The sequence below is a fragment of the Tachyglossus aculeatus genome, chromosome 6 (genome assembly GCF_015852505.1).
Source record: "Tachyglossus aculeatus isolate mTacAcu1 chromosome 6, mTacAcu1.pri, whole genome shotgun sequence".
NCBI lineage: Eukaryota > Metazoa > Chordata > Mammalia > Monotremata > Tachyglossidae > Tachyglossus > Tachyglossus aculeatus.
Window position 1 is genome coordinate 5266968 of NC_052071.1, and position 121896 is coordinate 5388863.

At 51.4% G+C, this 121896-nt stretch overlaps 5 protein-coding genes across 8 annotated transcripts in view; all 5 read left to right on the forward strand.

Annotated features, from left to right (window-relative positions):
- The window catches only part of MARS2 (methionyl-tRNA synthetase 2, mitochondrial), an 18177-nt gene extending 10219 nt beyond the window's left edge, over positions 1-7958 (forward strand). The window contains exons 5-6 of the mRNA XM_038748414.1: positions 3427-3761; positions 6510-7958. Of these exons, the coding sequence (XP_038604342.1) occupies positions 3427-3761; positions 6510-7634 (1460 nt within the window). The 3' untranslated portion in view covers positions 7635-7958. The remainder of the gene's footprint in view (positions 1-3426; positions 3762-6509) is intronic.
- Positions 7959-10668: 2710 nt separating this feature from the next.
- RAB33A (RAB33A, member RAS oncogene family) lies at positions 10669-15978 on the forward strand. Its single transcript, XM_038748415.1, has 2 exons — positions 10669-10872; positions 15372-15978. The coding sequence occupies exons 1-2, from the start codon at positions 10669-10671 to the stop codon at positions 15825-15827; spliced, it is 660 nt and encodes a 219-aa protein (XP_038604343.1). The 3' UTR covers positions 15828-15978.
- A 6092-nt stretch (positions 15979-22070) lies between these two features.
- Positions 22071-44219, forward strand: SLC25A14 (solute carrier family 25 member 14). 4 transcript variants are annotated; one of them, XM_038747967.1, is made up of 10 exons: positions 22071-22109; positions 24339-24460; positions 35675-35822; positions 36005-36099; positions 37664-37749; positions 38683-38778; positions 39226-39350; positions 39771-39906; positions 42053-42133; positions 43909-44219. In XM_038747967.1, the coding sequence occupies exons 2-10, from the start codon at positions 24397-24399 to the stop codon at positions 43948-43950; spliced, it is 873 nt and encodes a 290-aa protein (XP_038603895.1). In that variant the 5' UTR covers positions 22071-22109; positions 24339-24396; the 3' UTR covers positions 43951-44219. The 4 variants fall into 4 exon arrangements, with proteins under 4 accessions (XP_038603895.1, XP_038603898.1, XP_038603896.1 ...); XM_038747970.1 differs by lacking the exon at positions 22071-22109 and having other exon boundaries at positions 24374-24460; positions 35713-35822; XM_038747968.1 differs by lacking the exons at positions 22071-22109; positions 24339-24460 and adding an exon at positions 31377-31489 and having other exon boundaries at positions 35713-35822.
- Positions 44220-53985: 9766 nt separating this feature from the next.
- INTU (inturned planar cell polarity protein) lies at positions 53986-98794 on the forward strand. The gene is made up of 16 exons (XM_038748416.1): positions 53986-54095; positions 57984-58384; positions 61979-62064; positions 66522-66725; positions 69787-69905; positions 72645-72734; positions 74050-74127; positions 75012-75162; positions 75361-75414; positions 76197-76259; positions 78712-78924; positions 84212-84385; positions 87256-87353; positions 92859-93048; positions 95039-95196; positions 98461-98794. Exons 1-16 carry the CDS (start codon positions 53986-53988, stop codon positions 98570-98572), a joined length of 2301 nt encoding a protein of 766 aa, XP_038604344.1. The 3' UTR covers positions 98573-98794.
- Positions 98795-105981: 7187 nt separating this feature from the next.
- On the forward strand, positions 105982-121128 carry SLC25A31 (solute carrier family 25 member 31). The gene is made up of 6 exons (XM_038748203.1): positions 105982-106260; positions 110865-110992; positions 115588-115705; positions 116684-116838; positions 118853-118978; positions 120704-121128. Exons 1-6 carry the CDS (start codon positions 106047-106049, stop codon positions 120905-120907), a joined length of 945 nt encoding a protein of 314 aa, XP_038604131.1. The 5' UTR covers positions 105982-106046; the 3' UTR covers positions 120908-121128.
- The last annotated feature ends 768 nt before the right edge of the window (positions 121129-121896 follow it).

Consider the following 121896-nt stretch of genomic DNA (forward strand, 5'->3'; position numbering starts at 1 on the left):
CAATCAGTCGTATTTATTGAGCGCTTACTGTGTGCAGAGCACTGGACTGAGCGCTTGGGAAGGACAAGTCGGCATTCCTCCTCTGTCAAGTGGGGATCAATCAATCGTATTTATTGAAGGACAAGTTGGCATTCCTCTTCTGTCAAATGGGGATCAATCAATCGTATTTATTGAGCGCTTACTGTGTGCAGAGCACTGGACTGAGCGCTTGGGAAGGACAAGTCGGCGTTCCTCCTCTGTCAAATGGGGATCAATCAATCAATATCAATCGTATTTATTGAGCGCTTACTGTGTGCAGAGCACGGGACTGAGCGCTTGGGAAGGACAAGTCGGCATTCCTCCTCTGTCAAGTGGGGATCAATCAATCAATCGTATTGAAGTACAAGTTGGCATTCCTCCTCTGTCAAATGGGGATCAATCGGTCGTATTTATTGAGCGCTTACTGTGTGCAGAGCACTGGACTGAGCGCTTGGGAAGGACAGGTTGGCATTCCTCCTCTGTCAAGTGGGGATCAATCAATCAATCGTATTGAAGTACAAGTTGGCATTCCTCCTCTGTCAAATGGGGATCAATCGGTCGTATTTATTGAGCGCTTACTGTGTGCAGAGCACTGGACTGAGCGCTTGGGAAGGACAGGTTGGCATTCCTCCTCTGTCAAATGGGGATCAATCAATCAATCGTATTTATTAAGTACAAGTTGGCATTCCTCCTCTGTCAAATGGGGATCAGTCAATCAATATCAATCGTACTTATTGAGCGCTTACTGTGTGCAGAGCACTGGACTGAGCGCCTGGGAAGTACAAGTTGGCATTCCTCCTCTGTCAAATGGGGATCAGTCAATCAATATCAATATCAATCGTATTTACTGAGCGCTTACTGTGTGCAGAGCACTGGACTGAGTGCCTGGGAAGGACAGGTCGGCATTCCTCCTCTGTCAAATGGGGATCAATCAATCGTATTTATTGAGCGCTTACTGTGTGCGGAGCACTGGACTGAGCGCTTGCGAAGGACAAGTTGGCATTCCTCTATCAAATGGGGATCAATCAATCAGTCAGTCGTATTTATTGAGCGCTTACTGTGTGCAGAGCACTGGACTGAGCGCTTGGGACGTACAAGTTGACATTCCTCCTCTGTCAAATGGGGATCAATCAATCAATCAATCGTATTTATTGAAGTACAAGTTGGCATTCCTCCTCTGTCAAATGGGGATCAATCAATCGTATTTATTGAGTGCTTACTGTGTGCAGAGCACGGGACTGAGCGCTTGGGAAGGACAAGTCGGCATTCCTCCTCTGTCAAATGGGGATCAATCAATCAATCGTATTTATTGAAGTACAAGTTGGCATTCCTCCTCTGTCAAATGGGGATCAATCAGTCGTATTTATTGAGCGCTTACTGTGTGCAGAGCACTGGACTGAGCGCTTGGGAAGGACAGGTTGGCATTCCTCCTCTGTCAAATGGGGATCAATCAATCAATCGTATTTATTGAAGTACAAGTTGGCATTCCTTCTCTGTCAAGTGGGGATCGATCAATCAATCAGTCAGTCGTATTTATTGAGCGCTTATTGTGTGTAGAGCACTGGACTGAGTGCTTGGGAAGGACAAGTTGGCATTCCTCCTCTGTCAAATGGGAATCAGTCAATATCAATTGTATTTATTGAGGGCTTACTGTGTGCAGAGCACTGGACTGAGCGCTTGGGAAGGACAGGTTGGCATTCCTCCTCTGTCAAATGGGGATCAATCAATCAATCGTATTTATTGAAGTACAAGTTGGCATTCCTCCTCTGTCAAATGGGGATCAATCAATCATATTTATTGAGCGCTTACTGTGTGCAGAGAACTGGACTGAGCGCTTGAGAAGGACAAGTTGGCATTCCTCTATCGATTGGGGATCAATCAATCGTATTTATTGAGCACTTACTGTGTGCAGAGCACTGTACTAAGCACTTGGGAAGTACAAGTTGGCATTCTTCTAGACTGTGAGCCCACTGTGAGCCCACTGTTGGGTAGGGACTGTCTCTGTATGTTGCCAACTTGTACTTCCCAAGCGCCTAGTACAGTGCTCTGCACACAGTAAGCGCTCAGTAAATATGATTGATTGATCCCTCCTCTGTCAAATGGGGATCAATCAATCGTATTTATTGAGCGCTTACTGTGTGCAGTGCACTAGACTGAGTGCTTGGGAAATACAAGTCGACATTCCTCCTCTGTCAAATGGGGATCAATCAATCGTATTTATTGAGCGCTTACTGTATGCAGAGCACTGGGCTGAGCGCTTGGGAAGTACAAGTCGGCATCTCTCCGTCTCCCTGTCTCTCTGTCATCTCCCCGTCTTTGTCCATCTCCCTGCCGTCTTCTCATCTCTCTGTCTCCCCCCTCCTCATCCGTCTCCCTGCCTCTCTATCATCTCCCCATCTCTGTCCATCTCCCTGTCCATCTCTCCGTCCCCCCCTCCTCACCCGTCTCCCTGTCTCTGTCATCTCCACATCTTTCTGTCCATCTCTCCACTTCCCCTCTCTTCATCCATCTCCCTGTTTCTCAATCATCTCCCCATCTCCTTGTCCATCTCTCCGTCTCCCCCCTCCTCATCCATCTCCCTGTCTCTGTCATCTCCCCACCTCTCTGTCCATCTCCTCGTCCATCTCTCCACTTCCCTCTCTCATCCGTTTCCCTGTCTCTCTGTCATCTTCCCATCTCTGGCCATCTCCCGGTCCATCTCTCCATCTCCCCCCTCCTCATCCATCTCCCTGTCTCTCTGTCATCTCCCCATCTCTGTCCATCTCTCCGTCTTCCCCCATCCATCTCCTTGTCTCTCTGTCATCTCCCATCTCTGCCTCCCCTCTCTTCATCCATCCCCCCATCTCTATGTCCATCTCCCCGTCCATCTCTCCGCCTCCCCCCATCCATCTCCCTGTCCGTCTGTCATCTCCCCATCTCCTTGTCCATCTCTCCGTCTCCCCCTCTCCTCATCCATCTCCCTGTCATCTCCCCACCTCTCTGTCCATCCCCTCGTCCATCTCTCCACCTCCCCCTCTCATCCGTCTCCCTGTCCCTCTGTCATCTGTCCATCTCTTCATCTCCCCCATCCGTCTCCCTGTCTCTCTGTCATCTTCCCATCTCCCCGTCCATCTCTCCGTCTCCCCCCTCCTCATCCATCTCCGTCATCTCCCCTTCTCCTTGTCCATCTCTCCGCCTCCCCCCTCCTCATCCATCTCCCTGTCTCTCTGCCATCTCCCCGTCTCCCCCTCATCCATCTCCCTGTCTGTCATCCCCCCATCTCTATGTCCATCTCCCCGTCCATCTCTCCTCCTCCCCCCTCATCCATCTCCCTGTCATCTGTCCATCTGTCCCCTTCCTCATCCGTCTCCTGGTATCTGTCACCTCCCCACCTCTCTGTCCATCCTCCCACGTCTCGGCGTGTCCCAGGGACGGACGAGCACGGGCTGAAGATCCAGCAGGCAGCGGCGAGCTCGGGCCTGTCCCCGCCGGACTTCTGCGAGCGGAACTCGGCCCGTTTCCGGCGGCTCTTCGAGCAGGCGGGCGTCTCCTTCGGGGACTTCGTGCGCACCAGCGAGGACCGGCACCGGCGGGCCGTGGACCACTTCTGGGCCCGGCTGGCCGAGCGCGACCTCCTCTACAAGGGCCACTACCGGGGCTGGTACAGCACGGCCGACGAGGCCTTCCTCCCCCAAGACCGCGTCGCCTGGCGGCCCGGCCCGGCCGGAGACACCGTCCCCGTCTCCCTGGACAGCGGCCACCCGGTAGGACGCTAGACCGGGCTATCTCTTGGGCGCCGGCTGTGTGCGGAGCACTGGACAGCGCGCTTGGGACAGGACAGTCGATCGTATTTATTGAGCACTGACTCGGTGCCGAGCACGGGAGAGGACAGTCAGACGTATTTTCTGGAGCGCTGACTGTGTGCAGAGCACTGGACGAAGCGCTTGGGAGAGGGCAGTCAGTATTTATTGAGCACTGAGCGTTAGGAGAGGGCAATCAGGCGTATTTTCTGGAGGACAGGAAGAGGACAGTCAATATTTATTGAGCACTGAGCGTTAGAGGACAGTCAGGCGTATTTTCTGGAGCACTGACTGTGTGCAGAGCACTGGACGAAGCGCTTGGGAGAGGACAGTCAATATTTATTGAGCACTGAGCGTTAGGAGAGGACAATCAGGTGTATTTTCTGGAGCTCTGTGTGCAGAGCACTGGACGAAGCGCTTGGGAGAGGACAGTCAATATTTATTGAGCACTGAGCATTCAGAGAGGGCAATCAGGCGTATTTTCTGGAGCGCTGACTGTGTGCAGAGCACTGGACGAAGCGCTTGGGAGAGGACAGTCAATATTTATTGAGCACTGAGCGTTAGGAGAGGACAATCAGGCGTATTTTTTGGAGCACTGACTTGTGCAGAGCACTGGACAAAGCGCTTGGGAGAGGGCAGTCAGTATTTATTGAGCACTGAGCGTTAGGAGAGGACAATCAGGCGTATTTTCTAGAGCGCTGACTGTGTGCAGAGCACTGGACGAAGCGCTTGGGAGAGGACAGTCAATATTTATTGAGCACTGAGTGTTCGGAGAGGGCAATCAGGCGTATTTTCTGGAGCGCTGACTGTGTGCAGAGCACTGGACGAAGCGCTTGGGAGAGGACAGTCAATATTTATTGAGCACTGAGTGTTCGGAGAGGACAATCAGGCGTATTTTCTGGAGCGCTGACTGTGTGCAGAGCACTGGACGAAGCGCTTGGGAGAGGACAGTCAATATTTATTGAGCACTGAGTGTTCGGAGAGGACAATCAGGCGTATTTTCTGGAGCACTGACTGTGTGCAGAGCACTGGACGAAGCGCTTGGGAGAGAACAATCCATCAGTGGCATTTATTAAGTGCTCATTGATGATGAACTGATGATGATCATCATCATCAATCGTATTTATTGAGCGCTTACTGTGTGCAGAGCACTGTACTAAGCGCTTGGGAAGTACAAGTTGGTAACATATAGAGACAGTCCCTACCCAGCAGTGGGCTCACAGTCTAAAAGGGGAGACAGAGAACAAAACCAAACATACTAACAAAATAAAATAAATAGAATAGATATGTACAAGTAAAATAAATACATAAATAAATAAATAGAGTAATATAGTTATGGTATTTGTTAAGTGCTTACTACGTGCCAAGCACTGGGGTAGATACAGGGTAATTAGGTTGTCCCACATGGGGCTCTCACTTTTAATCCCTGATGATGATTCATTCATTCATTCATTCACCTGAATGATGATGATTCATTCATTCATTCAATCGTATTTATTACGATTAGAGAAGCAGCATGGCTCAGTGCAAAAGAGCCCGGGCTTTGGAGTCAGAGGTCATGGGTTCAAATTCCGGCTCCGCCACTTGTCAGCTGTGTGACGCTGGGCAAGTCACTTCACTTCTCTGGGCCTCAGTTCCCTCATCTGTAAAATGGGGATTAAGACTGTGAGCCCCCCTTGGGACAACCTGATCACCTTGTAACCTCCCCAGCGCTTAGAACGGTGCTTTGCGCATAGTAAGCGCTTAATAAATGCTATCATTATTATTATTATTATTATTATTGAGCACTTACTGTGTGCAGAGCACTGCACTAAGCGCTTGGGAAGTACATAGAGAGACGGTCCCTACCCAACAGCGGGCTCAATGATGGCGGTATTTGTTAAGTGCTTACTACGTGCCAAGTACCGTTCTAAGCTCTGGGGAAGATACAAGAGAAGCAACATAGCCTAGAGGCAAGTACATGGGGCCAGGGGTCCTGGGTTCTAATCCCGGCTCCGCTGCTTGTCACCTGGGTGGCTTTGGGGGAGTCGCTTCGCTTCTGGGCCTCATCTGTAAAATGGGGATGAAGACCGTGAGCCCCCCGTGGGACAACCCGACGACCTCGTATCCCCTCCAGCGCTTAGAACAGTGCTTTTCTGGGCCTCAGTGACCTCACCTGTAAAATGGGGATGAAGACCGTGAGCCCCCCGCGGGACAACCCGATGACCTCGTGTCCCCTCCCGCGCTTAGAACAGTGCTTACTTCCAGACTTCTTCTAGACTGTACTTCCCGAGCGCTTAGTACAGTGCTGTGCACACAGTAAGCACTCAATAAATACGGTTGATTGATTGACTGACTGTGAGCCCGCCGTTGGGTAGGGACCGTCTCCGTGTGTTTCCAACTTGTCCTTCCCAAGCGCTCAGTCCAGTGCTCTGCACACCGTAAGCGCTCAATAAATGCGACTGAAGGAATGAATGCAGGCAGGCTTGGCACATAGTAAGTGCCTGACGAATGCCGTTGTTATCATCGCAAGGTCATCGGGTTGCCCCACCGTCTTCGTCCCCATTTTCCAGCTGAGGTCACCCGGCAGACAAGGGGCGGAGTCGGGACCCGAACCCAGGACCCCCGAGCCCGCGGGTGACGGGTTCCGTGCCCCCGGTTCCTTTCGGCCGGTCGGGGGGCGGGCGTGACCCCCCACCCCCCCGCCCCCCCGCCGGGGTTCCTCGTCCCCAGGTGCAGTGGACGGAGGAAGAAAACTACATGTTCCGGCTGTCGCGGTTCCGCGCCCCGCTCCTGCGCTGGCTCCGTGACGACCCCTCCGCGGTGGCCCCCGAGCCCTTCCGCCAGACGGTCCTGGGCTGGCTGCGGGAGGAGCTGCCGGACCTGTCGGTCTCCCGGGAGCGCAGCCGCCTGCACTGGGGGATCCCCGTCCCCGGGGACCCCACCCAGACGGTGTACGTCTGGCTGGACGCCCTGGTCAGCTACCTGACGGTGAGCGGCTACCCCGGCCCGGGCCCGGCCGACACCTGCCACGTGGTGGGCAAGGACATCCTCCGCTTCCACGCCGTCTACTGGCCCGCCCTGCTGCTGGCCGCCGGGCTCCCCCCGCCGCGGAGGATCCGCGTCCACTCCCACTGGACGGTCGGGGGCCGGAAGATGTCCAAGAGCCTGGGCAACGCGGTGGACCCCGGGGCCTGCCTGGACCGCTTCACGGTGGACGGCTTCCGCTACTTCCTCCTCCGCCAGGGCGTGCCGAGCCGGGACGGCGACTTCTCCCCCGAGAGGGCCGAGGGGCTGGTCAACGCGGAGCTGGCGGACGCCCTGGGCGGCCTCTTGAATCGCTGCACGGCCCCCGCCCTCAACCCCGCGGGCACCTTCCCCCGCTTCCGCCGCTCCCGCTTCGCGGCCCGGGCCCGGCCGGAGGACCGCGCCCTGGTGGAGGCGGTGGCCGCCCTGCCGGGCCTGGTGGCCGCCCACTTCGACGACTTCCGCATCTACCGGGCCCTGGAGGCGGTGGCCGACTGCGTGCGGCAGGCCAACGGCTTCGTCCAGCGGCACGCCCCGTGGCGGCTCAGCCGGGACCACCCGGACGAGGGGCCCTGGGCGGACACCGTCCTCCACGTGGCCCTGGAGAGCCTCAGGGTCTTCGGGACCCTCCTGCAGCCCGTCGTGCCCGCCACGGCCCACCGCCTGCTCTCCCGGCTGGGCGTGGCGCCCGCCGAGCGGGGCCTGGGCGCCGTCGACTTCCTGCCCGCCGGCCGGGGGCTGCCGTGCCCGTTTGAGGGGAGGGGGCTGGGCCCGGACACGGGGGTCTTGTTCCCCAGGCTGGACGGGGCCGGGGGGCGGCTGGCCCGGTAGCTCGCCCTCCCGTCCCCCCCAGCCGGCGGGGATTGTTCGGCGGGCCGCGTCGGGAAGGGTCACCCCCACTCCCCACACCCCCTCGGTAAGGGAAAGCCACTACGATAACGGTAGTAATCGCCCCCGTGACTGTGGTATCCATCCGGGCGCCCGGGTGGGTCCCCGCGAGCCTCACGGGCTTCCGTCCCCATTCGACGGGTGAGGGGACCGAGGCCCGGAGAAGGGAGGCCACCCTTCCGGGTCCTTCCGTCTTCCGCTCCCCACCGGACCACCGCTCCTCCCGTGGCGAGACAAACCAATAAATTATTTTTGGGGTGATTACTACACCCTGCCTGGCTCTCTCCGTTGTAGGCCAACGCTACTGGGAATCCCCTCCTGGCTTCATCCCATAATGATAATCGCGGTATTTGTTAAGCGCCTACTATGCGCCGGGGTGGATCCGAGCCAATCGGGTTGGATACGGTCCCGGTCCCCAGTCCCACGGTCTCAATCCCCATTTTACGGATGAGGGAGCTGGGAAGTGAAGTGACTTGGCCAAGGTCACACCGCAGACGAGGGGCGGAGCCGGTGGGAGAACCCACGTCCTTCTCACTCCCCGGCTGCATACGCTAGGCCAGGCTGCTTCTAAGTGACTGCTTTGGGCTTCTCTGTGCCTCAGTGACCTCATCTGTAAAATGGGGATGAAGACTGTGAGCCCCCCGTGGGACAACCTGATCACCTTGTATTCCCCCAGCTCTTAGAACAGTGCTTCGCACATAGTAAGCGCTTAAAAAATACCACCATCATCATCCTAAGGCCTTGTGATAAACCCAACTTCCTAATAATAATAATGGTATCGATTAAGTGCTGACTCCATGCTGAGCACCGGGGTGGAGAACAGCTCGTCAGGTTGGACACGATCTCTGTCCCAATTCATTCAGTTGTATTTATTGAGCGCTTACTGTGTGCAGAGCACTTTACTAAGCGCTTGGGAAGTACAAGTCGGCAACATATAGAGACGGTCCCTACCCGACAACGGGCTCACAGCCTAGAAGGGGGAGACAGACAACAGAACAAAATGTGTAGTGTGGCTCAGTGGAAAGAGCCCGGGCTTTGGAGTCAGAGGTCACGGGTTCAAGTCCTCGCTACGCCACTTGTCAGCTGTGTGACTCTGGGCAAGTCACTTCACTTCTCTGTGCCTCAGTGACCTCATCTGGAAAATGGGGATTAAGACTGTGAGCCCCCCGTGGGACAACCTGATCACCTTGTAACCTCCCCAGCGCTTAGAACGGTGCTTTGCACATAGGAAGTGCTTAATAAATGCCATTATTATTATTAGGTAGACAGGTCCCAGTGTGGTGTAGGGGAGAAAACATGGGCCTAACTAATTAACCAGGTGAGCAGTCAAGGCTTGGGAGGAGTGAAGAAGTGCCTGAGCCATGGTGAAGTGGGAGAGGAGCAAGGGTAATAATAATAATGATGGCATTTGTTAAGCGCTTACTATGTGCCAAGCACGTTCTAAGCGCTGGGATAGATACGAGGTAATCAGGTTGTCCCACGTGGGGCCCACAGTCTTCATCCCCATTTTCCAGATGAGGTAACTGAGGCCCAGGGAAGTGAAGTGACTTGCCCAGAGTCACACAGCTAAGAAGTGGAGGTGGGATTAGAACCCATGACCTCTGACTCCCAAGCCCGAGCTCTTTCTGCTAAGCCACGCTGCTTCTCTGAGGGCAGGTTCCAGAGGGGCGGAATCTAGACTGTAAACCCGGTGTGGGCTTAATCCAGTGCTGTGCACGCGGTAAGTGTTCAATAAATCCCATCGATTGGTGGATTGTTCGGTTTGGAACCACGCCTAGGGTGTTGACCTGCACTCCAAGCTCTCCCGACTGCTAATGGAAAGAGAAATCCCCCGGGGGAGCCAACCCTGGCCTGAGGAGCCTTCGATCCTGGGCGCTGAAGCTCATTTGGGAATGGAGGCCAAATGGGTCCTGATGAATTGGGAAAATTTGGACCGGGGTGGGGTGGGGGGCTGTCAAAAGATCCCCCAGTCCCTATCCAATCTTCCCCTCCCTCCTTTCCCTCCACCCTTCTCTCCTCTTCCCTTCTCCCTCTCCTTCCGTCCCTCCTCTTTCCCTCCCACTCCCTCCTCTTCCCCTCCTTTCCTCACCTCCCCTCCCTTCTCCCTCCTCCCTCCCCTCCCCATCTCTCTCCTCCCCTCACTGCTCCTTCTCCCTCCTCCCCTCCTTCCTCTCTTCTCCCTTTTCCTTCCTCCCTCCCTCTTCCCATCCTCTCTCTTCCTCCCTCTTCCCCTCCCTCCTCCTCCCTCTTCCCCTCCCTCCTCTCTCCTCCTCCCTCTTTCCCTCCTTCTCCCTCTTCCCCTCCTTCTCCCTCTTCCCCTCCCTCCTCCATCTCCCTCTTCCCCTCTCTCCTCCCCCCTCCTCCCCTCCCTCCTCCCGTGGCTCAGTGGAAAGGGCCCGGGCTTTGGAGTCAGAGGTCACTGGTTCCATTCCCGGCTCCGCCACTTATCAGCCGGGTGACTTTGGGCGAGTCACTTCTCCGGGCCTCCCTCCCCTCATCTGTAAGATGGGGATGAAGACTGTGAGCACACCCCCCCACCCCCCCGTGGGACAACCTCATCACCATGTAACCTCCCCAGCGCTAAGAACAGTGCTTCGCACATAGCAAGCGTTTAATAAATGCTATTATTATTCCCCTCCCTGCCCTCCCTGCTCCTTCTCCCTCTTCCCCTTCCTCTCCCACTCCCCCTCCTCCCTTCTCTCCTCCCCTTCCCTTTTCCCTCCCACTCCCCCTTCCCCTCTTCCCTCTTTCCCTCCCCTCCTCCTCCTCCCTCGCTCCTCCCCCTCCCCTCCCTCCCTCCCTCCCTCCCTCCATCCCCCGGGCTGGTCCATCCATCCCTGCATCCGTGCTCCCGGCCGGCCGGGGCCTTGGGAGGAGCCGGGCCTCGGGTTTGGGGCCTGGCCGAGGGGTCCGGACGGGTGGCGGCCATGCCCCTGTGAGGACCTTGGTTGGGGGGGGCGGGGGGGGGGGTCCCGGGATGTCTCGGGCGGGGGGCCGGTCGGAGCCGGAGGCCGGGGCGCAGACCCGCATCTTCAAGATCATCGTCATCGGGGACTCCAACGTGGGCAAGACGTGCCTGGCCTTCCGCTTCTGCGGCGGGGCCTTCCCCGACACCACCGAGGCCACCATCGGCGTCGACTTCCGCGAGAAGACCGTCGACATCGACGGGGAGACCATCAAGGTGCCCGGGAACACGGGAGACCCCAAAGCCCACCCTTGCCCCACCTCACCCTCTCCCTCCTCCCCCCTCCCTCCTCACCTCGCCTTCTCTCCCTCATCTTTTCTCCCCTCACCCCATCTCTCCCTCCCCTCTTCCCTCTTCCCTCATCTTCTCCTCTCTCTCCTCCTCCCCCCTTCTCCCTCCTCACCCCATCTTTCCCTTCCTCCCCTCTTCCCTCGTCTGCTCCTTCCTCTCCTCCTCCTCCTCTTCTCCCTCCTCATCCCACCTTCTCTCCCTCCCTCAGCTTCTCCTTCCTCTCCTCCGCCCCCTTCTCCCTCCTCCCCTCACCTTCTCCCTTCCTCCTCATCCTCTCCCTCCTCTCCCCATCACTCCGTTCCTCTCCTCCCCCTCTTCTTCCTCCTTACCTCACCTTCTCTTTCCCTCCTCCTCCCCATCTTCTCCCCCTCATCTTCTCCCCCTCACCCCATCTCTCCCTTCCTCCCCTCTTCCCTCATCTCCTTCCTCTCCTCCTCCCCCTCTTCTTTCCCCTCACCTCACCTACTCTCTCCCTCCTCACCCCATCTCTCCATTCCTCTCCTCCTCCCCATCTTCTCTCCCCCATCTTCTTCCTCCTCCCCTCTTCTCCCTTCCTCCCCTCATCTTTTCCTTCCTCACCTCCTCCCCATCTTCTCCCTCCTCGCCGCACCTTCTCTTTTCCTCCCCATCGTCTCCCTCCTCACCTCACCTTCCCCTTTTCTCCTCATCCTCTCCCTCACCCCATCTCTCCCTTCCACTCCTCCTCCCCATCTTCTCTCCCTCATCTTCTCCCTCCTCCCCCACCTCTCCCTTCCTCCCCTCATCTCATCCCTCACCTCCTCCCCATCTTCCCCCTCCTCACCTCAGCTTCTCCCTTCCTCTCCTCCTCTCCTTCTCCCTCCTCATCCTCTCCCTCCTCCCCTCACCTTCTCCCTCCTCACCCCACCTCCCCCTTCCTCCCCTCTTCCCTCATCTTCTCCTACCTCACCTCCTCCCCATCTTCTCCCTTCCTCCCTCATCTTCTCCTTCCTCTCCTCATTCCCATCTTCTCCCTCCTCACCCCACTTCTTTCCCTTCCTCTTATTCTCTCTCCTCACCTCACCTTCTGCCTTCCTCCTCATCCTCTCCCTCCTCACCCCATCTCTCCATTCCTCTCCTCCTCCCTTATCGTCTCTCCCCATCTTCTCCCTCCTCACCCCATTTTCTCTCCCCATCTTCTCCTTCCTCACCCCATTTTCTCTCCCCATCTTCTCCCTTCCCCCTTCCCTCCTCTCTCATTTTCTCTCCCCATCTTCTTCCTCCTTCATATTCTCTCCCCATCTTCACCCTCCTCACCCCATTTTCTCTCCCTATCTTCTCCTTTCCTCCTTCGTCTTCTCTCCCCATTTTCTCCCCCTCCCCATTTTCTACCTTTTCCCTCTTCTTTCCTCCTTTCCTTCCTTCCTTCTTCCCTTCCCTCCAACCTTCTTTCCTTCCTTCCTCTCTGTCTCTGCCCTCACCTTCCCACCATCTCTGCCCTAGCCCAGCCCCTGCCCCTGCCCAACTCCCAGCATATAAAACTGCAACCCTGCTGGAGTTTGGGGGTCTGGCAGTGTCAGAGAGCTGAGGGAATGGAGAGAGCAGGGGATTCGTTCACTTATTCATTCAATTGTATTTACTGAGCGCTTACTGTGGGCAGAGCAGTGGACTAAGCGCTCAGGAAAGGACAATACAATAATAAACAGTGACGATCCCTGCCCCAACCGAGCTGAAAGTCTAGAGCCGGGGGAGGATGACATCAATGCAAATAAATAAAATCACAGATCTGGACATAAGTGGTTTGGGGCTGGGAAGGGGAAGAGCAAAAGGATAAATCTGGTCAAGAAGAGTGTTGGAAAATATGGGATCAAGCTCATTTGGGGGATTGTTGTCCTCTCCCGAGCGCTTAGTCCAGTACTCTGCACACGGTAAGCGCTCAATAAATACCACAGAATGATTGTTAATGATCTAGCTTTATTTCTATTTATTCTGATGACTTGACACCTGTCCACATGTTTTGTTTTGTTGTCTGTCTCCCCCTTCTAGACTGTGAGCCTGTTGTTGGGTAGGGACTGTCTCTATATGTTGCCGACTTGTACTTCCCAAGCGCTTAGTACAGTGCTCAGCACACAGTAAGCGCTCAATAAATACGATCGAATGAATGAATGAATTGGGGGCGGAGAACGTGCCTGCCACCTGAGTTGTCTTGGCCTTTCCCAATGCTCTGCACATAGTCAGTGCTCAATAAATGCCATTCACTGTGAGCAGGGATTGTGTCCACCAACTCTTTTGGAGTGTCGCCTCCCAAGCGCTTAGCCCAGTGCTCTGGACGCAGTCAGCGCTCAGTAGATACCAGGCACCTCCGCCTCTCCCCTCACTGCCCAGATGGCACCAAAGCCTGAAAATTCAGCCGTGGAAAATCTAGGACACAACTGTCAGCTCGGCCTCCAGCCAATAAAAATCACAATCCTAATCTTCTTGGCATTGGTTCGGTGCTTAACTCTGTGCCAGGCGCTGTCCTAAGCGCCGGGGTTAGCTCAAAGGTCATCGGGTTGGACCCTGTCCCCGTCCCACGAGGGGCTCCCGGTCTCCTTCCCCAGATGAGGTCACCGAGGGCCCAGGGAAGCGAAGGGACTTGTCCAAGCAGCGGACGAGTGGCAGAGCCGGGATTAGAACCCGGGTTCTTCCGACTGCCAGACCCGGTTTCTTCCCACTGGGCTGGGCTGTTTTTAATAATAATATTATTAATAATAAAAATAATAATGATGATGACATTTGTTAAGTGCTTACCGTGTGCCGAGAAGCGTATCACGCGACGTGAATCTCAGTTTTTACAGATGACAGAACTAAGGCGTAGAGAAGTGAAGTGGCTTGCCGAAGGTGACCCAGAAGATCATCATCATCATCAATCGTATTTATTGAGCGCTTACTGTGTGCAGAGCACTGTACTAAGCGCTCGGGAAGTACAAATTGGCAACATATAGAGACAGTCCCTACCCAACAGTGGGCTCACAGTCTAAAAGGGGGAGACGGAGAACAAAACCAAACATACTAACAAAATAAAATAAATAGAATAGATATGTACAAATAAATTAAATAAATAAATAAATGAGTAAAAAAATATGTACAAACATATATACATCTATACAGGTGCTGTGGGGAAGGGAGGGAGGTAAGATGGGGGGATGGAGAGGGGGACGAGGGGGAGAGGAAGGAAGGGGCTCAGTCTGGGAAGGCCTCCTGGAGGAGAAGTGGTGGAGCCAGGATTCGAATCCGTCTCTCTCCTCTCCAGCCCTGACCGTCCCCCGGTGACCCAGTGCAGACCATCCCACACCCCTGACTGTCCCCTCTCCAGCCCTGACTCTCCTTTCTCCATCCCAAACCATTTGGGTTTTTTTAATGTTATCTGTTCAGCGCTTACTATGTGCCAGGCACTGTACTAAGCGCTGGGGTATTCCAAGCTCATCAGGTTGGACAGAGTCCATGTCCCACGTGGGGCTCGCGGTCTTCATCCTCATTTAACAGATGGGGGAACCGAGGCCCAGACAAGCGAAGTAATACTAATAATAATGGTATTTGTTCATTGATTCATTCAATCGTATTTATTGAGTGCTTACTGTGTGCAGAGCACTGTACTAAGCGCTTGGGAAGTACAAGTCGGCAACATCTAGAGACGGTCCCTACCCGACAACGGGCTCACGGTCTAGAAGGGGGAGACGGACGACGAAACAAAACATGGGGACGGGTGTCAAGTCGTCAGAACGGATAGAATTTAAAGCTGGGTGCACGTCATTAACGAAAGCGGCGTGGCTCAGTGGAAAGAGCCCGGGCTTTGGAGTCAGAGGTCATGGGTTCAAATCCCGGCCCCGCCGCTTGTCAGCTGCGTGACTTCGGGCGAGTCACTTAACTTCTCTGTGCCTCGGTTACCTCGTCTGGAAAATGGGGATTAAGTCTGCCACGTGGGACAACTTGATTACCTTGTCTCCACCCCAGCGCTTAGAACAGTGCTTTGCACATAGTAAGCGCTTAATAAACGCCCTCATCATCATCAAAATAAGTAGAACAGCGCTCACTACATGTCAGGAACTGTACTGAGCGCCGGGGTAGGTCCAAGCTAATGAGGTTGGACACAGTCCCTGTCATCATCATCATCATCAATCGTATTTATTGAGCGCTTACTATGTGCAGAGCACTGTACTAAGCGCTTGGGAAGTACAAATTGGCAACATATAGAGACGGTCCCTACCCAACAGTGGGGGGCTCACAGCCTCCATCCCCGTTTGACAGATGAGGGAACGGAGGCCCGGAGAAGGGAAGTGACCCTTCCGAGGTGACACGGCAGCGGTGGAGATGGGATGAGAACCCAGGTCCCGCTCGGCCACGCTGTCCGGGGGCGGTCCCCGGAGGGCTCCCGGTGTCCCCCCCCCCGGCTCCGTCCATCACAGCCCCCAGCTTCTGTCTCCCAGGTGCAGGTCTGGGACACAGCCGGCCAGGAGCGTTTCCGTCGGACCATGGTCGAGCACTACTACCGGAACGTCCACGCCGTGGTCTTCGTCTACGACGTCACCAAGATGGCATCCTTCGCCAACCTGGAGGCCTGGATTCAAGAGTGCGAGGGCCACGCCGTCCCCCCCCGGGTCCCCCGGGTCCTGGTGGGGAACAAGTGCGACCTGAGGAGTGAGATCCAGGTGCCGTCCAGCGCGGCCCTGAGGTTCGCCGACGCCCACAACATGCTCCTCTTCGAGACCTCGGCCAAGGATCCCAAGGAGAGCCAGAACGTGGAGTCCATTTTCATGTGCCTGGCCTGCCGGCTGAAGGCCCAGAAGTCTTTGATCTACCGGGATCTGGACGGGCCGGTGGGGAGGGGTCAGACCCTCCAGGTGACCGGCGTGACGAACACTAAGACCACCTGCCCCTGCTGAAGGCGGGAGTCCCGTCAGCGCTGGGGACACGGGCCCGTTGTCTCTCTCTCTCCCCGCTCCTCACGCTCCCCTTCCCCTCCCTCCCTCCCCAGGGCCTGTAACAAACTGAAATCTTGCTTGTTCTTTGGGTGTGGGTATTAAAGAAGTTTGTATAGACCCACCCTGGCTGGTAGTGTTACTTCCGGTGGCCGGGAGGGCCGGAGAATCCTTGTTTCTTCCTCGCGGGGGGCAGGGTCAGCATAGCCTGCCCACCGCCCGGTTTGGGGTCCGCGGGGGGTGTAGGCTACTGTTTGCTCTTCCCCATCGCCCCTCAAAGCAGGGGGGTTAGGGAAGGAGGGAAGAGCCAGGACCTAAGAGTCTGTAATTTATCAATCATCATAATAATAATGGTGAAGGGCTTATGGGGTGTATCTGTCTTATTAATAATAATAATAATTGTTGAGCGCTTACTATGTGCCAGGCAATTTAGTTAGGGAAGGAGTCTGGCCTAGAGGAAAGAGCCAGGACCTAAGAGTCTGTAATGTATCTATCATCATCATAATAATGGTAAAATGCTTACGAGGTGTATCTGTCATTTTTAATAATAATAATAATAATAACAATAATTGTTGAGCGCTTACTAGCCAGGACCTAAGAGTCTGTAATTTTTCTATCATCATCATAATAATAATGGTGAAGTGCTTACGAGGTGCATCTGTCTTATTAATAATAATAATAATTGTTGAGCGCTTACTATGTGCCAGGCAATTTAGTTAGGGAAGGAGTCTGGCCTAGAGGAAGAGCCAGGACCTAAGAGTCTGTAATTTATCTATCATCATAATAATAATGGTAAAATGCTTATGAGGTGTATCTGTCTTATTAATAATGATAATAATAATAACAATAATTGTTGAGCGCTTACTAGCCAGGACCTAAGAGTCTGTAATTTTTCTATCATCATCATAATAATAATGGTGAAGTGCTTACGAGGTGCATCTGTCTTATTAATAATAATAATAATTGTTGAGCGCTTACTATGTGCCAGGCAATTTAGTTAGGGAAGGAGTCTGGCCTAGAGGAAAGAGCCAGGACCTAAGAGTCTGTAATTTATCTATCATCATAATAATAATGGTAAAATGCTTACAAGGTGTATCTGTCATTATTAATAATAATAATAATAATAATAACAATAATTGTTGAGCGCTTACTAGCCAGGACCTAAGAGTCTGTAATTTTTCTATCATCATCATAATAATAATGGTGAAGTGCTTACGAGGTGCATCTGTCTTATTAATAATAATAATAATTGTTGAGCGCTTACTATGTGCCAGGCAATTTAGTTAGGGAAGGAGTCTGGCCTAGAGGAAGAGCCAGGACCTAAGGGTCTGTAATTTATCTATCATAATAATAATAATGGTAAAATGCTTACGAGGTGTATCTGTCTTATTATTAATAATAATAATAATAACAATAATTGTTGAGCGCTTACTAGCCAGGACCTAAGAGTCTGTAATTTTTCTATCATCATCATAATAATAATGGTGAAGTGCTTACGAGGTGCATCTGTCTTATTAATAATAATAATAATTGTTGAGCGCTTACTATGTGCCAGGCAATTTAGTTAGGGAAAGAGTCTGGCCTAGAGGAAAGAGCCAGGACCTAAGAGTCTGTAATGTATCTATCATCATCATAATAATGGTAAAATGCTTATGAGGTGTATCTGTCTTATTAATAATAATAATAATAATAACAATAATTGTTGAGCGCTTACTAGCCAGGACCTAAGAGTCTGTAATTTTTCTATCATCATCATAATAATAATGGTGAAGTGCTTACGAGGTGCATCTGTCTTATTAATAATAATAATAATTGTTGAGCGCTTACTATGTGCCAGGCAATTTAGTTAGGGAAAGAGTCTGGCCTAGAGGAAAGAGCCAGGACCTAAGAGTCTGTAATGTATCTATCATCATCATAATAATGGTAAAATGCTTATGAGGTGTATCTGTCTTATTAATAATAATAATAATAATAACAATAATTGTTGAGCGCTTACTAGCCAGGACCTAAGAGTCTGTAATTTTTCTATCATCATCATAATAATAATGGTGAAGTGCTTACGAGGTGTATCTGTCTCATTAATAATAATAATAATTGTTGAGCGCTTACTATGTGCCAGGCAATTTACCAAGCGCTGGAATGGATAATAATAACAACAGCATTTATTAAGCGCTTTCTGTGTGCAAAGCGCTGGTCCAAGCGAACCGGATTGGACCCAATCCGTGTCCCCCGTGGGGCTCACAGTCTTCATCCCCATTTTACAGATAATAATAATAATAATAGTGGCATTTATAAAGTGCTTACTATGTGCAAAGCACTGTTCTAAGCGCTGGGGAGGTTACAAGGTGATCAGGTTGTCCCACATGGGGCTCACAGTCTTAATCCCCATTTTACAGATGAGGTAACGGAGGCACAGAGAAGTGAAGTGACTTGCCCAAAGTCACCCAGCTGACAATTGGCAGAGCTGGGATTTGAACCCACGACCTCTGACTCCAAAGCCCGCGCTCTTTCCACTGAGCCACGCTGCTTCTCGATGAGGTCACCAAGGCCCGGAGAAGTGAAGTTGGGTCTATCAACCCTGTCAAACTGCCCTCTCCCAATCGCTTAGAACAGTGCTCTGCCCACCTTCGGTGCTCAATAAATATTGTATCTGTAATTAATTTTATCTGTAATTTCTTTTATCATATCTGTAATTTATTTATTTGCATTGATGTCTGTCTCGCCCCCCGCATCGATTCATTCATTCAGTTGTGTTTATTGAGCGCTTACTGTGTGCAGAGCACTGTACTAAGTGCTTGAGAAAGTACAATACGACAATAAACAGACACATTCTCTGCCCACAACGAGCTTACAGTCTAATGGGGGGGAGACTTATAAATACAAATAAATAAATTACAGATATGTATGGAACGGTGTGGGGCTGAGATGGGGGGGAGAACAAAGGGAGCGAGTCATGGGAGATACGGGAGGCAGGGAGGTCAGCGAGGAGGCGGGAGAGAAGTGATCGTATTAGCGTGGTAAAAGTTTGGATGGAGAGGAAAGGGCGGATTTTAGCGATGTTGTGAAGCTGGGATTGACAGGATTTGGTGACGGATTGAATATGCGGGATGAATAAGAGAGGAGTCGAGGAGAATGCCAAGGTTATGGGCTTGTGGGACGGGAAGGACGGTGGTGCCGTCTACAGCGATGGGAAAGTCGCGGGGAGGACGGGGTTTGGGTGGGAAGACGAGGAGCTCTGTTTTAGAAATTTTAAGTTCGAGTTGTCCCGAAGGCAAGAGGAAATGCAAGATGACAGGGAGAGCGAGCAGGGCTGGAGAGGGCCATTTGGGAATCATCCCCAAAGAGGTGGCAGTTGAAGCCGTGGGAGTGAGTATAATAATAATAATAATAATAATGATAGCATTTATTAAGCGCTTAGTATGTGCAAAGCACTGTTCTAAGCGCTGGGGCTGTTACAAGGTGATCAGGTTGTCCCACGGGGGGCTCACAGTATTCCTCCCCATTTTATAGATGAGGTCGCTGAGGCCCAGAGAAGTTAAGTGACTTGCCCAAGGTCACACAGCAGATGTGACGGAGCTGGGATTCGAACCCATGACCTCTGACTCCAAAGCCCATGTTCTTTCCACTTGAGCCACGCTGCTTCTCCCAGGGAGTGGGTGTAAGATAGCTCGTTGTGGACAGGGAATGTGTCTTGTTTAATAATACTACTGCTAATAATAATGATTTTTTTTAAGCGCTTACTACGTTCAAAGCACTGTTCTAAGCACTGGGGGTGATACAAGGTTTACTGTTGTAGTGTCCTCTCCCAAGCGCTCAGTGCAGCGCTCTGCACTCAGGAAGTGCTCAAGAAGTCTGAAAGAATAAATGAATGGACACATAGCAAGCACTTAGCAAATACCATTAAAAAAAGAAAGAAGGAAGGAAAGGAAAGAAGGAAAGGAGGAAGGAAGAGAAAAAAGAAAGAAGGAACGAAAGAAAAGTCAGTGAGTGAGTGAATGACCGAGAAGCAGCGTGGCTTAGTGGAAGGAGCCCGGGCTTGGGAGTCAGAGGTCGTGGGTTCTAATCCAGGCACTGCCACTTGTCAGCTATGTGATTTTGGGCAAGTCACTTCACTTCTCTGGGCCTCAATGACCTCATCTGGAGAATGGGGATTAAGACTGTGAGCCCCATGTGGAATAGAGAGGCAGTGTGTCTCAGTGGAAAGAGCCCGGGCTTGGGAGTCATAAGGTCATGGGTTCTAATCCCGGCTCCCGCACGTGTCTGCTGTGTGACCTTGGGCAAGTCACCTCACCTCTCTGGGCCTCAGTTCCCTCATCTGTGAAGTGGGGATGAAGACTGTGAGCTCCACGTGGGACAACCTGATCACCTTGTATCCCCCAGCGCTTAGAACAGTGCTTTGCACATAGTAAGCACTTAACAAATGCCTTCATTATTATTACTATAATATTATTTTATTGAGAAGCAGCGTGGCTCAGTGGAAAGAGCCCGGGCTTTGGAGTCAGAGGTCACGGGTTCAAATTCAGGCCCTGACAATTGTCAGCTGGGTGACTTTGGGCAAGTCACTTAACTTCTCTGTGCCTCAGTTCCCTGCTCTGTCAAATGGGGATGAAGACTGTGAGCCGCCCGTGGGACAACCTGATCACCTCGTAACCTACACAGCGCTTAGAACAGTGGTTTGCACATAGTAAGCGCTTAACAAATGCCATTATTATTATTACCTGATGACCTTGTATTCCCCCCAGGCGCAGGGAACAGTGCTTGACACATAGTAAGTGCTTGACAAATGCCATCAATATTATCATTATTATTATTATTATTATTGAGTGAGTGAGTGAATGAATGAAGCAGAAGCAGCATGGCTCAGTGGAAAGAGCAACGGGCTTTGGAGTCAGAGGTTATGGGTTCAGATCCCGGCTCCGCCACTTGTCAGCTGTGTGACTTTGGGCAAGTCACTTCACTTCTCTGGGCCTCAGTTACCTCATCTGGAAAATGGGGATTAAGATTGTGAGCCCCCAGTGGAACAACCTGATCACCTTGTAACCTCCCCAGCACTTAGAACAGTGCTTTGCACATAGTAAGCGCTTAATAAATGCTATTATTATTATTCCCCTCCCCTCCTTACTCCTTCTCCCTCTTCCCCTTCCTTATTATTATTATTCATTCATTCATTCAATCATATTTATTGAGCGCTTACTGTGTGCAGAGCACTGTACTAAGCGTTTGGGAAGTACAAGTTGGTAACATCTAGAGACGGTTCCTACCCAACAGCAGGCTCACAGTCTAGAAGGGGGAGACAGACAACAAAACAAAACATAGAGAGACAGTCCCTACCCAACAGCGGGCTCCCAGTCTTGAAGGGGGAGACAGACAACAAAACAAAACAGATTAACAAAATAAAATTAATAGAATAAATATGTACAAGTAAAATAAGTAAATAGAGTAATAAATATTACCTCCTCCAGGAGGCCTTCCCAGACTGAGCCCCTTCCTTCCTCTCCCCCTCGTCCCCCTCTCCATCCCCCTCTTCTTACCTCCTTCCCTTCCCCACAGCACCTGTATATATGTATATATGTTTGTACATATTTATTACTCTATTTATTTATTTGTTTATTTTACTTGTACATATCTATTCTATTTATTTTATTTTGTTAGTATGTTTGGTTTTGTTCTCTGCCTCCCCCTTTTAGACTGTGAGCCCACTGTTGGCTAAGGGACTGTCTCTATCTGTTGCCAATTTGTACTTCCCAAGCGCTTAGTACAGTGCTCTGCCCATAGTAAGCGCTCAATAAATACGATTGATGATGAAACATGTACAAACATATCTACATATGTAGGTATTATTATAACCTGATGACCTTGTATCCCCCCAGGCGCAGGGAACAGTGCTTGACACATAGTAGGCGCTTGACAAATGCCGTCATTATTATTATTATTATTATTAGAGTGAGTAAATGAATGAGTGAATGAATGAATGAATGAGTGAATGAGTGAGTGAGTGAATGAATGAGTGAGTGACGTAGGCCAGAAAGATGGCCGCCTGAGGGGCCCGGCGTCGCTGCGTCATCCGCCGGAAGTGGGGCGGGCGCATGCGCACGCGCATGCGCGGTGGGCAGGGCGGGCATCCCCTGGGGTCGGCGGCGCCGGGCGGAGCTTCTGCTTCCGGGTCAGCGCTGCAGCAGCCCCCGCGCGCCCCCTGGCGCGGCCCGGCCCGGCCCGGCCTCCCACCCACCCGATGAGGCCCGCGCGGTGAGGCCCTGCACCCCCTTCCCACAAGCCCCCGCGCCCCTCACCCCCTTCCCACAAGCCCCCGCGCGCTCTCCTCAGGGGCCTCCTCTCCCTCACACCCAGGAGCCCCCTCCCCAAAACACTCCCACACCCCAATTCCTCCCCAGCAACCTTCTCCCCCAAACCCCCCCGTCATACCTCATCCCCTTCCCAAGCAGCCCCCTCCCCAAAACACTCCCACACCCCAATTCCTTCCCAGCAGCCCTCTCCCCAAAACTCCCCCACACCCCATCCCCTTCCCAGCAGCCCCCTCCCCAAAACACTCCCCCACCCCAATTCCTTCCCAGCAACCTTTTCCCCCAAAACCCCTAACACCCCTGTCATACCTCATCCCCTTCCCAGCAGCCCCCTCCCCAAAACACTCCCCCACCCCAATTCCTCCCCAGCAACCTTCTCCCCCAAACCCCCCCGTCATACCTCATCCCCTTCCTAGCAGCCCCCTCCCTAAAACGCCCTCCACACCCCAATTCCTTCCCAGTAATCTTCTCCCCCAAACCCCCCACCCCCCAGTCATACCTCATCCCCTTCCCAGCAGCCCCCTCCCCAAAACGCCCTCCACACCCCAATTCCTTCCCAGCAACCTTCTCCCCCAAACCCCCCACCCCCAGTCATACCTCATCCCCTTCCCAAGCAGCCCCCTCCCCAAAACACTCCCACACCCCAATTCCTTCCCAGCAACCTTCTCCCCCACCCCCACCCCTGTTATTCCTCATCCCCTTCCCAGCAGCCCCCTCCCCAAAACACCCTCCACACCCCAATTCCTTCCCAATAATCTTCTCCCCCAAACCCCCCACCCCCCGTCATAGCTCATCCCCTTTCCAAGCAGCCCCCTCCCCAAAACACTCCCACACCCCAATTCCTCCCCAGCAACCTTCTCCCCCCACCCCCGTCATACCTCATCCCCTTCCCAGCAGCCCCCTCCCCAAAACACCCTCCACACCCCAATTCCTTCCCAGTAATAGTCTCCCCCCAACCCCCCACCCCACGTCCCCTCATCCCCTTCCCAGCAGCCCCCTCCCCAAAGCTCCCCCCTCACACCCCAACTCCTTCCCAGCAGCCCCCTCCCCAAACCCCCCACCCCCCTGTCATACCTCATCCCCTTCCCAAGCAGCCCCCTCCCCAAAACACTCCCACACCCCAATTCCTCCCCAGCAACCTTCTCCCCCCACCCCCGTCATACCCCATCCCCTTCCCATCAGCCCCCTCCCCAAAACACTCCCCCACCCCAATTCCTTCCCAGAAACCTTCTTTCCCCCCACCCTTGTCATACCTCATCCCCTTCCCAGCAGCCCCCTCCCCAAAACACCCTCCACACCCCAACTCCTTCCCAGCATCCCCCTCCCCAAAACACTCCCACACCCCAATTCCTTCCCAGCAACCTTCTCCCCAACACTCCCACCTCATCATACCTCATCCCCTTCCCAGCAGCCCCCAAACATCCCCACACTCCAACTCCTTCCCAGCATCCCCCCAAAACACCCCCACCCCCTCATACCCCACCCCCCTCCCATCAGCCCCTCCCCAAAACTCTCCCACACTCCAACTCCTTCCCAGCAGCCCCCTCCCCAAAACATCCCCACCACCCCAACTCCTTCCCAGCAGCCCCCTCCCCAAAATACCACACCAGTCCTCCCCTCAAAATATCCCCACACCCCAACTCTTTCCCAGCAGCCCCCTCCCCAAAACACCCTACCCCCGTCATACCTCACCCCCCTCCCAGCAGCCCGCTCCCCAAAACATCCCCCTACCCCGACTCCTTCCCAGCATCCCCCTCCCATCTCACCCCAGCAGCCCCCTCCCCAAAACACCCCATCCCCCCCATACTCCACCCCCATCCTGGCAGTCCCTTCCCCCAAACACTCCACCCCCTTCTCAGCAGCCCCCTCCCCTCCCTGCCCCCCAGTCATAATAATGATGGCATATATTAAGCGCTCACTAGGTGCCAGGTGCTGTTCTAAGCACTGAGCACTGTTCTAAGCGCCGATATTTAAGTGCTTACTATGTGCCACGCTCTGGATAGCTCCCTTTCCTCTCCCCCTACCCCTCCCTAGCAGCCCCCCACCCCTGCCCCGCTCGTCCACGGTCTGGTTGGGTCTCCAGGGGAGGTTGACGAGAGTGCCAGACCCCCCATCCCCTCACCCCACCACCGAGCACGGTCCGGGGGGGTCCAGTGGGGGTTTTCTGGGTTAGTTTCCGCAGCAGCAGCAGCAGCAGGAGGAGGAGGTGAGCCTCTCCGCCACGCCATGAGATGTCGGGGCTGAACTGGAAACCCTTCGTGTACGGCGGGCTGGCCTCCATCGTGGCCGAGTTTGGTAAGGACCCTCCCGCAGGCGGGCGGTCACGGCCGCTGACCCCTCCGACCACCCCCAGGGCCGGGCCAGCCCCGTCCAGGGACCGCGGGACCACTTGAGACCCCCATGCCCTGGTGGAATCCAAATAGAGTTACCATCCTCTAGACGAGAAGCTTCTGGAGGGCAGGGATCCTGTCTAGTCACTCTCTCGTATTCGCCCAAGCGCTCAGTCCACTGCTCTCGCTCTCTCAGTCCAGTAGAGTGTCAGCTCCATGAGGGCAGGGATCGTTTCTACTCTGTCGTCCTCTCCCAAGCGCTCAGTCCAGTGCTCTCTCAGTCCAGTAGAGTGTCAGCTCCATGAGGGCAGGGATTGTTTCTCCTCTGTCGTCCTCTCCCAAGCGCTCAGTCCAGTGCTCTCTCGGTCTCTCAGTCCGGTAGAGTGTCAGCTCCATGAGGGCAGGGATTGTTTCTCCTCTGTCGTCCTCTCCCAAGCGCTCAGTCCAGTGCTCTCTCGGTCTCTCAGACCGGTAGAGTGTCAGCTCCATGAGGGCAGGGATTGTTTCTCCTCTGTCATCCTCTCCCAAGCGCTCAGTCCAGTGCTCTCTCGGTCTCTCAGACCGGTAGAGTGTCAGCTCCATGAGGGCAGGGATTGTTTCTCCTCTGTCGTCCTCTCCCAAGCGCTCAGTCCAGTGCTCTCTCGGTCTCTCAGACCGGTAGATTGTCAGCTCCATGAGGGCAGGGATCGTTTCTGCTCTGTCGTCCTCTCCCAAGCGCTCAGTCCAGTGCTCTCTCGGTCCGGTAGAGTGTCAGCTCCATGAGGGCAGGGATTGTTTCTCCTCTGTCGTCCTCTCCCAAGCGCTCAGTCGAGTGCTCCCTTGGTCTGGTAGACTGTCAGCTCCACGAGGGCAGGGATCGTTTCTACTCTGTCGTCCTCTCCCAAGCGCTCAGTCCAGTGCTCGGCACACAGTAGAGTGTCAGCTCCTCACGGGCGGGGATCGTTTCCACTCTGTCGTCCTCTCCCAAACGCTCAGTCCGGTGCTCGGCAGCCAGGAGATTGGAAGCTCCTTGAGGGATGGTGTCTACTAACCCTTGGAGTCTCCCACGCGCTCATTACAGTGCTCTGCCCACAGTAGAGTGTCAGCTCCCAGAGGACAGGGAATGCGTCTCCCAACTCTATATTATATAGCTATAATCCTATTTATTCTGACGGTTTTGCCATCTGTCTACCTGTTTTGTTGTCTGTCTCCCCCTTCTAGACTGTGAGCCCGCCGTTGGGTAGGGACCGTCTCTCTATGTTGCCACCTTGTCCTTCCCAAGCGCTTAGTACAGTGCTCTGCACACAGTAAGCGCTCAATAAATACGAGTGAATGAATGAATGAAACTCCTTTGACTTGGGCTCTCCCAAGCGCTTAGTGCCGTGCACAGTCGGCGCTCAATAAATGCCATTGATCGATCGATTGTATCCCCAGCCGCTTAGTACAGTGCTCTGTCCACCATAAGCGCTTGGTAGCCCACTGTTGGGTAGGGACTGTCTCTATATGTCGCCAACTTGTACTTCCCAAGCGCTTAGTACAGTGCTCTGCACACAGTAAGCGCTCAATAAATACGATTGATTGATTGATTGAATGAAGGAAAAATTCCACCTCTCTACTTGTCCTCGCTCAAGCGCTTAGCACAGCGTTCTGCCCCCAGTAAAGCGCTCAGTAAATGGTATCGACTGATCGCGCGTTAGAAGTCCTCGCAGCTCACTGTGGGCAGGGAGTGTGTCTGTCGTATTGTTGTATTGTGCTCTCCCAAGCGCTTAGTTCAGTGTTCTGCACACAGTAGGCGCTCAATAAATACGATTGACCGACTGACTGGCGGCCTAGAGGTAAGAGCCCGGGGCTGGGAATCGGAGGACCTGAGTTCCCATCCCGGCCCCGACCCGGGGTGACCTTGGGCAAGTCACTTCTCTGGGCCTCAGTTCTCTCATCTGCAAAATGGGGGTTCAATCCCCGTAATCCCTCCCTATTTAGACCGAAAGCCCCATGGGGGGGACCTGATGATCTTATATCTACATGGGCGCTTAGTAATAATAATAATAATAATGGCATTTATTTAAGCGCTTACTATGTGCAAAGCACCGTTCTAAGCGCTGGGGAGGTTACAAGGCGATCAGGTTGTCCCGCGGGGGGCTCACGGTCTTAATCCCCATTTTACAGATGAGGTAACTGAGGCCCAGAGAAGTGAAGTGGCTTGCCCAAAGTCACACAGCCGACAGTTGGCGGAGCCGGGATTTGAACCCATGCCCTCTGACTCCAAAAACCGCGCTCTTTCCACTGAGCCACGCTGCTTCCCAGTGCTTGGCACGCAAGGAACGCTTAAGAAGTACCACAATTATTATAGTTGTTGGCACATAGTAAATACCTAACAAATACCATTATTATTATTACTGTTGATGCATGGTAAACGTTTAACAAATACCACAATAATTATTAATCTTGTTGGCACATAGTAAACGTGTGACAAATACCGTTATTAATATTATTGTCGTTGGCGCATGGTAAATGTTTAACAGATACCACTATCATTGTTATTGGTCCATAGTACGCACATAACAGAATCCACAATTATTATTATTGCTACTGGAGCATAGTAAACATTTAACAAATGCCACAGTTATTTTAGTAGTATTGTCATTGACGCATAGCAAATGACTAACCAATACCACAGTTATTATTATCGTCATTAGATGTCTAACCAATAGCACAGTTATCATTGACACGTAGTAAATGCTTCACAAATCCACAGTTATTACGATTATTACTGACACGTTTAATCCCACGGTTATTCTTCGTATTGTCATGGGATGTAGTAAACGCTTAACAAAGACCACAGTTGTTATTAACAGAGACCGCATTATTTCCAAGCGTCTCGCCCCCCTCGATATTGGCAGACAGCACCCTCACACCAAACAAATCCCTGTCACTGGCAAAGATTTTTAGTAGCCGTCCCCCTCACCGATCCCCAATCTCCATCAATCCCCCCCAAAACAAAAGAATCAACCCCATTCCGACGGCTCGGAGCCCTTCCCAAACGACGGCCTTGAAAAATCGGAGTCTGAAAGCAAAATCAAGGCCCCGAAGTCAGGAGGTCAATAAAAGTCATCCTGGTCTCTCTCTTTTCTTTTCTTTTTTGTTTTCCTTTGTGGGTTTTTCCTTTCGTCTCTAGCGAACCGCCCGGGATCGAGGAGATGTTCGCGAATGTCGTGGGCTAAAGACGCTCGCGTTTCTCCCACCATCCGTCCGTCCGTCTTCCCCTTTGCCGCCTTTCGGGGAGGGGAGACTCCCTCCCCCTGTCATTTCTTTAAAGAACAAAGGAGAATAAAAGCATCCGGGAAATGGGAATTCACCCATCCATTCATTCATTGGTCTTTATTGAGCGCTCACTGTGCAGAGCACTGGACTGAGCGCTCCGGAGAGGACGATAGAGCAAAACACAGACGCACTCCCTGTCTACAACGAGCGGGATTCCTGGGAATGTAGACTTGGCCTAAAAACGTTCGGAGATGGGACAAGGTTCCGATGGCGGGGAAAAAGGCTTGCAATCGGTAAATGGATCCGTGAATTGTGGGGGGACAGCAAGGAGAGTGTTTGGGTGTGTGTGACTCTTTGAGGAAACTCTGTGTATTGTGGGAGGACAGCAAGGAGAATGTTTTGGGGGTGTGTGACCCTTGGAGGAAACTCTGTGTATCGTCGGGGGAGAGCAAGGAAAGTCTGTGTGGGTCTGTGGGTGTGTGTGACCCTTTGAGGAAACCGTGTGTGTTGTCGGGGGAGAGCAAGGAAAGTTTGTGGGAGTGTGAGACACTTTGAGGAAACTGTGTTGTCAGGGGACAGCAAGGAAAGTGTGTCTGTGTGTCTGTGGGTGTGTGTGACCCTTTGAGGAAACTCTGTGTATTGTCGGGGGAGAGCAAGGAAAGTCTGTGTGTGTCTGCGGGTATGTGTGAGCCTTTGAGGAAGCTGTGTGTAATGGGGGAGAGCAAGGAAAGTCTGTGTGTGTGTCTGTAGGTGTGTGTGACCCTTTGAGGAAACTGTGTGTATTGTCAGGGGAGAGCAAGGAAAGTGTGTGTGGGTGTGAGACCCTTTGAGGAAACTGTGTGTATTGTGGGAGGACAGCAAGGAGAGTGTTTGGGTGTGTGTGACCCTTGGAGGAAACTCTGTGTATTGTCAGGGGAGAGCAAGGAAAGTGTGTCTGTGGGTGTGTGTGACCCTTTGAGGAAACTCTGTGTATTGTCGGGGGAGAGCAAGGAAAGTGTGTCTGGGTGTGTGTGACCCTTGGAGGAGACTCTGTGTATTGTCAGGGGAGAGCAAGGAAAGTCTGTGTGTGTGTCTGCGGGTATGTGTGAGCCTTTGAAGAAACTGTGTGTATTGTTGGGGGAGAGCAAGGAAAGTCTGTGTGTGTGTCTGTAGGTGTGTGTGACCCTTTGAGGAAACTCTGTGTATTGTCGGGGGAGAGCAAGGAAAGTGTGTCTGGGTGTGTGTGACCCTTGGAGGAGACTCTGTGTATTGTCAGGGGAGAGCAAGGAAAGTCTGTGTGTGTGTCTGCGGGTATGTGTGAGCCTTTGAGGAAACTGTGTGTATTGTCAGGGGAGAGCAAGGAAAGTGTGTGTGGGTGTGTGTGAGACCCTTTGAGGAAACTGTGTGTATTGTGGGAGGACAGCAAGGAGAGTGTTTGGGGGTGTGTGACCCTTGGAGGAAACTCTGTGTATTGTCAGGGGAGAGCAAGGAAAGTGTGTGTGTGTCTGTAGGTGTGTGTGACCCTTTGGGGAAACTGTGTATTGTCGGAGGACAGCAAGGAGAGTGTTTGGGGGTGTGTGACCCTTGGAGGAAACTCTGTGTATTGTCAGGGGAGAGCAAGGAAAGTGTGTGTGTGTCTGTAGGTGTGTGTGACCCTTTGGGGAAACTGTGTATTGTGGGAGGACAGCAAGGAGAGTGTTTGGGTGTGTGTGACCCTTGGAGGAAACTCTGTGTATTGTCAGGGGAGAGCAAGGAAAGTGTGTGTGTGTCTGTAGGTGTGTGTGACCCTTTGGGGAAACTGTGTATTGTTGGAGGACAGCAAGGAGAGAGTGTGTGTGTGTGTGTGTGTGTGTGTGTGTGTGTGTGTGTGTGTGTGAGACCCTTGGAGGAAACTCTGTGTATTGTCAGGGGAGAGCAAGGAAAGTCTGTGTGTGTGTCTGTAGGTGTCTGTGACCCTTTGAGGAAACTGTGTATTGTCAGGTAAGAGCAAGGAAAGTGTGTGTGGGTGTGTGTGAGACCCTTTGAGGAAACTGTGTATTGTGGGAGGACAGCAAGGAGAGTGTTTGGGTGTGTGTGACCCTTGGAGGAAACTCTGTGTATTGTCAGGGGAGAGCAAGGAAAGTCTGTGTGTGTCTCTGTAGGTGTGTGTGACCCTTTGAGGAAACTGTGTGTATTGTCCGAGGAGAGCAAGGAAAGTGTGTCTGTGGATGTGTGTGACCCTTGGAGGAAACTCTGTGTATTGTCAGTTGAGAGCAAGGAAAGTCTGTTTGTATCTGTGTGTAGCTGTGTGTGACCCTTTGAGGAAACTCTTTGTATTGTCAGAGAGCAAGGAAAGCGTGTGTGTCTGTGGGTGTGTGTGACCCTTTGAGGAAACTCTGTGTATTGTCGGGGGAGAGCTCGGTGGGTGTATATGGGAGTGTGTGTGACCCTTTGAGGAAACTCTGTATTGTGGGAGGACAGCAAGGAGAGTGTTTGGGTGTGTGTGACCCTTGCGGGAAACTCTGTGTATTGTCAGGGGAGAGCAAGGAAAGTGTGTGTGTGACCCTTTGAGGAAACTGTGTTGTCAGGGGAGAGCAAGGAAAGTGTGTGTGTGTGACCCTTTGAGGAAACTGTATTGTCAGAGGAGAGCAGGGAAAGCGTTGTGTGTTTGTGGGTGTGTGTGACCCTTTGAGGAAACTCTGTGTATTGTCAGGGGAGAGTTAGGAAAGTTGTGTGCGTGTGTCTGGGTGAATCTTTGAGGAAACTCTGGGTTGGGAGGGGAAAGATCTAGAAATAATAATAATAATAATCATTAGGGTATTTGTTAAGCACTTAAAATGTGTCAGGCGTTGTACTAAGCACTGGGGTGGAGGGGAGAGATCTAGTAATGATAATAATAATGGTAATCATTAGGGTATTTGTTAAGCACTTAAAATGTGCCAGGTGTTGTACTAAGCACTGGAGTGGATCCAAGCACATCTGGCCGGACGCAGTCCCTTGTACCACGCGGGGCTCGCTGGCCCCATCCCCATTTTTCATCATCAGTCGTATTTATTGAGCGCTTACTGTGTGCAGAGCACTGTACTAAGCGCTTGGGAAGTACAGATTGGCAACGTATAGAGACCGTCCCTACCTAACAGTGGGCTCACAGTCTAAAAGAGACTGTGATCATCGAGGCCCAGAGAAGCGAAGGGACTTGGCCAAGGTCACGCAGCAGACGAGGGGCGGGGCCGGGATTAGAACCCAAGTCCTTCTGACTCCCAGCTCCGGGCTCTCCCCACCGAGAGAGATGATGACGATGGCATTTATGAAGCGCTTACTATGTGCCAAGCACTGTTCTAAGCGCTGGGGAGGTTACAAAAGTCTGTGGGGCAACCTGATCATCTTGTAACCTCCCCAGCGCTTAGAACAGTGCTCGGCACATAGTAAGCGCTTAATAAATGCCATTATTATTATTATTACTACAAGGTGATCAGGTTGTCCCAAGTTGGGGGGCTCACGGTCTTCATCCCCATTTTCCAGATGAGGTCACTGAGGCCCAGAGAAGTGAGGTGACTTGCCCAGTCACCCAGCTGACAGTTGGCGGAGCCGGGATTTGAACCCATGACCCCGACGACTGACGCTCCATCCTCAGCCCCGGCCCCCGCCCGTGCCGCGGGAGGGGGCCTGTGCTAGACGCTCGGGCCGACGCCGTAAGCAAGATTAGGAAGGACACCATCCCTGCCGCGAGAGGTGTACGGACCGGGGTGCGCGGGGAGGAGGACCCGCGATGGAAATTGCAGAGGAGAAGAGGGGTGTAAGTCCTTGGGGGCGCACAGGGGACGGCCCCCCGAGCCGGGGCTCGCGCAGGATTGGGGGACGGACAGGGAAACTGAGGCGCCGTCGTCCCCACAAACCTGGCCAGTCAACGCCCCCAGACCGGCGTTGAACCCCCCGATAGGTCAGGGAAGACTTCAAGGGACCTGGTAGGTCATAAAGAGAATAATCATAATAACGGCGATGGTATTTGTCAAGCGCTTACTACGCGCCAAGCACTGTTCTAAGCGCTGGGGGAGATACAAGGTGATCAGGTTGTCACGCGTGGGGCTGACGGCCTTCATTCCCATTTGACAGATGAGGGAACTGAAGTGGCTCGCCCAAGGTCACCCAGCGGACAAGTGGCGGGGCCGGGATTGGAACCCACTACCTCTGACCCCCAAGCCTGGGCTCTACCCACTGAGCCACGCTGCTTCTCATCATCAATAAATACGATTGACGATGATGATGATGATGATTTCTCCCCCCACCACCCCCGGCCGAACACGCACAAACGGGTCTTCTCCCGAGACCCCCCCCCGGACCTCCCTCATCAGTCGTCATCTATGGTATTTATTGAGCGCTTACTGCGTGCAGAGCACTGGACTAAGTGCTCGGGAGAGGACGAGGTGACAGTTGGGAGGCACTTTCCCTGCTCAGTCAATCCATGGTATTTCTTGAGCACCCACAGTGGGTGGACACTGTGCTGAACGCTTGAGAGAGCACCACCCGAGTGGGCAGACACGTTCCCTGCCCCAGCCATCAATCCGGAGATATCAATCAATCAATCGTATTTATTGAGCGCTTACGGTGTGCAGACATCCATTGAGCGCTTATGGGTGGAGAGCACTGTACTGGAGAAGCAGCGTGGCTCAGTGGGAAGAGCCCGGGCTTCGGAGTCAGAGGTCATGGGTTCAAATCCCCACCCCGCCAACCGTCGGCTGTGTGACTTTGGGCAAGTCACTTCACTTCTCTGGGCCTCAGTTACCTCATCTGTCAAATGGGGATTAAGCCTGTGAGCCCCACGTGGGACAACCTGCTCACCTTGTAAACTCCCCAGCGCTTAGAACAGTGCTTTGCACATAGTAAGCGCTTAATAAATGCCATAATTATTATTATTATTATTATTATTCACCCCTCTGTGCCTCAGTTACCTCGTCTGTAAAGTGGGGGTGAAGACTGTCAGCCCCCTGCGGGACAACCCGATCACCTCGTGACCTCCCCAGCGCTTAGAGCAGTGCTTTGCACATAGCAAGCGCTTAATAGATGCTATCATTATTATTATTACTAAAGGCTTGGGAGAGGACAACACAACAGAGAGGGTAGGCACATTCAGTCCACAATCAGTCAATCCGTGGTATTTATTGAGCGCTTACTGTGTGCAGAGCACTCTCCTAAGTGCTTGGGAGAGCCCAAGACGACCGAGTCGTAGACGCCGTCCCTGCTCGCAATCGATGGTATTTATTGAGCGCTTCCTGTGTGCAGAGCACTGGACTAAGCGCTTGGGAGAGGACACTCCAGCAGAATTAGGGGTCGCGTCCCCTGCCCATAATAATAATGATGATATTTGTTAAGCGCTTACTATGCGCCAAGCACTGTTCTAAACGCTGGCCGAGCTGACAGCCTAGAGGAGGAGGGTGAAGTTTTGATAGGAGCCTCTCACTCATTTCTAGAATTGCCTAGGGGGAAGACTGCCTGTTTTCCCTCTTCCCTAATAATAGTAATAATGATAAAAAGTGATGGTATTTGTTAAGCACTTAATTTAAAGATTTTTTTTCTACATGGCATTTCATTCATTCATTCAGTTGTATTTATTGAGCGCTTACTGCGCGCAGAGCACTGCGTTTAAGCACTTAGTATGTGCCAGGCAGTGTTTTGAGCACTGGGGTGGATCCAAGCTCATCAGGCTGGACATCCCCTGTCCCCCGTGGGGCTCACTGTCTCCATCCCCATTTTCCAGATGGGGGAACTGAGGCCCGGAGAAGGGAAGTGACAGGCCCAAGGTCACCCAGCAGACTAGCGGCAGAGCTGGGATTAGAACTCATGACCTCCAACTCCCAGGCCTGGGCTCTACCCACTAGGCTTGTCTAGGGAACTGAGGGCCTGTGTCCAACCTGATTAGTTTGTATCTACCCCGGCGCCTAGTACAGTGTCTGGCGCATAGTAAGCGCTTAAATACCATTTAGGAAAAAACAACAACAAACACGAGAAGCAGCGTGGCTTAGCGGAAAGAGCCCGGGCTTGGGAGTCAGGGGTCGTGGGTTCTAATCCCGCCTCTGCCACTCGCCTGCTGGGTGACTCTGGGCAGGTCACTTCACTTCTCTGGGCCTCAGTGACCTCATCTGGAAAATGGGGATGAAGACTGTGAGCCCCCCCGTGGGACAACCTGATCACCTTGTATCAACCCCAGTGCTTAGAACAGTGCTTCACACATAGTAAGCATTTAACAAATACCATTATTATTATTATTATTATTATTATTCCTTCTCCCTCCCTTAGACTGTGAGCCTCACGCGGGACAGGGACTGTGTCCAACCTCATTATCTTGTGTCATCCACCCCAGCGCTTAGTACAGTGCCTGGCACATAATAAGCGCTTCACAAATACCATTTAGACAAAAAAAAATCCTCTTCTCCATCCTTAGATCGGGAGCCCCATGCGGGACAGGGACTGTGCCCGACCCGGTTAGGTCGGACCTGCCCCAGCGCTCAGAGCAGTGCCTGACACGTAGTAAACGCTTCATAACTTTCGTCAGGCCTCTGGGAGTTGGGGTGACCATGGTGGAGGGTGCGGGGAAGGGGAGGGGTCCAGGCATCCCAAAGCCCAGGTCCCTGAGAGACCCCGTGTAGTCTAAGGGGTCTCTGCGTTGGTGTGACGAAGAGGCCACCCGGTTGGCAGCTTCTCTCAGTGGGGTGTGTCTGTGTGTGCTTGTGTGCATGTGTGTACGTGTGTGTCTCCCTCTCTTTACCTCTCCCTCCCTCTGTCTCACTCTCCCCCTCCTCTTATCTCTCTCCTCCATGTCTCTCTCCCCATCTCTCCTATTGTCTCTCTCCCTCTCCCCATTTCCTCCCCTTCTCCTTTCTCTCTCCTTTCCCTCTCCCATCTCTCTCCCCCCTCCCCTTCCCTCTTTTCTCTCCCCCCTTCTCCTCTTCCCCACTCTTGCCCTCTCCTCTTCTCCCTCTATCTCTCCCTCTTCCCCTTCTTTTTCTATCTCTCCCTCTCTCTTCCTCATCATTCTCCCCCTCCCTTTCTCTCCCCCCTCCGCCTTTCTCTCCCTCTCTCCCTTTCTCTCTCCCTCTCCCCCTTTCTCTTTCTCCATGTTCTCTCCCTTTCTCCCACTCCCCCCTTTCTCTGTCTTTCTCCCCGTTCTCTTCCTTTCTTCCCCTTTCTCCTTTCCCTCTCCCGTCTTTCTCCCCCTCTCCTCTTTCCCTCTTTTCCCTCCCCCTTCTCCTCTTCCCCTCTCTCACTCTCTCCTCTTCTCCCTCTGTCTCTCCCTCTTCCCCTTCTTTTTCTTTCTCTCCTCCTCCCCCTCCCTTTCTCTCCCCTCCCCCTCTCCACCTTTCTTTTTCTCCCCCTTTTCTCCCTTTCTCCCCCTTTTTCTCCCCTCTTCCCCCTCTTCTGTCCCCTCTCTTCCCCTCTCTCTCCCTCTTCCCTGCATTTTTCCCTCTCCCTCTCGCCCTTTCTCTCCCTCTCCTCCTTTCTCTCCCTCTCTCCACCTTTCCCTTTCTCCCACTTTTCTCCCTTGCTCCCCCTTTTCTCCCCTTCCCCTTGTCTATCCCCTCTCTTCCCCTCATTCTCTCTCTCCCCTTCCCCATCATTCTCCCTCTTGTCCTTTCCCTCTCCTCCTTTCTTTCCCTCTCTCCACCTTTCTCTCCCTTTCTCCCCCTTTTTTTCCTTTCCCCCTTTCTCCCCTCTTTTCCCCTCCTTTGTCCCCTCTCCCCCTCTTTCTCTCCCTTGTTCTCTCTCCCTCTCTCCTCTTGTCTTCCCCCGTCTTCCCCTCCTCTCCCCACTTTTCTCTCCCCCTCCCTCTCTCCCTCCTGCCTTTCCCCCTCTCTCTGTGTGTCTCTCTCCCCCCATCTTTCTCTCCAACTCTCTCTCCTTTCCCCCTCTCTGTGTCTCTCTCCTCCCCCCCCCCCCCCCACCTCTCTCTCTCTCTGTCTTTCTCTCGCTGTCTCTCACCCTCAAGGGACCTTCCCAGTGGACTTGACCAAAACCCGCCTCCAGGTTCAAGGGCAGAGCATCGATGTCCGCTTCAAGGAGATCAAGTACAAGGGGATGTTCCACGCCTTGTTCCGCATCTGGAAAGAAGAAGGCCTGCTGGCCCTCTATTCCGGGTGAGCCGCCGTTTCTGGGGCTCAGCTGTTTGGCGGGCGGCGGGGGGGACGCGGTGGTGGACCGATGGGGGTCCAAGGTCAGGGGTCAAGAAGAGGACGGTGCACCCCAGCGGGCCAGAAATGCGGGGTCCCCCCCGCCCCCCAGCAAGGGCAGGGGTCCCCAATTCCTCTGTTCTTTTCAGAATCGCCCCAGCGTTACTGAGACAAGCATCTTACGGCACCATAAAGATTGGCATCTATCAAAGCCTAAAGAAACTATTCGTGGACCGCTTAGAAGGTCAGTTGAGAGGGACGGACGACCAGTCGAGGGGGGTGGTATGATGTGGAGCACTTAAGATGTGCGGAGCACTGGTCTAAGCGCTCAGGAGAGGACAAGACAGCAGAGTTGGTAAGCACGTCCCCTGCCCGCGGTTAATGCAGGGTGGGCCCGTGGCGGGGCCAGGGCTCGGTCTGTTCCCTAACTCGGGCTCAGCGATCACGGGGTTGTTTGTTAAGCGTTCACTCTGGGGCCAAGCACTGTGCTGAGCGCTGGGGTAGTTACAAGATCGTTGGGTCGGGCATAGGCTCCGGCCCCCCGCGGATCTGAAGCTATCTCTGGGACCGAAGGGCTGGAATCCCGGGGCTCTTAGGGACTTTTGGCTTCTTGGCTACAGATTGGAAGTTTGATTTGAAAGCTAGAGTGTCCTTCCTCTTTTCTCCCTCTTCCTCTCCCTCCTCTTTCTCTCCTCTTCTTTCTCTTCTTCCTTCTCTTTCTCCTCTTTCTCTCCCTCCCCTTCTTTCTCCTCTTTCCCTTCTCTTTCTCTTCCTTTCGCTCCCTCCTCTTTCTCTTTCTCCTCCTCTTTTCCTCCTCTTTCTCTCTTTCCTTTCTCCCTCCTCCTCTTTCTCCTTCTCTTTTCCTCCTTTCTCTCTTTCCTTTCTCCCTCCTACTCTTTCTCTTTCTCCTCTTTTCCTCCTCTTTCTCTCTTTCCTTTCTCCCTCCTCCTCTTTCTCTTCTTCCTCCTCTTTCTCTTCTTCCTTTCTCCCTCCTTCTCTTTCTTCCTCCTCCTCTTTCTTTCCCTCCTCTTTCTCCTCCTTTCTTTCCCTTCTCTTCCTCCTCTTCTTTCTTTCCCTTCTCTTTCTCCTCCTCTTTCTCTCCCTCCTCTTTCTCCCTCCTCCTCTTTTCCTCCTCTTTCTCTCCCTCCTCTTTTTCTGCTTTCTCTCCCTCTTCTCCCTCCTCTTTCTTTCCTTCCTCTTTCTTTCTCCTCTTTCTTTCCCTTCTCTTTCTCCTCCTCTTTCTTTCCCTCCTTTCCCCCCTTCCTCTTTCTCTCCCTCTTCACCCTCCTTCTCTTTCTTTCCCTCCTCTTTCTTTCTCCTCTCTTTCTTTCCCTTTTCTTTCTCCTCCTCTTTCTCTCCCTCCTTTTCCCCTCCTCCTATTTTCCTCTCTCTTTTTTCTCCTCTTTCTCTCCTGCCTTTCTCTCTTCCTCCTCCTCTTTCTTTCTCTTCTCTTTCTCCACCTCTTTCTCTCCCTCCTCTCTCCCTTTCTCCTCCTCATTTCCTCTTCCTCTTCATCCTCCTCATCTTTCTCCTCTTGTCCCTCCTCCTCTTTTTCCTCTTTTTCCCTTCTCTTTCTCTCCCCTCCTCCTCTTTCTTTTTCTTTCTCTCCCTCCTCTTTCTCTTTCTCTCCCTTCTCTTTTTCTTTCTCTCTCTTCCTCTTTCTCTCTCTTCTTCTCTTTATTTCTTTTTCTCATCTTCCTCTTCCTCCCCTTCTCTCCTTCCCGCCCCTCTGATTCAGAGCAGGGGTTCCTCCCGCCTCCCCCGCAGAAGCTTTACCTGCCGTCCCTTTCCCCGCTTCCCCTTCACAGATGAAACCCTGCTGATCAATATGATCTGTGGGGTGGTATCGGGGGTAATATCGTCCACCCTGGCCAACCCAACCGACGTCTTAAAGGTAAGGGGCCGTCGGGTGCCAGTGCGTGCATCCGTCCGGGGGTGCGGATGTCGAGGGCTGACGGGGGTGTGCGGAGCACTGTACCGGCCGCTCGGGAGAGTGCGATACCGTAGAATTGGCACACACGATCCTTGCCCACTGGGAGCCCTTTGAGTGAACACTTGGGAGAGTCTGATAGGATCGAGTTGGTAGCCACGGTCCCTGTCCACAGGATGTGTGCAAAGCACTGTACCGAACATTTGGGAGAGGAAAGTTGGTAGATGCGAGCCCTGCCCACCAGAAACTCCCGATCTGCTGTGCGCGGAGCACTGGACCGAGCTCTCGGGAGCGTCCAGGGCTGCGGAATCGGTCCACCCGATCCCTGCCAGTCGAGAGCGGGGAGCCCATCCTGCCCCAGCCGAGTCGGGAGTCCAGACCGACCCCGGCTCTTCCCCCCCCCGGCCCGAACCGCCCCTTTCGCTCATTCATTGAGCGCTTCCTGGGTGCGGAACACTGTACTAAGCGCTCGGAGGAGGACAACAGAACAACCGAACGGAGACGTTCCCTGCCCATGACGAGCTGACAGTCTAGAGGGGGAGGCATTCATTCATTCAGTCGTATTTATTGAGCGCTTACTGTGTGCAGAGCACTGAACTAAGCGCTTGGGAAGTCCAAGTCTGCAACATAGACGGTCCCTACCCAACAACGGGCTCACAGTCTAGTAGGAGGAGACAGACAACAAAACAAAACATGGAGACAGGTGTCAAAACCGTCAGAATACATAGAATTATAGCTCTGTGCACATTGTTAACAAAAGAGAGAAAGAGACGGACACTGAGAGCGATAAATAAGGTCATCGCGGGCTGGGAGCGTGTCTGCTTATTGCCGTATCATCCAAGCGCTCAGTCCGGTGCTCTGCGCTCCGAAAATACGACTAACCTTTCCTCGTTCCAGATTCGAATGCAGGCCCAGGGCAGCCTGTTCCAGGGGGGGATGATTGGCAGCTTCATCGACATATACCAGCAGGAGGGCACGCGGGGCCTGTGGAGGGTGAGCCTCCGGATTTCCGGGGGGCGGCCGTCACCGGGGGTCCGGGGATCTGTCAGTCAATCGGTGGTATTTACTGAGCGCTTATTCTGTGCACAGCACTATACTAAGCGCTTAGGAGAGACTACAGGATAGACAAGCGCTACCCTCCAGGAGTTTCCAGTCTAATCTGGTAGTCGCTCAGTTGGTGATGTTTATTGAGCGCCCACTCCGTGCAGAGCACTGACATGAGCACCTAGGAGAGTCCAGTAGAGTTAGTGGAGACAAGCTCCGCTCTTGAGGGGCTTCCCGGCGGACGGAGGAGCTTCCGGGCTGATCCGGTAGGATCCGATCGGGGCTGGGTGGGTCCACCCTCCGTCTCTTGCGTTACCCCCTCGTCCCGCAAGCCGGGGGTCTTTGGGGCGGCGGGGCACCCCCTCCCGCGCTGACCGGGTGCCGTGCGTCGCCCAGGGCGTGGTGCCCACGGCCCAGCGGGCGGCCATCGTGGTGGGCGTGGAGCTGCCAGTCTACGACATCACCAAAAAGCACCTGATCATGTCAGGCCTGATGGGGGACACCATCCTCGCCCACTTCGTGTGAGTACGGCCTCCGGCCGCCACCCCAGGAAGACGCCCCCCGCCCCGGCCCCTTCCCTGTCCACGGGCGTCCGGCCGGCCCCTCGGGCCGGATCCCCGCGTCGGTCCGCCCTCCCCGTCCGAGATTTCGGCCTCGCCGGGCCCGGGGAGCCAGCCCTTGGTGGGAAGTGGGGGACGGGTTGCCTGCACCCCAAATCTGGGCTGATCCCCAAGTGACACCCCCCTCCTCCGCCCCGTAATGTCCACTCCTCGGTTTCTCCGCCCCACTCCCGGGGCGCAGAGGGGCCCCGGACGTCCGTGCCCCCAGTTGAGACCGGGAGGACCGCGTCCAACCCGGCCGGCTGGGATCCACCCCGGCGCTCAGTACAGTGCCTGGCACGGAGGAAACGCTCAACGGGGCACGACGCCGACCATTGTCAGTTCCAGCTTCACGTGCGGCCTGGCGGGGGCCGTCGCCTCCAACCCGGTGGACGTGGTCAGGACCCGCATGATGAACCAGAGGGCCATCGTGGGCAGCGTGGAGCTCTACTCCGGGACCCTGGACGGGCTGCTCAAGGTAGCGGGGGTCCCCCCGGCCGGCCCCCTCCCCGGCCGGGACACGGAAACGACCGGTCTCGACCTTCCGGTCGACCGATCCGTTGCGGTTATTTATTAATATTAATAAGGGTATCCGTTAAGCGCTCACCATGTGCCAAGCACTGTTCTAGGCGCCGGTGTAGATGCAAGCTCCTCAGGTCGGACACGGTCCCCCTCCCCCGTGGGGGTCACAGTCTTCACCCCCATTTTACAGAGGAGGGAACCGAGGCTCAGAGAAGTGAAGCATCACACAGCAGGCTAGTGATGGAGCCGGGATTAGAACCCGCCTCCCCCTGATTCTCAGGCCCGGGCTCTAGGCGACGCTTTATTGAGCGCTTACTGGGTGCCGAGCACTGGACTGAGCGCTTGGGAGAGGACAAGATGTCAAGAGTTGGTAGACGCATCCTGTGGCCACGATGGGTGGCATTTACGGAGCACTTACTGGGTACCGAGCACTGGACTGAGCTCTTGGTGAGAGGACAAGACAAAAGAGAAGCAGCGTGGCTCAGCGGAAAGAGCCTGGGCTTTGGAGTCAGAGGTCACGGGTTCAAATCCCGGCTCCGCCAATTGTCAGCTGTGTGAGTTTGGGCGAGTCACTTCACTTCTCTGTCCCTCAGTGACCTCATCTGGAAAATGGGGATTAAGACTGTGAGCCCCTTGTGTGACAAGCTCATCACCTTGTACCCTCTCCAGCCCTTAGAACAGCGCTTTGCACATAGTAAACGCTTAATAAATGCCATTTAAAAAAAAAAAAAGCTGGTAGTCACGATCCCTGCCCACAATGAGCATACAGTCTAGAGCAGGAATCGGCCCATTGAGGGTATTTATTGAGCGCTTAATGTGTGCAGAGCCTGGGAGAGGACAGTGCAGCAACATGACAGATAGAAGAGAGAAGCAGCGTGGCTCAGTGGAAAGAGCCCGGGCTTGGGAGTCAGAGGTCACGGGTTCTAATCCCGGCTCCGCCTCGTGTCTCCTGTGTGACCTTGGGCAAGTCACTTCACTTCTCCGAGCCTCAGTGGCCTCATCTGGAAAATGGGGATGAAGACTGTGAGCCCCACGTGGGACAACCTGATAATAGTAATAATGATGGCATTGATTAAGCGCTTACCATGTGCAGAGCACTGTTCTAGGCGCTGGGGAGGTTACAAGGTGATCAATCGTATTTATTGAGCGCTTACTGTGTGCAGAGCACTGTAGTAAGAGCTTAAGGTGATCAGATTGTCCCACAGGGGGCTCACAGTCTTAATCACCTTGTATCCCCTCCAGCGCTTAGAACAGCGCTTTGCACATAGTGTTTAACAAATACCATCATTATTAGTATTATTATTGTATATTCCCTGCCCAGAATGAGCTGACAGCAGCAGGGTTTGGGTCGATTTCCCGGTCTGTGATGGGTTATTGGAGGGGAGATTTCGGGGGATGGATGGATGGATGGTTAGATAGCTGGATGGATGGATGGGTAGGTGGGTGGACGGAGGGATGGACGGACGGAGGGCTGACCCTCCAGCACTTCCCCGGATCTGTTCCTTCCGGGATGGAGGAGAGGCATCCCGTCCCGGTGCCCCGCCGGGCCCCCGGGGCCTCGGTGCCGACCGCTCTCTGAGACTCCCGACCCTCCCCTCCATAAAATCCTCACCCCGTTGTCATGCCCGCGCCCGGAATGAAAAGACGGCTCCCTTGGGGCTGACCCAAGACGGCGGTCCCCCCCGGGGGGACGTCTGTTGCTCCGATAAGCTTGGCGTTGGAGGCCCCGGGGGGACGGTGGGCTTGCTCATCTCGGCTGTGTCGGAGTCACTTGGCTTCTCGGGGCCTCAGCTCCCTCACCTGCAAAATGGGGGTGAAGACCGTGAGCCCCGCAAGGGCCAGGGCCGGTGTCCAGCCTGACGGCACGTAGTCAGCGCTTCACCAATGCCATCGCTTGGATTATTGCCGGGCGCTCTCACCGTCCTGAGCGGCTGGGAGGCCGGAATTAGGAGAGGCATCGCGGTTCCCTGCCGGGCGGTTGCGAACGGCGGCCCCTGGGCAGGGGGTGGGGTGGGGGGGCGAGGGCAGACCACCCTGGCCAGGAGGGCCGGGGGCCTGCGGCCGCCTTAGCCAGCCCCCTGTGGGGGGGTGTCTCTCCTCAGACGTGGAAGAGCGAGGGCTTCTTCGCACTCTACAAGGGGTTTTGGCCCAACTGGCTGCGGCTCGGCCCCTGGAACATCATCGTATCCTTACCGGGGGTCTGGGGGAGGGGGCAGTGGGGGAGACCCCAGGCCCAGGTGGTGAAGGGTGGTGAACTAAGCAGGGACTATAGAAAATGCTCCGTTTCTCTCTCTCTGTCTCTCTCTCTCACACATGCACACACGCTGTCTCTCTCTGTCTCTCCCCTCCCTCCTGTCTGTCTCTGTCTCTCTCTCACACACACACACACACACACACACACACACAGTGTCTCTCTCTGTCTCTCCTCTCCCATCTCTCTTCCCTTCTCTCTCCTCTCCAATCCTCTCTGTCTGTTTCTACCCCTCCTTCTCTTTCTCCCTGTTTCTCTCGCTCCTCCTTCTCTCCTTCTTTCCACTCCTCACTCCCCTCTCTGTCTCTTCCCTTTCATTCTCTCTCTCCTTCTCTCCCCTCCTGTCTCTCTCTCCCCCTCCATCTCTCCCCTTTTCTTCTCTCCTTTTCTTCCCTCCTGTTTCCCTCTCCCTCTTTGTCTCCCCCTCCTTCTCTCCTTCCTATCTGTCCTCCGTCCTCTCCTTCTCTCCCCTCCTGTCTCTCTCTCCCCCTCTGTCTCTCTCCTTCCTGTCTCTCCCCCGTCCTCTCTTTTTCACCCCTCCTGTTTCTCTCTCCCCCTCTTTCTCCCCTTTTCTTCTTTCTCCTCGTCTCCCGTCCTGTCACTCTCTCCCTTTCTCTCCCCCTCCTTCTCTCCTTCCTGTCTCTCTCCCCCCCCTTCTCCCCTCCTCTCTTGCTCCGTCTGTCTCTCCCCTTCTCTCTCTTCTTTTCTCCCCTCCCATCTCTCCCCCTTCTCTCCTTCCTGTTTCTCTCTCCCCCTCCTTGTCTTTCTCCTTTTTTCCCAGCCTGTTTCTCTCTCCCCCTCTTTCTCCCCTTTTCTTCTCTCTCCTTGTCTCCCCTCCTGTCACTCTCTCCCTTTCTCTCCCCCTCCTTCTCTCCTTCCTGTCTCTCTCCCCCCCCCTTTCTCCCCTCCTCTCTTGCTCCGTCTGTCTCTCCCCTTCTCTCTCTTCTTTTCTCCCCTCCCATCTCTCCCCCTTCTCTCCTTCCTGTTTCTCTCTCCCCCTCCTTGTCTTTCTCCTTTTTTCCCATCCTGTTTCTCTCTCCCCCTCTTTCTCCCCTTTTCTTCTCTCTCCTTGTCTCCCCTCCTGTCACTCTCTCCCTTTCTCTCCCCCTCCTTCTCTCCTTCCTGTCTCTCTCCCCCCTCCTCTCTCTGCATCTGTCTCTCCCCTTCTCTCTCTTCCTTTCTCCCCTTCTGTCTCTCCCCCTTCTCTCCTTCCTGTTTCTCTCTCCCCCCTCCTTGTCTTTCTCCTTTTCTCCCATCCTGTCTCTCTTTCTCCCTCCTTCTCTCCGTCCTGTCTCTCTTTCCCCCTCCTTTTCTCTCTCCTTCTCTCCCCTCCTGTCTCTTTCTCTCCCCCTGTCTCTGCCCCCTCCTTCTCTCTCTCCTCTCTCCCCTCCTGTCTCTCTCCCTCTCTCCCTCTGTCTCCTCACCACACCCCCAGCCCCCAACCCAGGCACCAGAGCTCCTTTCCAGGGCCGGTGTTTAAGGGTGGGGGCACCCAGGGCCCGGATGGGACCACCCAAACCGGGAGCTGGTCAGACGTGGGAGCGCGGTGAAGGCCCAGAGCATCCCAGACCAGAGGAGGAGGGGAAGGGGGCGGTGCAGGGGGTGCTCGGGGGGCCTGGGGGAGGCAGCCCCCCACGGGGCGGGGTTCTGCGGGGAAGGTCCGGGGGCAACCCACCCCAGCCAGCCTTTCCGTAACCCGGCGGCCAGTTTTTTATCACCTACGAGCAGCTGAAGAGGCTTCCCTTCTGAAGGCGGGCACCTCGCGGCGAGCTGGCACTGCCCCCTCCACCCCTTCCCTCTCCTCCCCCCCGGCCCGGGGGCGCCTCGCGGGATCTCGTGTTACATGTGTGGGCGGGCGGGTGTGGAGCCAGCGGGTGGTCGGCGGGGCTGGCATCTTCCATGAAGGTGGGCCCGGCCGCGGCCCCCTCCCCCTGCCCGCCGTCACCCCCTCGCCCGACTTGCGGAGGTCGGGCAGGGTCCGGGCTGACCACTCCTCTTCTCATTAAAGTATTTATCAAGAAGACGGGCCGCAGCCTCCTGTCCTTCTCACCACGCCCGTTCCATCTCGGAGCGGGCTGGTTGGGGGGCCCGCGGGGAGGGCGCCCACTGGGTGCCCAGCACTGGACCGAGCGGTCGGGAGAGGACGATGCACGGGAGCGGTAGACCGTTCCCGGCCCGCAATCCGTCGGCGCTATTTATTGAGTGCTGGAGCACTGGACTAAGCGGTCGGGAGAGGGTAATACGGAGTCGGCAGACCTGTAGATCGGGAGGCCGTCTGGGGAGGAAGTGCGGTCCGGTGGGTAGAGCCCGGACCCTGAAGGACGCGGGTTCTCATCCCGGCTCCCCCGCTTCTCCGCCGTGTGACTTCGGGTGAGTCATTCCGCTTCTCCGGGCCTCGGTTCCCTCATCTGGAAAACGGGGGCCGAGGCCGGGAGCCCCACCTGGGATCTGGACTGGGTCCAACCCGATTAGCCTGGACCTACCTCGGCGCTTAGGACGGTACCGGGCACATAGTTAGCGCTTACCGAAGACCGTCAAAAAGTGAAGAATATTCGGATGCCGAAGCTCGTCCCTCGTCACCCCAGCCAAGTTCCCGCCCCTTCCATTCATTCCTTCATTCGGTCGTACTTATTGAGCGCTTACTGTGTGCAGAGCGCTGTACTAAGCGCTTGGGAAGTGCAAGTTGGCAACATATAAAGACGGTCCCTACCCAAAAACGGGCTCACAGTCTAGAAGGGGAAGTTCCCTTTCCGAACTGCTCTTGGGGACGCCCGAAGATGTCTTAGTCGGTCAATTTTATTCTTCTAACGGTATTCGGGAAGCGCTCACTACGTGCCAGGCACTGTACTGAGCGCTGGGGTGGATCCAAGAGGATCGGGTCGGACACGGTCCCCGTTGCCACATTCCGGTCTTCATTCCCATTTTCCACAGGAGGGGACTGAATCCTCGGGATAGATCTAAGAAGGAATCCCTGCCCCCCCCCCAGATCTTCCGAGTCTACGATGGGAATGCTTCAGGGTTGAGGGGGTCCTGGGGTGGATTGATCAATAAGTGGAATTTATTGAGCGCTCACCGTGTGCGGAGCACCGGACTGAGCTCTCGGGAGAGCACGGTGTTCATTCATTCATTCACTTGTATTTATTGAGCGCTTACTGTGTGCAGAGCACTGGACTAAGCGCTTGGAAAATGTAATTCGGCATTAGAGCTAATAGCAGCAGGGAAAGTAGGCTGGGAATGGTGGAGTTCTCAGGGAGTCCCGGGGCGGGGCAGTTAATCCCTCAGCGCTAATTATCGAGAGCTTCGCGTTCTTCGTTCAGTACAGCGCAGTCGCGAGGATCCCCCCGTGTGCCGAGCACTGCGCCGAGCGCTCGGGCGAGTCCAGTACGGCAGAGTCGGATGAAGCGTGCCCGGCACCGCGCGGAGCCCTCGGGTGAGTCCGACGGTCGGTGGACGTGTCCCTCCCGGCCCGCGGTCCGTCCATCCGGCCGTGAACGGCGTTACTGAGGGAGCAGGGCGCGACGGAGTGGTATGTACTGAGCGCTTCCCGCGTGCAGAGCGCCGTACTGAGCGCTTGGCGATAGAGCGGTGAAGAAGGGCACAGCGGGCTCGCCGTCCGGAGGCCCGGAGTCAGGGCCGGTCGACGGTGAGCACCCCGCGCCCGGAGCCCCGGTGGCCGCCCCCTCGCCGGGCCGGGGGCAGGCGGACCCTCCCGCGGACGGCCCGGACGGCCCGGGCCAGCTGCCGCCTGACGGCCTGGTGGCCCCGGGCGTAGACCAGCGGGTTGAGGAGGGAGTTGGCCACCCCGAGGAGCCAGAGGTAGCGTTCCAGCACGGGGCGGAGGCGGCAGGCCGGGCAGAGGGCCTGCACGCTCCCGGTCAGCAGGAACGGGGCCCAGGTCAGCGTGAAGCCGGCGACGAGGCCGGCCACCGTGCGCAGGCCCCGCAGCTGGCGCGGGCAGGGGCCCCCGGGCCCCCGCATCCGCCGCCGGTGCCGCCGGGCCACGTGGAGCAGGTGGCAGTAGACGGCGGCCAGGGCCAGGGCCGCCGGCAGGAAGCCGGCCCAGCACACGGCCAGCACGTAGCGCGGGCGGACCACGGCGAAGAAGGTGCACGGCCCCCGGTAGGCCGGCTGCCCGAAGGCCGGCACGTAGAGCGGGAGGGAGCCCACCAGGCCGGCCAGGAGCCACAGGCCCGCGACGCAGGCCCGGGCCAGCGGCCCGCTCACCATCTTGCCGTAGCGGAGCGGCCTCTCGACGGCCAGGTAGCGGTCCGCGGCCACCAGCAGGACGCCGAGGACGGAGCCGGCGCTGGAGACGGTGACCGCGGCCATCTGCAGGCGGCACAGGGCCGGGTGCGGCGGGCCGCCCGGCACCGACAGCTGCCCGCCCGCCAGGCCGCACACCGCCAGGCCGGTCAGGGTGTCGGCCACCGCCAGGTTGAGCAGGAAGCAGAGGCCCGCGCCCTCGCCCCTGCGGATCAGCAGGGCCATCGCGCCGGCCACCGCGGCGTTGGCGGCCACGATGAGGGCGCCCAGGACGGCCAGCAGCAGGCCGAAGGCCAGGGAGGGCGAGGGGGCCGCGTCCATGGCACGCGGCGCCCCCCGGGCCGGGCCCCTCTCTCGCCGCCCGCCCCGCGGCTCCGGCCGGGGCGTCCTCACCGGCTCGGCCGTCCCGTGGGCGGCCCGGCTCCCCCTCCCCGCCTCCTCAGCCGCCCGGTTCTGACCTTTCCCCGGTGCTCGGCTTCCTCCTGGATACGGGCAGGAGGTGGGGGGCGGGGAGGGGCCGGGCCTCGACCTCCCCGCTCCCGCCGGGGCACTTCAACTCACCCGAAATATCAAGATGGAGCAATGGGACTGGATAATCATCATCGTCGGCGTCACGGTTCTGGTGCTCGTTAAGCGCTCGCTACGTGCCGGGCACCGTACTGAGCGTTGGACACGGTCCCCGTCCCCCGTGGGGACCGCGGTCTCCATCCCCATTTGACAGGCGAAGAGACCGAGGCCCAGAGAAGAGCGGTGACTTGCCCAGGGTCACCCAGCAGACGGGCGGCCCCGTCGCCAGTCCCCCCAGGAGCCCAGGCTCCCACCGAGCGGCGGGTGGGACCCCGGCCGCCCATCTGTCGCCGATCGGCGGTCTCCGGGGAGATAAGGCCGGGAGATTAATGAGTAGCCAGCGGGGGTGAGGGCAGGGGAGCGGCCCAGCCTCTGCGGAGCTGGGCACGTCCCGTCCCCGGGAGCCCGGGACCCGGCCGGGTCGGTGCCGTGGCCACCGCGGCGGCCGCGAGTCCCACGGGCTGGTGGCCCCGGGGTCCGGTGGCCCGATTTTCGGCCGTTTCCGACCTGGCGTCGGACGGTCACGTCCGGTCTTTGATCTCCCCGCGCTCGGCCTTCTTCTCCCCTCGGTTCGTTCATTCACTCAATCGTATTTATTGAGCGCTTACCCTGGGCAGAGCCCTGGACTGAGCGCTCGGGCGAAGACGGTATTCATTCCATTGTATTTATTGAGCGCTTACCGTGTGCCGAGCACTGGACTAAGCGCTTGGGAGAGGACATTATTCATTCCATTGTATTGAGCGCTTACTGTGTGCCGAGCACTGGACTAAGCGCGTGGGAGAGGACATCATTCATTCCACTGTATTGAGCGCTTACTGTGTGCCGAGCACTGGACTAAGCGCTTGGGAGAGGACAGTATCCATTCAGTCGAATTTCTTGAGCGCTTACCATGTGCAGAGCCCTGGACTAAGCGCTTGGGAGAGGACACTATTCATTCCAATGTATTGAGCGCTTACTGTGTGCTGAGCACTGGACTAAGCGCTTGGGAGAGGACAGTATCCATTCAGTCGAATTTCTTGAGCGCTTACCATGTGCAGAGTCCTGGACTAAGCGCTTGGGAGAGGACATTATTCATTCCACTGTATTGAGCGCTTACTGTGTGCTGAGCACTGGACTAAGCGCTTGGGAGAGGACAGTATCCATTCAGTCAGTCGAATTTCTTGAGCGCTTACCGTGTGCAGAGTCCTGGGCTAAGTGCTTGGGAGAGGACATTATTCATTTCATTGCATTGAGCGCTTACTATGTGCTGAGCACTGGACTAAGCGCATGGGAGAGGACATTATTCATTCACTTTTAGACTGTGAGCCCACTCTTTTAGACTGTGAGCCCACTGTTGGGTAGGGACCGTCTCTATATGTTGCCAATTTGCACTTCCCAAGCGCTTAGTACAGTGCTCTGCACATAGTAAGCGCTCAATAAATACGATGGATGATGACGATTGATTCCACTGCATTGAGCGCTTACTGTGTGCTGAGCACTGGACTAAGCGCTTGGGAGAGGACAGTATCCATTCAGTCAGTCGAATTTCTTGAGCGCTTACCGTGTGCAGAGTCCTGGGCTAAGCGCTTGGGAGAGGACATTATTCATTTCATTGCATTGAGCGCTTACTATGTGCTGAGCACTGGACTAAGCGCGTGGGAGAGGACATTATTCATTCACTTTTAGACTGTGAGCCCACTCTTTTAGACTGTGAGCCCACTGTTGGGTAGGGACCGTCTCTATATGTTGCCAATTTGTACTTCCCAAGCGCTTAGTACAGTGCTCTGCACATAGTAAGCGCTCAATAAATACGATTGATGATGACGATTGATTCCACTGTATTGAGCGCTTACTGTGTGCTGAGCACTGGACTAAGCGCTTGGGAGAGGACAGTATCCATTCAGTCAGTCGAATTTCTTGAGCGCTTACCGTGTGCAGAGTCCTGGGCTAAGCGCTTGGGAGAGGACATTATTCATTCCATTGTATTGAGCGCTTACTGTGTGCTGAGCACTGGACTAAGCGCTTGGGAGAGGACATTATTCATTCCATTGTATTGAGCGCTTACTGTGTGCTGAGCACTGGACTAAGCTCTTGGGAGAGGAGAATATCCATTCATTCATTCATTCAATCAAATTTCTTGAGCGCTTACTGTGTGCAGAGCACTGTACTAAGCACTTGGAAGAGGACACTGTAATAGAGAAGACACATCCCCTGCCCACAGTGAGCAGATATTCTGGAGGGGGAGAGGGGCGGGAAGAGAAAGAAAGAAATGAGGGAGGGGGATGAAGAAAGGGAGGGAGAGAAGAGGAAAAGTCGGGGGCTTAGGGAAGGCTTCCTGGAGGAGACGGGCCTTCGATGAGGCTTTGAACGGGGGGAGAGTCATTGCCTGTGGGATTTGAGGAGGGAGGGCGTTCCGGGCCGGAGACGGGACGTGGGCGAGGGTTCAGCACTTCTCTGGGCCTCAGTGTCCTCATCTGTAAAATGGGGATTCAGTACTTGCTCCCCACCGTAGGCTGTGAACCTCTTGTGGAAAGACACTCTATGTGGTTTATTTGTCTTGAATCTCTCCCAGCAATTAATCAATCAGTAGTATTTATTGAGCGCTTACTAAGTGCCCCTCCTCCCCCTCCTTATCCCCCCTGCGTTACCTCCTTCCCCTCCCCATAGCACCTGTATATATGTTGGTACGTATTTATCACTCTATTTTATTTGTACATATTTATTCCATTTATTTTATTTTGTTAATATGTTTTGTTTTGTCGTCTGTCTCCCCCTTCTAGACTGTGAGCCCACTGTTGGGTAGGGACCATCTCTATATGTTGCCAACTTGGACTTCCCAAGCGCTTAGTACAGTACTCTGCACACAGTAAGCGCTCAATAAATACGATTGAATGAATGAATGAATCAATCGTATTTATTGATTGAATGAATGAAGTGCAGAACACCGGACTAAGTGCTTGGGAGAGGACAGTACAGCAGAATTAGCATGGCGTGGTATTAAGCGCTCACTATGTGCCAGGCACTGTACTAAGCGCCCGGGGAGAGCCAAGCTAATCGGGTTGGACACAGTCCCTGTTCCCCGTGGGGCTCACAGGCTTCATCCCCGCTTTCCAGGTGAGGGAACTGAGGCCCAGAGAGGTGAAGTGACCGGCCCAAGGTCACACAGCGGACAAGTGGCAGAGCGGAATTAGAACCCAGGACCTTCTGACTCCTGGGCCTAGGCTCTACCCGCTGGGCCACGCTGCTTCTCACAGGCCTAATTCTCTTCCCCAGTCGGGTGCTTGGCGTTTTGTATGCTCTTAACAGATGCCATTTTGATCCTTATTAAATTAATCCTCAGGACAGTGGGATTATTAACAAGGAATCAATCAATCAGTGGTATTTACTGAGCTCTTATTTTATGCAAAGCTCTGGTCTCAATTGCACATATCTGCAATTTATTTATTATTTCTGTAGTTCATTTCTATTAATGTCTTTTGCCCCCTCTAATAATAATAATAATGATAATGGCATTTATTAAGCGCTTACTATGTGCAAAGCACTGTTCTAAGCGCTGGGGAGGTTACAGGGTGATCAGGTTGTCCCACCGGGGGCTCACAGTCTTCAGCCCCATTTTCCAGATGAGGGAACTGAGGCCCAGAGAAGTTAAATGACTTGCCCAATGTCACACAGCTGACAGTTGGCGGAGCAGGGATTTGAACCCATGACCTCTTTCCACTGAGCCACGCTGCTCTGGACTGTAAGCTTGTCGTGGGGAGGGAATATGCCTGTTGATTGTTATATTGTACTTGTGCAAGTGCTGAGTACAGTGCTTTGCACATCGTAAAGTCTCAGTAAATAATGCGCTTAGTACAGTGCTTTGCACACAGTAATGGCTCAAGTAAATATGATTGCATGCGCTTAGTACAGCGCTTTACATACTAATGGCTCAAGTAAATATGCATGCGCTTAGTATAGTGCTTTGCACACCGTAAAGGCTCAGTAAATATGATTGAATGCACTTAGTACAGCGCTTTGCACAATGATGGCTCAAGTAAATATGATTGCATGCGCTTAGTACAGCGCTTTGCACATAATAAAGGCTCAGTAAATGTGATTGCATGCACTTAGTACAGCGCTTTGCACAATAATGGCTCAAGTAAATATGATTGCATGCGCTTAGTACAGCGCTTTGCACATAATAAAGGCTCAGTAAATGTGATTGAATGCGCTTAGTACAGCGCTTTGCACAATGATGGCTCAAGTAAATATGATTGCATGCGCTTAGTACAGCGCTTTGCACATAATAAAGGCTCAGTAAATGTGATTGAATGTACTTAGTACAGCGCTTTGCCCAATAATGGCTCAAGTAAATATGATTGCATGCGCTTAGTACAGCGCTTTGCACATAATAAAGGCTCAGTAAATGTGATTGCATGCGCTTAGTACAGCGCTTTGCACACAGTAAAGGCTCAATAAATAGGATCGGATGAATGATAGACTACATGGGCAGCAGCGGCCTGGGAGAGGGTCGAGGGCAGAGACTCGAGTTTAGCGCGTAGGAGGCGGCGATGGTCAACTGCTTCCAGATTTTTCCCAAGAAAACTCTGTGGATTCACTACCGGAATGATGGCAGTTGGAGAGCGGGGCGTTCTGGGAGAGAAATACCATTATTATCATCATTATTATTATTATTATTATGTGTCCGTGCTGTCACTATGGGCAGGAAATGACTCGACGGCATTAGACAGTGCAGAGAGATCATCATCATCATCAGTCATATTTATTGAGCGCTTACTATGTGCAGAGCACTGTACTAAGCGCTTGGGAAGTACAAATTGGCAACATCTAGAGACAGTCCCTACCCAACAGTGGGCTCACAGTCTAAAAGGGGGAGACAGAGAACAAAACCAAACACACTAACAAAATAAAATAGAGAGATGGGACACAATCCCTGCCCTTAAGGATTTTGCAATAATAATAATAATTATGGTATCGGTTAACGCCCTCCCTCTTCACATCTAGCAGACGATAACTCTCCCCACCTTCAAAGCATGATTAAAATCCCATCTCCTCCTCCAAGAGGCCTTCCCTGACTGAGCCTTCCTCTGCTCCCCTCCCTTCTGCGTCGCCCTTGTCCTCGGATTTGCGCCCTTTATTCCCCTCTCCCTCAGACCCCCGGCCCTTAGGTCCACATCTGTCATTTATTTATATTATAAATGTAACCGTGAGAAGCAGCGTGGCTCAGTGGAAAGGGCTTGGGAGTCAAGAAGTCGTGGGTTCTAATCTTACCTCTGCCACTTGTCAGCTGTGTGACCACGTCCCTTCTCTGTGCCTCAGTTACCTCCTCTGGAAAATGGGGATTGAGACTGTAAGCCCCACGTGCTCTGCACAAAGTGCTCAATAAATACAGCTGATATGAGAAGCAGCGTGGCTCAGTGGAAAGAGACCCGGCTTGGGAGTCAGAGGTCGTGGGTTCTAATCCTGGCTCCGCCACTTGTCAGCTGTGTGACTTTGGGCAAGTCACTTCACTTCTCTGGGCCTCAGTGACCTCACCTGTCAAATGGGGATGAAGACTGTGAGCCCCCCGTGGGACAACCTGATCACCTTGTGACCTCCCCAGCGCTTAGAACAGTGCTTTGCACATAGTAAGCACTTAACAATTAGCATCGTTAACTGATTGATTGATTGGTCTGGGAAATAAAATGCCCTGGAGGGTGACCCCGAGATTCTAAGCTCTTAATGGCTAAGGAAGGTGTTCTTTCTTTCTCTTATTTCTTTCTTTCTTTCTTTCTTTCTTTCTTTCTTTCTTTCTTTCTTTCTTTCTTTTCTTTCTTTCTTTCTTTTTCTTTCTTTCTTTTCTTTCTTTCTTTCTTTCTTTCTTTTTCTTTCTTTCTTTCTTTCTTTTCTTTCTCTTTCTTTTCTTTCTTTCTTTTCTTTCTTTCTTTCTTTTCTTTCTCTCTTTCTTTCTTTTCTTTCTTTCTTTTCTTTCTTTCTTTCTTTTTCTTTCTTTCTTTCTCTCTTTCTTTTCTTTCTTTCTTTCTTTCTTTCTTTCTTTCTCCCTTTCTCTCTCTCTCTTTCTTTCTCTTTCTTTCTTTCTTTCTTTCTTCCTTTCTTCCTTCCTTTCTTCCTTCCTTCCTTCCTTCCTTTTTCTTTCTTTCTTTCTCTTTCTTTTCTTTCTTTCTTTTCTTTCTCCTTTTCTTTCCTTCTCCTTTCTTTCCTTCTCTTTTTCTCTCTTTTTCTTTCTTTTCTTTCTTTCCTTCTTTCCTTCTTTCTTTTCTTTCTCCTTTTCTTTCCTTCTCTTTCTTTCTCCTTTCTTTCCTTCTCTCTTTCTTTCTTTCCTTCTCTTTCCTTCTTTCTTTCCTTCTCTTTCCTTCTTTCTTCCCTCTCTCCCACTCTCCCTCTTTCTCTCTTTTCCTCTTTCTCTTTATTTCCCTCTCTCTTTCTATTTTTCTTTGTTTCTCTCTATTTCTCTTTCTAATTCTTTTTCTCTTTCTCTCTGTTTCTCTTTCTCTCCATTTCTCTCCTCTTTTTATTTCTCTTTTTCTTTGTCTCTCTCTCTCTTTTCTTCTTTATTGCTTAAGAGAAGCAGCGTGGAAAGAGCCCGGGCTTGAGAGTCAGAGGTCGTGGGTTCCAATCCCGCCTCCGCCCCTTGTCAGCCGTGTGACCTTGGGCAAGTCACCTCGCTTCTCTGGGCCTCAGTTCCCTCATCTGTCAAATGGGGATGAAGACTGTGAGCCCCACCGTGGGACAACCAAAATGCCAAAATTATGATTATTCTTATTCTCCAACTCTTTTGTGGTGTCGTCTCCCCAGCGCTTAGACCAGTGCTGGGCACCCAGTCGGCGTTCAAACAATACGACTGAATGACTAAGTGAATGAACGAGCCTCGCGCCCGAGGGGGCAGGGCCGCTTCCCCGTCTCCATGGCGACCGGGGCGGCGGCCAATCCGGAGCGCGCTCCGGCCCCACGTGACCCGCATCCCGCCCTTCGAAGATGGCGGCCGGGGGGATGGCGCGGGCACAGCGCGGGGCTGAGGAGGAGGAGGAGCGCGCCGCCGGGGACAGCTGGGACAGCGGCTCCGGATCCTACACCGACGACTCGGAGTAAGGGACAAAACAAACTCACAGCACAGCGCCTCAGCATGGGGGCGGGGCCAGAGCGCAGGCGCGCGGGCTGGGGGCGGGGCCAGAGCGCAGGCGCGAAGCTTGGGGCGTGGTCGTGGCGCGGGGGCGCAGCTTGGGGGCGTGGCTGGAGCGCGGGGGCGGGGCCAGGGCGCAGGCGCGCGGCCTAGGGGCGGGGCCAGAGCGCGACTCTTCTACCTGGGGGCGTGGCCACCTTCGGGCTGCGGGCGTAGCCAGAGCGCAGGCGCGCAGCCTCGGAGCGTGGCCAGAGCGCGGCTTTTCTGCATGGGGGCGTGGTCAGCGCGCGGGCTGGGGCGTAGCCAGAGCGCACGCGCGCAGTTGGGGCGTGGTCAGAGCGCAGGCGCCCGGGCTGGGGGCGGGGCCAGAGCCTAGCCCCTCGATGTGGGGCGTGGCCAGAGCGCGGCTTTTCTGCCTGGGGCGTGGCCACCTCGCGGGCTGGGGGCGGGGCTAGAGCGCGACCGCTTTGGGGGCGTGGCTAGAGCGCAGGCGCGCAGCCCTGCGGCGGGGCTAGAGCGCAACGCCTCAGTATGGGGCGTGGCCAGAGCGCTGGCGCGCAGCTTCGGGGCGGGGCCAGGTCGCAGGCGGGCAGCTGGGGGCGTGGTCAGAGTGCAGGCCCGCGGGCTGGGGGCGGGGCCAGAGCGCAGGCGTGCAGCCTCGGGGCGGGGTCAGAGCGCAGGCCCGCGGGATGGGGCGGGGCCAGAGCGCAGCGCCTCAGTATTGGGTGTGGCCAGAGCGCAGGCGCACAGCCTCGGGGCATGGCCAGGGCGCAGCTTTTCTGCCGGGGGCGTTGCCGGCCCGCGGGCTGGGGGCGTGGTCAGAGCGCAGGCGCGCAGCCTGGGGGCGTGGTCAGGGCGCAGGCGAGCGTTCTGGGGGCGTGGCTAGAGCGCAGCGCCTCAGTATGGGGCGTGGCCAGAGCGCAGGCGCGAGGGCTGGGCGGGGCCAGAGCGCAGGCGCGCAGCTAGGGGCGTGGCCAGAGCGCGGCTTTTCTGCCTGGGGCGTGGCCGGCGCGCGGGCTGGGGGCGTGGTCAGAGCGCAGGCCCGCGTGCTGGGGGCGGGGCCAGGGCGCAAGCACGTGATCTGGGGCGTGGTCAGAGCGCGGGCGCACATGCTGGGGGCGGGGCCAGAGCGCGAGCACGTGCTCTGGGGCGTGGTCAGGGCGCAGGCGCGCGCAGCCTGGGGGCGGGGCCAGAGCGTAAGCACGTGGTTGGGGGGGCGAGGCCAGTGCGCAGGCGCGGAGCCTTAGGCCAGCCTCACTCATTCAGTTGTATTTAATAATAATAATAATAATAATGATGGCATTTGTTAAGCGCTTACTATGTGCAGAGCACTGTTCTAATAATAATAATAATAATAATGATGGCATTTGTTAAGCGCTTACTATGTGCAGAGCACTGTTCTAATAATAATAATAATGATGGCATTTGTTAAGCGCTTACTATGTGCAGAGCACTGTGCTAAGCGCTTGGGGGGGGATACAAGGTGATCAGGTTGTCCCACGTGGGGGCTCCCAGTCTTCATCCCCATTTTACTCACTTTGGCCCAGAGAATAATAATAATAATAATAATAATAATAATAATAATAATAATAATAATAACAACGATGGTGTTTATTAAGTGCTTACATGTGCAAAGCACTGTACTAAGCGCTGGGGAGGTTACAAGGTGATCAGGTTGCCCCCCGTGGGGCTCACAGTCTTAATCCCCATTTTACAGATGTGGTAACTGAGGCCCAGAGAAGTGAAGTAACTCACCCAAGGTCACACAGCTGATAAGTGGCGGAGCCGGGATTAGAACCCACGACCACTGACTCCCAAGCCCGGCCTCTTTCCACTAAGCCACGCTGCCTCTTATTAAGTACTTACTGTGTGCAGAGCACTGTGCTAAGCACTTTACAAGTACACCAGCACAATAAAGAGTGACAGTCCCAGCCCACATTGTGCTCACAGTCTAGGGGCGGCGGAGACAGATATAAATAATAATAATAATGATGGCCTTTGTTGCGGTATGGCTGCACTAGTTCCAGCTGAATTATAATGCCATTTATTATAATAGCATTTATTAAGCCCTTACTATGTGCAAAGCACTGTTCTAAGCGCTGGGGAGGTTACAAGGTGATCAGGTTGTCCCATGGTGGGCTCACAGTCTTAATCCCCATTTTACAGATGAGGTAACTGAGGCCCAGAGAAGTGAAGTGACTCTCCCAAGGTCACAGCTGAGAAGTGGCAGAGCTGGGATTTGAACCCAGGACCTCTGACTCCCAAGCCCGTACTCTTCCCACTGAGCCATGCTGCTTCTCTAGTACAGTGCTCTGCACACAGTAAGCGCTCAATAATATGAATGAATGAATGCTCTGCACACAATATGTGCTCAATAAATACGAATGAATGAATGCTGTGCACACAATAAGCGCTCGGTAATTGCATCGAGTGAATGAACGAATGAAGTTCATTCATTCAGCCTTATTTATTGAGCGCTTACTGTGTGCAGAGCACTGTACTAAGTGCTTGGGAAGTACAAGTTGGCAACATCTAGAGGCGGTCCCTACCCAACAGCGGGCTCACAGTCTAGAAGGGGGAGACAGACAACAAAACAAAACATATTAGCAAAATAAAATAAATAGAATAAACATGTACAAGTAAAATAAATAGAGTAATAAATACGCACAAATATATATACATCTATACAGGTGCTGTGGGGAGGGGAAGGAGGTAAGGCGGGGGAGAGGAAGGAGGGGGCTCAGTGTGGGAAGGCCTCCTGGAGGAGGTGAGCTCTCAGTATCAATCAATCAATCAATCAATTGTATTTATTGAGTGCTTACTGTGTGCACAGCACTGTACTAAGCGCTTGGGAAGTACAAGTTGGCAGCATATAGAGACAGTCCCTACCCAACAGTGGGCTCACAGTCTAAAAGGGGGAGACAGAGAACAAAACCAAACATACTAGCAAAATAAAATAAATAGAATAGATATGTACAAGTAAAATAAATAAATAAATAGAGTAATAAATACGTACAAACATATATACATATATGCAGGTGCTGTGGGGAAAGGAAGGAGGTGAGATGGGGGGAAGGGCTTTGAACTGCCACAGTTATTATTTCGTGGCTCAGTGGAAAGAGCCCGGGCTTTGGAGTCAGAGGTCATGGGTTCAAATCCCGGCTCCGCCAACTGTCGGCTGTGTGACTCTGGGCAAGTCTCTTCTCTGGGCCTCGGTGACCTCACCTGTAAAATGGGGATTAAGACTGTGAGCCCTACGTGGGACAACCTGATTACCTTGGATCTACCCCAAAGCCTAGAACAATGCTTGGCAAATAGTATGCACAACTTGATCCCATTGTATCCCCCCAGCGCTTAACAGTAGCACATAGTAAGCGCTTAACAAATGCCATCATTATTATTAAACCTTGAGCCCACTAGGACAACCTACGTGGGACAACTTGATCCCATTGCATCCCCCCAGTGCTTGACAATAGCACGTAGTAAGCGCTTAACAAATGCCATCATTATTATTAAACCTTGAGCCCACTAGGACAACCTACGTGGGACAACTTGATCCCACTGCATCCCCCCAGCGCTTGACAATAGCACGTAGTAAGCGCTTAACAAATGCCATCATTATTATTAAAACCGTGAGCCCCCGTGGGACAAACTGATCATCCTGTAACCTCCCCAGCGCTTAGTGCTTTGCACATAGTAAGCGCTTCACGAATGCCATCGTTGTTATTATTATCGTCGCTGCCCCGTGCAGAGTGTCGTGATGGGGCCCTCTCCCAGGCGCTCAGTCCAGTGGCTGAGCGTCCCCCGGACGGATGGACGGTTGGACTGATCGGTTTCTCATTCCCGCCCGCAGTGACCCGGAGCCCGAGTGGACGAGCAGCGTGCGGAGGAACGGCGAGCTGTTCTACGTGGAGCTGAGCGGCAGCGAGGCCGAGAGCAGCCTCCCGGAGGCCCCTGCGGCCGACCACCCGCGCTCCCACGGGGACCAGGCCCGGGGTCCCCGCGGGGCGGCCGGCGACGGAGGGAGGCCCCGCGGGCCCCTGCGACGGTGGGCCGAAATCTTCCGACCCAAGAGCCCCCGGCCCCACCGCAAAGACGTCCGCGTGGCCGTCGACGTGGGCCCCGGGGCCGCCCCGGGACCCCTGGAGGGGCTGACCCTTGGGGCCGGGGGGCCGGAGGGCGGCGGAGGCCCGCTGGTGGTCCGGGGCCTGCACCCCGGATGGCCGGCGGGGAAAACCCAGCGGGTCCTGATCGGTGAGTGGCCGGGCGGCGGGCCCACCTCGCCGGTTCGATCGGTCGATCGGTGGGATTCATTTTTTTATGATGACATTTGTTACGCGTTCACTATGTGCAAAGCGCCGTTCTACGCGCTGGGGAGTTTGCAAGGTGATCGGGTTGTCCCACACGGGGCTCGCAGTCTTAATCCCCGTTTTACAGATGAGGTAACTGAGGCCCAGAGAAGTGACTTGCCCAAAGTCACACAGCCGACAAGTGGCGGAGCCGGGATTTGAACCCGTGACCTCTGACTCTGAAGCCCGGGCTCTTTCCACTGAGCCATTTATTGAGCACTTAGTGCGTGGACTAAATGCTTGGGAGCGTGCATGATCAATTAATGGTATTTACTGAGCGCTTACTGGGTGAGGAGCCCTGGACTAAATGCTTGGGAGCGTGCACGATCAATTAATGGTATTTATTGAGTGTTTACAGTGTGCGGAGCCCTGGACTAAATGCTTGGGAGCGTGCACGATCAATTAATGGTATTTACTGAGCGCTTACTGGGTGCAGAGCACTGGACTAAATGCTTGGGAGTGTCCACAGTCAATTAATGGTATTTACTGAGCGCTTACTGGGTGCGGAGCCCTGGACTAAATGCTTGGGAGCGTGCACGATCAATTAATGGTATTTAGTGAGCGCTTACTGGGTGCGGAGCCCTGGACTAAATGCTTGGGAGCGTGCACGATCAATTAATGGCATTTATTGAGCGTTTACTGGGTGCGGAGCCCTGGACTAAATGTTTGGGAGCGTGCACGATCAATTAATGGTATTTATTGAGCGTTTACTGGGTGCGGAGCCCTGGACTAAATGCTTGGGAGTGTGCACGATCAATTAATGGTGTTTATTGAGCGTTTACAGTGTGCGGAGCCCTGGACTAAATGCTTGGGAGCGTGCACGATCAATTAATGGTATTTACTGAGCGCTTACTGGATGCAGAGCACTGGACTAAATGCTTGGGAGTGTCCACAGTCAATTAATGGTATTTACTGAGCGCTTACTGGGTGCGGAGCCCTGGACTAAATGCTTGGGAGCGTGCACGATCAATTAATGGTATTTACTGAGTGTTTACAGTGTGCGGAGCCCTGGACTAGATGCTTGGGAGCGTGCACGATCAATTAATGGCATTTATTGAGCGTTTACTGGGTGCGGAGCCCTGGACTAAATGTTTGGGAGCGTGCACGATCAATTAATGGTATTTATTGAGCGTTTACTGGGTGCGGAGCCCTGGACTAAATGCTTGGGAGTGTGCACGATCAATTAATGGTGTTTATTGAGCGTTTACAGTGTGCGGAGCCCTGGACTAAATGCTTGGGAGCGTGCACGATCAATTAATGGCATTTATTGAGCGTTTACTGGGTGCGGAGCCCTGGACTAAATGCTTGGGAGCGTGCACGATCAATTAATGGTATTTATTGAGCGCTTACTAGGTGCGGAGCCCTGGACTAAATACTTGGGAGCGTGCACGATCAATTAATGGTATTTATTGATCGCTTACAGTGTGCGGAGCCCTGGACTAAATGATTGGGAGTGTGCACGATCAATTAATGATATTTATTGAGCGTTTACAGTGTGCGGAGCCCTGGACTAAATGCTTGGGAGCGTGCACGATCAATTAATGGTATTTATTGAGCGTTTACTGGGTGCAGAGCACTGGACTAAATGCTTGGGAGCGTGCACGATCAATTAATGGTATTTATTGAGTGTTTACAGTGTGCGGAGCCCTGGACTAAATGCTTGGGAGCGTGCACGATCAATTAATGGCATTTATTGAGCGTTTACTGGGTGCGGAGCCCTGGACTAAATGCTTGGGAGCGTGCACGATCAATTAATGGTATTTATTGAGCGCTTACTAGGTGCGGAGCCCTGGACTAAATACTTGGGAGCGTGCACGATCAATTAATGGTATTTATTGATCGCTTACAGTGTGCGGAGCCCTGGACTAAATGCTTGGGAGCGTGCACGATCAATTAATGGTATTTATTGAGCGTTTACTCTGTGCGGAGCCCTGGACTAAATGCTTGGGAGCGTGCACGGTCAATTAATGGTATTTGTTGAGCACTTACTGGGTGCAGAGCCCTGGACTAAATGCTTGGGAGTGTGCACGATCAATTAATGGTGTTTATTGAGCGTTTACTGGATGCAGAGCACTGGACTAAATGCTTGGGAGTGTCCACAGTCAATTAATGGTATTTACTGAGCGCTTACTGGGTGCGGAGCCCTGGACTAAATGCTTGGGAGCGTGCACGATCAATTAATGGTATTTATTGAGCGTTTACAGTGTGCGGAGCCCTGGACTAAATGCTTGGGAGCGTGCACGATCAATTAATGGCATTTATTGAGCGTTTACTGTGTGCGGAGCCCTGGACTAAATGCTTGGGAGCGTGCACGATCAATTAATGGTATTTATTGATCGCTTACAGTGTGCGGAGCCCTGGACTAAATGATTGGGAGTGTGCACGATCAATTAATGATATTTATTGAGCGTTTATAGTGTGCGGAGCCCTGAACTAAATGCTTGGGAGCGTGCATGATCAATTAATGGTATTTATTGAGCGCTTACTGGGTGCAGAGCACTGGACTAAATGCTTGGGAGTGTCCACAGTCAATTAATGGTATTTATTGATCGCTTACTGTGTGCAGAGCCCTGGACTAAATGCTTGGGAGCGTGCACGATCAATTAATGGTATTTATTGAGCGTTTACTGGGTGCAGAACACTGGACTAAATGCTTGGGAGTGTCCACAGTCAATTAATGGTATTTATTGATCGCTTACTGTATGCGGAGCCCTGGGCTAAATGCTTGGGAGCGTGTACGATCAATTAATGGTATTTATTGAGCATTTACTCTGCAGAGCCCTGTACTAAATGCTTGGGAGTGTCCACAGTCAATTAATGGTATTTATTGAGTGCTAACTGTGTCAGAACACTGGACTAAATGCTTGGGAGCACGTACAGTCAATTAATGGTATTTATTGAGTGCTTTCTGTGTGCAGAGCCCTGGTCTAAATGCTTGGGAGCGTGCACAATCAATTAATGGCATTTATTGAGCGTTTACTGTGTGCGGAGCCCTGGGCTAAATGCTTGGGAGCGTGCACGATCAATTAATGGTATTTATTGAGCGCTCACTGGGTGCAGAGCACTGGACTAAATGCTTGGGAGTGTCCACAGTCAATTAATGGTATTTATTGAGCGCTTACTGTGTGCAGAACACGGGACTAAATGCTCGGGAGCACGTACAGTCAATTAATGGTATTTATTGAGTGCTTACTGGGCTAAATGTGGTATTTGTTAAGCGCTTACTATGTTCGAAGCACCGTTCTAAGCGCTGGGGGAGATACGAGGTGATCAGGTTGTCACCTCATGGGGCTCACGGTCTTCACCCCCATTTTTACAGGTGAGGGAACTGAGGCCCAGAGAAGTGAAGCGGCTTGCCCGAGGCCACACAGCAGACAAGCGGCGGAGGCGGGATTTGAACCCGCGTCCTCGGCCGCCCAAGCCCGGGCTCTACCCACTGAGCCGCGCTGTGCCGTGGGGGTGGGAGCGGGCGGTGATTTTCCGTTGGCTTTGTCCCCAGGGGATGTTCTCGTCTCCATAAACGACGTCGACGTCAACTCGGAGAATTTAGAGCGGATTCTCTCTCACATCCCCAGACCGGCACAGGTAAACCATGTCCTTTGCTAATAATAATAATAATAACAACAACAATAATAATAATGATAATAATAATAATAACAACAACAACAACAATAACAATAACAATAATAATGATGATGATGATGGCATTTGTTAAGCGCTTACTATGGGCATGTATATATGGTTGTACACATTTATTACTCTATTTATTTATTTATTTTGCTTGTACATTTCTATCCTATTTATTTTATTTTGTTGGTATGTTTGGTTCTGTTCTCTGTCTCCCCCTTTTAGACTGTGAGCCCACTGTTGGGTAGGGACTGTCTCTATGTGTTGCCAGTTTGTACTTCCCAAGCGCTTAGTCCAGTGCTCTGCACATAGTAAGCGCTCAATAAATGCGATTGATTGATTGATTGATTGATGTGCAGAGCACTGTTTTTAGACTGTGAGCCCACTGTTGGGTAGGGACCGTCCCTATATGTCGCCAACTTGTACTTCCCAAGCGCTCAGTACAGTGCCCTGCACACAGTAAGCGCTCAATCAATCAATCAATCAGTCGTATTTTTCGTAATAAATATATAATAAATAAAGAAAGAAATCGTAATAAATACGATCGATTGATTAAGCGCTGGGGGGGGACGCAAGGTGATCAAGTTGTCCCACGTGGGGCTCACAGTCTTCATCCCCATTTGACAGATGAGGGAGCTGAGGCCCAGAGAAGTGAAGCGACTTGCCCAAAGTCCCACAGCTGACAGTTGGTGGAGCCGGGATTCGAACCCGTGACCTCCGACTCCCATTTATTTATTTATTTATTTATTTATTTTACTTGTACATTTCTATCCTACTTATTTTATTTTGTTGGTATGTTTGGTTCTGTTCTCTGTCTCCCCCTTTTAGACTGTGAGCCCACTGTTGGGTAGGGACTGTCTCTATATGTTGCCAGTTTGGACTTCCCAAGCGCTTAGTACAGTGCTCTGCACATAGTAAGCGCTCAATAAATGCGATTGATTGATTGATTGATTGATTGATGTGCAGAGCACTGTTTTTAGACTGTGAGCCCACTGTTGGGTAGGGACCGTCTCTATATGTTGCCAACTTATACTTCCCAAGCGCTCAGTACAGTGCCCTGCACACAGTAAGCGCTCAATCAATCAATCAATCAGTCGTATTTTTCGTAATAAATATAAATAAATAAAGAAATCATAATAAATGCGATCGATTGATTAAGCGCTGGGGGGGACGCAAGGTGATCAAGTTGTCCCACGTGGGGCTCACAGTCTTCATCCCCATTTGACAGATGAGGGAGCTGAGGCCCAGAGAAGTGAAGCGACTTGCCCAAAGTCCCACAGCTGACAGTTGGTGGAGCCGGGATTCGAACCCGTGACCTCCGACTCCCATTTATTTATTTATTTATTTATTTATTTTACTTGTGCATTTCTATCCTACTTATTTTATTTTGTTGGTATGTTTGGTTCTGTTCTCTGTCTCCCCCTTTTAGACTGTGAGCCCACTGTTGGGTAGGGACTGTCTCTATATGTTGCCAGTTTGGACTTCCCAAGCGCTTAGTACAGTGCTCTGCACATAGTAAGCGCTCAATAAATACGATTGATTGATTGATTGATTGATTGCACATAGTAAGCGCTCAATAAATACGATTGATGATGAGCCACGCTGCTTCTCTATTGTGCTTCTTGCACATCAGTCAGTCGAACAGTGGCGCGCGTATTGAGCGCTCGGGAGAGTCCAGTACAACCCAGCCGGTAGACAACGTTCCCCGCCCGGTTGTAGCCTGTGTGGCTGGCGTTTTATTTCTAACATCCCACACCCACAAGACAGTCAGTCGGTCGTATTTATCGAGCGCTTACTGTGTGCAGAGCACTGGACTAAGCGCTTGGGACAGCACAGTCCGACCCAGTTGGTAATAATAATCATCAGTCGTATTTATTGAGCGCTTACTATGTGCAGAGCACTGTACTAAGCGCTTGGGAAGTACAAGTTGGCAACATATAGAGACAGTCCCTACCCAACAGTGGGCATTTATTAAGCGCTTACTATGTGCAAAGCACTGTTCTAAGCGCTGGGGAGGTTACAGGGTGATCAGGTTGTCCCACGGGGGGCTCACAGTCTTCATCCCCATTTGACAGATGAGGTCACTGAGGCCCAGAGAAGTGAAGCGACTCGCCCAGAGTCACCCAGCTGACAAGTGGCGGAGCCGAGATTGGTAGAAACCATCCCTGTCCACTTTATAGTGATGACGGCATTTATTAAGCGCTTACTATGTGCAAAGCACTGTTCTAAGCGCTGGGGAGGTGACAAGGTGATCGGGTTGTCCCACGGGGGGCTCACAGGCTTCATCCCCATTTGACAGATGAGGTCACTGAGGCCCAGAGAAGTGAAGCGACTTGACCAAAGTCACACAGCTGACAGTTGGCGGGGCCGAGATTCCCCGTCCACTTAATAATGATGACGGCATTTATTAAGCGCTTACTACGTGCCAAGCACTGTTCTAAGCGCTGGGGGGGATACAAGGTGATCATGTTGTCCCACTGGGGGCTCACAGTCTTAATCCCCATTTTACAGATGAGGGAACTGAGGCCCAGAGAAGTGAAGCGACCTGCCCAAAGTCACACAGCTGACAGTTGGCGGGGCCGAGATTCCCCGTCCACTTAATAATGATGATGGCATTTATTAAGCGCTTACTATGTGCAAAGCACTGTTCTAAGCGCTGGGGGGGATACAAGGTGATCATGTTGTCCCACGGGGGGCTCACAGTCTTCATCCCCATTTTACAGATGAGGGAACTGAGGCCCAGAGAAGTGACCTGCCCAAAGTCACCCAGCTGATAATTGGCGGAGCCAGGATTTGAACCCATGACCTCTGACTCCAAAGCTCCTTCCTTTTTCCACCGAGCCACGCTGCTTCTCTAGAGTCTGTGTGGCTGATGTTTTATTTCTAACATTGAGCATCCAACCTGCCTCCATCAGAAACCAGTCAGTCGTATTTATTGAGCGCTTACTGAGTGCGGGGCACTGTAGTAAGCGCCTGGGAGAGGACAGCGTAGCAATAGGACGGTCACATTCCCTGCCCACACCGAACTGACAGTGTAGTAGAGGTGAGGGAGATTAAACGCTTACATCTTGGCCTGGTGGAAAGAATCCACTGGGAGTCGGAAGGACCCGAGTTCTAATCCTGCCTCTGCCGCGGGTCGGCTGTGCGACCCCCGGGCGAGTCACTCCACTTCTCTGTGCCTCACCTGTAAAATGGGGATGAAGACGGTGAGCCCCGTGTGGGACACCGACTGTGTCCAACCTGATCAATCAATCAATCAGTTGTATTTATTGAGCGCTTACTGTGTGCAGAGCACTGTACTAGGCGCTTGGGAAGTACAAGTCGGCAACTCATAGAGACAGTCCCTACCCAACAGCAGGTTCACAGTCTATCTTGTAACTACTCCAGCGCTTAGTACAGTGCCTGGCACATAGTAAGCGCTTAATCAATAGCATAAAAAAGAGACTGGGAGCCCCACGTGGGACACGGACCATGGCCAACCTCATTATCATGCATCTACCTCAGCGATTTCTATTTTTTCTGACAGTTTTGACACCCGTTTACATGCTTTGTTTTGTCGTCTGTCTTCCCCTTCTAATCAATCAATCAATCAATCAATTTATTTATACATATTTATTCTATTTATTTTATTTTGTCGTCTTCTTCTTCTTCTCCTTCTCCTTCTCCTTCTCCTCTGCCCACAGCAGGGGCTCAATTCATTCATTCATCCATTCAGTCGTATTTATTGAGCACCTACTGTGTGCAGAGCACTGTACTAAGCGCTTGGGAAGTCCAAGGTGGCAACATCTAGAGACGGTCCCTACCCAACAGCGGGCTCGCAGTCTAGAAAGGGGGGACAGAGAACAAAACAAAACATATCAACAAAATGAAATAAATAGAATAAATATGTACAAGTAGAATAAATAAATGGAGTAATAAATACATACAAACATATATACATCTCTACAGGTGCTGTGGGGAGGGGAAGGAGGTAAGGAACCAGCCTTTTAGACTGTGAGCCCACTGTTGGGTAGGGACCGTCTCTAGATGTTGCCAACTTGTACTCCCCAAGCGCTTAGTACAGTGCTCTGCACACAGTAAGCGCTCAATAAATACGATTGACTGATTGATTGATTGACTGAATAAATACAATTGATTGATTGAACGGTGCCAGGCGGAGAGCCGGATGGGCAAGAGGGAAGAGCGAGGAATGCCGATCCTCCCGGCCGCCTCCCGCTGTGGGTGACCCTCCCTGGGGTCTTCGCCGTCGAGCGACCCCCCCCCCCCCCCCCATTTTTAGACTGTGAGCCCACTGTCGGGTAGGGACCGTCTCTATATGTGGCCAACTTGTCCTTCCCAAGCGCTTAGTCCAGTGCTCTGCACACAGTAAGCGCTCAATAAATACGATTGATGATGATGATGATTTTGTCCCCCAGGTGAAGCTGACCTTCGAGACGCCCGCCCCGGGGCCCGAGGAGACCATTCCCGAAAAGAAGCGGGCGGCCCAGCAGTCGGGGCGGTGGGGTTCGGCCAGACTGTTGGGGGGAGAAGAGGAGCCGGACGAAGCGATCCTCCTCAGGACCCCTCACATTGTCATGTACCTCACCCTGCAGCTGGGCTCGGACACGGCGAAAGAAGAGGTGCGGGAATAATAATAATAATAATAATAATAATAATAATAATAATGAGTAATGGCATTTATTAAGCGCTTACTAAGTGCCAAGCACTGCTCTAAGCGCTGTAATGCCCTCCCTCTGCCCATCCGCCAAGCTAGCTCTCTTCCTCCCTTCAAGGCCCTACTGAGAGCTCACCTCCTCCAGGAGGCCTTCCCACACTCAGCCCCATCTTACCTCCTTCCCTTCCCTTCCCTTCCCTTCCCTTCGAACCCATGACCTCTGACTCCAAAGCCCAGGCTCTTCCCACTAAGCCACGAAATAATAACTGTGGCGTTTCAAAGCCCTACTGGGAGCTCACCTCCTCCAGGAGGCCTTCCCACACTGAGCCCCCTCCTTCCTCTCCCCCACCTTACCACCCTCCCCTCCCTGCAGCACCTGTATATATGTATATATGTTTGTACATATTTATTATTCTATTTATTTATTTATTTTACTTGTACCTATCTATTCTATTTATTTTATTTTGTTAGTATGTTTGGTTTTGTTCTCTGTCTCCCCCTTTTAGACTGTGAGCTCACTGTTGGATAGGGACTGTCTCTGTATGTTGCCAACTTGTACTTCCCAAGCGCTTAGTACAGTGCTTTGCACACAGTAAGCGCTCAATAAATATGATTGATTGATTGATTGGGGAGGTTACAAGGTGATCAGGTTGCCCCACGGTGGGGGGGCTAACAGTCTTAATCCCCTTTTTACAGATGAGGTCACTGGGGCACAGAGAATAGTAGTGATAGCATTTATTAAGCGCTTACTGTAGCACTGTTCTAAGCGCTGGGGAGGTTACAAGGTGATCAGGTTGTCCCACAGAGGGGCTAACAGTCTTAATCCCCATTTTACAGATGAGGTCACTGAGGCCCAGAGAAGTCAAGTGAATTGCCCCAAGTCACACAGCTGACAAGTGGCGGAGCTGGGATTTGAACCCAGGACCTCTGACTCCAAAGCCACTGAGCCACGCTGCATGAAGGAGAAACGCTCCCCTAGCTTCCTTCTTTCTTTCCTCCCTTCATTCAGTTGTATTTATTGAGCACTTACTGTGTGCAGGGCGCCGGACTAAGTGCTTGGAAAGTACAACTGGGGCTTCCCAAGAGTTTAGTACAGTGCTCTGCACACAGTAGGCGCTCAATAAATGACTGAATGAATGAATGAACAGAGACAGTCCCTACCCGACAGCGGGCTCACGGTCTAGAGGGGGGAGACGGACAACAAAACGAAACAAAGAGACAGGCGTCAATAGCATCAAAATAGCTTGTCATGGAGGGAGCCAAGGGAGGAGGCGGTGCGGCCTAGTGGGTGGTCAGTCGGCCGGTCGTATTTGTTGAGCGTTTCCTGCGTGCAGGGCGCTGGACTGAGCGCTCGGGAGAGGACGATGGAACAATCCACAGGCACGTTCCCGGCTCCCGACGAGCTGACGGTCGAGAGGAGCTTACGTAGACCCCGGGCCTGAGAGTCAGAGGACCTGGGGTCTTGTCCTGGCTCTGCCGCTTCTCTGCTGGGGGGACCTTGGGCGAGTCACTTCACTTCCCTGGGCCTCAGTTTCCCTCACCTGCAAAATGGGGGTTCAGTATCTGTTCTCCCTGCTACTTAGACTGTGAGCCCTTTGTGGAATCTGATGATCTTGTATCTACACAGCACTTAAAACGTGGCACAAAGGAAGCTCTTTGTGCCCTTCTTCTTCTTCTTATTCCTTCCTCTTCTTCCACTTCCTCCTCCTTTTTCTTCTTCTTCCTCCTTCTCCTCCTGATCCTTCCTTCTTCTTCCACTTCCTCCTCCTTTTTCTTCTTCTTCCTCCTCCTCCTGATCCTTCCTTCTTCTTCCACTTCCTCCTCCTTTCTTCTTCTTCCTCCTTCTTCCACTTCCTCCTCGTTTTTCTTCTTCCTCCTTCTCCTCCTAATCCTTCCTTCTTCTTCCACTTCCTCCTCCTTTTTCTTCTTCTTCTTCCTTCTTCCACTTCCTCCTCCTTTTTCTTCTTCTTCCTCCTTCTTCCACTTCCTCCTCCTTTTTCTTCTTCTCCCTCCTTCTCCTCCTAATCCTTCCTTCTTCTTCCACTTCCTCCTCCTTTTTCTTCTTCTTCCTCCTTCTTCCACTTCCTCCTCATTTTTCTTCTTCCTCCTCCTTCTCCTCCTAATCCTTCCTTCTTCTTCCACTTCCTCCTCCTTTTTCTTCTTCCTCCTTCTTCCACTTCCTCCTCGTTTTTCTTCTTCTTCCTCCTCCTCCTAATCCTTCCTTCTTCTTCCACTTCCTCCTTCTTTTTCTTCTTCCTCCTCGTTTTTCTTCTTCCTCCTGCTAATCCTTCCTTCTTCTTCCACTTCCTCCTCCTTTTTCTTCTTCTTCCTCCTTCTTCCACTTCCTCCTCCTTTTTCTTCTTCTTCCTCCTCCTCCTTCCTTCTTTGTCTTCTGCTTTCTTTCTCTTTCTTTTTTCTTCCTTCTTCCAATTACTTGCCCTGGGCATTACTGAATTGCAAATAATTATAATAATAATGCTATTTGTTAAGCGCTTACTATACATCAGGCACTAAACTAAGTGTTAGGGCGGATAGAAGATCATCAGGTCCCGCAAGGCGCTGACGGTCTTCATTCAGGTGAGGTAACTGAGGCCCGGAGAGGTGAAGTGACTCGCCCAAGGTCACCCAGCAGACAAGCGGCAGAGCCGGGATTAGAACCCAGGTCCTTCTGACTCCCGGGCCCGAGTTCTACCCACTAGGCCGCACCGCTTCCCTGATTCCCTGATTTTGTTCTGACGTCTCGGCACCCGTCCACTTGTTTTGATTTGTTGTGTTGTTTTGTTGTTTTTGTTCTAGACTGTGAACCCGCTGTTGGGTAGGGACTGTCTCTAGATATTGCCGACTTGTGCTTCCCAAGCTCTTAGTACAGTGCTCTGCACATAGTAAGCGCTCAGTAAATACGTTCGAATGAATGAATTCAGGATCTCATCCGAATCTGTGGTAAGCTTGTGAGGTAGATGAGTGAAATGGATGTGCAAATTGGATGATTCCATCATTGCTTCTCTCCTTACTGCTCTCGTTAACAGCAAGAAATCCTCTACTATTATCCAGACACTGAAGCGTCTCAGAAACTCAAAAGCGTCAGGGGAATATTCCTCACCCTCTCTGACATGTTGGAAAACGTAACCCAGACCCTCGTTACCAGGTAATCAGATCTTCAGTTCGGTTTCTCCTCTTTCACCCCTTTTCACTTTGTTCTTGTACTTGGGGAGCACTTTTTGCAGTGACAATTCTCAATCCGTCAGTCGATCATATCTATTATCTAATAGATCTATCATATCTATTAAATGCAGACTGCCGAACTAAACAAGCCCTTGGGAGAGGACAGCCTAACAGGGTTCATAATTATGGTAATAATAATAATGATAATGGTATTTGTTAAGCTCTTACTATGTGCCAAGCACTGTTCTAAGCGCCGGAGGGGGATATAAGGTAATCATGCTAAGTGCCTAGAACAGTGCTTCAGTAAGTAAGCGCTTAACAAATGCCATTATTATTATTATCATTAATCAGGTTGTCCCACGTGGGGCTCACAGCCTTCATCCCCATTTTACAGATGAGGTAACTGAGGCACAGAGAAGCTAAGTGACTTGCCCAAAGTAACACAGCTGAACCCAGGTCCTTTGACTCCCAAGCCCGGGCTCTACCCACTAGGCCATGCTGCTTCTCAAAGAGGAAACTGATCAAGAGGCAAGAAATAGCCATTGCATAATAATAATAATAATAATAATAATAATAATAATAATGATATTTGTTAAGCGCTTACTATGTGCCAAGCACCGTTCTACGTGCTGGGATAGATACAAGGTGATCAGGTTGTCCCCTGTGGGGCTCACAGTCAATCCCCATTTTCCATATGAGGGAACTGAGGCCCAGAGAAGTGAAGCGACTTGCCCAGAGTCACGCAGCTGAGAAGCGGCGGAGCCGGGATTAGAACCCACGACCTCCGACTCCCAAGCCCGAGCTCTTTCCACTGAGCCACGCTGCGTCAGCGATAGTAGAAATGTTCTCTGCCCACGAGGAACTTTTTAGACTGTGAGCCCACTATTGGGTAGGGACTGTCTCTATATGTTGCCAATTTGTACTTCCCAAGCGCTTAGTACAGTGCTCTGCACACAGTAAGCGCTCAATAAATATGATTGATGAGGAACTGACCGTCTACAAGGGGAGATGGACAGAGGAACTGTGGTGTTTAAGTGCTTACTAGGTGCCAAGCACTGTTCTAAGCTCTGGGGTGGGTACGAGATCATCAAATCTTCTTAGACAATGAGCCCCAGGCAACCTAGTATATATACAGGAAGCAGCGTGGCTCAGTGGAAAGAGCCCGGGCTTTGGAGTCAGAGGTCATGGGTTCAAATCCCGGCTCCGCCAACTGTCAGCTGGGTGACTTTGGGCAAGTCGCTTCACTTCTCTGGGCCTCAGTTCCCTCATCTGGAAAATGGGGGTGAAGACTGTCAGCCCCCCGTGGGACAACCTGATCAGCTTGTAACGTCCCCAAGCGCTTAGAACAGTGCTTTGCACACAGGAAGTGCTTAATAAATGCCATCATTATTATTATTATTATTATTATTACAGCCTAATTAACTTGCATCCACCCCAGCGCTTAGAATGGTGTTTGACTCATAGTAAGCCCTTAATGAATACCATTTGAAAATAGAGAGTCCCTCGTGGAGCGCACAGTGGAAGCAAGAGGGGGAATATTGAAACCCCATTTTGTAGGGGAGGGAACTGAGGTCCAAAGAACTCGTGGGTTCTAATCCCGGCTCCGCCGCTTGTCAGCTGTGTGACTTTGGGCAAGTCACTTCACTTCTCTGGGCCTCAGTTCCCTCATCTGGAAAATGGGGATTGACCGTGAGCCCCACAGGGGACAACCTGATCGCCTTGTGTCTATCCCAGCACTGAGAACGGTGCTTGGCACAAGCACTTGGGAAAAATCCTGTCCGTTCAGCCTCCACACGTGGTGAAAATCCGCCCTTTCCTCTCCATCCAAACCGCTCCCAAGCCCTTGTCCCGTTCCTCCCGGCTGACCTCCCTGCCTCCCGTCTCTCCCCACTCCGGTCCAGACTTCACTCCGCCGCCCGCATCGTTTTTCTACAGAAACGTTCAGCCGGCGTCTCCCCGCCCCTCAGGTGGCGGCCCGTCCACCTCCTCATCGAACAGAAAGTCGTCACCATCAATCAATCAATCAATCAATCAATCGCATTTATTGAGCGCTTACTGTGTGCAGAGCACTGGACTAAGCCCTTGGGAAGTACAAGTACCACTCATGCCCACATTTATTTATTTATTTCTATTAATGTCTCTCTCCCCCGCTAGACCGTAAACTCATGGTGGGCAAGGGAACGTGTCTGTTTATTGTTATATCGGACTCTCCCAAGTGCTTAGTCCAGCGATTTGCAATCAATCAATCAGTCAATCAATCGTATTTATTGAGCGCTTACTGTGTGCAGAGCACTGTACTAAGCGCTTGGGAAGTACAAGTGCTCAGTAAATATGAATGAATACACGCCATACAAATCATTATTTACAATCCACAGTTGCGCTTTGGGAGCCTAGTCAGGTGCTTTTGGGAGCGTTTTGGAATTGGCTGACTCGCTTTCCACCCTACTTTTAATAATAATAATAATGGCATTTATTAAGCACTTACTATGTGCAAAGCACTGTTCTAGTTGCGGGTGAGGTTACAAAGTGATCAGGTTGTCCCACGGGGGGGCTCACAGTCTTAATCCCCATTTTACAGATGAGGTATCTCAGACACAGAGAAGTTAAGTGACTTGCCCAAGGTCACACAGCTGAGTTGGTGGAGCCGGGATTTGAACCCATGACCCCTGACTCCAAAGCCCATGCCGTTTCCACTGAGCCACGCTGCTTCTCTGTTTTCCAGCTCATCCCTGATTTTAAGTGGGAAATTAGTCCACGTGACCTACTGGAAGGAATCCGGAAGATTACTGATAATCGGCCTCCCGGACGAAAAGTAGGTTGGGATTTTTGCTTTGGCTTTTCAATCGTCTGCATTCCGTCTACGTCGCGATGCGTTTTTCTGGTTAAAGGCGTTTTAAGGCATTTCGTAAGCAGCCTGGCCTGACGGGAAGAGCCCGGGCTTGGGAGCCAGAGGACGTGGTTTCTCATCCCGGCTCTGCCACCGATCCGCTGGGTGACGTTGGGCAAGTCGCATAACCTCTCTGGGCCTCAGTTCCCTCATCTAGGGATGAGGAAGATTGTGAGCCCCGTGTGGGACAGGGATCGGGCCCAACCTCAGAAACTTGTATCTAGTGCTTAGAACACTGTTTGGCGATTAGTAAGCTCTTAACAATTACCAGATCATTATTACGATTATGATGATGATGATGATGATGATGTTGGACAGAGTCCCAGCCCCAAATGGGGCTCACAATCAAAGTAGGAGGTAGCAGGGTAATAATAATAATAATAATGATGGCATTTGTTAAGCGCTTACTATGTGCGAAGCACTGTCCTAAGCGCCGGGGGTATACAAGGTGATCAGGTTGGCCCACGTGGGGCTCACAGTCTTAATCCCCATTTGACAGATGAGGTCACTGAGGCTCAGAGAAGTGAAGTGATTTGCCCAAGGTCACACGGCAGACGTGTGGTGGAGCCGGGATTAGAACCCATGACCTCTGGCTCCCAAGCCTGGGCTGTTGCCGCCGAGCCACGCTGCTTCGTGAAAAGGGTATAATCCCCTTTCCACAGATGGGAAACTGAGACCCACAGAACAATGATAATAATAATAATAATAATAATAATAATAATAATAATGATGGTATTGTTCTAAGTGCTGGGATAGATACAAGATGCCCCCCCTCACCGTCTTCATCCTCATTTTCCAGTTGAGGGAACTGAGGCCCAGAGAAGTGAAGTGACTTGCCCAAAGTCACACAGCTGACATGTGGCGGAGCCGGGATTAGAATAATAATAATAATAATGGCATTTGTTAAGCGCTTACTATGTGCAAAGCACTGTTCTAAGCGCTGGGGAGATTACAAGGTGATCAGGTTGCCCCACGGGGGGCTCACAGTCGTCATCCCCATTTTTGCAGATGAGGGAACGGAGGCCCAGAGAAGTTAAGCGACTTGCCCAAAGTCACACAGCTGACAGTTGGCGGGGCCGGGATTTGAACCCAGGACCTCTGACTCCAAAGCCTGAGCCACGCCGCTTCTCTGCTAAGCCACAGGACTGCAGAATTTCCCGAAGGGCTCTCCCTGGTCCGGTTGAAACCCAAAGCACCGTACTTTTTCAGGTGACTTCTCGCTCCCTGCCTGTTTTTCTAGAGCTCCTCTTCCTCAGCTGAAGAACATGATGAACGCCGTAGTCCAGACCTTGAAGTTTATGTACGGCTCCTTAGACAGGTAACGGCACGGGTATGGTAGTTGAGAGCGCTCAGTACAGTGCCCTTCACACAGTAAGCGTTCAGTAAATACCACCGATGGCTAACAGCTGATGTCCCTCACCGGATGTACAACTTTGCGGCTGGGTCCCGATCCCAGGCAATCAATTAATAAGAGTTATCGAGCGCCCTTTTTTCGTGGTTTTTTTTTATGGTATTTGGTAAGCGCTTACGGTACGATAGGCTCACCCCCAGTGCTTAGTACAGCACTCTGCACACAGTAAGCGCTCAGTAAATACGATTGAATGAATGAATGAATGAATGAACATCTACCAACTCTGTTGTAGATGTAACCAAAGAGGTTAGTCCAGTGCTCTGTACGTAGTAAGCGCTCGATGAATGCTGTCGATTAATCGATTAATGATGGACAAGGAATGTGTCTACCAACTCTGTGGGACTGTCCTCTCCCAGACGCTCAGTCCAGTGCTTTGCGCACAGTAAGCGCTCGATAAATTCTTTAATTCTGTTTTTTCTGACGACTTGACACCCGTCCACGTGTTTTGTTCTGTCGTCCGTCTCCCCCTTCTAGACTGTGAGCCCGTTGTCGGGTAGGGGCCGTCTCTAGATGTTGCCGACTTGGACTTCCCAAGCGCTCAGTACGGTGCTCTGCGCACGGTAGGCGCTCAATAAATACGATTGGGTGAACGAATGAATGAAACACCATCGAGCGTGGTCCGGCGCTCTGCACATAGTGAGCGCTCGATCGGTCGGCCGCGGGCAGGGAACACGCCTCCCAACTCCGGGGTCTCCTACTCGGCGCTTAGTAACGGTGGTGTTTATTACGCGCCGGCTAGACGCCCGGCACTGTACTAAGCGCTGCTCACGTCCCGCTCTGCCCCCCATCAGCGCCTTCTGCCCCGAGGAGAACGTCCCGAGCCTGGACCACCTTTTCCACCTGTTCTTCCAGGGAGCCGTCCTCGGCGATCGTCACCGCGGCCCGGCCCTGCTGAACGACCTGCCGGGAGCCCACTGGCTCCCCTTGCCACAGGAAGTCAAGGTGGGCCGGGAAGATGGGGCGCTTAGTACAGTGCTCTGCACGCAGTAAGCGCTCAATAAATACCACAATGAATGAATAGGGGGCTGGGGAAGGTTGGGAGAGGGCGGCGGGAAAAATCAAAAAAGATCTCCACCGGAAACCGCGGCGCCCTGGACCTAAAGGACGCCCCAAATCCATATTTGTGTCCTCTTTTCCCAGATGGAAATCGACACGGAGCTGAGCGAGCTGGAGGCCGCTGATTTCGGGGAGCTTGTAAGATTCCCCCCGAAGCGCTCAGCGTGAGAAGCGGCGAGGCTCAGTGGGTAGAGCCCGGGCTTGGGAGTCGGAGGTCGTGGGTTCTAATCCCGGCTCCGCCACTTATCAGCCGGGTGACCTTGGGCGAGTCACTTGACTTCTCTGTGCCTCAGTTACCTCACCTGTAAAATGGGGATGAAGACCGTCAGCCCTGTGCGGGACAACCTGAATAGCTTGTATCTACTCCAGCACTTAGAACAGTGCTTGGCACGTAGTAAGCACTTACCAAATACCAACATTATTATTATTATTATTATTATTATTATTATTATTATTTATTATTATTATTATCATTCGGCACATAGTAAATGCCATCATCCTTTTAGACTGTGAGCCCACTGTTGGGTAGGGACTGTCTCTATGTGTTGCCAATTTGTACTTCCCAAGCGCTTAGTACAGTGCTCTGCACATAGTAAGCGCTCAATAAATACGATTGATTGATAGTAAGCACTTGAGCCCCACGTGGGACAACCTGATTACCTTGTATGCCCCCGCGGCGGTTAGAACAGTGCTCAGCACATAGTACGCGCTTGAGCCCCACGTGGGACAACCTGATTACCTAGTATGCCCCCCGGCGCTTAGAACAGTGCTCGGCACATAGTACGCGCCTAACAAATATCACAATCATTAGTATTATTATTATTATCTGTAAGCGATCTACCTCAGTTAGAACCTTTGTCATCCTGAGCGTCAAAAAGGCAGAAATGGCAAACCGTTTTTTTTTGTATTTCCTCTTTTAGTCTGAAGATTATTACGACATGAGACGGCTCTATATGATATTGGGATCCGCCCTCTTTTACAAGGTGAGAAATCGGGCCCGGGAGTCCGAGGACCTGGGCCCTAATCCCGGCTCCGCCTGGGCGACTCCCGTCCCTTCTCCGGGCCTCGGTTCCTTCGTCTGCGAAATGGGGAATCCGTCCCCGTTCCCTGTGGGAATTAGACATGATCCTGTCCCCTCGTGGAGGCCTCCTCCTAAAGGCCTTCTGACTAACCCCTCCTGTCCTCTTTTCCCATTCCCTTCCGCGTCACCCTTGCGCTTGGATTCTCTCCCTTTATTTATGCACTTATGATATTCCAGCCTCTTATTACAAAGAGCTTGGAAAAAGTCACGACATGTCCTGATGTCACTATCGCCGCAAAAATACAAATCGTCAACCCTAAGGTGTTTCCAGTGACCGTGTGTGGATCCGAAAGCTGGACCGTGAAAGAACAGGATGGGAAGAACATCGATTCTTTTTGGAAATGTGGTGTCGGAAAAGCGTTTTGCGAATACCAGGGACTTCCCAAAAGACAGACAAATGGATTTTGGAGCAAATTAAGCCAGAGTGGGCTTTGCAAGGCCAAGTGACTCGACTTAGATGAGCGTATTTTGGGCACGTCATCGGGAGGGCGGATTCTCTGGAGAAGACGCTCACGCTAGGAAAAGTCCAGGGACGACGTGGAAGAGGCAGCTAGACGGATAGGGAACGTAACGGCGATAACGGAAGAACCGTTAGAGAGGTTGCGGATTGTGGCGGAGGACGGGACGTTGTGGAGAAAGTTTATCCGTGGAGTCGCCGTGCGTCGGAAACGACTCGACGGCATTTAATAATTAATAGTAATAATTTATGCACTTGGATTGGCTTCCTCAGCCCCACAGCACTTCACTTCCAAACTCCTCATTTATTTATTTCTGTTAATGTCTGCCTCCCCCTTTAGACTGTGAGCCCGCTGTGGGCAGGGAACCTGCTTCCAGCTCTCCCAAGTGCTCAATTCAGCGCTGTCCACACAGTAAGCGCTCAATAAATACCACCGATCGATTGATGGGGGTTTCCCTCCAGGTACCTTTAGCCACAGACTCGCTCCTTTGGAACATAACTAATCTATGGATCGTGCTACTATATTATTGTCCTCTCCCAAGCGCTTAGTACAGTGCTCTGCACCCAGTAAGCGCTCAATAAATACCATTGAGTGAATAATAATAATAAAAATAATGGCATTTCTTTTGCGCTTACTATGTGCAAAGCACTGTTCTAAGCGCTGGGCACTGTTCTAAGCACTGGCACTGTTCTAAGCGGTGGGCACTGAAGGAATAATAATAATAATGATGGTATTTGTTAAGCGCTTACTATGAGCAAAGCACTTTTCTAAGCACTGGGGGATACAAGGTGATCAGTTTGTCCCGCGCGGGGCTCACAGTCTTCATCCCCATTTTACAGATGAGGTAACTGAGGCACAGAGAAGTGACAATAAATACCATTGAGTGGATAATAATAATAATGGCATTTATTTAGCGCTTACTATGTGCAAGCACTGTTCTAAGCGCTGGGCACTGTTCTAAGCGCTGGGCACTGAAGGAATAATAATAATAATGATGGTATTTGTTAAGCGCTTACTATGAGCAAAGCACTTTTCTAAGCGCTGGGGAGGTTACAAGGTGATCAGTTTGTCCCACGCGGGGCTCACAGTCTTCATCCCCATTTTACAGATGAGGTAACTGAGGCACAGAGAATTGGCAATAAATACCATTGAGTGAATAATAATAATAATAATGATGGCATTTATTTAGCGCTTACTATGTGCAAAGCACTGTTCTAAGCGCTGGGCACTGTTCTAAGCGCTTTCACTGTTCTAAGCGCTGGGCACTGAAGGAATAATAATAATAATGATGGTATTTGTTAAGCGCTTACTACGAGCAAAGCACTTTTCTAAGCACTGGGGGATACAAGATGATCAGTTTGTCCCGTGCGAGGCTCACAGTCTTCATCCCCATTTGACAGATGAGGGAACCGAGGCCCAGAGAAGTGAAGTGACTTGCCCAGAGTCATCATCATCATCATCATCAATCGTATTTATTGAGCGCTTACTCTGTGCAGAGCACTGTACTAAGCGCTTGGGCAGTACAAGTTGGCAACATATAGAGACAGTCCCTACCCAACAGTGGGCTCACAGTCTAAAAGCAGCGTGACTCAGGAGGAAAGAGCCCGGGCTTTGGAGTCAGAGGTCATGGGTTCAAATCCCGGCTCCACCAACTGTCAGCTGTGTGACTTCGGGCAAGTCACTTCTCCGGGCCTCAGTTTCCTCATCTGTAAAATGGGGATTAAATCCGTGAGGCCCAGGAGGGACAGCCTGATCACCTTGTCACCTCCCCAGCGCTTAGAACAGGGCTTTGCACATAGTAAGCGCTTAATAAATGCCATCATTATTATTATTATTATTATTATTATTATTATTATTCAAAGTCCAGCGCTCTGCACTTTTTGCTTCCGCGCCCAGGGCTACTTGATAGGCAGCCACCTGCCCCAGGAGGACCTGGTCGCCGTGGCCGGCTACTGTCGTCTGTGGCGGCTCCTCTTGCTGTCGGCGACCCGGAGGATCAGCCGGCTGGTCATCTGGAGGGAAATCTTCCGTCCCCGCCACTTCCCGGACGCCTCCGCCGAAGCTTCCCGGGAGCCCGAGGCCCGCCGCTTCTTGCTCGTCGTCGGCCTGGTGAGTTCACCGGGCCGCCGGCCCCTCCGTCGGCGGCGGCGATGGAGCCGTGACTCCGTCGTTCCCGGGATTCAGGGAAGCAGCGCGGCTCAGCGGGAAGAGCCCGGGCTCGGGAGTCAGGGGTCGTGGGTTCTAATCCCGGCTCCGCCACTCGTCGGCCGTGTGACTCCGGGCCTCGGTTCCCTCATCTGGAAAATGGGGATGAAGACGGTGAGCCCCACGTGGGACAACTTCATCGCCTTGTGACCTTCCCAGCGCTTGGAACAGTGCTTTGCACGTAGTAAGCGCTTAATAAATGCTATCATTATTATTATTATTATTCCCAAGATGGGGAAGCGGCGCGTCTGGGCGGGTAGATCCCGGGCTTGGTAGTCACTGATTGAGTAGGAGCTGGGTTCTAATTCCGGCTCCGCCGCTGGTCTGCTGCGTGGACCTCGGGTAAGTCACTCTGGGCCTCAGTTCCCTCATCTGGAAAATGGGGATGAAGACGGTGAGCCCCACGTGGGACAACTTCATCGCCTTGTGACCTTCCCAGCGCTTGGAACAGTGCTTTGCACGTAGTAAGCGCTTAGTAAATGCTATCATTATTATTATTATGATTCCCAAGATGGGGAAGCGGCTTGTCTGGGCGGGTAGATCCCGGGCTTGATAGTCACTGATTGAGTAGGAGCTGGGTTCTAATTCCGGCTCCGCCACTGGTCTGCTGCGTGGACCTCGGGTGAGTTGCTTCCCTCCTCCCAGGGCCTCCTTCCCAGCGCTTAGAACAGTGCTTTGCACATAATAAGCGCTTAATAAATGCTATTATTATTATTATTATTATTATTATTCCCAAGATGGGGAAGCGGCGCGTCTGGGCGGGTAGATCCCAGGCTTGATAGTCACTGATTGAGTAGGAGCTGGGTTCTAATTCCGGCTCCGCCACTGGTCTGCTGCGTGGACCTCGGGTGAGTCGCTTCCCTCCTCCCAGGGCCTCCTTCCCAGCGCTTAGAACAGTGCTTTGCACATAGTAAGCGCTTAATAAATTCTATTATTATTATTATTATTATTATTATTCCCAAAATGGGGAAGCGGCACGTCTGGGCAGATAAATCCCGGGCTTTATAGTCACTGATTGAGTAGGAGCTGGGTTCTAATTCCGGCTCCGCCACTGGTCTGCTGCGTGGACCTCGGGTGAGTCGCTTCCCTCCTCCCAGGGCCTCCTTCCCAGCGCTTAGAACAGTGCTTTGCACATAGGAAGCGCTTAATAAATTCTATCATTATTATTATTATTATTATTATTATTCCCAAGATGGGGAAGCGATGCGTCTGGGCGGGTAGATCCCGGGCTTGATAGTCACTGATTGAGTAGGAGCTGGGTTCTAATTCCGGCTCCTCCACTGGTCTGGTGCATGGACCTCGGGTGAGTCGCTTCCCTCCTCCCAGGGCCTCCTGCCCAGCGCTTAGAACAGTGCTTTGCACATAGTAAGCGCTTAATAAACGCTATCATTATTATTATTGTTATTATTATCCCCAAGATGGGGAAGCGGCTTGTCTGGGCGGGTAGATCCCGGGCTTGATAGTCACTGATTGAGTAGGAGCTGGGTTCTAATTCCGGCTCCGCCACTGGTCTGCTGCGTGGACCTCGGGTGAGTCGCTTCCCTCCTCCCAGGGCCTCCATTCCCTCATCCGTAAAATAATAATAATAATAATGGCATTTATTAAGCACTTACTACACTGTTCTAAGCGCAGGGGAGGTTACAAGGTGATCAGGTTGTCCCACGGGGGGCGCTCACCGTCTTCATCCCCATTTTACAGGTGAGGTCACTGAGGCACAGAGAAGTTAAGCGATCTGCCCAAAGTCACACAGCCGACAATTGGCGGAGCTGGGATTTGAACCCATGACCTCTGACTCCAAAGCTTGGGCTGTTTCCACTTTAGCCACAGACTCGCTCCTTTGGACCATAACTAATCTGTGGATCGTGCTACTATATTATTGTCCTCTCCCAAGCGCTTAGTACAGTGCTCTGCACCCAGTAAGCGCTCAATAAATACCATTGAGGGAATAATAATAATAAAAATAATGGCATTTATTTAGCGCTTACTATGTGCAAAGCACTGTTCTAAGCGCTGGGCACTGTTTATGTTGCCAACTTGTACTTCCCAAGCGCTTAGTACAGTGCTCTGCACATGGTAAGCACTCAATAAATGCGATTGATTGATTGATTGATTCTAAGCGCTGGCACTGTTCTAAGCGCTGGGCACTGAAGGAATAATAATAATAGTGGTATTTGTTAAGCGCTTACTATGAGCAAAGCACTGTTCTAAGCGCTGGGCACTGTTCTAAGCGCTGGGCACTGAAGGAATAATAATAATAATGATGGTATTTGTTAAGTGCTTACTATGAGCAAAGCACTGTTCTAAGCACTAACATAGGGATGAAGATGTGGAGCCCCGCGTGGGACAGGGACCGCGTCCAATCTGGTGATCTCGTATCCACCCCAGCGCTTAGTACAGTGCTTGGCACCATAGTAAGCGTGTAACAAATACCATAAAAAAAAATAATATGTGAGCATCCACCCTTCCTGGTCTTTCTAATAATGATAATGGTATTTGTTAAGTGCTTTCTATGTGCCAAGCACTGTTCTAAGCGTTGTTTTAAGCACGTGAGAAGCGGCGTGGCTTAGTGGCAAGAGCCCGGGCTTGGGAATCCGAGGTCGTGGATTCTAATCCCGGCTTCGCCACTCGTCAGCTGCGTGACCTTGGGCGAGTCACTTCGCTTCTCTGGGCCTCAGTGACCTCACCTGGAAAACGGGGATGACGACTGTGAGCCCCACGGGGGACAACCTGATGACCTTGTATCCACCCCAGTGCTTAGAACGGTGCTTGGCGCATGGTCAGCGCTTAATAAATACCATCATCATCATCACTGGGGTAGATCCGAGGTCATCAGGTTGGACACAGTCCCTTGTCCCACATGTGCTTGGCACATAATAATAATGGCATTTATTAAGCGCTTACTATGTGCAAAGCACCCGTTCTAAGCGCTGGGGCGGTTACAAGACAATCAGGTTGTCCCACAGGGGCTCACAGTCTTAATCCCTGTTTTCCAGATGAGGGAACTGAGGCCCAGAGAAGTGAAGTGACTTGCCCAAAGTCCCACAGCTGACAATTGGCGGAGCCGGGATTCGAACCCATGACCTCTGACTCCAAAGCCCGGGTTCTTCCCACTGAGCCACTTTGCTTACTATGTGGAATGCCCTCCCTCCGCACATCCATGCCCTCCCTCTGCCCATCCGCCAAGCTCGCTCTCTTCCTCCCTTCAAGGCCCTACTGAGAGCTCACCTCCTCCAGGAGGCCTTCCCACACTCAGCCCCTTCCTTCCTCTCCCCCTCGTCCCCCTCTCCATCATCATCATCATCATCATCATCATCAATCGTATTTATTGAGCGCTTACTATGTGCAGAGCACTGTACTAAGCGCTTGGGAAGTACAAATTGGCAACATATAGAGACAGTCCCTACCCAACAGTGGGCTCACAGTCTAAAAGGGGGAGACAGAGAACAAAACCAAACATACCAACAAGATAAAATAAATAGAATACATTAGTACAAATAAAATAAATAAATAAATAAATAGAGTAAAAAAATATGTACAAACATATATACATATATACAGGTGCTGTGGGGAAGGGAAGGAGGGAAGATGTGGGGGATGGACCTTACCTCCTTCCCTTCCCCACAGCCCCTGTATATATGTATATATGTTTGTACATATTTATTACTCTATTTATTTATTTATTTATTTATTTATTTATTTTACTTGTACATATCTATTCTATTTATTTTACTTTGTTAGTATGTTTGGTTTTGTTCTCTGTCTCCCGCTTCTAGACTGTGAGCCTGCTGTTGGGTAGGGACTGTCTCTCTATGTTGCTAACTTGTACTTAGGAGAAGCAGTGTGGCTCAGTGGAAAGAGCCCGGGCTTTGGAGTCAGAGGTCATGGGTTTGAATTCCGACTCCGCCAATTGTCAGCTGTGTGACTTTGGGCAAGTCACTTCACTTCTCTGGGCCTCAGTTACCTCATCTGTAAAATGGGGATTAAGACTGTGAGCCCCCCGTGGGACAACCTGATCGCCTTGTAACCTCCCCAGTGCTTAGAACAGTGCTTTGCACATAGTAAGCGCTTAAATAAATGCCATCATTATTATTATTATTATTCCCAAGCGCTTAGTACAGTGCTCTGCACACAATAAGCGCTCAATAAAAACGATTGATTGATTACTCTATTTATTTTACTTGTACATCTTTATTCTATTTTATTTGGTTTATATGTTTTGTTTTGTTGTCTGTCTCCCCCTTCTAGACTGTGAGCCCGCTGTTGGGTAGGGACCGTCTCTAGATGTTGCCAACTTGTACTTCCCAAGTGCTTAGTCCAGTGCTTTGCACACAGTAAGCGCTCAATAAATACGATTGATTGACTGATTACTCTGTTTATTTATTTTACTTGTACATGTCCATTCTGTTTATTTTATTTGGTTTATATGTTTTGTTTTGTTGTCTGTCTCCCCCTTCCAGCCTGTGAGCCCGCTGATGGGTAGGGACTGTCTCTAGATGTTGCCGACTTGTCCTTCCCAAGCGCTTAGTCCAGTGCTCTGCACACAGTAAGCGCTCAATAAATACGATTGATTGATTACTCTGTTTATTTGTTTTACTTGTACATGTTCATTCTATTTATTTTATTTGCTTTATATGTTTTGTTTTGTTGTCTGTCTCCCCCTTCTAGCCTGTGAGCCCGCTGTTGGGTAGGGACCGTCTCTAGATGTTGCCAACTTGGACTTCCCAAGCGCTTGGTCCAGTGCTCTGCACACAGTAAGCGCTCAATAAATACGATTGATTGACTGATTACTCTATTTATTTTACTTGTACATGTCCATTCTGTTTATTTTATTTGGTTTATATGTTTTGTTTTGCCGTCTGTCTCCCCCTTCTAGCCTGTGAGCCCGCTGTTGGGTAGGGACCGTCTCTGTATGTTGCCAACTTGGACTTCCCAAGCGCTTGGTCCAGTGCTCTGCACACAGGAAGCGCTCAATAAATACGACTGAATGAATGAATGAATGAATGAATGAATGAGCCACGCTGCTTCTCATAGCGAGCACTTAACAAATATTATTGTAATTATTATTGTGGTGGTGGTATCGTTCTTTTTATTATCTAAAGCGGTTGCCCAGGGTCTTTAGTTCAAGCCCCCCGGGTTGGCGGCGTTGCCCGGCGGCCCCCGCGGACCGAACCTCCCGCCCCGTCTCCCCCAGGACCACTTCTTGCTGTGCGTCGTGCTGGAGGCGGGGGGCTGCGGGACCCCCGGGCCCGACCCCGTCTACGTGGACCAGGCCCGAGCCGGCCTGAGGCGGCTGAGACGACTGGCGGACCCTCCCTCGCGCCCCGCCGGCGACGGCCCCGACCCCCGGCAGCGGGAGCTGCCCAAGGTGATTGTCGCGTCGTCTTCCCCTCCCGGGGCTGGAGAATGGGTCGGTGGTAGTTACTGAGCGCTTGCTGCCTGCGCGGCGCCGGGGGGGGAGGACGGTAGAGCCGGCGGACACATTTCCTGCCCTCAAGGAGCTGATGCTCTGGACTCCGTTTCTGGAAAAGAATAATAATGGGGAAGCGGGGTGGCTCAGTGGGCTTTGGAGTCAGGCATCGTGGGTTCAAATCCCGGCTCCGCCAACTGTCAGCTGGGTGACTCTGGGCAAGTCACTTCCCTTCTCTGGGCCTCAGTGACCTCATCTGGAAAACGGGGATGAGGACTGTGAGCCCCCCCCGTGGGACAGCCTGATCACCTTATAACCTCCCCAGCGCTTAGAACAGTGCTGTGCACATAGTAAGCGCCTAATAAATAGCATCTAAAAGTCCCTTTTAGACTGTGAGCCCACTGTTGGGTAGGGACTGTCTCTGTACGTTGCCAATTTGGACTTCCCAAGCGCTTAGTACAGTGCTCTGCACATAGTAAGCGCTCAGTAAATGCAATTGATGACGATTGATGATAAAAAAAAATAACAGTGATAAATGGCATTTGTTAAGCACTTACTACGGGCCAGGCACTGTACTAAGCCCCGGGGCGGATACAAGCCGATCGGGTTGGACACGGTCCCTATCCCCATTTGACAGAGGAGGGAACTGAAGCGCAGAGCAGTGAAGTGACTTGCCCAAGGTCACCCAGCAGACAAGTGGAAGAGGAGGGATTAGAACCCATGGCCTGCGACTCCCCAAGCCATGGCTTGCCACCGAACCACGCATAATCAATCAATCGTATTTATTGAGCGCTTACTGTGTGCAGAGCACTGTACTAAGCGCTTGGGAAGTACAAGTTGGCAACATACAGAGCGTAAAGCCCGGGCCTGGGAATCTGAAGGGCCTAGGTTCGAATCTTGGCACTGCCTCCTGTCTGCTGAGTGACCTTGGGCGAGTCACTTCACTTCTCTGGGCCTCAGTGACCTCATCTGGAAAATAGGGATTAAGACTGGGAGCCCCACGGGGGACAGGGACTGTGTCCAACCTGATCGACTCGTGTCTCCGTAGAGCTTAGAACAGTGCTTGGCAATCAATCAATCAATCAATCGTATTTATTGAGCGCTTACTATGTGCAGAGCACTGTACTAAGCGCTTGGGAAGTACAAATTGGCAACATATAGAGACAGTCCCTACCCAACAGTGGGCTCACAGTCTAAAAGAGATTGTGAGATTGGCACATAGGAAGCGCTTAATAAGTTCCATGATTTTCAGCAGTTATTACTATTATCAAGCTTACAGTCTAGAGGGGGAGTCATTCATTCATTCAGTCGTATTTATTGAGCGCTTACTGTGTGCAGAGCATTGTACTAAGCGCTTGGGAAGGACAAGTTGGCCACATATATGACATAAATATGAAGCAGCGTGGCTCAGTGGAAAGAGCCCGGGCTTGGGAGTCAGAGGTCATGAGTTCTAATCCTGGCTCCGCCACTTGTCAGCTGGGTGACTTTGGGCGAGTCACTTCACTTCTCTGGGCCTCAGTTCCCTCATCTGTAAAGTGGGGATGAAGGCTGTGAGCTGATCACCTTGTATCCCCCCCAGTGTTTAGAACAGTTCTTGGCACATAGTAAGCACTTAACAAATACCATTATTATTATTATTATTATTATTATAAATGCTGTTATCATCATTGTCCCTGTTGTTATCATCATCATGCTCGGCACATAGTAAGCACTTCTCTGGGCCTCAGTTCCCTCATCTGTAAAATGGGGATGAAGGCTGTGAGCCCCACGTGGGACAACCTGATCACCTTGTATCCCCCCCAGCACTTAGAACAGTGCTTGGCACATAGTAAGCGCTTAACAAATACCATTATTATTATTATTATTATAAATGCTATTATCATCATTGTCACTGTTGTTATCATCATCATGCTCGGCACATAGTAAGCACTTCTCTGGGCCTCAGTTCCCTCATCTGTAAAATGGGGATGAAGGCTGTGAGCCCCACGTGGGACAACCTGATCACCTTGTATCCCCCGCAGCGCTTAGGACAGTGCTTGGCACATAGTAAGCGCTTAACAAATACCATTATTATTATTATCATAAATGCTATTATCATCATTGTCACTGTTATCATTATCATGCTCGGCACATAGTAAGCACTTCTCTGGGCCTCAGTTCCCTCATCTGTAAAATGGGGATGAAGACTGTGAGCCCCCCGTGGGACAACCTGATCACCTTGTATCCCCCGCAGCGCTTAGGACAGTGCTTGGCACATAGTAAGCACTTAACAAATACCATTATTATTATTATCATAAATGCTATTATCATCATCGTCACTTGTTATTATCATGCTCGGCACATAGTAAGCACTTCTCTGGGCCTCAGTTCCCTCATCTGTAAAATGGGGATGAAGGCTGTGAGCCCCCCGTGGGACAACCTGATCACCTTGTATCCCCCGCAGCGCTTAGGACAGTGCTTGGCACATAGTAAGCACTTAACAAATACCATTATTATTATTATTATAAATGCTATTATCATCATCGTCACTTGTTATTATCATGCTCGGCACATAGTAAGCACTTCTCTGGACCTCAGTTCCCTCATCTGTAAAATGGGGATGAAGGCTGTGAGCCCCACGTGGGCCAACCTGATCACCTTGTATCCCCCCCAGCGCTTAGAACAGTGCTTGGCACATAGTAAGCACTTAACAAATACCATTATTATTATTATTATAAATGCTGTTATCATCGTCACTGTTATCATTATCATGCTCGGCACATAGTAAGCGCTTAACAAATACTATCATCATTATTATGACTATTGTCATTATTATTCTTATTTTCCAGGGCGGAAAAAAGAAACCCACGCTCCCAAATCCCTTCCAGCCGGGAATCCCGAAGAAGGTCCTTCCGGAGAGGGAGACGGAAATCTCCAGAACGACGAGGTCAGCAATCCCCGGGCAGGATTTTCGGCTGCCGCCTGACCTTTCCCACCCGTCACTCTGTCGTGTCTCTTGAGCGCTTACCGCGTGGAGAGCACTGTACTAAGCGCCCCTTAGGTGGTGAGCTCTTGGCCCCCCTGCGTATTCTTCCTCGGAATAAGAATATTCACCGAGTAAGTGCTTAATACGCCCCATAACTACCACACGAAGCGGCGTGCCATAACGGAAAGAGCCCGGGCCCTGGCAGCCGAAGGACGCGGATTCCAATCCTGACTCCGCCAGCTGTCTGCTGTGTGGCCTTGGGCGAGCCGCTTCACTTCCCTGGGCCTCGGTGACCTCATCTTGAAAATGGGGATGAAGACTTTGAGCCCCACGCGGGACAACCTGATCACCCTGTATCTACCCCGGTGCTCAGAACGGTGCTTGACACATAGTAAGCGCCTACTGATAATAGTATTGATAATGATGATATTTGTTAAGCGCTTACTATGTGCCAAGCACTGTTCTGAACGCTGAAAACGATAGTATTTGTTAAGCTCTTACTATGTGCCAAGCACTGTGGTAGATACAAGGTAATCAGATTGTCCCATGTGGGGCTCACTGTCTTAATCCCCATTTTACAGATGAGGGAACTGAGGCACATGTACCCCAGTTTTTAGAACAGTGCTTGGACTAGACTAAGCACTCCACAAATACCATCATTATTATTACTATTATTCTCTGTGCCTCAGTGACCTCATCTGTAAAATGGGGATGGAAACCATGAGCCCCATCTGGGACAACCTGATTACCCACTGATTACTGATTAGAACAGTGCTTTGCACAAAGTAAGCGCTTAATAAATGCCATTATTATTATTACCCTGTATCCCCGCCAGTGCTTAGAACAGTGCTTGGCACATAGTAAGTGCTTGACAGCTCCCATCATTATTATTCTTCTCTGGGCCTCAGTTCCCTCATCTGTAAAATGGGCTTGAAGACCGTGAGCCCCACGAGGGACAACCTGATGACCTTGTATCTATCCCAGTGCTTAGAACAGGGCGTGGCACATAGGAAGGGCTTAACAAATACCGTCATCATTATTGTTACTATAGTAAGCGCTTAACAAATACCATCATTATAGACATCAGTTAATTAGTTAATTAATTAATTGATTAATTGTTGGAAAATATCCCAAGTAATGAGTCAGGTTAGGCCAGCCTTTTATTCATTCTGTTGCAACGAAACAACAGTGGCCATTTGGTAGCCAAAGACCTGAGGATGAGCCCAATCGTGCCTCAGTGGCTTTGGAGTCAGAGGTCATGGGTTCGAATCCCAGCTCCGCCAATTGTCAGCTGTGTGACTTTGGGCACGTCACTTCACTTCTCTGGGCCTCCGTTACCTCATCTGTAAAATGGGGATTAAGAATGTGAGTCCGCTGTGGGCCAACCTGATCACCTTGTAACCTCCCCAGCGCTTAGAACAGTGCTTTGCACATAAGAAGTGCTTAATAAATGCTATCATTGTTATTATTATTATTATTATTTGCCGCGGTTCCCGCTTCCCTGGCAACACCACGTCCCTCCCTCTTTCATTCATTGTCGTATTTAATAATAATGATAATAATAATAATAATGATGATGGTATTTGTTAAGCGCTTACTATGTGCAGAGCGCCTACTGCGTACAGAGCACTGGACTTGGAAAGTACAATTCGGCAACTTGTACTTCCCAAGCGCTTAGTACAGTGCTCTGCACACAGTAAGCGCTCAATAAATACGATTGATTGATTGATTGGGTAGGGACTGTCTCTATATGTTGCCAATTTGTACTTCCCAAGTGCTTAGTCCAGTGCTCTGCACACAGTAAGCGCTCAATAAATGTTATTGATTGATTGATTGGGTAGGGACTGTCTCTATATGTTGCCAATTTGTACTTCCCAAGTGCTTAGTACAGTGCTCTGCACATAGTAAGCGCTCAATAAATACGATTGATGATGATGATGATGATTGATTGATGGATAAGAGACAATCCCTACCCAACGACGGGATCTGGTCCGACCCTTCCCCTCAAATCTAATTTGTTGGGGCGCTGGACTGGCATATCGCCTGCGCCCCTGTTTGTTGTTGTCTTTGTTAGCTCCTCATTAATAATAATAACGGCATTTATTGAGCGCTTACTGTGTGCTCTGTTCTAAGCGCTGGGGAGGTTACAAGGTGATCAGGTTGTCCCACGGGGGGCTCACGGTCTTAATCCCCGTTTTCCAGGTGAGGCACAGTGACTTGCCCACAGTCCCCCAGCTGACAAGTGGCGGAGCCGGGATTTGAAGCAGCTCAGGGGAAAGAGCCTGGGCTTTGGAGTCAGAGGTCATGGGTTCGAGTCCCGACTCCGCCACATGTGTGCTGTGTGACCTTGGGCAAGTCACTTCTCTGAGCCTCAGCTACCCCATCTGTAAAATGGGGATTAAGACTGTGAGCCCCACGTGGGACAACCTCATCTCCTTGTGTTCCCCCCAGCGCTTAGAACAGTGCTTTGCACATAGTAAGGGCTTAACAAATACCAACATTATTATTATTATTTGAACCCATGACCTCTGACTCCAAAGCCCGGGCTCTTTCCCCTGAACCACGCTGCTTTTCTCATTTTATTCCCCCTCGCCCCCCTCCCCATCCCCCCCATCTTACCTCCTTCCCTTCCCCACAGCACCTGTATATATGAATATATGTTTGTACATATTTATTTATTTTACTTGTACATATCTATTCTATTTATTTGATTTTGTTAGTAAGTTTGGTTTTGTTCTCTGTCTCTCCCTTTTAGACTGTGAGCCCACTGTTGGATAGGGACCGTCTCTATATGTCGCCAACTTGGACTTCCCAAGCGCTTAGTCCAGTGCTCTGCACACAGTAAGCGCTCAATAAATACGATTGATGATGATGATGATGTTGCCAACTTGTACTTCCCAAGCGCTTAGTCCAGTGCTCTGCACACAGTAAGCGCTCAATAAATACGATTGATTGATTCCAAGCTCGTTCATTAGGGGCTCTGCTTGATCATTGAGAAGCAGCGTGGCTCAGTGGAGAAGAGCCCGGGCTTTGGAGTCAGAGGTCATGGGTTCGAATCCCGGCTCCACCACATGTCTGCTGTGTGACCTTGGGCAAGTCACTTAACTTCTCTGAGCCTCAGTTACCTTATCTGTAAAATGGGGATTCAGACTGTGAGCCCCATGTGGGACAACTTGATCACCTTGTATCCACCCCCAGCGCTTAGAACAGGGCTCTGCACATTGTAAGCGCTTAACAAATGCCATCATCATTATTATTATTATTATTGATCCTGCTTTGGACCCCCTGGGGCTGGAGAAGTGTTCAGCTGGGAGTCTTCAGCAAGCACAGGTGTTGGATTTTAAGGCTGTGGGGCGTCGGCCAGTAATTAACTGCTGCCAGGGGTTGCTGATAATTATTTTGGGGCCCCAGATCCACGGGTGGAGGTCAGTGAGGGGTTGTTGCTAAGGTTGCTGATAAGGTGAATCCTGGCCTTGCCGGTCGCCTTTTCCATTTATTCAATCAATCAATCAATCAATCAATAATAATAATAATGGCACCTGTATATATGTTTGTACATATTTATTACTCTATTTATTTATTTATTTTACTTGTACATATCTATTCTATTTATTTTGTTAGTATGTTTGGTTTTGTTCTCCGTCTCCCCCCTTTTAGACTGTGAGCCCACTGTTGGGTAGGGACCGTCCCTAGATGTTGCCAATTTGTCCTTCCCAAGCGCTTAGTCCAGTGCTCTGCACACAGTAAGCGCTCAGTAAATACGATTGATGATGATGAATGGCATTTAGTAAGCGCTTACTATGTGCAAAGCACTGTTCTAAGCGCTGGGGAGCTTACAAGGTGATCAGGTTGTCCCACGGCGGGGGGGCTCGCAGCCTTCATCCCCATTTTCCAGGTGAGGGAACTGAGGCTCAGAGAAGTGAAGTGACTTGCCCAAAGTCACCCAGCTGACAAGTGGCGGAGCCGGAATTTGAACCCAGGACCTCTGACTCCAAAGCCCGGGCTCTATCCACTAAGACGAAGTGAAGTGAATCAATCAATCAATCGCATTTATTGAGCGCTTACTGTGTGCAGAGCACTGGACTAAGCGCTTGGGAAGTCCAGGTTGGCAACATAGAGAGACGGTCCTGTATGTAACACCTGTATATAGGTATATATGTTTGTACATATTTATTACTCTATTTATTTATTTATTTATTTATTTATTTTATTTGTACATATCTATTCTATTTATTTTATTTTGTTAGTCTCTGTCCCCCCCTTTTAGACTGTGAGCCCACTGTTGGGTAGGGACTGTCTCTATATGTTGCCAATTTGTACTTCCCAAGCGCTTAGTACAGTGCTCTGCACATAGTAAGCGCTCAATAAATACGATTGATGATGATGATGATGATGATGGTCCCCACCCCACAGCGGGCTCACGGTCTAGAAGGGGGAGACAGACGACAAAACAAAACATATTAACCGAAGAAAATAAATAGAATAGATATGCGCAAGTAAAAGAAATCAATAAATCGTATTTATTGAGAAGCATTGTGGCTTAGTGGGAAGAGCCCAGGCTTGGGAGTCCTGGGTTTGAATCCCGGCCCCGCCATTTGTCAGCCGTGTGACATTGGGCAAGTCACTTCACTTCTCTGGGCCTCAGTTCCCTCATCTGGAAAATGGGGATTAAGACTGTGAGCCCCACGGGGGACAGCCTGATCACCTTGTAACCTCCCCAGCGCTATTTTTATTATTAGAGTTGCAAGGTCACCTGGTCCAGCTTCCTGCCTATGGCCAGCTCCCCACAGCACCTGGATATATGTTTGTACATATTTATTACTCTATTTTATTTGTACATATTTATTCCATTTATTTTATTTGGTTAATATGTTTTGTTTTGTTGTCCGTCTCCCCCTTCTAGACTGTGAGCCCGCTGTTGGGTAGGGACCGTCTCCATATGTTGCCAACTTGTACTTCCCAAGCACTTAGTACAGTGCTCTGCACACAGTAAGCGCTCAATAAATACGATTGAATGAATGAATGAATGGGCTTGGGAGTCAGAGGTCATGGGTTCTAATCCCGGCTCCGCCGCTTGTCTGCTGTGTGACTTTGGGCGAGTCGCCTCACTTCTCTGCGCCTCAGTGGCCTCATCTGGCAAATGGGGATTAAAACCGCGAGCCCCGCCGTGGGACCACCTGATTGCCTTGTTATCTACGCCAGCGCTTAGAACAGCGCTTGGCACGTAGTAAGCGCTTAATACCGTAATAATCATCATCAGTCGTATTTATCGAGAGCTTACTGTGTGCAGAGCACTGTGCTAAGCGCTTGGGAAGTACAAATTGGCAACATATAGAGACAGTCCCTACCCAACAGTGGGCTCACAGTCTAAAAATAATAATAATAATTATTATTATTTGGACGCCTTATGAATCCTATAATGGTTTACAGGAGCCCCTTGGATTTCTTCATTTCCGCCTCCCCCAGGCTGACCTCCGGACCCGCGGACACCCTCTTCCATTACGTTTTGCTGGAAACCACGCAAGGCGTGTTCGTCGCCTCGACGTCGGAAGAGACGCCCCATCTGGGAAGCGCCGTGACTCCTCAGCTGATGACAAATTTTTCCCGGTGCACCATCTCCATCCATTCCCTCTTCCAGGAGTCCCTGAGGCGGCAGGTAATAATAATAATAATAATAACTGCCCTACCTTTTAGGCGCTTACTACGCGCCAGGCTCTGTACTAAGCGCAGAGGCGAAGCAGCGTGGCTCAGTGGAAAGAGCGCGGGCTTTGGAGTCCGAGGTCACGGGTTCAAATCCCGGCTCTGCCAATTGTCAGCTGGGTGACTTTGGGCGAGTCACTTCACTTCTCTGTGCCTCAGTGACCTCATCTGTAAAATGGGGATGAGGACTGTGAGCCCCATGTGGGACAACCTGACCGCCTTGTAACCTCCCCAGCGCTTAGAACAGTGCTTTGCACATAGTAAGCGCTTCATAAATGCCATCATTATTATTATTATTATTAATAGGAGCAGATCAGGTTGGACACCGTCCCTGTCCCCCGTGGCGCTCACGGTCTCAATCCCCATTTTCCAGGTGGGGTCACCGAGGCAGGAGAAGCGAAGCGACCCGCCCGAGGCCCCGGGGCTGGGATTAGAAGAAGCAGCGTGGCTCAGTGGAAAGACGGGCTTGGGAGTCAGAGGTCATGGGTTCAAATCCCGGCTCTGCCGTTTGGCAGCTGTGGGACTTTGGGCAAGTCACTTCACTTCTCTGGGCCTCAGTTCCCTCATCTGTAAAATGGGGATTAAGACTGTGAGCCCCGCCGTGGGACAACCTGATCACTATGTAACCTCCCCAACACTTAGAACAGTGCTTTGCACATACTAAGCACTTAATAAATGCCATTATTATTATTATTATTAAATCCTGGTCAGTTAGTCTGCCAATTATCAGCTGTGTGACTTGGGGCAAGTCACTTCTCTGGGTCCCAGTTCCCTCATCTGTAAAATGGGGATGAAGACTGTGAGCCCCCCGTGGGACAACCTGATCACCTTTCCATTCATTCAATTGTATTTATAGAGCGCTTACTGCGTGCAGAGCACTGTACTAAGCACTGGGGAACTCCTCAGTGCTTAAAACGTGGGGCTCACGGTCTTCACCCCCATTTTACAGAAGAGGGAACTGAGGCCCAGAGAAGTGACTTGCCCCAAGTCACACAGCCGACGATTGGCGGAGCCGGGATTTGAACCCATGACCTCGGACTCCAAAGCCCAGGCTCCTCCCCCTCTCCACCCCCCCGCCTTACCTCCTTCCCTTCCCCACAGCACCTGTATATATGTATATATGTTTGTACGTATTTATTACTCTATTTATTTTTTTATTTTATTTGTACTTATCTATTCTATTTATTTTATTTTGTTAATACGTTTTGTTCTCTGTCTCCCCCTTCCAGACTGTGAGCCCACTGTTGGGTAGGGACCGTCTCTAGATGTTGCCAACTTGTACTTCCCAAGCGCTTAGGACATACGATTGATTGATTGATTGATTGATTGATTGATTAGGACAGTGCTCTGCACACAGGAAGAGCTCAATCATCATCATCACCAATCGTATTTATATATATGTATATATATTTATATACGTATATGTATATATATTTATATATATGTATATATGTTTGTACATATTTATTACTCTATTTATTTTACTTGTACATATCTATTCTATTTATTTTATTTTATTTTATTTTATTTTATTCATTTATTTGGTTAGTATGTTTGGTTTTGTTCTCTGTCTCCCCCTTCTAGACTGTGAGCCCGCTGTTGGGTAGGGACCGTCTCTACATGTTGCCAACTTGTACTTCCCAAGCGCTTAGCGCAGTGCTCTGCACACAGTAAGCGCTCAATCAATACGATCGATTGATTATTTTACTTGTACGTATCTATTCTATTTATTTTATTTGGTTTATATGTTTTGTTGTCTGTCTCCCCCTTCTAGACTGTGAGCCCGCTGTTGGGTAGGGACCGTCTCTACATGTTGCCAACTGTTGCTGTGCACACAGCAAGCGCTCAATAAATACGATTGATCGACTGATTGATTGATTGATTTCCACCGGGCCACGGCGCTTCTCCGTTTCCCGCGAATCACGCCGACTGCCCTGCATTTTCAGAAGGCGGACGCCGTCGACGCCAGGGCCGACGCAGATGCCACCGGTGCCGGTCCCCGTCTGGACGCGGTGCGGGAGCACGGAGTGTTGTTTGAGTGCCCGCCCCCAGACTGGCCCGATCCGAAGAAACCGCCCCCCGTCGCGTCCTACTGGGTGGTCGGGTGAGTAACCCGTCCGTCGGCCGACCGGTCGTACTTACTGAGCGCTTTCCGTGTGCGGGACACTGGGCTAAGCCCTCGGGAGGGGCCGGCCTCCGCGCTGGGTTGGAGCGGGCGCCCGGGCAGCCGCACGGGATCGCGGCGAGGCGCAGGGAAGCGGCGCGGTGGAAAGAGCCCGGGCTTTGGAGTCAGGGGTCACGGGTTCAAATCCCGGCCCCGCCACCTGTCAGCTGGGTGGCTGGGGGCAAGTCGCTTGGCTTCTCTGGGCCTCAGTGACCTCATCTGGAAAATGGGGATTAAGGCCGTGAGCCCGGCGGGGGACAACCTGATCACTTTGTAACTTCCCCAGCGCTTAGAACAGTTCTTTGCACATAGTAAGCGCTTAATAAATGTCATTATTATTATTATTATTATTATACTATTATTATGATATATATGATATATAGTATGTACATGTATATATGCATATATACACATATATGCATATATACATGTATATGTGTATATATATGTATACGTATATATGTGTATATATGTATATATACATATATATGCATGTATATATGTATATGTATATATATGTATACGTATATGTGTGTGTATATATGTGTATATGTATATATATGTGTACATATATGTATATGGATATATATGATATTATGATATATGATATTATTATGATATTATACAGATATATGCATGTATATATGTATATGTATATATATGTATACGTATATATGTGTTTATATGTGTATATATACATATGTATGCATGTATATATGTATGTGTATATATACGTGTACATATATATGTGTGTGTATATATATGTATATACATGTATATGTATATATGTATGTGTGATATACATGATATGATATTATATATATTATTATGATATTATGATATGTGGGTTCTAATCCCGCCTCTGCCGCGCATCTGCCGTGTGATCTCGGGCAAGTGTCTTCACTTCTCCGGGCCTCAGTTTCCTCATCTGTAAAATGAGGGTGAAGCCCGTGAGCCCCACGGGGGACAGGGACTGTGTCCAACCTGATGACCTTGGATCTACCCCAACCCTTAGAACAGTGCTTGGCACATGGTAAGCACTTAAAAAGTACTATTATTATTATTATTGTTATTATTATTATTATTATTAGAGAAGCAGCGTGGCTCAGTGGAAAGAGGCCGGGCTTTGGAGTCAGAGGTCATGGGTTCAAATTCCGGCTCCACCACTTGTCAGCTGTGTGACTTGGGGCAAGTCACTTCACTTCTCTGGGCCTCAGTTCCCTCATCTGTAAAATGGGGATTAAGACTGTGAGCCCCCTTGGGACAACCTGATCACCTTGTAACCTCTCCAGTGCTTAGAACAGTGCTTTGCACAGAGTAAGCATTTAATAAATGCCATTATTATCATTATTACTATTATTTAACTTCTCTGTGCCTCAGTTCCCTCATCTGTAAAATGGGGATTAAGACTGAGCGCCCCCTTGGGACAACCTGATCACCTTGTAACCTCTCCAGCGCTTAGAACAGTGTTTTGTACACAGTAAGCGCTTACTAAATGCCATTATTATTATTATTATTATTATTATTTCTACTCACACTAGTAAGGATTGGTGGTTGACAGTTTCCTCTATTTTATTATTATTCCTGTAAATATATTGTTATAATGGTTATTAATAGCATATTAATCATGATTAATACAGAACAACTATATAATTATATTCATCGTGATAATTCAGGTATTTGTGAAGCACTCACTCTGCCGGGCACTGTACTAAGCGCTGGGGAGGTCCCACGTGGGGCTCACCGTCTTCATCTGTAAAATGGGGATGAAGACGGGGAGCCGCATGTGGGACGACCCGATTACCTTGTAATAATAATTTGTGAAGCGCTTACTACGTGCCAAGCACCGCTGTAAGTGCTGGGGTAGATACACGGTTAATCAGGTTGGCCCATGTGGGGCTCCACCCCGGCGTCTAGTACAGTGCTTGGCACATAGTGAGCGCTTAACGGATACCACAGCTTTTCCAATTCATTTCCTGCTCCACCCCGGCGCCTAGTACAGTGCTTGGCACGTAGTGAGCGCTTAACAGACACCACAGCTTTTCCAATTCATTTCCTGGCCCCCGTGGGGCTCCACCCCGGCGCCCAGTACAGTGCTTTGGCACATAGTGAGCGCTTAACATACCACAGCTTTTCCAATTCATTTCCTGGCCCCCGTGGGGCTCCACCCTGGCGCCTAGTACAGTGCTTGGCACATAGTGAGCACTTAACAGATAACCACAGCTTTTCCCACTGTTGGGTAGGGACTGTCTCTATATGTTGCCAATTTGTACTTCCCAAGCGCTTAGTACAGTGCTCTGCACATAGTAAGCGCTCAATAAATACGATTGATGATGATGATGATGATTTCCTGGCCCCCGTGGGGCTCCACCCCGGCGCCTAGTACAGTGCTTGGCACATAATGGGCGCTTAACGGATACCACAGCTTTTCCAGTTCATTTCCTGGCCCCCGTGGGGCTCCACCCCGGCGCCTAGTACAGTGCTTGGCACATAGTGAGCGCTTAACAGTTAACCACAGCTTTTCCAATTCATTTCCTGGTCCCCGTGGGGCTCCACCCCGGCGCCTAGTACAGTGCTTGGCACATAGTGAGCGCTTAACAGATAACCACAGCTTTTCCCACTGTTGGGTAGGGACTGTCTCTATATGTTGCCAATTTGTACTTCCCAAGCGCTTAGTACAGTGCTCTGCACATAGTAAGCGCTCAATAAATACGATTGATGATGATGATGATGATTTCCTGGCCCCCGTGGGGCTCCACCCCGGCGCCTAGTACAGTGCTTGGCACATAGTGAGCGCTTAACAGATAACCACAGCTTTTCCAATTCATTTCCTGGCCCCCGCGGGGCTCCACCCAAGCGCCTAGTACAGTGCTTGGCACATAGTGAGCGCTTAACAGATGCCACAGCTTTTCCAGTTCATTTCCTGGCCCCCGTGGGGTTCCACCCCGGCGCCTAGTACAGTGCTTGGTACATAGTGAGCGCTTAATAGGTAACCACAGTACAGTGCTTGGCACATAGTGAGCGCTTAACATACCACAGCTTTTCCAATTCATTTCCTGGCCCACGTAGGGCTCCACCCCGGCGCCTAGTACAGTGCTTGGCACATAGTGAGCGCTTAACGGATACCGCAGCTTTTCCAATTCATTTCCTGCGCAGGCGGGTCGAGAAGAGGACCTAAATTGTGATTTTTCTCTCCCCCCTCAGGAGGCTCCTGAGACACCCCCGCCCTCAAGAACTGTACGTCTGCTTTCACGAGTCGGTGCCCGAAATTGCCGTCGAGGTGGCTTTTAAGCTCTCCTTCGGGTTGACGCTTTAGACGTCCCTCCTCCCCGGACGTTTCAGCGGCACCGAGGGGCCGGCGCGGACCCCCGAAAGGAGCGGGGTCCGGGGTCCTCCGACCCGCCGAACACGGGCCGACGCGTCGCGGGAGGCTTCATCTTAGAGCTGGCGGGAATCGTCCTAATCGTGTTACAAAAAAGCCCCCCGGTCACCGTAAGATCCTTTTTTTTATAAAAGATTTGGGGTAAAATCCAAAAAAAACCGGAATCATCTATCTTTTGTAGTTTGTTTTTCCTACGTAATAAACGACCGCGAATTTTGAAAGCGAGCCCCGTCCCTCGCCCCGGTAGCCGCCGCGATCGCGAGCCCCACGCGGGACCGGGGTTCGGGTCCAACCCGATTGGCTTGTCTCCGCCCCGGCGCTCAGTACAGGGCCTGGCGCGTAGTGAGCGCTTATTAAATACCACAGTTATTAAGTTGTAATTATTATTCAGCGGGTAGAGAAGCGTGGCTTAGTGGCTTGGGAGTCTGAGATGGGGGGGTTCTGATCCCGCCTCCGCCCAGCTGTGTGACTTTGGGCGACTCACTTCACTTCTCTGTGCCTCAGTTCCCTCATCTGTCAAATGGGGATGAAGACTGTGAGCCCCACGTGGGACAACCTGATCACCTTGTACCCCCCCAGCGCTTAGAACAGTGCTTTGCACACAGTAAGCGCTTAACAAATGCCATCATTATTATTAGTATTGTATTATCTGTCAAATGGGGATGAAGACTGTGAGCCCCACGTGGGACAACCTGATCACCTTGTACCCCCCCAGCGCTTAGAACAGTGCTTTGCACACAGTAAGCGCTTAACAAATACCGTCATTATTATTATTATTATATTATCTGTCAAATGGGGATGAAGACTGTGAGCCCCACGTGGGACAAGCTGATCACCTTGTACCCCCCCAGCGCTTAGAACAGTGCTTTGCACACAGTAAGCGCTTAACAAATGCCATCATTATTATTATTATTATGTTATCTGTCAAATGGGGATGAAGACTGTGAGCCCCACGTGGGACAAGCTGATCACCTTGTACCCCCCCAGCGCTTAGAACAGTGCTTTGCACACAGTAAGCGCTTAACAAATACCATCATTATTATTATTATTATATTATCTGTCAAATGGGGATGAAGACTGTGAGCCCCACGTGGGACAACCTGATCACCTTGTACCCCCCCAGCGCTTAGAACAGTGCTTTGCACACAGTAAGCGCTTAACAAATATCATCGTTATTATTATTATTATATTATCTGTCAAATGGGGATGAAGACTGTGAGCCCCACGTGGGACAACCTGATGACCTTGTATCTAGCCCAGTGCTCGGAACAGGGCTCGGCACAGGGTACGCGCTTAACAAATTACCATCGTTATTATTACAGTAAGCGCTTAACAAATACCATCATTTTTCTTTTTATTATTATTAACCCACCGCTTGGAACAGGGCTTGGCACATAGGAAGTGCTTAACAAATACCATCATTATTATTATAGTAAGCGCTTAACAAATACCATCATTTTTCTTCTTATTATTACCGCAGCGCTTAGACCAGGGCTGGGCACATAGGAAGTGCTTAACAAATACCATCATTATCATTATAGTAAGCGCTTAACAAATACCATCATTTTTCTTTTTATTATTATTAACCCACCGCTTGGAACAGGGCTTGGCACATAGGAAGTGCTTAACAAATACCATCATTATCATTATAGTAAGCGCTTAACAAATACCATCATTTTTCTTTTTATTATTATTAACCCACCGCTTGGAACAGGGCTTGGCACATAGGAAGTGCTTAACAAATACCATCATTATCATTATAGTAAGCGCTTAACAAATACCATCATTTTTCTTTTTATTATTATTAACCCACCGCTTGGAACAGGGCTTGGCACATAGGAAGTGCTTAACAAATACCATCATTATTATTATAGTAAGCGCTTAACAAATACCATCATTTTTCTTTTTATTATTATTAACCCACCGCTTAGAACAGGGCTTGGCACATAGGAAGTGCTTAACAAATACCATCATTATTATTATAGTAAGCGCTTAACAAATACCATCATTTTTCTTTTTATTATTATTAACCCACCGCTTGGAACAGGGCTTGGCACATAGGAAGTGCTTAACAAATACCATCATTATTATTATAGTAAGCGCTTAACAAGTACCATCATTTTTCTTTTTATTATTATTAACCCACCGCTTAGAACAGGGCTTGGCACATAGGAAGTGCTTAACAAATACCATCATTATTATTATAGTAAGCGCTTAACAAATACCATCATTTTTCTTCTTATTATTACCCCAGCGCTTAGACCAGGGCTGGGCACATAGGAAGCGCTTAACAAATACCATCATCATTATTATTAGGAAACGCTTAACAAATAACATCATTTTTATAATTATTATTACCCCAGCACTTAGACCGGGGCTGGGCCCATAGGAAGTGCTTAACGAATACCATCATTATTATTATAGTAAGCGCTTAACAAATACCATCATTTTTCTTATTATTATTACCCCAGCACTTAGACCAGGGCTGGGCACATAGGAAATGCTTAACAAATATCATAATTTTTATAATTATTATTACCCCAACGCTTAGACCAGGGCTGGGCACATAGGAAACGCTTAACAAATACCATCATTTTTATAATTATTATTACCCCAGCACTTAGACCAGGGCTGGGAAGCACTTAACAAATACCATCATTATTATTTAGTATTATAGTAAGCGCTTAACAAATACCATCATTGTAATTATTATTACCCCAGCACTTAGACCAGGGCTTGGCACATAGGAAGCTCTTAAGAAATACCATCATTATTATAGTAAGCGCTTAACAAATACCATCATTTTTCTTCTTATTATTACCCCAGCGCTTAGACCAGGGCTGGGCACAAAGGAAGCGCTTAACAAATACCATCATTTTTATAATTATTATTACCCCAGCGCTTAGACCAGGGCTGGGTACATAGGAAGTGCTTAACAAATACCATCATCATTATTATTATAGTAAGTGCTTAACGAATACCATCATTGTTATTATTATTACCCCAGCACTTAGAACAGGGCTTGGCACATAGGAAGCGCTTAACAAATACCATCATTATTATTATTTATTATTCTAGCAAGCATTTAACAGATACCATCATTGTTATTATTATTACCCCTGCACTTAGACCAGGGTTGGGCACATAGGAAGCGCTTAACAAATACCATCATCATCGTCATTGTTATTATAGTAAGCACTTAATACCATCATTATTATTATTACCCAGCGCTTAGACCAGGGCTTGGCACATAGGAAGCGCTTAACAAATACCATCGTTTTTATAATTATTATTACCCCAGCACTTAGACCAGGGCTGGGCACAGAGGAAGCGCTTAACAAATACCATCATCATTATTATTAAAGTAAGTGCTTAATGAATACCATCATTGTTATTATTATTACCCCAGCACTTAGAACAGGGCTTGGCACATAGGAAGCGCTTAACAAATACCATCATTATTATTATTTATTATTCTAGCAAGCGTTTAACAAATACCATCATTGTTATTATTATTACCCCTGCACTTAGACCAGGGTTGGGCACATAGGAAGCGCTTAACAAATACCATCATCATCATTATTATTCTAGTAAGTGCTTAATGAATACCATCATTGTTATTATTATTACCCCAGCGCTTAGACCAGGGCTTGGCACATAGGAAGCGCTAACAAATACCATCATCATCATCATTATTATAGTAAGCGCTTAACGAATATCATCATTATTATTATTACCCAGCACTTAGACCAGGGCTTGGCACATAGGAAGTGCTAACAAATACCATCTTCATCATCATCATTATTATTATTATAGTAAGCGCTTAACGAATACCATCATGATTATTATTATTACCCAGCGCTTAGACCAGGGCTTGGCACATAGGAAGCGCTTAACAAATACCATCATCATCATCATTATTATTATAGTAAGCGCTTAACGAATACCATCATGATGATTATTATTACCCAGCGCTTGGACCAGGGCTTGGCACATAGGAAGCGCTAACAAATACCATCATCATCATTATTATAGTAAGCGCTTAACGAATACCATCATCATCATCATTATTATTATAGTAAGCGCTTCACGAATACCATCATGATTATTATTACCCAGTGCTTAGACCAGGGCTTGGCACATAGGAAGGGCTAACAAATACCATCATCATTATTATTATAATAAGCGCTTAACGAATACCATCATAGTCATTATTATTACCCAGCGCTTAGACCAGTGCTTGGCACATAGGAAGCGCTTAACAAATACCATCATCATCATCATCATTATTATAGTAAGTGCTTCACGATTACCATCATGATCATTATTATTACCCAGCACTTAGACCAGGGCTTGGCACATAGGAAGCGCTTAAATACCATCATCATTATTATAGTAAGCACTTAATGAATACCATCATGATCATTATTATTACCCAGTGCTTAGACCAGGGCTTGGCACATAGGAAGCGCTAACAAATACCATCATCATCATCATTGTAAGCGCTTAACGAATATCATCATGATCATTATTATTACCCAGCGCTTAGATCAGGGCTTGGCACATAGGAAGCGCTTAACAAATACCATCATCATCATCATTATTATCATCATTATTCGCCTCAGAAACACGACTGGATGAAGGAAGGAGCTTAAAACAGTGCTTTGCGCATAGTAAGTGCTTAACAAATGCCATTATTATTACTACAAGGGATGACTGACTGAATGATTGATTGAATAAATGAATGATGATGAGACCTCGAGGCGGCGCGCGCCCTCTGTCGCAGTTCCGCGATGCGTCCACGAGGTGGCGTGCGTCATCTTCCACAGCAGTAGTTCCGCGGTGCGTCCACGAGGTGGCGCTGCGGCGTGCACGAGGCGCGTTGCGGGCGAGGCGGCGGGCGCCCTCTGTCGCAGTTCCGCGGTGCGTCCACCAGGCGGCGCGCGTCCTCCTCCTCCGCAGCAGTTCCGCGGTGCGTCCACGAGGCGGCGCTGCCGCGTGCACGAGGCGCGTTGCGGGCGAGGCGGCGCGCGCCCCCTGTCGCAGTTCCGCGGTGCGTCCACCAGGCGGCGCGCGCCCTCCTCCTCCGCAGCAGTTCCGCGGTGCGTCCACGAGGCGGCGCCGCGGCGTGCACGAGGCGTGTTGCGGGCGAGGCGGCGCGCGCCCTCTGTCGCAGTTCCGCGCTGCGTCCACCAGGCGGCGCCGCCACGCGGGCGCACCGCGGAACTGCTGCTGCGGAGGACGCGCGCCGCCTCGTGGACGCCCCGCGGAACTGCGGAAAAGGGTACGCACTGCCTCATCATCATTCATTCAATCATTCATTCAGTCATCCCTTGTAGTAACAATAACGGCATCTGCTAAGCGCTTACTATGTGCAAAGCACTGCTTTAAGCTGCTTCCTTCATCCAGTCGTGTTTCTTAAGCAGCGTGGCTCAGTGGGAAGAGCACGGGATTTGGAGTCAGAGGTCACGGGTTCAAATCCCGGCTCTGCCAATTGTCAGCTGTGTGACTTTGGGTAAGTTACTTAACTTCTCTGGGCCTCAGTTCCCTCATCTGTAAAATGAGGATTAAGACTGTGAGCCCCACGTGGGACAACCCGATCACCTTGTAACCTCCCCAGCGCTTAGAACAGTGCTTTGTGCATAGTAAGCGCTTAATAAATGCCATCATTAGTATTGTTATTAAGCGAATAATGATAATAATAATGATGATGATGGTATTAAGCGCTTCCTATGGGCCAAGCCCTGGTCTAAGCGCTGGGTAATAATAATAGTAATAGTAATGATGGTATTCATTAAGCGCTTACTAGACTGTGAGCCCACTGTTGGGTAGGGACTGTTTCTATATTTGCCAACTTGTACTTCCCAAGCGCTTAGTACAGTGCTCTGCACACAGTAAGTGCTCAATAAATACGATTGATTGATTGATTACTATAATAATAATGATGATGATATTTGTTAAGCGCTTCCTATGTGCCAAGCCCTGGTCTAAGCGCTGGGTAATAATCATAATGATGGTATTAGTTAAGCACTTACTATAATAATGATGATGATGGTATTTGTTAGTGCTTCCTATGTGCCCAGCCCTGGTCTAAGCGCTGGGTAATAATAATAATGATGGTGTTCATTAAGTGCTTACTATAATAATAATAATAATTATAATGATGATAATGATGGTATTTGTTAGCACTTCCTATGTGCCCAGCCCTGGTCTAAGCTCTGGGTAATAATAATAATGATGGTGTTCGTTAAGCACTGACTATAATAATGATAATAATAATGATGATGATGATGGTATTTGTTAGCGATTTCTATGTGCCCAGCCCTGGTCTAAGCGCTGGGTAATAATAATAATGATGGTGTTCGTTAAGCGCTTACTATAATAATAGTTATAATGATGATGATGGTATTTGTTAGCGCTTCCTATGTGCCCAGCCCTGGTCTAAGCGCTGGGTAATAATAATAATGATGGTGTTCGTTAAGTGCTTACTATAATAATGATGATGGTGATGATGGTATTTGTTAGCGCTTCCTATGTGCCCAGCCCTGGTCTAAGCGCTGGGTAATAATAATAATGATGGTGTTCGTTAAGCGCTTACTATAATAATAATTATAATGATGATGATGATGGTATTTGTTAGCGCTTCCTATGTGCCCAGCCCTGGTCTAAGCGCTGAGTAATAATAATAATGATGGTGTTCGTTAAGCGCTTACTATAATAATAATAGTAATAATAATAATAATCATAATAATAATGGTATTTGTTAGCGCTTCCTATGTGCCCAGCCCTGGTCTTATCGCTGGGGTAATAATAATAATAACAATGATGTTAATTACAATAACACCGCAGTTCCGCGGTGCGTCCGCGAGGCGGCGCTGCGGCGGGCACGATGAGCGTTGCGGACGAGGCGGCGCGCGCCCTCCGTCGCAGTTCCGCGGTGCGTCCGCGAGGCGGCACTGCGGCGGGCACGAGGCGCATTCAGGGCGAGGCGGCGCGCGCCCTCCGTCGCAGTTCCACGGTGCGTCCGCGAGGCGGCGCTGCGGCGGGCCCGAGGCGCGTTGCGGGCGAGGCGGCGGGCGCCCTCCGTCGCAGTTCCGCGGTGCATCCGCGAGGCGGCGCTGCGGCAAGCACGAGGAGCGTTGCGGGCGAGGCGGCGCGCGCCCTCCGTCGCAGTTCCGCCGTGCGTCCGCGAGGCGGCGCTGCGGCGGGCACGAGGCGCGTTGCGGGCGAGGCGGCGCGCGCCCTCCGTCGCAGTTCCGCCGTGCGTCCGCGAGGCGGCGCTGCGGCGGGCACGAGGCGCGCTCCTGGCGCGGCCGTTGGCGGGAGCTCAGGGCGCCTGCGCGGTCCGTCCGGCCGCTCCCTCGCACCGGTGCGAAGCGGCTTTTCCCGCCCTCCCGGCCGGGCGGCCATGGCCCCCAAGGAGAAGCAGCTGTTCGACCCGCTGTCGTTCGGGAAGGACCTGCTGGCCGGCGGGGTGGCGGCCGCCGTGTCGAAGACGGCCGTGGCGCCCATCGAGCGGGTGAAGCTGCTGCTGCAGGTGCAGGCGTCGTCCAAGCAGATCAGCCCCGAGGCGCAGTACAAGGGCATCGTCGACTGCCTCGTGCGGATCCCCCGGGAGCAGGGTACGGGGGCGACGGCTAAGGGGGGCGGGGGGTGGGCGGGATGGGGAGGGCGGAGGGACTGGGCATGCGCGGGAGGGGGGGCGTGGAGGGGCGGGGCATGCGCAGAGGGAGGGGTGGATGGGCGGGGCATGCGCAGAGGGAGGGGTGGATGGGCGGGGCATGCGCAGAGGGAGGGGTGGATGGGCGGGGCCTGAGGGGAGGAGGGCGGGGTCTGAGGGGGGAGGAAGGCTGGGTGGGCGGGGCCTGAGGGGGGAGGAGTGGTGGTGGGCGGGGCATGAGCGGAGAAGGGAAGGGTGAATGGGCGGGGCCTGAGGGTGGATGGGCGGGGCATGCGCGAAGGAGGGCGGGGCATGAGGGGAGGAGGGAGGCTGGGTGGGCGGGGCCTGAGGGGGTTGGATGGGTGGGCGGAGCATGTGCAGAGAAGGGAGGGGCCTGAGGGGAGGAGGGAGGATGGGTGGGCGGAGCATGCGCGGAGGAGGGAAGGGTGAATGGGCGGGGCCTGAGGGGGGATGGGCGGGTGTGAAGTGGGAGGGCAAGGCCGGAGAGAGTGCGGGGGGTATGGGCGGGACCCGGGGGGAGGGACGATAGGGGGGCGGAGCATGGGCGAAGGAAGGAGGCTGGGTGGGCGGGGCCTGAGAGGGGTTGGATGGGTGGGCGGAGCATGCGCGGAGGAGGGAGGATGGGCGGGGCCCAAGGGGAAGAGGGGAAGGTGGGTGGGCGGGGGGGCCTGAGAGGGATTGGTGGGCGGGGCATGCGCTGAGGAGGAAGGCTGGGTGGGCGGGGCCTGCAGAGCGTGGGATGGGTGGGCGGGGCCCCAGAGGGGAGTGACGGGTGGGCGGAGCATGCGCGGAGGAGGGAGGGAGGGAGGGAGGGTGGGTGGGCGGGGCCCGCGGGGAGGAGGGCCTGTATATATGTACATATGTTTGTATATATTTATTACTCTATTTATTTACTTATTTATTTTACTTGTACATATCTATTCTATTTATTTTATTAGTATGTTTTGTTTTGTTCTCTGTCTCCCCCTTTTAGACTGTGAGCCCACTGTTGGGTAGGGACCGTCTCTATATGTTGCCACCTTGGACTTCCCAAGCGCTTAGTACAGTGCTCTGCACACAGTAAGCGCTCAATAAAGACGATTGATGGATTGATTGAGGAGTGGTGGGTGGGCGGGGCCTGTGGGGGAGAGGGCGGGGCCCGCGCGGAGGAGGGAGGGTGGGTGGGCCGGGCCTGAGGGGGGTTGGATGGGGGCGGGGCCCGCGGGGAGGAGTGATGGGGCGGAGCATGCGCGGCGGAGGGAGGATGGGTGGGCGGAGCATGCGCGGAGGGGGAGGGGCCTGAGAGGAGGAGGGAGGGTGGGCGGAGCATGGGCGGAGGAAGGAGGCAGGGTGGGCGGGGCCCCGGAGAGGTGTGAGGGGTGGGCGGAGCATGCGCGGAGGAGGGAGGCTGGGTGGGCGGGGCCTGAGGGGGGGTGAGCGTGATCACGTGGTCGCGCATGCGCACAGGGCCGGCCTTACAGAGGCCCTTTCCCCGTCACACAGTAAGCGCTCCCCTCACGGGCCACCACCGTCATCCCCATGAAAAAATAACGTAGACTATTCCACAGTTATCGTTGGAACGGGCATGGGTTCTAATCCCCGCCCCGACACTTGTCCAGGCCGGTGACCTGGGGCAAGCCTCTTCGGCGCTTACAACAGCGCTTGGCACATCGTAAGCGCCTAACAAATAATAATAATAATAATAATAATAATAATGGTGGCATTTATTAAGCGCTTACTATGTGCAAAGCACTGTTCTAAGCACTGGGGAAGATACAAGGTGATCAGGTTGTCCCATGGAGGGATCACAGTCTTAATCCCCATTTTACAGAGGAGGCAACTGAGGCACAGAGAAGTCAAGTGACTTGCCCAAAGTCACACAGCTGACAATTGGCAGAGCCGGGATTTGAACCCATGACCTCTGACTCCAAAGCCCGGGCTCTTTCCAAATACCAGAGTCATTATTCGTATCATTATTACTATCCCCTGGCCCTCAGTGACTCCATTTGGAAAATGGGGATGCAGGCCGTGAGCCCCACGTCTTTACCCCAGCGTTTAGAACAGCGCTTGTACTTCCTAAGCGCTTAGTACAGTGCTCCGCACACAGTAAGCGCTCCATAAATACGATTGAGTGAATGACTCCCCACAGCACATATGTATCTGTATGTATCTGTAATTTATTGTTTATTTGTAAATTCCCCAGCGCTTAGAACAGTGCTTTGCACATAGTAAGCGCTTAATAAATGCCATCATCATTATTATTATTAGTGTCTGTCTCCCCCTCTAGACCGTGAGCTTGTTGTTGGGTAGGAACCCTCTCTATGTTTCCAGCTTGTACTTCCCAAGCGCTTAGTACAGTGCTCTGCACACAGTAAGTGCTCAATAAATACGATTGAATGAATGCTTGGCACCGAGTAAGCGCTTAACAAATACCATCATCATTATTATTACACAATTCAGCAACGAATAGAGGCAATCCTTGGCCACCACGGTACTGACTGCATGTTTACAATAGTGGAAGGTAAGACACTGCCTCCTCCTCCCCCTCTCCCTGTCAATCAGTGGTATTTATTGAGCGCTTCCTGTGTGCAGAGCAATGGACTGAGCGCTTGGGAGAGGGTGGTACGATTATAATAATAATGTTGGTGTTTGTTAAGCGCTTACCATGTGCCAAGCACTTTTCTAAGCCCTGGGGGGATACAAGGCTATCAAGGTTGTTCCATGTGGGGCTCACAGCCTTAATCCCCATTTTACAGATGAGGAAACTGAGGCACAGAGAAGTGACTTGCCCAGTGTCACACAGCTGACAAGTGGCGGAGCCGGGATTTGAACCCGTGACCTCTGACTCCAAAGCCCGGGCTCTTTCCACTGAGCCGTACAACAGAGTGGATAGACGTTCATTCATTTGGTTGTATTTATTGAGCACCAACTGCCCTGTACTAAGCGCTTAGACACGTTCCCTGTCGGCATAGTAGAAGCAGTATTCATTCAGTGGTATTTATTGAGTGCTTACTCTGTGCAGAGCACTGTACTAAGAGCTCTGGAGAGGACAATACAACAATAAACAGACACATTCCTTGGAGGAGGAGGAGTACAAGTAGTAGCGGTCTAGTAGGTGTAGTATGGTGATAGGAGTAACAGAAGTAATTAATTCCATCGTATTTATTGAGTGCTTACTGTGTGCAGAGCACTGTACTAAGCGCTTGGAGTAGTACAAATAGTAGTAGTATGGAAGGAATATTAGTCGTAGTTGTAGTAGTTTAGTAGGAGTAGTAATAACTTGTTGAGCTCGTACTTGGTACCATAGACCATACTACTTGCTTTAAAATAAAAAAAAAACCTCTCTGGGTCAAGCTGGGTTAAAAAGTTTCTCAGCTTTGGGGCTTAATTAGACACAGCACTACATTTCTGTACTGGGGAGGTGCAGAAAAAAAGAAGGGACGGGTGTTCCCTCCCCACAAGGAGCTTCCTTTCAAAACGGGAGAGATTAAAAACAGGAAACTAGAGAAGCAGTGTTTTCTCCAAGGATTCCCTCGGCCGGGGGAAGGGGTCGAAGAGTTCAAGTATTATTTTGTTTTTGAAATCCATTCAAGACCTCAGCCTGAAGCCCAGCCCTCACATGTGAGCCCGCTGTTGGGTAGGGACCGTCTCTATATGTTGCCAACTTGTACTTCCCAAGCGCTTAGTACAGTGCTCTGCACACAGTAAGCGCTCAGTAAATACGACTGACTGAATGAATGAATGAATGAATATGTCCACCCGGTTATTTACTTTGAGCACTGCATTTGTAAATATTTCTGTTTGCCTTCCCAGTGTGAATTCCCGATGTCAGGAATGAGTCACCACTTCATTCTCTTTTTCCCCAAACACCATACCCAGTAGTAATAATAATAATAACAATAGTGATAATGGTACTTGTTAAGCGTTTGACTATGTGCCGTGCACTGTACTAAGCGCTGGGGTAGATACCAGCAGATCGGGTTGGACAGAGACCTTGTCCCACGTGGGGCTCACGGTCTCAATCCCCGTTTCACAGATGAAGGAACTGAGGCACAGAGGAGGTGAGTGACTTGCCGAAGGTCACCCAGCAGACAGGCGGCCGAGCCGGGATTAGAACCCATGACCTTCTGGCTTCCAGGCACGGGCTTTATCCGCAATGTCATGCTGCCCTTCAGGAGACGCTCAATAAATGCTACTGATACTCTGGGTATTTAGGTCAGGTCTGGTGGTGGCAAAAAATGTCCCGATTACTGGAGTTCCCCTCTGCGATAAGCACTGCGCGCCAAGCGCTGTACTAAGCACCGGGGCGGATGCGAGTTAATCGGGTCGGACACGGTCCCTGTCCGACACGGGACAGGAAGCGGGAGGGGGAACGGGGATTGAATCAACCCCCATTTTACAGGTGAGGAAACTGAGGTTCCAGAGGAGTGGAGCGACTCCCCCGAGGTCACCGGGATTAGAACCCGGGTCTTTCCGACTGCCAGGCCCGGGTTCTTCCTAATAGGCCGCACTCCGTTTCAGATAACGTGAAACCGGGTCCTGATTGCCCCGTTTTTGTCCTTCCAGGGTTTTTCAGTTTTTGGCGTGGCAACCTGGCAAACGTGATCCGTTACTTTCCGACGCAGGCTCTGAACTTCGCTTTTAAAGATAAATACAAAGAGGTTTTCATGTCGGGCGTCAACAAAGAGAAGCAGGTAATTCCACCGCTATCTAATGCTCTCCGTGGATTAAGAAGACACTGATGTCGGTCGTCGGTAAAATTGGCATTTCAGTCGTTTTTAGCAAGGAAAATGCAGGTGAAGAGCTTCGAGCCTGAAGCAGGTTTTTTTTTTCTTTGTAGGCGTCAGGTTGAATATTTTCATAGCGATGCATTCTAATTTCTCGTGGTCCGTCTTCACATCGGGCTAATATTTCTTGAAGGGTTCATTGATTTCAATGTTTTGCTCATCTTCAAAATGTAGTGCTGTGTCTGTTTAAGCCCAAAAGCTGAGAATGTTTTGTCCAGCTGGACCCAGAGAGCCTTTTTTTTTTTCCTTTTGAAGTCAGTTTTTATTCAGTTTATACTTGTGGAACCGTTACAGGCCTATACCGATCTTGTCCATAGCAAGGAAGATATCGTTCACCATCAATCCTATTTTCCACAGGCAAAGAGATAAACCGTACTCAGTAAAGATAAACTGCCCTGAATTAAAATAAATTCACTTCGGCGTTGGCTTTCAGCCTGAAACTAGAAATGGGCATGAATTCAAGGCCTCTCAAATCCTAAATGTTGCAAGAATCTCAACGCACCCTTTAAAGAACAGATTTTCTTACTCAAGAGTTTAAAATGTCCTGGTTCCAATCCCGGCTCCACCACCCGCCTCTTGTGTGACGTTGGGGAAGTCACTTCGCTCCTCTGGGCCTCAGTCCCCTCATCAATCAATCAATCAATCGATCGTATTTATTGAGCGCTTACTGTGTGCAGAGCACTGTACTAAGCGCTTGGGAAGTACAAGTTGGCAACATCATCATCATCATCATCATCATCAATCGTATTTATTGAGCGCTTACTGTGTGCAGAGCACTGTACTAAGCGCTTGGGAAGTACAAGTTGGCAACATCATCATCATCATCATCATCAATCGTATTTATTGAGCGCTTACTGTGTGCAGAGCACTGGACTAAGCGCTTGGGAAGTACAAATTGGCAACATATAGGGACGGTCCCCACCCAACAGTGGGCTCACAGTCTAAAAGGGGGAGACAGGGAGCAAAAACAAACATACTAACAAAATAAAATAAATAGAATAGATATGTACAAGTAAAATAAACAAATAAATAGAGTAATAAATACGTACAAATGGGGATGGGACAGGGACCGTGTCCAACCTGATGAGCTCCTTTCGAATCTCCTCCTGCCTTCAGGACCTCTCGACCAGAATGTCCTACCGTCAGCTCAAAGTCAACGCGACTAAAGCGGAACTCTTTGTCTTCCCCCGAAACCCTGGAAAGGGAGGGCTTAGTCAGGGAAGGCCTCCTGGAAGAGGAGGTGTGCCTTCAATAAGGCCTTGAGGGCGGGGAGAGTTATTGTCCGGCGGATTTGCGGAGGGAGGGTGTTGCGGGCCGGGGGCAGGATGTGGGCGAGGGGATAGACGAGATGGAGGGAAGGTTGGCATTAGAAGAGCAAAGCGTGCGGGCTGCAACGGAGTAGGAAAGCAGCGAGCTGAGGTAGGAGGGGGCGAGGTGGTGGAAGGATTTAGAGCCCGTGGTGACGAGTTTTTGTCTGATGAGGAGCTGGATGGGCAACCACGGGAGTTTTGTGAGGAGGGGAGAGCCACGTCCTGAACGTTTCTGTAGAAAAATGGTGCGGCTGGCAGAGAGAAGTCTGGACCGGAGCGGGGACAGGCGGGAGGCTGAGACAGTCATCAAAGCGGAAGACGAGACGGGCTTGGTGCTAATTCCAGGGGTGGGCAAACTGCTTACGGGGGATTCATTCATTCATTCATTCATTCAATCGCATTTATTGAGCGCTTACTGTGTGCGGAGCACTGTACTAAGCGCTTGGGAAGTACAAGTTGGAAACATGTAGAGACGGTCCCTACCCAACAACGAGCTCACGGTCTAGAGGGGGTGACAGACATTAATACAAATAGATAAAACAATCAATTACAGGTATCTACAAACAGATACATATGTGCTGCGGGTAGTCATTCATTCAGTCGTATTTATTGAGCGCTTACTGTGTGCGGAGCACTGTACTAAGCGCTTGGGAAGGACAAGTTGGCAACATATAGAGACGGTCCCTACCCAACAACGAGCTCACGGTCTAGAGGGGGAGACAGACATTAATACAAATAGATAAAACAATCAATTACAGGTATCTACAAATAGATACATATGTACTGTGGGGAGTCATTCATTCATTCGCATTTATTGAGCGCTTACTGTGTGCGGAGATTGGCCCAACTGGCAAAGCTGCGTCGAGAATATTCAATCAGTCAATCAATCAATCAGTGGTATTTCAGAATAGGAAGCAGCGTGGCCTGACGGAAAGAGCCCGGGCTTTTTAAATTTTTTATTCATTCATTCAGTCCTATGGAGCGCTTTCTGTGGGCAGAGCACTGCACTAAGCGCTTGGGAGAGGATGATAAGACAATAAACAGACACATTCCCTGCCCACAAGGAGCTGACGGTACAACATATAAATATGTTGTACATATTTATTACTCTATTTATTTATTTATTTTACTTGTACATTTCTATCCTGTTTATTTTATTTTGTTGGTATGTTTGGTTCTGTTCTCTGTCTCCCCCTTTTAGACTGTGAGCCCACTGTTGGGTAGGGACTGTCTCTATGTGTTGCCAATTTGTACTTCCCAAGCGCTTAGTACAGTGCTCTGCACACAGTAAGCGCTCAATAAATACGATTGATTGATTGATTGATTGACGGTCTAGAGGGGGGGAGACGGGCAGGAAGAGAAGCAGCGTGCTCAGCGGAAAGAGCCCGGCCTTTGGAGTCAGAGGTCATGGGTTCAAATCCCAACTCCGCCAATTGCAAGTCACTTAACTTCTCTGTGCCTCGGTTCCCTCATCTGTAAAATGGGGATGAAGACTGTGAGCCCCCCCGTGGGACGACCTGATCACCCTGTAACCTCCCCAGCGCTTAGAACAGTGCTTTGTACATAGTAAGCGCTTAATAAATGCCACCATCTTTATCCAACTTGTACTTCCCAAGCACTTAGTACAGTGCTCTGCACATAGTCAGGGCTCAATAAATACGACTGAATGGATGAATGAAAGAGAAAGAAAGAAATGAGGGAGGGGGACGGGGGATGAAGAAAGGGAGCGAGTCGGGGTGATGCGGAAGGGATCGAGGGCAGAGCAGGTGGGGAGGGGCAGGAAGCGGAGACCCAGAGGTGGCCTCGTGGGAAGAGCACCGGCCTCAGAATGGGAAGACCCGAGTTCTAATCCATTCATTCATTCAGTCGTATTTATTGAGCGCTTACTGTGTGCAGAGCACTGTACTGAGCGCCTGGGAAGTACAAGTTGGCAACGTAATCCCTGCTCTGCCACTTTGCTGCGTGGCCTTGAGTGAATCACTTCTCTGGGCTCAGTTTCCTCACCTGTAATACCTGGAGATTCCTCCCCCCACCCAGACTGTGCCGGGGGGACTGTGTCTGACGGGATTATCTTGTGGCTACCCCAGCGCTGAACTGATAATAATAATAATGATATTTGTAAGTACTATGCGTCAAGCACTATACTAAGCGCTGAGGTGGATGCAAGCCAGTCGGGGTGGACGCCGTCCCTGTCCCACATGGGGCTGACGGACTCAGTCCCCTTTTCCCAGGTGAGGGAACTGAGGCACAGAGAAGTGAAGGGACTTGCCCAGGGTCACCCAGCGGGCACAGCGGAGCCGGGATTGGAATCCGTGACCTTCCGACTCCCAGGCTTGGGCTCTACCCGCTAGGCTGTGTGGCAGCTAATCATTAGACACAGTGCTTTGCACATAGTAAGTGCTTAACAAATGCCAATCATTATTATTATAGTAACATTTTAATATTATTTAATTATTATTCATTGAGCATCATTATTAATTTATAATTATTAATTATTTAATGCTATTTAATTATTTAATATTATTGTTAATGATTATTATAATTATTAATTATTTAATATCATTTAATTATTCACTATTATTATTGATGATTATTATAATTATTATAATTATTATTGTTAATTATTATTTTTATTAATAATAATAATGGCATTTGTTAAGCGCTTACTATGTACCAAGCACCGTTCTAAGCGCTGGGGAGGATACAGGGTGATCAGGTTGTCCCATGTGGGGCTCACAGTCTTAATCCCCATTTTCCAGGTGAGGTAACTGAGGCCCAGAGAAGTTAAGTGACTCGCCCAGGATCACACAGCAGACATGTGGTGGAGCGGGATTCGAACCCGTGACCTCTGACTCCAAAGCCCGTGCTCTTTCCACTGAGCCATGCTGCTTCTCATTATCAGAGAGTACGCATAGTACTTACAAATATCATTATTATTATTGTTATCAGTTAAGCGCTGGGGTAGCCGCAAGATAATCCCGTTGCGGGCGGGGATTGTCTCTCCCTGTTGCCGAACTGTACTTTCCAAGCGCTTCGACCAGTGCTGGGCACTCAGTAAGCGCTCAATGAATACGAGCGAGCGAATGTGGGGGGAGAAAAGGAAGGCCTCTTGGAGGAGACGTCGTGCGAGCGGGGATTTGGGGCTTCTTGGCCCCGGCCAGCGGCTCGCCGTAACCCCTCGGTGTGTTTCAGTTCTGGAGGTGGTTCCTGGCCAACCTGGCGTCCGGAGGCGCGGCGGGGGCCACGTCCATGTGCGTGGTGTACCCGCTCGACTTCGCCCGCACCAGGCTGGGAGCCGACATCGGGAAAGGTACGCCTCTGCCCGCCGCCGAGCCCGGGCTCGGGCATCCGAGGCCCTGGCTCCTCATCCCGGCTCCCCGGGTGCCACTTCACTCCTCCGTGCCTCAGCGACCACTCCTGGAAAATGGGGACGAAGACGGTGAGCCCCGCCTGGGGCAACCCGATTGCGCTTGGCACGTAGCGCTTAACAAATATCATCATTATTATTATCATTATCATGTCCGGGCTTACAGGGCCTGGACGCAAGCAAATCGGGTTGGACCCCGTCCCCCCCCCACCGCCGTGGCTGAGAAGCAGCGTGGCTCAGCGGAAAGAGCCCGGGCTTCGGAGCCAGGGGTCACGGGTTCAAATCTCGGCCCCGCCGCTTGTCGTCTGTGTGACTTCGGGCAGGTCGCTTCTCTGTGCCTCGGCTCCCTCATCTGTAAAATGGGGATGGGAACTGGGAGCCCCCCGTGGGACGACCTGATCACCTTGTAACCTCCCCAGCGCTTAGAACAGTGCTTTGCACGTAGTAGGTGCTTAACAAATACCGTCGTCATTATTATTATTATCCCCGCCTTCCAGAGGAGGGAACTGAGGCACGGAGAGGCGAAGCGACCGGCCCGAGGTGATGCGGCGGGGCCGGGGTTAGGACGCCTTTCCCTCTCCATCCCCCCCGCCTTACCTCCTTCCCTTCCCCACAGCACCTGCATATATGTATGTATGTTTGTACGTATTTATTACTCTATTTTACTTGTACATACCTGTTCTATTTATTTTATTTTGTTAATATGTTTTGTTTTGTCGTCTGTCTCCCCCTTCTAGACTGTGAGCCCGCCGTCGGGTAGGGACCGTCTCTATATGTTGCCAACTTGTACTTCCCAAGCGCTTAGTTCGGTGCTCTGCCCGCAGTAAGCGCTCAATAAATACAATTGATTGATTGATTGATTGATTGACGCGGGCCCCCGGGACTCCCGGGCCGCTAGCCGGACGGCACGTTGCCTCGTAGGTCCCGAAGAGAGGCAGTTCAAGGGTCTGGGCGACTGCATCATCAAGGTGGCGAGGTCGGACGGGATCGGCGGCTTGTACCAGGGCTTCGGGGTCTCCGTGCAAGGCATCATCGTGTACCGGGCCGCTTACTTCGGCGCCTATGACACCATCAAGGTAACGGGGGGCCCCGGGGGGGGGGCCCCGCTCGCCTCCACGGCTATTTTTGGGGGGGGGCGGGCGGTCTCGTTAACAGAAAACCAGCACGGCCTAGGGGCTAGAGCCCGGGCCCGGGAGTCAGAAGGACCTGGTTTCGTTTGGGTGCCCTGGGGCCGGTCCCTTCTGGGCCTCGGTTCCCTCATTCATTCATTCATTCAGTCGTATTTATTGAGCGCTCACTGTGTGCAGAGCACTGTACTAAGCGCTTGGGAAGTACAAGCTGGTAACATCGAGAGACGGTCTCATCTGGAAAGTGGGGATGGAGACTGTGAGCCCCACGGGGGACCGGGCTGGAGTCCAGCCCGATTTGCTGGCGTCCACCCCAGCGTTCAGTACCCGACAGACGGTAAGCGCCCAACAAATACCGGAATTATCATCGCGGGGGTGCGTCGGCAATCCGGGCTTGTAGCCGCAACTGGCAGCCCCGTCCCCATCGGGTGGTCGCTGAGGTCCAAGACTAAGCCCCCGCCGTCCCTCGTCTCCCTCTCCCTCCTGCAGCGCCCCGACTCTTCATTCATTCATTCATTCAATCGTATTTATTGAGCGCTTACTGTGTGCAGAGCACTGTACTAAGCGCTTGGGAAGTGCAAGTCCTGTATATATGTATATATGTTTGTACATATTTATTACTCTATTTATTTTACTTGTACATATCTATTCTATTTATTTTATTTTGTTAGTGTGTTTGGCTTTGTTCTCTGTCTCCCCCTTTTAGACTGTGAGCCCACTGTTGGGTAGGGACCGTCTCCATATATTGCCAATTTGTACTTCCCAAGCGCTTAGTACAGTGCTCTGCACATAGTAAGCGCTCAATAAATACAATTGATGATGATGATGATGATGATGATACATATTTATTACTCTATTTATTTTACTTGTACATATCTATTCTATTTATTTTATTTTGTTAGTATGTTTGGCTTTGTTCTCTGTCTCCCCCTTTTAGACTGTGAGCCCACTGTTGGGTAGGGACTGTCTATATATGTTGCCAATTTGTACTTCCCAAGTGCTTAGTACAGTGCTCTGCACATAGTAAGCGCTCAATAAATACGATTGATGATGATGATGATGATGATGATGATGATACATATTTATTACTCTATTTATTTATTTATTTTACTTGTACATATCTATTCTACTTATTTTATTTTGTTAGTATGTTTGTCTTTGTTCTCTGTCTCCCCCTTTTAGACCGTGAGCCCACGGTTGGGTAGGGACCGTCTCTCTATGTTGCCAACTTGTACTTCCCAAGCGCTTAGTCCAGTGCTCTGCACACCGTAAGCGCTCAATAAATACGACTGATTGATTGATTGATTGCAAGTTGGCAACATACAGAGACGGTCCCTACCCGACCCGCTACCTTTATTCATTCACTCGTTCAATCGTATTTATTGAGCGCTGACTGTGTGCAGAGAGGTGGACTAAGCGCTTGGGAAGTGCAAGTCCTGTATATATGTTTGTACATGTTTATTACTCTATGTATTTATTTTACTTGTACATATCTATTCTATTTATTTTATTTTGTTAGCATGTTTGGCTTTGTTCTCTGTCTCCCCCTTTTAGACCGTGAGCCCACGGTTGGGTAGGGACCGTCTCTGTATGTCGCCAACTTGGACTTCCCAAGCGCTCAGTACAGTGCTCTGCACACCGTAAGCGCTCAATAAATACGACTGATTGATTGATTGCAAGTTGGCGGGTCCCTACCCGACCCGCTCCCTTTATTCATTCACTCGTTCAATCGTATTTATTGAGCGCTGACTGTGTGCAGAGAGGTGGACTAAGCGCCCGGAAAGCACAGAGAGGGACGATCCCCACCCGACAGCGGGCTCACGGTCTAGAAGGGGAGAGACGAAAACAGGGCAAAACAAGTGGAGCAGTAGACTGAGTGCTCCTCCAGGGCTGGGATCGTGTCTGGCAAAGGAGCGGTCCGCTCCCGAGCGTCCAGTCCAGTGTACGCGCTTTTGCATTCCAGGGGATGTTGCCCAACCCGAAGGAGACCCCCTTCCTGGTGTCCTTCTTCATCGCCCAAGTGGTGACCACCTGTTCTGGAATCCTCTCGTACCCCTTCGACACCGTCCGGAGGCGGATGATGATGCAGGTAACCCGCCGCGCCCCCCGATCGTTCAGCCATTCATTCCGTCGGATTTATTGAGCACTTCCCGTGTGCGGAGCACTGGGCTAAGCGCTTGGGAGAGGACGAGAGACCAATCAGCCGACAACATTCCCCTCCCGCGGAGAGCTCGGTTTTCCCCAGCTGCAGCAGCTCGGAGCTCCAGGATGGGAGCGGCGGGGGGGGGGATTTGGGGCCATTCATTCATTCAGCCGTATTTATTGAGCGCTTACTGTGTGCAGAGCGCTGTACTAAGCGCTTGGGAAGTACAAGTTGGCAGCATATAGAGGCGGTCCCTACCCAACAAGGGGCTCACAGCCGGTGGGGAGACTGACACAGGGCGGCCTAGTGGACGGAGCCCAGGCCTGGGAGTTGGGGGACCTGGGATCTCATCCTGGCTCCGTCAGTCATATTTATTGAGCGCTTACTGTGTGCAGAGCACTGGACTAAGCGCTCGGGAGAGTCCCGTTCCCTGCCCACAGCGAGTTCACATTGAGCGCCGACCGTGTGCGGAACACTGGACTAAGCCCTGGGGAGAGGACAATGCCAATTGTCTGCTGTGTGACTCTGGGCAAGTCACTTAATCAATCAATCAATCAATCGTATTTATTGAGCGCTTACTGTGTGCAGAGCACTGTACTAAGCGCTTGGGAAGGACAAGTCGGCAACATATAGAGACAGTCCCTACCCAACAGCGGGCTCACAGTCTAGAAGACCGTGCTTCTCTGACTTAACTTCTCTGTGCCTCAGTTACCTCATCTGTAAAATGGGGATTAAGACTTTGAGCCCCCCCGTGGGACAACCTGATCACCTTGTAACCTCCACAGCGCTAGAATAGTGCTTTGCACATAGTAAGCGCTTAATAAATGCCTTCATTATTATTATTATTAACAGTAGAACAGACACGTTCCCTGCCCACAATGAGCCGACACTCATCTGCTGGGTGACCTTGGGCAAGTCACTTCACTTAACAAGGAGCAGCACGGCCTAGTGGCTAGAGCCCGGGCCTGGGAGTCAGAAGGACCTGGGTTCGAATCCCGGCTCCGCCCCTTGTCTGCTGTGTGACCTTGGGCAAGTCGCTTCACTTCCCTGGGACTCAGTTCCCTCATCTGGAAAATGGGGATGAAGACTGAGAGCCTCATGTGGGACAGGGACCGTGTCCATCCTCATTAGCTTGGATCTATCCCGGCGCTTAGAATGGTGCTTGACACATAGTAAGCGCGTAACAGATACCAAAATGCCATCATTATTGTTATTATTATTATTACTATCATTATTATTATTCTTCGGGCCTCAGTTCCCTCATCTGCCAAATGGAGATGAAGATTGTAAGCCCTATGTGGGACAGGGACTGCGTCCAAGCTGATTAGTTAGCATCCACCCCAGCGCTTAGACCAGCACTTGACACATAGTGAGCGTAGAGCAAATACCGCCATTATTATTATTATTACTATTATTCCCTGGGCCTCAGTTCCCCCCTCTGTCAAATGGGGATTAAGACCGTGAGCCCCATGTGGGACAGGAACCGCGTCCAACCCGATTCGTTTGGATCCACCCCGGGGCTCAGTCCAGCAGCCGGCACCTAGTAAGCGCCGCCCATTCATTCGGTCGTATTTATTGAGCGCTTACTGTGTGCAGAGCACTGTACTAAGCGCCCATTGATAAATAGTGATGGGCTCCCCCTCAGCGGCGCCCCGGTCCTCCTCCCAACAGAGCGGGGAGTCGGAGCGCCAGTACCGGGGCACGTGGGAGTGTTTCCTCAAGATCTACCGTCAAGAGGGGCTGACGGCCTTCTTCCGGGGGGCCTTCTCCAACGTCCTCCGCGGCACCGGAGGGGCCCTGGTCCTCGTCCTCTACGACAAGATCCAAGACCTCCTCAACATCGACAGCGGCGGCGCCAGCTCCTCGGCCCAGTGAGGCGGGTCCGGGAGGGAGCCCGCTCCGCCGTGCCCCGCCGCGCCCCGTCGCGCCCCGGGGCCGGAGGCCCGCGCCCGGAGAGGGAGGCCGGCCCCCGGAAACGCCATCGGACCCCGTCTGTTGCCCGATCTCACCCCCCAGGCCGCGGGCACGTGCCGTCCCCGAGTGGGGAGGGCCCCCGGTTTGACGAGAATGAATAAAAAGGCTGGAGGTGGAAAGAGGATAACGGGGCGGTCTGCTCTCCTTCCCCTTCGCCAAACCCGCCTTCCTCGGCCCGCTCTGACCCGACGAGGGACGGACCCGAAGGAGGTTGGCCGCTCTTCTCGTCGATCCCTCTCTCTCTCTCTCTGTGTCTCTCCATCTCTGCCCCTACCTGCTTCTCTGAATCTCTGTCTGTCACTATCTACTGCTGCCCATCCATCTCTCTCTGTCACTCTTTCTCTGTCTCCTCGTCTTTCTCTCCCCCACATGCTTCTCTGAATAATACTGATGGTATTTGTTAAGTGCTTACTACGTGCCAAGCGCTGTTCTAAGCTCTGAATCTCTGCCGCTCTGTCTACTGCCTGCCTCTCTCTCTATCTCTTTCTCTCCCCATTCCTGCTTCCCTGAATCTGTCACTGTCTACGGCTGCCTGTCTTTCTCTCTCTCTGTCTCCTTGTCTCTTTCTGTCCCCATTCCTGCTTCCCTGAATCTCTGCCACTCTGTCTACTGTTACGTGTCTCTCTCTCTCTCTGTGTGTCTCCTTGTCTCTCCATCTCTCCCCATTCCTGCTTCTCTGAATCTATCTGTCACACTTTCTACTGCTGTCTGTCTCTCTATCTCTCTCTTCTTGTCTCTTTCTCTCCCCCTACCTGCTTCTCTGAGTTCTGGTCACTCTGTCTACTCTCTCTCTCTCTCTCTCTCTCTCTCTCTCTCTCTCTCTCTCTCTCTCTCTCTCTCTCTCTCTCTCTCTCTCTCTCTCTCTCTCTCTCTCTCTCTCTCTCTCCCTG

Excerpts from the sequence above, each read along its gene's own strand:
- SLC25A31 (XM_038748203.1), top strand. The coding sequence starts at position 106,047 with ATGGCCCCCAAGGAGAAGCAGCTGTTCGACCCGCTGTCGTTCGGGAAG. Across the intron at positions 106,261-110,864 it reads GCGGATCCCCCGGGAGCAGG|GGTTTTTCAGTTTTTGGCGT; the intron begins GTACGGGGGCGA and ends TTGTCCTTCCAG. Across the intron at positions 115,706-116,683 it reads GGGAGCCGACATCGGGAAAG|GTCCCGAAGAGAGGCAGTTC; the intron begins GTACGCCTCTGC and ends GTTGCCTCGTAG.
- RAB33A (XM_038748415.1), top strand. The coding sequence starts at position 10,669 with ATGTCTCGGGCGGGGGGCCGGTCGGAGCCGGAGGCCGGGGCGCAGACC. Across the intron at positions 10,873-15,371 it reads TCGACGGGGAGACCATCAAG|GTGCAGGTCTGGGACACAGC; the intron begins GTGCCCGGGAAC and ends TCTGTCTCCCAG.
- INTU (XM_038748416.1), top strand. The coding sequence starts at position 53,986 with ATGGCGGCCGGGGGGATGGCGCGGGCACAGCGCGGGGCTGAGGAGGAG. Across the intron at positions 66,726-69,786 it reads CGGACACGGCGAAAGAAGAG|CAAGAAATCCTCTACTATTA; the intron begins GTGCGGGAATAA and ends TCTCGTTAACAG. Across the intron at positions 93,049-95,038 it reads AGGAGTCCCTGAGGCGGCAG|AAGGCGGACGCCGTCGACGC; the intron begins GTAATAATAATA and ends CTGCATTTTCAG.
- SLC25A14 (XM_038747967.1), top strand. The coding sequence starts at position 24,397 with ATGTCGGGGCTGAACTGGAAACCCTTCGTGTACGGCGGGCTGGCCTCC. Across the intron at positions 38,779-39,225 it reads GCACGCGGGGCCTGTGGAGG|GGCGTGGTGCCCACGGCCCA; the intron begins GTGAGCCTCCGG and ends TGCGTCGCCCAG. Across the intron at positions 39,351-39,770 it reads ACCATCCTCGCCCACTTCGT|TTCCAGCTTCACGTGCGGCC; the intron begins GTGAGTACGGCC and ends GACCATTGTCAG.